Genomic DNA, 107,726 nt, shown 5'->3' on the forward strand with positions numbered 1-107,726 from the left:
GTGTTTCAATTCGTAATGACGATTTGCTAAAATCTGGCGTTAACAAATGGGTAACCCAAAACCCAAACCCGATTTTACGGGTACCTAGAATTTCGGGTCTTAGAATTTTTTCACTAAGTTCGGGTATTGATTTTGAAAACCCAACACGAAATTTTCGTGTAACCCAAACGCCTAGTGCTATCTAAGGATATGTTTGGTTCTAGGGATGAGATGAGTTGAGATAGATCTAACCAATCCCTAATCCTGTTTGGTTGGTGAATGGGTGGGATGTGTTGAACCCAAGAGAGAAATACTACTCTTAGATTCGGGTCTAACCAATCCCTAATCTCAAGACGGTTCGGTGGCGCAAAGGGAGGGGTGATGGTATCGGTGACACACAGAGGGAGGTGAGGGGAGAGGTCGGTGGCAATGCTCTCTAATTTTTTTTGACATTTAGTTACTTTAGGTTATTCATATATTAATTTTAGTATTCAATATTTTATTATGAATATGAGAAGTAACCTTACCAACTTGTTGCGGAGAGGCAATCATATTCAGCCATCTCACATGATAGGCTAGCTTCATCCATCTCATTCTTAAAAAAAAAACATGTTCAGCTTATTCTCTAACCAAACAGAAAAATAAAACCAACGTATCATACCAACTATACCAACTATGATGGATGTTCAAAGAGAAACGGAACACATCCTGAGTTGGCGTGGATTGACCTGGAAAATTCGTGAAGGCTTCACCGTATCTCCGGACGTGAAAACTGCCCCGCTGATTCGACCGTAATGTGAACCGCTGATGGCTGGATCAACGGCTGGGGATGGAGATACTGACGAGGCGACCGGCTCCCCATTCCCAGGACCGATGTGTTGACCTGCACTGCAGCTGCGCAGGTGCAGATTTCCCCTCCCTCCCTCCGGCCGGATCGGAGAGCGCTCCGCCCGTCGCCTAGGGTTTCTCCCAAAAACCTCGGCCGCGGCCATGGCCAAGACCAAGCAGGGCAAGCGGGACGTCGATTCCTACACCATCTCCGGCACCAACAAGGTCGTCCGAGGTACGTGCCCCCCTGATCCCCTCCTGCTCACGGCCGCCCCCGTCCCCGTCCCGCGGCGGCGAGAAATCTGACGCAATGTGCTGGTGGGATGGGCAGTGGGGGACTGCGTGCTGATGCGGCCGGTCGACTCGGACAACCAGCCGTACGTGGCGCGGGTGGAGAAGATGGAGCTGGATGGGCGGGGCAGCGTCCGGGTGCGGGTGCGGTGGTACTACCGCCCCGAGGAGTCCAAGGGCGGGAGGAGGCAATTCCACGGCGCCAAGGAGCTCTTCCTCTCCGACCACTTCGACATGCAGAGCGCCAACACCATCGAGGGCAAGTGCGTCGTCCACTCCTTCAAGAACTACACCAAGCTCGACAACGTCGGCCCCGAGGACTTCTTCTGCCGCTTCGAGTACAAGGCCGCCACGGGGGCATTCACCCCTGACCGCGTCGCCGTGTATGGAGCCTTCTTGATCTTTTGCCCGTTGAATGTTGATTGTTCATTTTTCCATGGAATGTTGATTGTTGATTGTCTCTTATGTGTTTCTTGTTTTTTCTCAAGGTATTGCAAGTGTGAGATGCCGTACAACCCGGACGATCTCATGGTGCAGTGCGATGACTGCAAGGATTGGTAAATCTCTTAATAATTCCGCCATTTTATTATGATGCATTTCAGTATAAATATAGTGAGTTGTGCTGGAAATCATGGTGATGATAATTAAATTGGCACCCATTCCAGTGCATCTGAATAGCTCCAATAGTGATTACCCCTTGTTAGTTGTTACAGGGTCTACTACTTCTCTCCCCTTTTTTCCTTTTTGTGTGTGACATGTTAACTGTTACTATAGAGGGTACTCAGGTACTGAATGATATGTAGGAAAGGTTTATTATCCATGGATCTGCAACAATGTTTTCAAGTCGTCCGATTAGTCGCGATTAATCATGATTAGTCGTCCTTATCGGTGATCTGACCTCGACCAGGGACTCCGGCTCGATTAGCTTGACTAGAATCCTGGTCGTCCGACTAGTCGTCGACTAATCGCGATTAGTTGTCCGACTAGGGGGTGGACGACCAGGTCTGGGTTGCTTCCTGGACAGGCCTACTTTTGGCCATAGCCCATTAGGGTTAGCAATATATTGCCCATTGCCCAGGACTTAGCCCATCACATGCCTGTCACCTGTTCTGTTCTTATTTTCTCATGGCAGCTGCACTTGATCATGATATAGTGTGTATATATATAACTATAGGTCATGATAGTGTGTATATATATAACTACATATAGGAATATATATTATATATTATGTATATGTCCTGAAATATACTGGAAAACTATATGGACAACCAGGATCGACCAGACTCGACTAGTCGATCTGGTCGACGACTAGTCGTGACTAATCGCCTGGTCGGTTCCATGGAGACTAGAGTCGACTAGACGACTTGAAAACATTGATCTGCAAGAAATGCATATTAAGGCCACTTTGTGTTTCCAGTTAGCAAGGGTGTTATTATGTAAATTATCTTATAAGAGTTGTTGAGGTATGTCAAAGGGTTCAGACTAGTTTATATATTTGTATCTCATTAGAGAAGAAAGTTTGAAACTGGAGGTCTATATAAACCTATGGGTCTGTCCTTATGCTAACAGAAACCAAGCAAGAAAAATAAATCTAATCCAAATTAAGATATACCGTAGAAGGTACTGTGACTCAGAGCCTACATTATTCCTGTTCACTGAAATTTCGCATATGACAAGGATTCAACCATCTAAAGTATTCTAGAAGGTTGCAAAACAGCATCAAGCTCTTGTACTCTGATCAGATTATACCTATAAATTTGAGGCTCACTTCACCAATCCATTCTTTGTTTTCGACAGCTGATGTGGTTGGTTTTGGTTCTCTAGAATTCGAATTTTATTTAAGGCTGTAAAAGAGGATGAAAAATGTATAGAAATGCATCATTTTTATATTAAACATCAACAAACTGGTGCTACACAGTTCACGGTGGCATGTTATTGCTGGAAACCTGGAATTAGTTATATTAGTAAGTATTCTCTCCATTTCACATTATAAGACTTTTTGACCTTGTCACACATATCCGAAAGTATATACATTGATATGTGGACGAATCTAGGCAAACCCAAAAAGTCTTATAACATGGAACAGAGGGAATAACTGTTTAGTCACGAACTAAGATTTTTTTATCAAGCTTCATAAACTAAGAAAAATGTCTTGATAGATCTATTTGAGCTCTTGTGGAATCATGGTTTCTATGTCCTTAGTAGTGCAAAATATACATGCACACTTCTGAGGCATTACACACTTGTCATGTCACTTGGAACTTCTCAAAATAAAAATTAAATTGGCACTCATTCCAGTGCATCTGAATAGTTCAAATATTGATTATCCCTTGTTTGTTACAGGGTCTACTACTTCTCTCCCCCCTTTGTTTTCCTTTTTGTGTGACATATTAAATGTTACGATAGAGGCTACTCAGTTACTGAATGATTTACCCTAAAAAAAAAGTTACTGAATGGTCTGAAGGAAATGCATATTGTCCGTGGATCTATATTCTGTAAGAGATGCATATTAAGGCCACTTTGTGTTTCCAGTTAGCAAGGTTGTTATTATTTATCTTATAAGTGTTGTTGAGGTGTGCTAAAGAGTTCAGACTAGTTTATATATTTGTATCACATTAGAGAAGAAAATCTGAAACTGGAAGTCTATATAAACCTATGGGCTCTTTCCTTAGCTAACAAAAACCAAGCATGAAAAGAAATCTAATCCAAATCAAGATATACTGTAGTCTGCAGAAGGTCCTGTCACTAAATTTTTGCATATGACAAGGATTCACGATCTAAAGGATTCTAGAAGGTTGTAAAACAGCATCAAGCTCTTGTACTTTGTTCAGATTATGCCTATAAAATTTTTTGATGACACCAAACCTTTGTTCATTTCTGACAGTTGCTGTGGCTGTTTTTGGTTCTCTTGAATTCGAATTTCTGTTAAGGATGTAATAGAGAATGAAAAATATAAGAAAAATGCATCATTTTTATATTTAACATCTAAAAACTGGTTCTGCACAGTTCATGGTGGCATGTTATTTCTGGAAACCTGGAAATAGTTATAGTAGTAACTGTTATAATCGCTAGCTAAGTTCTTTTCATCAAGCTTCATAAACTAAGCAAACCATCATGATAAATCTATTTGAGCTCTTGTAGAGTCGTTGGTCATCTACTCCTATGTGTACTTAAGAATGCAAAATATACACGCACACTTCTGAGGCATCAGGCACTTGCTTGTCATGCCACTTGGAACTTATCAAAATGTGATTTGTAACATATTTAACTTTCTTCCACTTAGTGTTTTTGGTACCAGGACTTAAGGAGTCAGATTGTTTTACATGTATAGAATTAAAGAAATAAATCATAAATGTCCTTTGCATTTTAAATTTGTATTTGTATACTGCGAGTGTTACTTTGGATCCTGCCTTATTTAGATCTAACTGTATGCAGGTTTCACCCTTCATGCATGAGCATGACGATTGAGCAGGCCAAAAAACTAGATCACTTTGTCTGCTCAGACTGTGTCAAGGAAAATGGTACAAAGAGACCTTCTCATGCATATGCAGGTTCTGCAAAGTATGAACCCAAGGTGAGCTAATTTTCTTTTCTAACGGTTGAGAGGGGATAATTATTTATATTTTTCAGCAGAATGATAAATAGGTTTTTCGTAATTAATATTATTTTGTTGAAGTTGTTTTCAGTTCTTAGAATTGGTTGCTAATTGTGTGATGCTCATTTATAGGAATGTCCGAGAAAATGATAACAATTTCTGTTTCTTCTTTTCTCTACAAATTACTGTTAAGTTTGTAGTGGATTCAAGGTTTTATCTTGTCAAGTGCTATCTTAAACCTATTAGTATTTCTTTTTTGAAACCATGATTTTTCTTTCTGGTTCTGTATCAGATATAAGTGTTACTATATTCTGCTCATGTTAAAGCTTTGATAGTAAATTTTGTACATTCAAGCATCTTATTTCATTGATGAGAGGTTTATGCACTTGCCAAATTTTCCAAATGATGTTTGGGATGGAATTGTGCCTGTTCCTAACAAATATGGATTTTGTTGACATTTTATTTAACTTATATGGATACTATCTTCCTTCATTGCTTATAACTTTTTTTTTTTTTGCATATTTTGAAATAGATATGGTTGTTTTTACTCGCAGAAGTATTATTTGAACTTCACATATCGGTTGATGGCTCTGTTTAAATGCACTTTCATATGTTAAACTGGTGTAAGATTTTTATGTAAAGAAGGCAGTGAATGCGTTCCCCACAATATCATGTGCTGTTGAGCTAACACCTAGATCCCACATTTCGAAACAATTTAACTACCTTAGCACAAACACTTATTATCTGTTGTCTAATGTGCATCTGTTCTTTTTTTTTTTGGCCTGTCAATGGCAGGCTGAGTCAAAAAGGCAGAGGAGGTGAAAACTCATGACTGGGTAACATATGCTGCTGAGGAGGATACCTTCTGCTTCCGTGACAAACCATCCCTTCCTTTCCATGGCGAAGGTTGTGGTGTACAGTTTGCAAGAGAACCCAAGGCGTTTGCAGAACTTGGCCTTCGCCGCCTCTTAGCCTATCAAAAACATTATGTTGTGCCTGTTAGGGAAAACGGTTTCAGCGCAGCCTTGTCGTCTCTTCGGGCAGCTCTGCTGAACTGGTCGTTTGGTTAGGGGGAGAGAAAGAACACCAACGCCTTTGGTGGTGATTGACTTGTAGCCTTAGCTCGCTCCTTGTGCCCGTGTGTGCGTGTTAATTCCTGTCAGCAACATTTCCCCAGTGAGATGTGTGAGCCCTTGTGAGGCTGTGACTGATGATTGATAATTTCCCATGTAGCTCTCTGGCTTCCTGATAGTCTTTACTGCAGCGCCATACATGCCGCTGCTGATGGCTGGGATTGTTGCGCTCCTTTTCTTTATGGTTTCTGCTGGGGAGTCACTAGTTTTTAGTTGCCTGGAGATGTGGGAAATTCGTGTCGATTTTGCACAGCTAGGATGACTTAAGATTTGTGCTGCCACATTACCGGCTGGCTTATCTCAGTTCCTCCCTCTACGCGTCGGCTGCACGCTAGATTGAGCTCAAGTACGTGTTAGTGTAATAGTATTGCCACCTCGCCACTGGCTCAGTGTACCGCGGTGACGCCTCCCCCTCGCAATTCCATCCTTAGATCGCCGGGACGAGTTGCCCCTGCACCGCTCGATCCACTGCCTTCTAACCCTGGTTTCCATCGGGTCTCTGTCTCTGTGGCTTCGATGGCGCCCTCACCAGCTCGCACCTAGGTTTTCACAACCCAACGCCGGTCTGATCGCTACCCACGGTAGAGAAAATCTGTTTGCTGGCGCCGGGAAGGGCCACGTGGGTGAGCTCCATCCCCAGCCACGCGCCCACGCGGGGGAGCCGCCAAGCCAAGCCAAACCGGAGTGAGGCGGCGCGACACGCGAGAGCGAGAAGCCTCCTCCTCCTCCTCCTCGGCTCACCCGCGTTCGCACGAGCACCTCGCCGGCGGGGGTGAAGCGAGCCGTTTTCCCGAAACGCTCATACATGCCGCCCCCAGTCGTCCTTCTTCCGTTTGCTCCGGCCGCGGCGCCGCGGCCACACGCTCTCCGAGGCCGGTGCGTAAAGGCGCGGGGTGATGCCCGGGGACGCGGACGCGGGCGCGGGCGCGGCCTAGCGATGCGCGCCAGGGCGCTGGGGGAGGCCGGGCCGGCGCCATCCAGGACCCAGGTGAGCCAGCACGAGCACGGGTGGGACGACGATATGCTAGATGATGAGGAGAGGAAGAGGATGATCCCTCTCTTACCCGTCTTTCCTGGGTCAGTGCCATATGAAAGCATTTCAAGGATGCATTTCCTAATGTCTCGGATGATTCCTGATTATTCAGTCTAATACAGCAACACCCTCTGTTTTCTCACCTACAAGGCATTTTTAAAGTAACCACCATCTTCAAATGCTGCATGCCTGCGTCTGCAAAGGGATAACCTTGGGTCGATCCACGGGTATTTTAGAATTGACCCTAGTTTAACTAAATAAATAAAATTTTATTTTATGGTAAAACTTAGTTTATTTTGTTGAACTCGAGCGGATCCTAAATTACCTGGGGTCGACCCATGCCCACCCTCACGTTCTACTTTTAAAGTTTTTGTTTCCGAGAGGGGGATTTTTGAGTTATGTTTACCCCCCTAATGTTCTATAATTGTTTGTTTAGATGATAATGGATAAGATTTCTACGGTGAAGAGGTTGGCTGCGCTGGGGGTGCTTACTCATACAGCGCCTTGAAAAGATTGGATCAAATATGGTCTAGTATATGTGAAGCTCAAGCAGGTATGGTTCGTCATTCAAAAGAACGTGATAATCTAATAGCATGTGAAAAGTGAGTAGTTCGGGGCAAATTTGGTATTGTTTGGTTGTATACTTGGTTTGGTAGTTTTCTAAAGTTGACTTTCAGTAGCTGATTCCGTGTTTGAAACAAGAACATGTCTTTGGAAGAAGAAAACACCGCAAATGAGTACCCCACAATAATTTAGTTAAGGTGTGGGGAGTATCCCTCGCTCTATCAATTTTTTCTAACAGAAACAATGGACAGTACTTCACTTTTAGCTGCCCTGTGGTAAGCTTTCTCAGAGCATTGCTGCATTAAGCACACTATTGCAGGCTTTGCTGAACATACCTCTAGTACGGCAAGATAAAAATCTATTTTCTATGCAAGCCAGATATCTAAATGTGCTTTGTTTGTTGCGCTACTATATTTAACATAGTTTTTAACAATGCTGGCCTTCAATGATTTGCTTTCGATGGTACACCTTTCTGGTTTAATAAAAACTTACCTACCGTGTTTGGTGGATGAATTGAACAATAGCAATCTGGTTACTTGAGGACTGTGGACTTATTGTTTTTATTCCATTCTCCAAGTATTATAGCATTGTGATGGAAATGTGTGCATGCAGACTCCAAAGTCCCTGAAGTTGTTACTCGAGTCCAAGGGCCCTTGGTTGATTATGATTTTGGTGATGGCTCAGAGATCTTTGATGTATTAGTGTGTGGTGGCACATTAGGTATATTTGTAGCTACTGCCCTGAGTTATAAAGGCCTTCGGGTTGGAATTATTGAAAGAAACATAATCAAAGGGGTAATTCAGCCTTATATTGCTATTTCTGACTTTTCCCAATAACACCGCTGAATAATATGAAATGTGTATATATATCTGCTAAACAGAGAGAACAAGAGTGGAACATCTCAAGAGAAGAGCTTATGGGAATTGTAGAAGTTGGCATCCTTTCAGAAGAGGAGATTGAACAGATAATTTCAAGTGAATTCAATCCTGTAAGGCCTTTCAGCTAAGATTTCTCTACTGTTGTTTTAAAAATATGTCTTGCCAGCTAAGTAATTGCACATTTTTTTTCTTACTCTGCAGAATAGATGCGGATTTGAGAGTAAAGGTGAAATTTGGCTGGAGAACATTCTTAATCTTGGAATTTCGTAAGTTGTCACTTGATACCACTAGCAGAGCAGCTTTGGCTGCAAAATTTGAAAGCATACATTATGCATGATAACCAAATTAAATCATGTGCACGATAACAAGGCATTATATGATGAAAATCTACATTATTTTGTTGTTGTTGTGTCCACTCTTTAATCCTCATCTTTCCATAAAACCTATCAAACGTTCGAGATGTGAAGAGCATCATTTCTATAACTGTTTGTGATTCTATTCTTCTGTGTGATTATGTTATAAATTTGGACCTGTGTAGGCCTGCTAAAGTTGTTGAGATCATGAAAGAGCGCTTCGTTTCTTCAGGAGGAGCAATATTTGAGGGGAAAAGTTTGTCTAGCATCTATGTTCATGATGACCTTGCTGTATGTAAATTATTCTGTCTCCTGGCTACACTAAAATTGTTTAGAAGTACATTGCTAATCTTTTTAGTATACAAAAGAAACGTTCTATTCCACCCACATGAAGTTGCCTATGATCGTCTAGACTGCATTATCTACGTCTGCTTTTGAAACTATGATTTCTTTGTTTGACCAATAAAATAAGAACTGTTCTGTCAAAAAAAAAGACTCATCAAGGTTATTAATCAAGTTCCTTTAGTTTGTACTGTTACAAGTAATAATGTGCCAATTGTTACTTCCTAGTGAACTTTGCGAAGCAAATATGTATTAATTGTCACTTGTGTTCCCCAGGTACTAAACTTGAGTGATGGGGGTTCTTTGCCTTGTCGACTTGTTATTGATGCTATGGGTAATTTTTCCCCAATTGTGCAACAGGTACTCCTGATTTTTAATTAAAATGACTGCATCAAGATGAAATTCCTAAACTCTGCTTTTTCTTTGGGGACAATGGAAGTATTAATTTCTGGCTTATGCATCCAACTAATAATGTCGACGGCCTCATTTGTGGACAAGATTTGAATTTTGGTAGCTAGAGTTATACACCCACGACTCTACTGTTAAGTGTAGATGTATTCCTATTCGTACTCGTAGTCCTATTCCTACTCGTATTCCTATTCCTACTCTTATTCCTATTTCTATAGTTTCCTTGTGTACTCATCTTGTACCTCTATATATTCGGGCCTAGTGCCCTCGTATGAATACAAGTGTGCTATTCATAACATGGTATTAGAACCAACCTGAAAATTTGCGTGTTGCACTTGCACGCTACGCCATGCCGCCGCCATCGCCGGAGCTCTGCCGTCTTCTTCGCGTGGCCGTCTCCTTTGCGTGGTCGTAGTCGCCATCGGAGCTGAGCGCCGCCGTTTCTTTTGCGTGTCTATCGCCGTCGGCTCTGCCTTTGCCTGGACACCATCGACGTCGCCGCCGCTTCTGCATGCAAGCTGCCGCGCCGCCGTGAGGGCTGTTGTGCCGCCGCCGAGCGCCAGCTCGCCGGAGCACCGAGGGCCGCCGCCACTGCCGACGAGCGCCAGAGCTGCCGCCGGTCGCCCGCCGTCCACCTCTCTGGACGCCTGCCCAGATCTGGATCTGGGTCGCCCGCTGCCCACCTCTCTGGACACCCGCCCAGATCTGGATCTAGATCTGGTTGGTTAGCGCTTTTAAAACCGGTTTGTTTTCAAAAAAAAAAAATCTACGCTCTCGTCAGCGCCATGGCTCCTCCTTCGCAAGCTTATAGTGGCGTTGCTCTTCTTCATTGTCCAGTGCTTTTCAATGGCACCAACTTTCGCGATTGGGTTCCTCGTGTTCGGATTCATATGCGTGGTCTGCGTATTTGGGAGTTTTGGACTGGTGATCTTCCTTGTCCATCTCATCCTACTGCTCCTTCGCAGCCTTTGCTTCCACAGGAGCCTGTTCTTCCGGCGAATGCTGCTGATGGCTAGAAGACAGAGTTTACCCGTTTGCTCAAGGAATATGATGAGCGTGTTGAGCGTTTACATGCTGAATATGATGATCGCTTGGCCACTTATGACTCGGCCTATGCGACCTATAGGACATGGATTGATGAGGATGCTCATGCTGCTACCATTCTTGTTGCTAGTATGGAGGATTGGATTTCTGCTGATATTGTTGAGCTCGAGTGTACACATCAAATGTGGACTTTTCTTCGTGGACGTTATGAGCCCTCTGGACAGTCCACTTATCTTACTGCTATTCGTCAGGAGCAGTTGGTTTGTCAAGGAGATAGTACAGTGGATGATTTCTATGCTTAGATTTCTGCTATTTGGCGTCAACTTGACACTCTTGGTCCCCAGTTATCGCCTGCTACTTGTGAGTCCTGTCAGAGCCAAAAGGACGCTCTTGAGCTACGTCGTACCTACGACTTCTTGACTCGTCTTCGTGCCGAGTTTGAGCCTCTTCGTGCTCAGTTACTCGCTCGTCACCCGTGTGTCTCTTTGTTGGATGCACTTGCCGAGGTTCGTAATGAGGAGACTCATCTTTGTGATGCGGGTCTCTTACAACACTCTTCTGTGTTGGCTACTCGTTCTTCGTCTTCTCGTTCTACTCTACTAGTGGTCCCTACATCTGGGAAACCTTCCTCTGACACTGGAGAGGGAAGTGGTCTTCATTGCACTTATTGCGACAAAGCCGACCATGTGGAATCCTATTGTTTTAAAAAGAGGAAGGACCAGGAAAATTGTGGTCACCGTTCTTCCCAGGCTTCTGGTGGTTCTAGTACTAAATATTCTTAGAGGAGTTCTATTGGATCTGATGCACAGGAGATTCTCAGGCTGCTCGGTCGCCTCATCACCTCTTCTTCACCAGGAGTTGTTGGTTCGGTGACTCAACCTTCTGCACTACCAGGTTCTGCTGCTGCTTCCCAGTCTTCTATTGCGGGTTCCTCTCCTGAACCAGGTAGTTGTCCTTGGATTCTTGATTCTGGTGCTTCTTTCCATATGACTCCCCATCATGCCTGTCTCTCTTCCTTGGTTCCCCCATCTCGATCTTCTTTTGTTCATACAGCTGATGGGTCTCCTCTTCCCGTTATCGGGCATGGTGTTCTTTCATCTGCCTCTTTTTGTTCCCGATGTTTCTTGTGTTCTTGATCTAACCATGCAACTTATGTATGCTGGTCAACTCACTGATCATGACTGTTGTGTGATTCTTGATCCTGACTTTTGTTTTGTTTAGGATCGTCGCACAGGTCAAGTGGTTGGCTCTGGCCCGCGGCGCCATGATTCTCAGCGTCTCTAGGAGCTTCTTCCTTCCGCTGTGTCCACCAGTCGTGATGGCTCCGTTTTTGTTGCCTCGTCGACCTCGATTTTTGCTTAGTGGCATCATCGCTTGGGTCATATTTGTGGCTCTCGCTTATCCACTATGATTCATCGTGGTCTTTTAGGGTCTGTTTCTGGTCATAAGTCTTTAGATCGGTGTCATGGGTGTTGGCTAGGCAAGCGGACATAGCTACCTTATCATTCTAGTGAGTCTGTGTCTCAACAACCTTTTGATCTTGTCCATTCAAATGCATGGGGTCCTGCTCCCTTTGTTTCTACAGGGGGGCATCGATACTATATCATTTTTATTGATGACTTCTCTCATCATACCTGGATCTACTTTATGAAACATCGTAGTGAGGCTCTCTCCATCTATAAAACTTTCGCTGCTATGGTCCGCACTCATTTTAACACATCCATTCGTGTATTTTGTGCTGACTCTGCTGGCGAGTTTCTTTCTGGAGCTCTTCATCAAGTTCTTTCTGAGCATGGCACTCTTGCTCAATTTTCCTGTCCTGGTGCTCATGCTCAGAATGGTGTTGCTGAGTGCAAGCAACATCTTCTTGAGACTGCTCGTGCTCTTATGCTCGCTTCTGTTCCCACTCATTTTTGGGCCGAGGCTGTTTCTACTGCCAACTATTTGGTTAATCTTTAGCCTTCATTAGCCCTTCATGGTGGGATTCCTCATGAGCGTCTTTACAACATGCTGCCTGATTTCTCTCATGTTTGCCTTTTTGGCTGTGTGTGCTGTGTGCTTCTTGCACCACGGCGCACAAAATTGACTGCTCAATCTATTGAGTGTGTCTTTCTTGGGTACAGTGCTGAACATAAAGGATATCGTTGTTGGGATCCAGTTGGTCGTCGGATGTGGGTTTCTTGGGATGTTTTCGATGAATCCCGTCCTTACTACCCTCGTCCTTCTTTGAATACCAATCCTGCATCTTTGGTTGACCCACTTTCCTTTCTGACTCTACTTGACGCCTCTCTTGTTAGTACCCATCTGGTTCCTCCTTCGGCATCTTCTTCACCTAGAGAGTCTTCTTTGGTTCCTTCTTCTATAACGCCTGACTATTCTATGAAGCCACCAGTGATGCAAGTCTATACTCGACGTGGTGTGCCTTCCTGCCCTGATGTGTCATCCTCTGACAATGATTCATCTCCTATTGCGTCATCTTATCCGCTTGATGTATCTTCCTCTGAGGATTCTTTGCCTGAACAACTTGTCTGATGTGGTGGTCGTATTCGTCGGCCTCCTAATTTTTATTCTCCTCCAGCCTATTCTACTATGGTTCTTTCTGAACCTACCTCATATCGTGATGCCATGCTTCATCAAGAATGGCAACATGCTATGGCTGAGGAGATTGCTGCTCTCGAGCGTACTGGCACATGGGAACTTGTTCCTCTTCCCTCATGTGTTCGTCCTATTACCTGCAAGTGGGTTTATAAGGTTAAGACCCGCTCTGATGGTTCTCTTGAGCGATATAAGGCTCGTCTTGTGGCTCGCGGTTCTCAGCAAGAGTATGGCCGCGACTATGATGAAACATTTGCACCTGTTGCCCATATGACCACTGTTCGCACTCTTCTTGTTGTTGCCTCTGTTCGTGAGTGCTCTATCTCTCAGCTGGATGTCAAGAATGCCTTTCTTAATGGTGAGTTGCGTGAGGTGTACATGCATCCGCCACCAGGGTATTCTATTCCTGAGGGTATGGTTTGTCGTCTTCGTCGCTCACTTTATGGTCTTAAGCAAGCTCCTCGTGCTTGGTTTCAACGCTTTGCCTCTGTGGCACCGCTGCTGGTTTTTCTGCCAGTAATCATGATCCAACACTTTTTGTTCATACTTCTCCTTGTGGTCGGACTCTTCTTCTTTTGTATGTTGATGATATGATCATTATGGGAGCTGATTCTGAGTATATCGCCTTTGTGAAGGCGCGTCTTAGTGAGCAGTTTCTGATGACTGATCTTGGTCCTCTTTGTTACTTTCTTGGGATTGGAATTTCCTCTACAGCCGAAGGGTTCTATCTCTCTCAAGAGAGATACATTCGAGCCCTTCTTGATCGTGCATCTCTTACTGATCTTCGTCATGTTGACACTCCTATGGAATTCAATGTTCATCTTCGCCTCACTAATGGTGCTCCTCTTTATGATCCTACCCGCTATTGTCATATTGTGGGTAGTCTTGTTTATCTTGGTGTCACTCGTCCTGATATCTCGCACGCCGTACATATCTTGAGTCAATTTGTTTTTGCTCCTACACAGCTACACTATACTCATCTGCTTTGCGTCTGCGCTATCTTAGTGGAACTATATCTCGTCGTTTGTTCTTTCCACGATCTAGCTCTTTATAGCTCCAGGCCTATTGTGATGCTACCTGGGCTAGTGATTCCTTTGATCGTCAATCTCTTTCTGCTTTTCGTGTGTTTCTTGGTGGTTCTCTCATTTCTTGGAAAACTAAGAAGCAGACAGCAGTTTCTCGTTCGAGTGCAGAGGCTGAGTTACGTGCTATGGCTCTTGTGACGACAGAGGTTACTTGGTTATGGTGGTTGCTTGAGGATTTTGGTGTCTCTATTTCTACACCAACTCCTTTTTTTGTCTGATAGTACAAGTGCTGTCAGCATGGCACTTGATCCGGTGAAGCATGAGCTCAGTAAGCATGTTGGTTCGCTAGACATAGATTCTATCTCTCCAAACTCAGTGTTCTTGAGTCACCCTATATTTGTACTTGTGGTCCTATTCCTACTCTTATTCCTATTTCTATAGTTTCCTTATGTACTCATCTTGTACCTCTATATATTCAGGCCTAGTGCCCTCATATGAATACAAGTGTGCTATTCATAACATCTACCACCATACCATTAGTGCTGCTAAACTCTGTCTGTGTGTCCATCTATGATCTAGCCAAGATTTATATTCATTTCCATCTGTCGTCCTAATGTGTGTTTAATTCTAATCTGTAAGAGCATGTGTGTAATTGTAAACAGTAACAGCTTTATGTGTGAACTACTTGTATGAACTGAAAACATCCAACTTATTTTGAACAGTTAGCTTGGCCAAACTGCTTCATGCTTTAAGGGTAATGTGATACTGAATTGTGGCTTCAATATTATAATACATTACATATTACTTATTATATTGTTGAACACAATGCTTATCTTTCACTTCCACCCTACATGCACATAGTCATCTTACTGTTGCTGTCACTTCCATATTCTACACTTTAAATGACAACTCTTCTGTCCTTGTCTAAGATCCGGTCAGGTAGAAAACCAGATGGAGTCTGCCTTCTTGTTGGGGCTTGTGCTCGTGGATTTGATAGAAATACAACAGGCGATATTATTTTCAGTAGCTCATCCATAAAGAAATCTGGAAAGTCAGGAGTACAACTCTTTTGGGAGGTAATTGCTTTTTTCCCATCATTTTGACACAAAGCTGATGCTTGGGGAGGAACTGAAATATCTAAAAATACTTCCAAAACAGCCAACCTCTTTTTAAAAATCTCTCAATTGCCATCCTCATTTGCAAAAATCAACTTTCCATCCATTGCATGGAACTGCAATAATAAATTTAAATAGTATACAATGTCATTTTTGTGTTCTTATTTATTTGATAGTCCATTTTCACTAATTATATTAGGCCTTTCCTGCTGGTTCTGGTCCAACTGATCGCACTACATACATGTTCACTGTTGTTGATCCACAATTTGGGGGCCCAAAGCTTGAAGAACTTTTGGAGACTTTCTGGAATCTGATGCCTGTTTACCAGGTAAACAATGCGACCCTGTGTGACAAACGTAAAGAATGCAGTACATTGGGTTCTTGTGCATATTTACACCATCATCTATTAAGAGCAAGAAAAATAGATATTGGCTTGTTCTGAACTTTTTATGTATGGAGATACTTACACAATTACGCTTTATTTTTAATTTACTCTTGTTCTTGTTGTGCTCATTGTAGGATGTTGTTCTTGAAAACTTGGATATAAGGAGAGTCATATTTGGAATTTTCCCAACTTATCGGGATAGGTAACAGAAATTAATATAGCCTACCCCCTCTGTCTCAAAATAAGTTCTTCTAGAAAGATGAACTTATTTTGAGACGGAGGAAGAATATCCTTCCCCTCATGTTAATTAGATGATAATAAAATACAAATGTATCCAATTATAGATGAACAATCTGCTGCAACTACCATGTGGTGGCATATTGTTGCCACAGAATGTGTTCGTGTTCCTTAACTATTTGTTACAAGAGTTATTTATATGCTGAAAATAATGACCCTTCGTGCCATATCTTAGTCATGCAAACTGAATACTGTAGATGCTCTTTTCAAATGCCCATTTGAGACTTAATAGCAAGTTTATTTTGAGTCTTATTTTCACATATAAACCCTCATATTTAGTGATGTTGCCTGAATTGTATGTATGTAGTGCTTGTGAGCTGTAATGCACACTTATGTATTCATTTCTTGGTTATATTCTCTTAGCAGTTTTTTGGTTGTCTGCATGCTAACTCTGGCACAATTAATCCATTTTTCAGCCCCTTGCCAGCTGCATTTGACCGTGTCTTGCAGGCATGCCATTTCACTGCTTTGAATTCCTATTGGCCATATGAATTTTTTCCTTAATTTCCAACGTCCTTCGCTTCTTTACGCTTCAGGTTGGTGACGCTAGTGGAATCCACTCACCTGTTTCTTTTGGGGGTTTTGGAAGCCTGACAAGGCATCTTGGTCGTTTGTCAACTGGTATGGTCAGTAATTTTTACTTAACGGCAAGATGCTCCATGATCATAAAATGGTAACATGCATGCTCAGATATGAACAAAACTGAATCCAGATTCTCGGAGCAATAACTAATTGCCATATGTGCATGGATATAAATTTGTAAATAAAATGATTCTCAGTTAATCCTTCTTTTTTGTTGTTTAATATGACAACATGACGAAAAACTCAGACAATACCAGCCATAAAATACTCAGAATATAACTCCTATAATTGACATTAGCTTCAGACAGAGTTGTTCCACCCTAATTCTCGAAGTTCAAAAACAATGTCAAGGTAACGGGTCACCGGGGCTGGCACAAGAGGTAACTCTATAGCCATGCTTTAGCACATGTGGTCTATAGTTTCAAACTTATTGGGCCCTCTTGGTTTGAAGTGCATATTTGTACTGTACTTACAAAGGAAAAAAATGGTTCAATATCGATGTAAGCTTAGCTTATCAGTGATGAGATTTCTGCACATTACAACTTTTCGTTTCCTTTGAGATACTTATTTTCTTTTTCTGTATGCTTTTGGAGCTTAAGGTATATATGAAGCAGTTTCAGGAGATTTCTTGGATGCACGTAGTTTGCAGCTATTGAACCCTTATATGGTTAGTGTACTTGTAGTTTATAGCCCTTCGTGTGTAATTTGAAGTAGAATCTTATTTCATTTTCATTTTGCAGCCAAATTTAAGTGCATCATGGTTGTTCCACAGAGCAATGTCAGCAAGGCCACAGATCAATGTTGCACCAACTTTTATTAACGACCTTCTCTTTGCTAATTTTCAGTCGATGGAGGTAACCTCAGTTACTTTTGAGATATACGGTCATTTCAGTTCTTTTTTATGATGAGTTGTTTCGCACATTGACCAGAAACTTGGGGATTCAGTACTTAGGCCATTTCTCCAGGTTGGTACTTGAATATTGTTCCAAACAAACACTGATTCTCAGCGAAGGGAAAATGTCAGCTTTCACATATTAATTTACTTGAGCTGTGCATCTGTAGGATGTAATACAGTTTGGTCCTCTGGTCAAAACTCTAGGTCTAGTAATGATCACTCGACCGCAAATTTTGCCGTCCATTTTTAATCAGGTAAACTCTTTAAAACATCCGGTTTATTTCTTTAAGCTTAATTTTCAGTGAAGACTTCAGATAAGCTGTGCTGTCCATTGGAGCTTATCTCTCTTCTTTGCTTTAGGCTGGACTTGGGGTCATCCTTGACTGGTCAGGCCATTTTGTGATGCTTGGTTACTATACATTCCTTTCTACCTTTATAGATCCAGTCCTCAGGTACAGTTGTTGTCATCCATCTCTAACATCAGTATCATATACTCAACCTATCCATTTGTTGATATTTTTACTGTTTACATAACTTCTGAAGGTCTTGGGTTGAATCATTGCCACTGAAGAACAAATATCAATGGAAACGATATCTCGAAGCATGGAAATATGGAGCTGGCCTAGATTATCGCCAAGAAGAATAAACAGCTTCTTCTGGAATAAATTTGTATTTGTTTTGAAAAAAGAATTTGCCTATATATAAAGGATTAAAGGAACATACATAGCTTTCCTTTCTGTTAGGTCAAGAATAACTGTATACTGTAGATAGAATGGATTTTTCTTTCTTTTTTTCGGACCAAGACAGGTGTTTTACTTCCAAGTACAAAAACTGAAGTAAACATCTTCTATCTACATTTCGAACAGTTCAAAACTGAGCATTATGGAATTCCTGGTGCTGAGTGAGAAAACAAATGTCTCATAGTGACTCAAGTACTATCAACGCTCCCACAAGAACCAAGAACACTGCATTGACATACCCAGACAACACCTCGAACCTGCCCCTTCCGTAGTTGTACAATCCATTTGCAGGCAACCTTGCAATGTAGGATGCATAGAGTCCAATTGCCAATGCTGCACAATCAAACAACATATGGCAACACGACATGCCAACTTGGATGGTAAGGCGAAATGTCCCTTTTTGCCCTCTATATATACGTTCCTAGTAACAACTCTTTAATCCATGAATCACTAATTTTCCTAGTTTAAAAGTTGTTCATACAAGAATATATGCATAATAACTAGGTCTCTAACCCATATATAGAAATGCTTCATTACAGCATATAATTAATCATCAAAAGATCATCATGCTATACAACAGAGTATTCCTATAAAGGTGACCAAGACATACCTATTAGGCCATATTTTACGGGCAAAAGTTCATAGCTTCTACCTAGATCACATGTAGTACTGGCTAGCAAGTTCATAAGCCTTCCCAGAGTTTGCCAGAGGGAGCGGAAGCTAGCGGAGTAGCATGGCTAGGATTGGATTGGATTTGGTTCTACAACCCCTACCGTCCAAGCTGACATATTCTGTTGAGGTGTCATATCTGCGAATTGGTAAAATATTAGCAAACCCTCTTAGCTAAAAAAAAAAGATGCAGTGCATCTCAAGGGTGGCTATTTTTAACGGTGACAAATAGGGACAAAAGTGGTACGGATAGTTTCCGAGTTCCGTGTCTGTTTTCGAATTCGAATAGCTTCGGTTTGGAATTTTTTTGGATTTAAATTCAAATTCGAATATTTTTTATCGGATATGGATTCGGACACAGTAACGTTGTTATCCGGAGGATAGGGGGAAACGGTCGGAAACTATCCTAAACTTTTTACCGGAAATCCGCACCCACGAAACCAAAATTCGTTAAAGCCCACAGCCCATAACCAGTTAACCCTAGAAGCTGTGTTGTGCTCTACGTGCGTGCGGAGAGAACGAGAGACCGTTTGAATTATACTGCTATTATTTTAGATAAATAATGAGCTATATTTCTTCGCTCAATTTGAGGGGATTTTTTTATACTTTGGTAATTATTCGTTACCATATTCGTTCCGTTTCGTATTCGCTCCATATCTATATTCAACTATTCGATTCCGTTTTCGTATCTGGAGTTTTCGATTTCAATTTTGATTCCGGAAAAAAATATAAAAACGAATATGATAGAGCTACTTTCCGTTCGTATCGGATCCGTTTTCATCCCAATGACAAACGGTTAAATTTGCCGTTTTTTTTTTGTTTGAAGAGATAATCTGTTTGCTGGCTCCGGGAAGGGCCACGTGGGCGAGCTCCATCCCCAGCCACGCGCCCACGCGGGGGAGCCGCCAAGCCAAGCCAAACCGGAGTGAGGCGCGCGACACGCGAGAGCGAGAAGCCTCCTCCTCTCCTCGGCTCACCCGCATTCGCACGAGCACCTCGCCCGCGTTCGCGCCGCGCCGGCGAGAGCGAGAAGCCTCCTCCTCTCCTCGGCTCATACATGCCGCGCCCGGTCCTTCTTCCGTTTGCTCCGGCCGCGGCGGCCCCGGCGCCGCGGCCACGCGCTCTCCGACGCCGGTGCGTCGAGGCGCGGGGTGATGCCCGGGGACGCGGTCGCGGGCGCGGGCTCGGGCGCGGCCTAGCGATGCGCGCCAGCGCGGCGGGGGAGGCCGGGCCGGCGCCATCCAGGACCCAGGTGAACTAGCACGAGCACGGGTGGGAAGATATGCTAGATGATGAGGAGAGGGAGAGGATGATCCCTCTCTTACCCGTCTTTCCTGGTTCAATGCCATATGCAAGCATTTCAAGATGCATTCCTAATGTCTCGGATGATTCCTGATTATTCTGTCTAATACAGCAACACCCTCTGTTTTCTCACCTACGAGGCATTTTTAAAGTAATCACCATCTTCAAATGCTGCATGCCTGCATCTGCACAGGGATAACCTTAGGTCGACCCACACGGGTATTTTAGGATTGACCCTAGTTTAATTAAATAAATAAAATCTTATTTTATGGTAAAATTTAGTTTATTTTGTTGAATTCGAGCGGATCCTAAATTACTTGTGGTCGACCCATGCCCACCCTCTGCATGTTCTACTTTTAAAGTTTTTGTTTCAGAGAGGGGGATTTTTGAGTTATGTTTACCCCCCTAATGTTGCTATAATTGTTTGTTTAGATGATAATGGATAAGATTTCTAGCGGTGAAGAGGTTGGTGGCGCTGGGGGTGCTCACTCATACAGCGCCTTGAAAAGATTGGATCAAATATGGTCTAGTATATGTGAAGCTCAAGCAGGTATGGTTCGTCATTCAAAAGAATGTGATAATCTAATAGCATGTGAAAAGTTAGTAGTTCATGGCAAATTTGGTATTGTTTGGTTGGATACTTGGTTTGGTAGTTTTCTAAAGTTGACTTTCAGTAGCTGATTCCTTATTTGAAACAAGAACATGTCTTTGGAAGAAGAAAACACCGCAAATAAGTACCCCACAATAATTTAGTTAAGACTAGTAATGTGCCCGTGCTAACGCTACGGTGTTAGAATATGTTTCATAATACTATATTATAAAATAACAATATTCAAAGTATCATTTTTAAATATGAAGTGTTCAATCACAAAATGTAATTTGGCATGAGTAATTATAGAGTAATACATGATCGATTAGCAAGAGTAACACAAAGAGCGATCTAGACATGATAATAAAAAAGCATGAGACCTATTGTCTTTTTGCAATAAAACAATATATGTCAAGAGATGCCACAAGTAATTCCCTTGCGACATATTCGATATATCAACGATCATCACATAGTACCCACCATCGGCTCAGACTTGTTTAAAAAAACAAATGATAGCGGTTAGTTCCAAATTGATAAACATTTTTTTTGCATTTATAAATTTAAAAATGTTGGCTTGAATGGCTTCCAAATTGACTCTAGTTAGCGTGCACGTGGAATCCACGTAGGTAAATAAGATGAAAGTAAAGATACTATACCATCAATGTAGTATTTATTTTAGTTAAAATTTGGTATACAAGACATAATAGTATATCAAGGAATAAACAAAAATTGCAAATACATCTAAGAGATTACATGAGCAAAATAATTTCTCAAAATGCTATATTACTATACAGTAGAAGAATAGCATAGCTCTTCAATTGAATGTCATATCCTTCAGCATTATCTTATTTAATTATTTCATACCATCGACATAACATGAGAAAACAATTATGTTTGCCCGAGTCCATTCTTCTAGATCACTTTTCTCTTGAATCACCTCTAGGGACCTTAATTCCTTTTGGGATCATTCTAGCAGTTGGTTCTGAACAATGCATATGAAGGTTAAGAATGTAGAGCAATTAATGGAACATTATGAATTCTTTAGGTGAAAACAAAGTTTCATGCACCATGCTAAGATGACAAGTTGTATACTCTGAAACTCATCTATATACTACTCCTACAATAAAGAAACTCCTTTGTGGTGAACCATTACTTCCTGAATAACAAAAAAAAGCCAAGCACATTTTATTTATTGCCCTGTTTTCTCTAAGTAAACAATGAACAAACATTATTTTTCCTATTTTACATAATACGGTGAAATTCTTCAAGGGACCCAATTTCAGTTAATTGTTGCTACTACTAAAACCATTATATCTGATATATGCACATCACATCGAAAATAAGGACCTGTTCGATGACCTTGATTTTCCATATGCTTCAGTAACTATTATACTTCTTTAATTTCCAAAACAATGTTACTATTCATGATCAAAGTGGATGGAAAGAATCAGATAGAATCTGTCATGCATGTTTCTTGCTCTCAGTTTGTCAAGCTATAGAGTATTAAACTAAGGATTCTCTGAACCAATTAGGAGAACAGTGGATATGCATCAAAATATTTGTTCAAGAAAAAGAATTTGCATCTGAACTTATGCAAATGGAAAGTGTTACAAACCACTGTGAAGTTTCCCTTGCAGGTAACAACGAGAATTAATATACCCTTGCTGCAATAAGTAATATTTTCAATAAATACTTTTGATTGTCCACAACTGTCTCATCAACAACCAAAAGATTGAATTCCACACTCCATTTCACTTGAACATTGCCATTGCTGTCCTTTAACTTCATGATCAGACTTTTTAGCAGCCAATCTATTTTGTCGGACCATGTAAAAGCATGTGGTCCTAGATAGCATGAGAAAGAACACCTGTAACAATACTTATCTAGCAACAAAAGGCAGATTACATTACTAAAACGAAAGATGAGTACATGGCTGCAACAGCAACCAGAACTACTGAATAAGTGGATACATATAGAAAACAAAATACTTGTAATAGCCAAGAGGTTATGCTTACCTATAAAATTTTTGGTGGCTAGAAAATTTCAGTATTATTTTTTTTACCATACAACAAGCTTCCAATTTCTAATGAAACAGCAAGGCAATCAAGCAAATATGTAGTAATGTAGTATATAAGAAACACATATGCACTATTGTAATGCATCAGAACACCTTCTAAATTCCATACCTTCTACACTACTTGTACCGTAAAGTTTAGTCGTGGCCTGTTGCTGCTTCCATCTTTTACCTATATAATTTTTTGTCGCTAAAAACACACTATCCAGTTTTTTACTATACAACAAGCTGCCAGTTTCTACTGAAACAACAAGGCAATCAAGCAAACATGATATAGTAGAATTAAGAAACACATGCACCATTCTAGTGAATTAGCATAGCTTTTAACTTCCATACCTTATCTACCTTCTCTCCTGTAAAGTTTAGCCACGATCTGTACGCGCTGCTTCCATCTTCTTGCATTAGTTGGCACAACAGTACAACATTAGTTTGCAGGAATTAAAATGTTAGTTTTAGAAGCCAACAATTTGCCCAATATATGTACATGATATCATGTTGTTCCTTGAGGACAACTCTAAGCTCCCGTTGAATGCTCAGTACCACAGTTGAGCTCCCATCAGCACTGCTGCTTGGGCTTTAAAAAAAACACTGATGCTTGAGCTTGCAAACACAAAAAAAAAACAATATTTGTGTTCTAAAAAGAAGAAATCTGTGTATCAACATGTATCTCTTGATGAAGATCTATCTCTGGCTCACAGTCTTCTTGTACGACAGCTCATTCGCCTGTGCCAGCAACCTGTGAGCATAGCTGTTGATCATTCACTCTTTTCACTGCTCCTCTACTGCAAATTCCAAAAGAAAATATCAATCAATCCATATCACCCAACAATGATTACTAACGATGAACCTCGTCCCTGCACTCCTACAATAGGCCTAGATCTAGATGACAGCGAAGACTGACAACGTCACAGAGAAGGTTGATTAGTACATTGATTGGCGATCGAGACCAAACACACTCCGCATGCTCCTCCATGGTTCTCCCAAGCCGTGAGTTGCCATTACCGATGGAAGAGAGAATGACGACGGTGGAGGGTGTGGCCGTGTGGGCAAACGACGCAGCATAGTGATCCCCTCCGTTCCATGTTTAGATTGAGCAGAGAAGGCGAGGGGGAGACTGAAAATGGTGACGCATGGCGAGGTGATGGCGGCGGGGACGGCGAGGGGACGACGGCGGTGGGGATGGCGTGGCTGGCGACGGCGAGGGTGATGGCGAGGCGACGGCGCCAGGGACGTCAAGGCAACGGCGGCGGCGGGATTGATGGCGAGGTGACGGCGGGGCGAGGTGACAGCGGTGGGGGTGATGGCACGGCGCCAGGGATGGCTGAGGCGCCGGCGGCGGCGATGGCGAGGCGACGGCCGTGGCGTGGTGTTTCGTGTGTGCGTCAATCGCGTGACTGAGTACGATTACGATAGATGTGTGATTTAGGCTGAGGGGTAAAAAAAAAAGGAAAGAGACCCGATGAAACGTGGACCGTCCGATCTGATGCAAATGATTTCAGCCGTTGGATTTGTCCAATGAGTAATGAGTAAATCCTGTTGGTGCCCTATAGGGTAGATGTGGGGAGTATCCCTCGCTCTATCTATTTTTTCTAACAGAAACAATGTACAGTACTTCACTTTTAGCTCCCATGTGGTAAGCTTTCTCAGAGCATGAAAGTACTTTGCTGCATTAAGCACACTATTGCAGGCTTTGCTGAACATACCTCTAGTATGCCAAGATAAAAATCTATTTTCTATGCAAGCTAGAGATCTAAATGTGCTTTGTTTGCTGAGCTACTATATTTAACAGAGTAATTAAAAATGCTGGCCTTCAACGATTTGCTTTCAATGGTACACCTTTCTGGTTTAATAAAATATTACCAACTGTGTTTGTTGGATGAATTGAACAATTGCAATCTGCCTACTTGAGGACTGTGGGCTTATTATTTTTTTATTCCATTCTCCAAGTATTATAGCATTGTGATGGAAATGTGTGCATGCAGATTCCAAAGTCCCTGAAGTCGTTACTCGAGTCCAAGGTCCCTTGGTTGATTATGATTTTGGTGATGGCTCAGAGATCTTTGATGTATTAGTGTGTGGTGGCACATTAGGTATATTTGTAGCTACTGCCCTCAGTTATAAAGGCCTTCGGGTTGGAATTATTGAAAGAAACATAATCAAAGGGGTAATTCAGCCTTATATGGCTATTTCTGAGTTATCCCAATAACACCGCTGAATAATATGAAATGTGTATATATATCTGCTAAACAGAGAGAACAAGAGTGGAACATCTCAAGAAAAGAGCTTATGGAAATTGTAGAAGTTGGCATCCTTTCAGAAGAGGAGATTGAACAGATAATTTTAAGTGAATTCAATCCTGTAAGGCCTTTCAGCTAAAATTTCTCTACTGTTGTTTTAAAAATAGGTCTTGCCAGCTAAGTAATTGCACATTTTTTTCTTACTCTGCAGAATAGATGCGGATTTGAGAGTAAAGGTGAAATTTGGCTGGAGAACATTCTTAATCTTGGAATTTCGTAAGTTGTCACTTGATACCACTAGCAGAGCAGCTTTGGCTGCAAAATTTGAAAGCATACATTATGCATGATAACCAAATTAAATCATGTGCACGATAACAAGGCATTATATGATGAAAATCTACATTATTTTGTTGTTGTAGTGTCCACTCCTTAATCCTCATCTTTCCATAAAACCTATCAAACGTACGAGATGTGAAGAGCATCATTTTTATAACTGTTTGTGATTCTATTCTTCTGTGTGATTCTGTTATAAATTTGGACCTGTCTAGGCCTGCTAAAGTTGTTGAGATCATGAAAGATCGCTTCGTTTCTTCAGGAGGAGCAATATTTGAGGGGAAAAGTTTGTCTAGCATCTATGTTCATGATGACCTTGCTGTATGTAAATTATTCTGTCTCCTGGCTACACTAAAATTGCTTAGAAGTACATTGCTAACTTTTGAGTACACAAAAGAAGCTATAATGTTTGTTCTATTCCATCCACATGAAGTTGCCTATGATCGATTGGACTGCATTATCTACGTCTGCTTTTGAAAGTATTATTTCTTTGTTTGACCAATAAAATAAGAACTGTTCTGTCAAATAAAAAGACTCATCAAGGTTTATTAATCAAGTTCCTTTAGTTTGTACTGTTAGAAGTAATAATGTGCCAATTTGTTACTTCCTAGTGAACTTTGCGAAGCAAATATGTATTAATTTCCACTTGTGTTCCCCAGGTACTAAACTTGAGTGATGGGGGTTGTTTGCCTTGTCGACTTGTCATTGATGCTATGGGTAATTTTTCCCCAATTGTGCGACAGGTACTCCTGATTTTTAATTAAAATGACTGCATCAAGATGAAATTCCTAAACTCTGTCTGTGTGTCCATCTATGATCTAGCCAAGATTTATACCACAAAGCTTCATTTCCATCTGCTGTCCTAATGTGTGTTTAATTCTAATCTGCAAGAGCATGTGTGTAATTGTAAACAGTAACAGCTTTATGTGTGAACAACTTGTATGAACTGAAAACATCCAACTTATTTTGTACAGTCAGCTTGCCCAAACTTTCATGCTTTAAGGGTAATGGGATACTGAATTGTGGCTTCATATTATAACTATTACTTACTAAATTGTTGAACACCATGCTTATCTTTCACTTCCACCCTACATGCACACCGTCATCTTACTGTTGCTGTCACTTCCATATTCCACACTTTAAATGACAACTCTTCTGTCCTTGTCTAAGATCCGGTCAGGTAGAAAACCAGATGGAGTCTGCCTTGTTGTTGGGGCTTGTGCTCGTGGATTTGACAGAAATACAACAGGCGATATTATTTTCAGTAGCTCATCCATAAAGAAATCTGGAAAGTCAGGAGTACAACTCTTTTGGGAGGTAATTGCTTTTATCCCATCATTTTGACACAAAGCTGATGCTTGGGGAGGAACTGAAATATCTAAAAATACTTCCAAAACAGCCAACCTCTTTTTAAAAATCTCTCTCATTTGCCATCTTCATTTGCAAAAATCAACTTTCCATCCATTGCATGAACTGCAATAATAAATTTAAATAGTATATAATGTCATTTTCATGTTCTTATTTCTTTAATAGTCTATTTTCACTAATTATATTAGGCCTTTCCTGCCGGTTCTGGTCCAACTGATCGCACTACATACATGTTCACTTATGTTGATCCACAATTTGGGGGCCCAAAGCTAGAAGAACTTTTGGAGACTTTCTGGAATCTGATGCCTGTTTACCAGGTAAACAATGCGACCCTGTGTGACAAACGTAAAGAATGCAGTACATTGGGTTCTTGTGCATATTTACACCATGATCTATTACTTTGTATGCACTAGAACTTGATCCATGTGTTCGTGGAATTTCATTTGTTTCAAGTATTGGTCAACTACTTGTGCTGAAAAAAAGCTGTAAAAATAACATTGGGTAAGCTACGCTGATACACCATGGAATTAAGAGCAAGAAAATAGATATTGGCTTGTTCTGAACTTCTTATGTATGGAGATACTTACACAATTACGCTTTATTTTTAATTTACTCTTGTTCTTGTTGTGCTCATTGTAGGATGTTGTTCTTGAAAACTTGGATATAAGGAGAGTCATATTTGGAATTTTCCCAACTTATCGGGATAGGTAACAGAAATTAATATAGCCTACTCCCTCTTGTCTCAAAATAAGTTCTTCTAGAAAGATAACTTATTTTGAGACGGAGGAAGAATATCCTTCCCCTCATGTTTATTAGATGATAATAAAATACAAACGTATACAATTATAGATGAACAATCTGCTGCAACTACCATGTGGTGGCATATTGTTGCCACAGAATGTTTTTGTGTTCCTTAACTATTTGTTACAAGAGTTATTTATATGCTGAAAATAATGACCTTTCATGCCATATCTTAGTCATGCAAACTGAATACTGTAGATGCTCTTTTCAAATGCCCATTTGAGACTTAAGAGCAAGTTTATTTTGAGTCTAATTTTCACATATGAACATAAGAAAAGCTGCTAAACCCTCATATTTAGTGATGTTGCCTGAATTGTATGTATGTAGTGCTTGTGAGTTGTAATGCACACTTATGTACTCATTTCGTGGTTATATTCTCTTAGCAGTTTTTTGGTTGTCTTCATGCTAACTCTCGCACAATTGATCCATTTCAGCCCCTTGCCAGCTGCATTTGATCGTGTCTTGCAGGCATGCCATTTCACTGCTTTAAATTCCTATTGGCCATACCAATTTTTTTACTTAATTACTGTCCTTCGCTTCTTTACGCGTCAGGTTGGTGACGCTAGTGGAATCCAGTCACCTGTTTCTTTTGGGGGTTTTGGAAGCCTGACAAGGCATCTTGGTCGTTTGTCAACTGGTATGGTCAATAATTTTTACTTAACGGCAAGATGCTGCATGATCATAAAATGTTAACTCAAATATGAACAAAACTGAATTCAGATTGACATAGAAGTTGGAGCAATAACTAATTGTCATGTACAGAGCATGGATATAAATTTGTAAATAAAATGATTCTCAGTTAATCCTTCTTTTTTGTTGTACAACATAAAATTAGTAAGACAATATCAGCCATAAAATACTCAGAATATAACTCCTATAGTTGACATTAGCTTCAGACAGAGTTTTTCCTCCCTAATTCTCAAAACTCAAAAACATATCAAGGTAACGGGTCACAGGTGCTGGCACCAGAGGTAACTTTATAGCCATTCTGTAGCGCACGTGATTTATAGTTTTGAACTTGTTGGGTCCTCTTGGTTTGAAGTCCATATTTGTACAGTACTTACAATGGAAAAAATGGTTCAATGTCGATGTAAGCTTATCAGTGATGAGATTTCTGCACATTACATCTTTTCATTTCCTTTGAGATACTTATTTTCTTTTTCTGTATGCTTTTGGAGCTTAAGGTATATATGAAGCAGTTTCAGGAGATCTCCTGGATGCACGTAGTTTGCAGCAGTTGAACCCTTATATGGTTGGTGTACTTGTAGATTATAGCACTTCATGCGTAATTTGATGTAGAAGCTTATTTCGTTTTCATTTTGCAGCCAAATTTAAGTGCATCATGGTTGTTCCAAAGAGCAATGTCAGCAAGGCCACAGATCAATGTTGCACCAACTTTTATTAACGATCTTCTCTTTGCTAATTTTCAGTCGATGCAGGTAACCTCAGTTATTTTTGAGATATACCGTCATTTCAGTTCTTTTTTATGATGAGTTGTTTCGCACATTGACCAGAAACTTGGGGATTCAGTACTTAGGCCATTTCTCCAGGTTGGTACTTGAACATTGTCCAAACAAACACTGATTCTCAGCGAAGGGAAAATCTCAGCTTTTCCATATTAATTTACTTGAGCTGTGCATCTGTAGGATGTAATACAGTTTGATCCTCTGGTCAAAACTCTAGGTCTAGTAATGATCACTCGACCGCAAATTTTGCCTTCCATTTTTAATCAGGTATACTCTTTAAAACATCCGGTTTATTTCTCTAAGCTTAATTTTCAGTTAAGACTTCAGATAAGCTGTGCTGTCCATTGGAGCTTATCTCTCTTCTTTGCTTTAGGCTGGACTTGGGGCCATCCTTGACTGGTCAGGCCATTTTTTGATGCTTGGTTACTATACATTCCTTTCTACCTTTATAGATCCAGTCCTCAGGTACAGTTGTTGTCATCCATCTCTAACATCAGTATCATATACTCAACCTATCCATTTGTTGATATTTTTACTGTTTACATAACTTCTGAAGGCCTTGGGTTGAATCATTGCCACTGAAGAACAAATATCAATGGAAACGATATCTCGAAGCATGGAAATATGGAGCTGGCCTAGATTATCGCCAAGAAGAATAAACAGCTTCTTCTGGAATAATTTTGGATTTGTTTTGAAAAAGAATTGCATACATATAAAGGATTAAAGGAACATACATAGCTTTCTGTTATGTCAAGAATAACTGTATAGTGTAGATAAAAAAAAAATTTCTTTCTTTTTTCAGACCAAGACAGGCGTTTCACTTCCAAGCACAAAAACTGAAGTGAACATGTACTGTCTACATTTTCAACAGTTCAAAAGTGAGCATTATTAGGGATGGCAATTTGGGTACGTGTACTTGGTACCTGTCGGGTACCTGACCCGATGGGGACGGGTGCAGGTACGATTTTTTGCCCCTGGGTAGTACCCGTACCTGAGCCGGGTATGGGTATGGGTATTTTCCCCACCCACGGGTAAACCGTCGGGTATCCGAACATAGCCTACATATTGAATTTTTATCTAAAAACATATTATATTATTCATGTACATATTTGTAATGTATCCCTTTTTAGCTAAAATCTTTGATAAGGCTTATGTGTTGAACTTTTAAGATGTGATACAACATTGAATGGTTGAATCAGAACATCAGATAATGTGTTGTGTGCTATTATTATTGCTATGATTAGTTTATTGTATTTGTTGGAATATTTTATTATGAGCAATATGTTGTATTTGTTGAACTTTTCATATGTGATGCAATATTGTATTATAACCCGGATATTTAGTTTGTTGTATATGTTGAAATGGTTATTTTGATGTGCTTTTGACATATGAGATGGTAGACCCGACGGGTACCCGATATCCGTCCAGTACCTGACGGGTAAGGGTATCAGATTTTACCTAGGGGCACGGGTATGGGAAGGGAATTCTACCCGTAGCCTTCAAGTTGGTGGGGCGGGTAATTGCTCTATCTGCATCCAACCCGACCTGTTGCCATCCCTAAGCATTACGAGCATTATGGAATTCGTGGTGCTGAGTGAGAGAACAAATGCCTTCTCGCTGTATGGTTGCAAGAAAAAAGACCCTCTCATTCTCAAAGCAATTACACATGCCAATACAAGATGCTGGTTCATCATCAGATGACACACCCTCATAAATAGCAGAAAACATGCAGCTCCAAGAGTTCTGAAATTCCGCTTGCCTAACAAAGTCAAGGAGCAAGATCAATAGTTGCAACAAGGGTTAGGGCATTTATAATACAATGACGAAATGATATTCATAAAATTAAACGAGTTTCATCTAGAATAAAAGATGATGTGCAAAGTAATTAAATGAAGAAAGAGAAAAAAAAAACCATGTCTTGCATGAGACATAGTTTTCTCGAGGGTTGAAGAGAAATCCAATGGCCAAAGAGCAACTATTTATCACTATTAGGTTTGACAACCATTGAAATGTTCCTCTTAGAATTTTATTTATAAAATTACCAATTGGATAACAATAATTTCTTAGCTATTTGTCATTTTTATCTAGGTGGAATATCGTCTCTGTCTAGCTGTGAGCCACGTGGCTCGCTAACATGGAAAACAACGTGGGCCCTAAGAGTCATACCCTTCTTCCCATCCACTTTTCTCCACTTGTGTCAGGATTGCGGCAAGCATGTTAGACCACGGTCAGCCGGGGTCAGCCGGGGAGGCGTGGGAGTGGCGGATCTTGGACCAGAGGTACTCAACGGTGAAGGCATGTTCGAGCAACTCGACATCGAGGAAGGGTCCCACCAAGCGGAGCGCCTCATGTGGAGGTTCTAGCCGTCGGTTGCGCCGAATTCAGCGCTTACGCCAACACGACGCCTTTTCCGTGCACAGGAGATCAAGACATCAATGCTCATGTCCACAAGCGTGTAAACGAGCATCGATCTTCTAGAGGAGGAAGGCAAAATGGGTAGCCAAAAGAAAATCAGTGGATTCGAGGAAACAACTTCCTTGATATCTCGACGGGTTATTGGGGCAATGTTTGCAATTCCGGAACGAAATTCCTGAAATTTTAGGATTTTTTGGTTATGCCGGTGAGTTCAAATAATAGTTTAATCAAAGATTATTCTATTAATATATTATCTACATGACACAAAAAGTACAATAACTATAGAAAAGTACTTACGATTTTACGAATATGAATATAACAATATTAGTTTGGTATCACACAATCTATATTCTATAAATGTTTGCTCAAACTCTCAATGTAATAAAAAAAATACATCGTATCTCTACTGCTCAAAAACCGAGCTGTCAATCCTCTTCCTCACCCACACCCCATGTTATGGAAAACTATGAGTTCCAAAAAACGAGAAACAAAATTAAATGGTGTGTATATTTTTTCTTTAGGAAGACGTGCAGTCTTTAGGATACGTGCACATATTCATTACTATTATTTTAAAATATTTAGAGAATTTCAGTCACGCGAGATCTAGCAAATCAAGTTTCTGCAGTACTAGGTTTTGGGGGAAATTTAACTATTTGCCACCCGTTTGAAACAACAACTCTTGAGATGCCACTATCGGATTGCATTCTAATTTTTTTGCCATATGTTAGAGAAACTTTGCTAATATTTTGTCAATTGTGCAATGTCCCTTTTTGCCCCCTACCTATGTCTTGTGTTTCATAAGACACAAAACTAATTGTTTATGTATTTTTACATCAATATATAGCTGGAAGAATGAACGTATATATACGTGCATAGTAACAACTCTTTAATCCATAAATAAATTACGATAACTAATTTTCCTAGTTTAGTTGTCCATACATGTATATATGCATAATAACTATATCTCCAACCCATATATAAATAATAGCCACCAGTTGAAATGCTTCGTTACAGCATATAATTCATCATCAAAAGATCATCATGCTATACAAGAGGGCATTCCTAAAAGGACCATATTTTGCGAGTAAAAGTTCATAACTTCTACCTACATCGTATGCAGTACTGGCTAGCAAGTTTATAAGCCTCCCCGGAGCTTGCCGGTGGGAGCGGAAGCTAGCGGCGTGAGCACGGCTGGGATTGAATTGGATTTGGTTCTACACTTAGGCCTCCCTTGGATTTAAAGAAAATTCAGAGGAATTTTAGAGGATTTTATTCCTATAAAAGTTTTTCCAATAAAACCCTTTGTATCAAAGGAATAAATCCTATGAAATTTCTATGGAATGACTTTTTTCCCATACAAATTTTGGAAGAAAGTTAACAAGAGATATAACCTCATTAAAAAATCCTATGAGTCTTTATCTCTCCTCAAATTCCTGTGTTTTTCCTGTGGTCCAATCAAACGGTTATTCCTATGTTTTTATTGTGTTCTGCAATTCTCTGTTTTACACATATATTCCTGTCAGAATCCTATATTTTTTTCTATTTCTTCATTTTTTTCATTTCTATGATTCAAATGAACCTTAGGTTTTTTCCAGGCTGGACAAAAAAGACATTTCACCCCTACTATCAAAGCTAGCATATTCTGTTGGGGTGTCACACTCGTGTAATTGGTAAAATATTAGCAAACCCTCTCTTACTAGTGGCACAAAAAAAATATAAGATGCAGTGGCATCTCAAGGGTGGCTGTTTTTAACTGTGACAAAACAGTTAAATTTCCCGGGTTTCATTCTGAGGTCCCGTTTAGATTCCAAAATTTTTTGGAGAATAGTCACATCGACGCGTACGGTCATATATTTAAAGTACTAAATATAGTCTAATTATAAAATAAATTTCAGATTCCGGCTAGAAATCACGAGACGAATTTTTGAGTCAAATTAATCCGTCATTAGCACATGTTAGTTACTGTAGCACTTATAGTTAATCATATCCTAATTAGGCTCAAAAGATCCGTCTCACAATTTTCTAACTGTGTAATTAGTTTTGATATTCATCTATATTTAATACTCTATTTATATGTTCAAAGATTCGATGTGATGTTTTTGAAAAAAAAATTATTAGTAACTAAACAGGGCCTAAAGTGATAATCTGATTGCTGGCGCCGGGAAGGGCCACGTGGGCGAGCTCCATCGACAGCCACGCACGCCACGCCGAGGAGACGAGCCGAGCCAAGCCAAACCGGAGCGAGGCGGCGCGACACGCGAGAGAAGCCTCCTCTTCCTCGGCTCACCCGCGTTCGCACGAGCACCGCGCCGGCGGGGGTGAACCAGTGAAGCGAGCTCATACATGCCGCCCCCGGTCGTCCTTCTTCCGTTTGCTCCGGCCGCGGCGCCGCGGCCACGCGCTCTCCGACGCCGGTGCGTCGAGGCGCGGGGTGATGCCCGGGGACGGGGTCGCGGGCGCGGCCTAGCGATGCGCGCCAGGGCGGCGGGGGAGGCCGGGCCGGCGCCATCCAGGACCCAGGTGAGCCAGCACGAGCACGGGTGGGGCGATATGCTAGATGATGAGGAGAGGATGATCCCTCTCTTACCCGTCTTTCCTGGGTCAATGCCATATGCAAGCATTTCAAGGATGCATTTCCTAATGTCTCGGATGATTCCTGATTATTCAGCCTGATACAGCAGCACCCTCTGTTTTCTCATCTACAAGGCACTTTTGACTGGGTACTCTAGGGTCGACTAGTTTAACTAAATAAACTAAATTTTATTTTATAGGGAAACTTAATTTATTTTAGAGTGAACTGTAACAGCGGTCTCTAAACTTGTGTGTATGTGTTATCTAGGTCCATGAACTCTCAAAATGCATTTTTAGGTCCCCGAACTTATCCGGGAGTGTCATATAGGTCCAAACGGGCTCCGACCCACTCCATCCGCTGACATGGCATGTCACGGTGGCGCCTACGTGTTGTGGTGCCATGTGGGTCCCACATGTCAGTATCTGTCTCCTTATTCTTTTCTCTCCCTTCTCGTAGGTGCCACCGTGGCATGCCACGTCAGCGGATGGAGTGGGTCGGAGCTCGCTTGGACCTATATGACATCCCCGGACAAGTTCGGGGACTCAAAAATGCATTTTAAGAGTTCAGTGACCTAGATGACACATGCATACAAGTTTAGTGACCGCTGGTGCACTTCACTCTTTATTTTATTGAACTAAAGCGGATCTTAAATTATCCACCGGTCGACTCATACCCATGCACATCCTACTTTTAAAGTTTTTGTTTCCGAGAGGGGGATTTTTGAGTTATGTTTACCCCCCTAATGTTGTTATAATTGTTTGTTTAGATGATAATGGATAAGATTTCCAGCGGTGAAGAGGTTGGCGGCGCTGGGGGTGCTTACTCATACAGCGCCTTGAAAAGATTGGATCAAATATGGTCTAATATATGTGAAGCTCAAGCAGGTACGGTTCGTCATTCAAAAAGAACATGATAATCTAATAGCATGTCAAAAGTGAGTAGTTCGGGCCAAATTTGGTATTGTTTGGTTGGATACTTGGTTTGGTAGTTTTTTAAAGTTGACTTTCAGTAGCCGATTCCTTATTTGAAACAAGAACATGTCTTTTGAAAGAAGAACACACTGCAAATGAGTACCCCACAATAATTTAGTTAAGATGTGGGGAGTATCCCTCGTTCTATCAATTTTTTCTAACAGAAACAATGGACAATACTTCACTTTTAGCTCCCATGTGGTAAGCTTTCTCAGAGCATGGAAGTACTTTGCTGCATTAAGCACACTATTGCAGGCTTTGCTGAACATACCTCTAGTATGCCAAGATAAAAATCTATTTTCTATGCAAGCCAGATCTAAAAGTGCTTTGTTATTTGCGCTACTATATTTAACATAGTTTTTAACAACGATGGCCTTCAACGATTTGCTTTCGATGGTACACCTTTCTGGTTTAATAAAAACTTACCAACTTTGTTTGTTGGATGAATTGAACAATAGCAATCTGCCTACTTGAGGACTGTGGACTTACTGTTTTTATTCCATTCTCCAAGTATTATAGCATTGTGATGGAAATGTGTGCATGCAGATTCCAAAGTCCCTGAAGTCGTTACTCGAGTCCAAGGTCCCTTGGTTGATTATGATTTTGGTGATGGCTCAGACATCTTTGATGTATTAGTGTGTGGTGGCACATTAGGTATATTTGTAGCTACTGCCCTCAGTTATAAAGGCCTTCGGGTTGGAATTATTGAAAGAAACATAATCAAAGGGGTAATTCAGCCTGGCTATTTCTGACTTATCCTAATAACACCACTGAATAATATGAAATGTGTATATATATCTGCTAAACAGAGAGAACAAGAGTGGAACATCTCAAGAAAAGAGCTTATGGAAATTGCAGAAGTTGGCATCCTTTCGGAAGAGGAGATTGAACAGATAATTTCAAGTGAATTCAATCCTGTAAGGCCTACTGTCATTTTAGAAATAGGTCTTGCCGGCTAAGTAATTGCACATTTTTTCTTACTCTGCAGAAAAGATGTGGATTTGAGAGTAAAGGTGAAATTTGGCTGGAGAACGTTCTTAATCTTGGAATTTCGTAAGTTGTCACTTGATACCACTATCAGAGCAGCTTTGGCTGCAAAATTTGAAAGCATACATCATGCATGATAACCAAATTACATCATGTGCATGATAACAAGGCATTATATGATGAAAATCTACATTATTCTGTTGTTGTAGTGTCCACTCCTTAGTCCTCATCTTTCCATAAAACCTATCAAACGTATGAGATGTGAAGATCATCATTTCTATAACTGTTTGTGATTCTATTCTTTTGTGTGATTCTGTTATAAATTTGGACCTTTCTAGGCCTGCTAAAGTTGTTGAGATCATGAAAGAGCGCTTCGTTTCTTCAGGAGGAGCAGTATTTGAGGGGAAAAGTTTGTCTAGCATCTATGTTCATGATGACCTTGCTGTATGTAAATTATTCTGTCTCCTGGCTACACTAAAATTGTTTAGAAGTACATTGCTAACGTTTTAGTACACAAAAGAAGCTACAATGTTTGTTCTATTCCACATGAAGTTGCCTATGTAATAATGTGCCAATTTGTTACTTCCTAGTGAACTTTGCGAAGCAAATATGTATTTAATTGTCACTTGTGTTCCCCAGGTACTAAACTTGAGTGATGGGGGTTCTTTGCCTTGTCGACTTGTTATTGATGCTATGGGTAATTTTTCCCCAATTGTGCGACAGGTACTCCTGATTTTAATTAAAATGACTGCATCAAGATGAAATTCCTAAACTCTGTTTTTTTCTTTTGGGACAATGGAAGTATTAATTTCTGGCTTATGCATCAACTTATAATGCCGATGGCCTCATTTGTGGACACCAAGATTTGAATTTTGGTAGCTGGAGTTTTACACGCACGACTCTACCACCATACCATTAGTGCTTCTAAACTCTGTCTGTGTGTCCATCTATGATCTAGCCAAGATTTATACCACAAAGCTTCATTTCCTTGTGCCGTCCTAATGTGTGTTTAAATCTAATCTGTAAGAGCATGTGTGTAATTGTAAACAGTAACAGCTTTATGTGTGAACTACTTGTATGAACTGAAAACATCCAACTTATTTTGAACAGTCAGCTTGGCCAAACTGTTTCATGCTTTAAGGGTAATGTGATACTGAATTGTGGCTTCAATATTATAATACATTACATATTACTTATTATATTGTTGAACACAATGCTTATCTTTCACTTCCACCCTACGTGCACATAGTCATCTTACTGTTGCTGTCACTTCCATATTCCACACTTTAAATGACAACTCATCTGTCCTTGTCTAAGATCCGGTCAGGTAGAAAACCAGATGGAGTCTGCCTTGTTGTTGGGGCTTGTGCTCGTGGATTTGACAGAAATACAACAGGCGATATTATTTTCAGTAGCTCATCCATAAAGAAAGTTGGAAAGTCAGGAGTACAACTCTTTTGGGAGGTAATTGCTTTTTTCCCATCATTTTGACACAAAACTAATGCTTGGGGAGGAACTGAAATATCTAAAAATACTTCCAAAACGGCCAACCTCTTCTTAAAATTCTCTCTCAATTTCCTTCCTCATTTGCAAAATGAACTTTCCATCCATTGCATGAACTGCAATAATAAATTTAAATAGTATATAACGTTATTTTCATGTTCTATTTCTTTAATAGTCTATTTTCACTAATTATATTAGGCCTTTCCTGCCGGTTCTGGTCCAACTGATCGCACTACATACATGTTCACCTATGTTGATCCACGATTTGGGGGCCCAAAGCTAGAAGAACTTTTGGAGACTTACTGGAATCTGATGCCTGTTTACCAGGTAAACAATCCAACCCTGTGTGACAAATGTAAAGAATGAAGTACATTGTGTTCTTGTGCATATTTATACCACGATCTATTAATTGTGTATACACTAGAACTTGATCCATGTGTTTGTGGAATTTCATTTGTTTCAAGTTTTGGTCAACTACTTGTGTGCTGAGAAAAGCTGTAAAAATAATATTGGTAAACTACCTGATACACCATGGAATTAAGAGCAAGAAAAATATATATTGGCTTGTTCTGAACTTTTTATGTATGAGATACTTACACAATTACGCTTTATTCTTAATTTACTATTGTTCTTGTTGTGCTCATTGTAGGATGTTGTTCTTGAAAACTTGGATATAAGAAGAGTCATATTTGGAATTTTCACAGCTTATCGGGATAGGTAACTGAAATTAATATAGCCTACTCCCTCTGTCTCAAAGATGAACTTATTTTGAGACGGAGAAAGAATATCCTTCCCCTCATGTTAATTAGATGATAATAAAATACAAACGAATCCAATTATAGATGAACAATCTGCTGCAACTACCACGTGGTGGCATATTGTTGCCACAGAATATGTTCGTGTTCCTTAACTATTTGTTACAAGAGTTATTTTTATGCTGAAAATAATGACCCTTTGTGCCATATCTTAGTCATGCAAACTGAATACTGCAGATGGCAGATGCTCTTTTCAAATGCCCATTTGAGACTTAAGAGCATGTTTATTTTGAGTATAATTTTCACATATGAGCATAAGAAAAGGTGCTAAGCCCTCATATTTAGTGGTGTTGCCTGAATCGTATGTATGTAGTGCTTGTGATTTGTATTTCTTGGTTATATTCTCTTAGCAGTTTTTTGGTTGTCTGCATGCTAACTCTGGCACAATTGATCCATTTTTCAGCCCCTTGCCAGCTGCATTTGACCGTGTCTTGCAGGCATGCCATTTCACTGCTTTGAATTCCTATTGGCCATATGAATTTTTTCCTTAATTACCAACGTCCTTCGCTTCTTTACACTTCAGGTTGGTGACGCTAGTGGAATCCACTCACCTGTTTCTTTTGGTGGTTTCGGAAGCCTGACAAGGCATCTTGGTCGTGTGTCAACTGGTATGGTCAATATTTTTTACTTAACGGCAAGATGCTGCATGATCATAAAATGGTAACATGCATGCTCAAATATGAACAAAACTGAATCCAGATCACGGAGCAATAACTAATTGCCATATACAGGGCATGGATATAAATTTGTAAATAAAATGATTCTCAGTTAATCCTTTTTTGTTGTTTAATATATTTTATACAACATGACGAAAAACTCAGACAATACCAGCCATAAAATACTCAGAATATAACTCCTATAGTTGACGTTAGCTTCAGACAGAGTTGTTCCACCCTAATTCTCGAAGTTCAAAAACAATGTCAAGGTAACGGGTCACTGGGGCTGGCACAAGAGGTAACTCTATAGCCATGCTTTAGAGCATGTGGTCTATAGTTTCAAACTTATTGGGCCCTCTTGGTTTGAAGTGCATATTTGTACTGTACTTACAAAGGAAAAAAATGGTTCAATATCGATGTAAGCTTAGCTTATCAGTGATGAGATTTCTGCACATTACAACTTTTCGTTTCCTTTGAGATACTTATTTCCTTTTTCTGTATGCTTTTGGAGCTTAAGGTATATATGAAGCAGTTTCAGGAGATTTCTTGGATGCACGTAGTTTGCAGCTATTGAACCCTTATATGGTTAGTGTACTTGTAGTTTATAGCCCTTCGTGTGTAATTTGAAGTAGAATCTTATTTCATTTTCATTTTGCAGCCAAATTTAAGTGCATCATGGTTGTTCCACAGAGCAATGTCAGCAAGGCCACAGATCAATGTTGCACCAACTTTTATTAACGACCTTCTCTTTGCTAATTTTCAGTCGATGCAGGTAACCTCAGTTACTTTTGAGATATATGGTCATTTCAGTTCTTTTTTATGATGAGTTGTTTCGCACATTGACCAGAAACTCGGGGATTCAGTACTTAGGCCATTTCTCCAGGTTGGTACTTGAATATTGTTCCAAACAAACACTGATTCTCAGCGAAGGGAAAATATCAGCTTTCACATATTAATTTACTTGAGCTGTGCATCTGTAGGATGTAATACAGTTTGGTCCTCTGGTCAAAACTCTAGGTCTAGTAATTATCACTCGACCGCAAATTTTGCCTTCCATTTTTAATCAGGTAGACTCTTTAAAACATCCGGTTTATTTCTTTAAGCTTAATTTTCAGTTAAGACTTCAGATAAGCTGTGCTGTCCATTGGAGCTTATCTCTCTTCTTTGCTTCAGGCTGGACTTGGGGCCATCCTTGACTGGTCAGGCCATTTTGTGATGCTTGGTTACTATACATTCCTTTCTACCTTTATAGATCCAGTCCTCAGGTACAGTTGTTGTCATCCATCTCTAACATCAGTATCATATACTCAACCTATCCATTTGTTGATATTTTTACTGTTTACATAACTTCTAAAGGCCTTGGGTTGAATCATTGCCACTGAAGAACAAATATCAATGGAAACGATATCTCGAAGCATGGAAATATGGAGCTGGCCTAGATTATCGCCAAGAAGAATAAACAGCTTCTTCTGGAATAATTTTGTATTTGTTTTGAAAAAGAATTGCATATATACGAAGGATTAATGGAACATACATAGCTTTCCTTTCTGCTAGGTCAAGAATAACTGTATAGTGTAGATAAAAAGGATTTTTCTTTCTTTTTTCAGACCAAGACAGACGTTTCACTTCCAAGTACAAAAACTGAAGTGAACATGTACTATCCACATATCGAACAGTTCAAAACTGAGCATTATGGAAGTCCTGGTGCTGAGTGAGAAAACAAATGTCTTCTCGCTATATGGTTGCAAGAAGAAAAAAAAAACCTCTCATTCTCAAAGCAATTACACATGCCAATACAAGATGTTTGTTCATCATCCGATGACACACCCCCATAAATAGCAGAAAACATGCAGCTCCAGGAGTTCTGAAATTCCGCTTGACTAACAAAGTCAAGGAGCAATATCAATAGTTGCGACAAGGGTTAGGACCTTTATAATCCAATGACCAAGACACCTATAAAATTAAACAAGTCATCGTCTAGGATAAAAATGATGTAGAAAGTAATTAAAATGAAGAAAGAGAAATAAACCATGTCTTGCATGAGACATGAGTAACATTAAATTTATATATGAATTAGTAATGTTTGTACTATGAGAGTAATATTAGTACTAGTAACTATGATATGGAGGCTATAGAAAAGAAATCATGGACAGTGTATCGTATTAGGATTACTCTTATCCTCAGTTTCTAATAGATTTAGGATTTACCAATGCAGTTCAATGCAAATGGCATTATCCGGATTGAGATTTTGTCCATGCACCGAAACTTACATTTGATTTAACGGTAAGTATGCAGCACAGAATATGTAACTCCATAATGAATACCAACAGATTATTGTTTCAACTTTGATCTCCTTTTCGTGATACATTAAAAAATGGCTCCTACATTAAGAACAGGAGCCATAAATATGTTCTCTATGCCAAACTCTAGAGTCATAAACACGCTATCTATGCCAAATCCTGTCACTCTTATCCACAAGCAATGCTATCTCTTGACACATTCAATCTGGATAGTAAGATCTTGAATCCCAGCTTCGCGAAATATATGCGAAGCTCTTTCTCTTATAAAAGATTTCTCAGCTTCCGCCGTGATATGAAGGTGAAAACTGCCTACAATATCTGTATTTGTTAAGTTCCAGACATGGAAATTGTGGACTCCAATAACACCTTTAATCTTCATAACATCATCCAAAGCTTCCTTTATGTCCTTCTCGTGACTCCTCGGAACTCTTTGCAACAAAATTTCAGCAGAATTCCTCAACAGAGGAAGGACAGAAGAAACTATCATTATTGAAATAAATACTGAGCATATGGGATCTGCTATCAGCCATCCCTTGTACTTGATTAGTAAGGTTGATATCACAACACCAACGCTTCCCATTGTGTCAGCTAGAACATGTAAGAAGATGCCTTCCATGTTATGGTCAATGTGATGTCTGTTTCTCGACTTATTATGGTTTTCTGATGACTGTAATCCTCCATTGCAAGAGTGAGATTCCGAGCAATGAGAATGTATACTGTTCAGGGGAATCTCAAGGATTGCTGGATCACTGTTAATATTGCTACAATCTTGATGAGCATGAACTCCACTTTGCTCGTGATGTTCTGAATGGTCATGATGATGATGCTCATGGCCATGGCAATGACTATGCTTCTCATTGCAGGAGTTCTCCTTTAGGCTGCTGTGATGGCTCTCCTCATTGTTACCATCATGGTTGTGGTCATGGTGATGGCTCTTATTTGCATCTCCATGATGCTCACAACATGCCCCATTGTGGTTAACACCCTGATGGACATGATCCTGATTGTGATGATCCTCATGCCCATGAAGATGTGCCTGGGTGTGCGAGTGGGAATGTGAATGTGAATGAGAGTGAGAGTGGGAATGGGAGTGAGAACAGCTACCACCGTGTGCATGATGGTGCTCCTCATGAAAGAAAATCAGCCCAATGACATTAACAATAAGTCCCCCTATTGAAACTGCTAATAGACTACTGGTTGATATCTCTCGGGGCTCAAGAATCCTCTCAAATGACTCCAGCACAATCAACGCTCCCACAAGAACCAAGAACACTGCATTGACATACCCAGACAGCACCTCGAACCTGCCCCTTCCGTAGTTGTACAATCCATTTGCAGGCAACCTTGCAATGTAGGATGCATAGAGTCCAATTGCCAGTGCTGCACAATCAAACAACATATGGCAAGCGTCCGAGATCAGCCCAAGACTGTCGCTCATGAACCCACTGGTGAACTCCACAAACATGTAAGCTGTGTTAATCAGCAGAAAAGCAGCAATCTTCCTCGACTTGCGTTCACTCAGGATATGCCGGATCGGCCCCATGACCGCGTCATACACAGATTCGGACAAATCTGCGCTCCCCAGCTCCACATATCCTGCAGTGGCCAGCTCCCGACTGGCGATCCACAGCAGCAATCCACAGATCAAGAAGCCTGGTAAGGACAGCTTCGGGTAGAACACCAGCTCTAGCACAAGAGTGCACAAGAAAGTCATTGCGAAATCCATGCTTGGCCTGCTGCTACTGCCGTCGTAATCCGGCCGCCGTCCCAAGACCATGCCGAAGACGGCGGCATTGAGGAGTAGCCACAAGAGCTGGCTGGTTGGCACAGCTCCATCCGCGACGGCGGCGTCGCTGTCGCCGACGAAGAAGAGGCACACAAGCGCAGGCACCGAGAGGAAGGAGGCGGCGAGGGCAAAGGCCGCCGCGCGGGCATGGCGGCTCCGGGTGACATGCCGCACGGAGGCTGTTTGGTCGGCGGACGAGACAAGGCCAGAGGCGAAGGGGAGAGCGAGGAGCACGGAGGGGGAAGGGGAGGCGAAGAAGAGCGCCAAGGAGGCGACGGCGACGGAGAGGACGCGGCGGCGGGAGGGGCGGCGGAGGGCGCGGGCGAGCAGGGCGCCGGCTGATTCCGCGAGGACGAGGACGCCGGGGGAGGCGAGGAGGCGGAGGGAGGCGAAGCGGAGGAGGAGGGAGAGCGCGAGGAGGGCGGCGGGGCGGAGGAGGAGGGCGACGGCGGGGAAGGGGTGGGGCTGGCTCTTGGAGGAGGAGGATGACGAGGAGGAGAAGGCGGCGGCGGGGAGGAGGAGCGCGACGGCGGCGGAGAGGAGGGCGAGGAGCGGGGGCAGCGCGAGGAGGGCGGGCAGGGACGGGAGCGCGCGGGCGGCGGGGGCGAGGAGGAAGAGGGAGTGGAGCGCGAGGAGGCGGAGCAGCGCGGCGGCGTAGGGGGACGGCGGCGGGGAGGAAGAGGCGTGGAGCCGGGTCTTGGACGGCGTGGGGAGCGGCGTGGAGGGGAAGCGGAAGGAAGGGTGCGCGGAGAGCCGCGGCGGCACGGCCAGGCGGAGGTGCGGCGCGTGGCGGCCGGCCATCGGCGACGGCGGGCGGGGCGGATCCGAGGAGGCGTCGTGGGGGGAGGGAGGGAGGGAGGGAGAAGGCGTGCGTGGACTGGTCAGTATCAATCAAATCAGTCCGACCCCGCCCTGCGTCAGCCGCCGCCGCGGTTTGGGTCGCACCCTCTCACGCTTGAGTGTACTACTGTTACCTCTATCTCTCTTTATTTCTACCTCCGTCCCATAATAACTTTATTTTTTACATCATTTATCTTATTTAAAAAATTTATATAAAATCTTAAAAAGTTACTCACGCATAAAGTACTATTCATGTTTTATTATCTAGTAACAATAAAAATATTAACCGCAAAAAGAAATTCAAATAAGACAAAGAGTTAAAACATTACATCTAAAAATTGAAAAATGACATTATTTCAGGACGTAGGTAGTATTTTTATATTTATTTATTATTATTATTTTTATATTTATTATATAAAAGCTATTAAATTTATATATCTATACTGCTAAGAGCAGGTACAATAGCAATTTACAAGCCAGCTATAATGCATATTTTAAAGAGATAAGAGTGGAGAGAAAAGGGAGCTGATCTATAGTCATCTGCACACGGACTTCAAGATAAAATATGTGTATGACATGTGAGACCATGTATTGATGTTTTATAGATAACTATTGTATAAATTGACTATTAGATTGACTATAGATAAATGAGAGCTGGTAGTTGGAACTTGCTCTAAAAAGAACATAGTGGTGACGATGAAGCGCTAGCAAATACGTGAAATCCTAACTGTATTGTCGCATAGCCGCCACCTCTTTCCCACCCTAACCAACCACTCACCGCTAATTTACCATAGGCGCCCTCACCGAATGCCACTGCTTGCCGCCCTCTTCTCGCCCTATCATCTCTGACCATAATCTTTCTATTACTTGTCCTAACACTCATTTGTCACAGCTGTTGTGAGCGTTGAGCGCTCTCAACCCCTTACCAAACGTCATATCCCTTCCCACTCCTCACCTCTATCTATGACCTTTCTAATATTTGTTTTGACATTTCTGATCTATATGGATCACGGTGTAATGACATATTTTCCTTTCTGATATTTGTCTTGCAGATTGGTAGTCGATTCATCTCCTGCTCCAGGCTCCGGCCATTTCCAGCCATGTCCACAGCAGTGTGACTGCCATTAGTTAACGGTTAAAACTCTACCATTTACTAATTGTCAACATTTATGGGCTGTAAATTCAAGTTAATTTGAGTTTCATAAACTATTTTTTTATCAGGCAACAGTTGAAGAAGCCACTAATCTGGATGCAAATACAAGTCCCAGTGCCACTCTGCCATCTGTACGCAAATACAAGTTTTCCCATTGTTGCTTCTTGTGATTTTGCTTCTGTTGTTTATGCTCCCAACAGCATTTGATGTTTTAGAATTTTTTTATATCAAGATAAGGTATCCAAATAGAGACACAATAATGCTCTTAGGTGCAGAAAACTGAAGTATCTATTTTTTTCCCTTTCCAAATTGCATTGCCTTAATTTCCAATTTACATCCACCAATAACAAATGGGATCTGTTCTTCAATTGATGGCATATCTTTTAATAAAATCAAGATATTGCGAGATTGTAGGATTTGCTATTCTAGTGAATGCTCACTTAATTTATGAGCTAGGGTGTTAATTCTATTTTTCTTTCGAGTTTAAGATTTACAAACAGAGTTGTTAAGATTCAGTTGGCTACAGGTTTTGACGAGAAATGGTATACGATCATTCTTCCTCCATTCTTCTACAACCCCCACACACATACATCCCTGGCTGCTGACCTGCCCTCTCTTTTGGTCAACATCTATTAGGATACCAAGTCTCTTTCGAAAAATTTAACTATTTGGTACGGTTAGGTTTATATACTCTCTAAATATCATTTTTGTGTTTGCTCTTATAAATATACTACCGCAGAGAAGTTAAATTCCTAAATTTTTTGCCACTTTTTTTTTGCTGAGTTGGCATACCACGTCACCGCGCCAGCGTGGAGAGGACGCATAAAATGACAAGAGTACCGCGTTAAAAGAAAATGAAAAAGTGGCAACGGGAGCTGCGGCGTGCCGTGGGCGCCTTGCGGCGGCGCGAGGACAGTACGGGAGGCACCGGTGAGCGGGTTACCGACGACGAGCTCGGCTGTGGCCGGCGCGCGGTAGAGGACGAGTCCACCCGACGAAGCCACTGGCACGCGCGGCGGGCACCTGTGCTTCCTTCCGCTGCTCGCCGTCGCCGCCGTCATGGACGCCTCCGCGCTGAGCTCCATTCAGGCCGCTGCATCCAGAAATCAAACAGTACAGATCAATCACTAATCAAGAAGCAGTGGGAAACGCCAAGAATATAGAGGACAAGAGCAAGAATTGGGCAGCAACCAGCCATACCTCGGTAGCTCGTCGGGCTCTTGCTCTTGTTGCGTGGATTGAAGAATTGAAATGAAGCTCTTTTTTTGCCGGCGTGCGTTGACACGGGAGGAGGAAGAGGTGTGAAGCGAAAGGGCGACGACGACCACGATCCCGGGCGTACGAGTAGTATAAAGATGCATGTCTACCCAGCACTCCTCTCTGCCGACGGGATGGGTGGTAGACGGCACGGTGCGGCTTCGGCGGCAGACGGCGACGCGTCGTCGCCGCCGCTCTCCTCTCATGCTGGCAGCGGGTCTAGTCCCATGCACGGCCGGACGGGCGGAAGCCGGCCTGGCGCGGCATCGGCAGCGAGCACCTGAAGCTCATGGGCGGAAGGCCGGTAGGCGTCAACGCGCCGTCGTCGCCGCTCTCCTCTCATGCTAGCGACGGGTCCGGTTCCTGTGCGCAGCCGGACAGGCGGCAGCCGGCACGGCGCGGCTTTTTTGGCATCGACGGCGAGCACCTGGCGCTCATGGGCGGCCAGACGGCTACCGGCCATCGCCGTCGCCTCTTCTCTCGCGTGGCCGGACAACGGCCGGACTGAGAGATGCGATCTTCTTTTCCCTTCCACGCTGGCGTTGACGTGGCATGCCAACTCAGCAAAAGTGGCAAAAAATTAGAAGCTAACCTCTCTTCAGTGGCATATTTGTAACAGCAAACATAAAAATAGTATTTGGAGAGTATGCAAACCTAATAGTGGCAAATAATTAAATTCCCCGTCTCTTTCAGATATGAAATAACTTGCATTACGAAGGAATTGAAACAAACTTTTTAAAACAAATGTACAACGATGAATACTTAACATCCGGTATAATTTGAAATTAATTTATACTTTTTTCTCCCACAGCAACACATGACACAAAATATATATAACACATATATATTAATCAAAGAGAGCAGTAAGAAAAGAACTTCAAAGTATTTTCAGATACATTAAATATAAATCATATGAAAGCTATTTGGCACTCCCTTGAAACGTGATTTTTTTCATTTCTAGCACTGTTTTAATATTTAGTTTTAAAAACAAAGCATCTTAAAATTTATTTTTTAAAAAATGACTAAACCAGTGGAACCAACGTGTAAGGACAACATTGTTACACCAGGGATGGATAGCATATTAGTCAGACTGACATCGTGGCATTGCTTTACCACAGGAATGGGGTTAGAGTGGCAAGTGTTTTCCTGCTGTCTAGCCACCAGGGGCAAAAACACTATCACACTAACATAATACGCCATGAAAGCACTATCTTGCCACGCCAGACATAACGACATAGCGTGTGGGTAAGTTTTAGGGTGGTTTATTTACAAAAATAAACATTAAATAGGTGCAAGGGATAAAAAAATTCTTGAAACATACGATCGGAAAAATATAGCAATAAGAAAACATAGAATTTTAACAGGAATATACTTATAAAATAGAGAATGAAAAACAACAAAAAAATATAGCAGGTGAAAGGACCTGAGTGTTGCAAAGGAGAGGTGAATGTGTGTATGTAAAAGCTTCAGTGGTGGAATTTAGTTCCTACCAAAATATCAAATGCCAAGTACTGGAGACTCCACTCAAGATTCTTTATCTAGACTGAAAAACTCGACCAAGCACTCTGGCCGATGGCATCAGATAGTCCGTTCCCCTAGTAAGACTTCCAATAGGATGTGTACCAGGTACAACCTAGCCTAGGAGGGGGTTAATAGGGATGATGAATAAATCCTAAACTGAAGGTAAAGTACATAAGATTTTTCATTGAAATTCAAATCAAATGATCCTACTCTACATTGATGGGCTCTAAAGAGTTGCATACCACTCGATCCCTTGCCCCACCAAGCTATCAACCAGAAGAGACTAACCACCGAAATTACAACCCGAACAATGTGCTCCCACCTTTGATGTGACTTGATCTACCAAGCAATATCATAAAAGAGAGCTCATTATCCACTATGCTACATCTTTCCTCACGAAGATGAGGATGACCTTCACAAACTTCCCGGGAAAATCACAAGGTTAAAACCTCATGGATGACACCTAACCATCTAGGAAGAAATCCCAAGAATAAAAAGCACGACCGAAGGCCAATCGTCAATCCCAAGTGCTCCAAGCAAAACATCCCTAACTCTCTCCTCACAAGATCCAAAAACCACACTCACATGAAGATTTTGGCTCAATAATTAAGAAGTGAGTGAATAGAAACCCTAAGAGAGCTAGAGGAATATGGGAGAAAGGTGTGACAACCAATCCCCATATTTTGTTGAAAATGTTTGAAGGAACCACACGTTTATGTAAAATATTTATTTCCATTATGATATCTGATATTGTTAATATATATTCACATATAAGTAGGACCAAAATGCACATCCTTCCCACCTAATTTGTTTTCTTCCTTAGTCTCACAATGCATTGCAAAAAATCTATGACAATCCTCACTACTAATACTATTGATATATTAACCGATTATATATAAAAAAATTATACCTTGATAACTAAGACATGTTAAAAATGTAGCTAATGTGCATATATACTTAGAAATATCACATACTATTTTTTAAAAACTATTATGCATAAATATATTAGCTAAATAGATAATATAAGCTTAAATATGGGATTCCTTGAAACATCTAGTCTCAAAACAGGGGTTTCTTTTAAAAAAATACTATACGTGGACTTTTATATTACACATGCCTCTAAATCTAGGTTTCATGAAATTTACTCTAGCTATTATCGTACAACTTTCCCGTAGCATGCACATGGTTTCTCTAGTTTTTTTTCTAAAAGCGGTTGAACCTCAACATAAAATTCCTCTAAAAGCCCTATGTTTTCAGCCAATCCAAAGGAATTTCATTGGATCTTTGAATGGCTATTCATTTTATCCAAACAATCACATAGGAAAATTTTTCCATATGATTAAATGCATGCAACAACTCTTTTTTTCCCCAAAGGAGTCTGGACTCTTTTGAAATACTCCATAATAGATTGGAGCTTCCAAATCCTATAGAATTATTTAAGAATGGCTCAATGCATGTAAATTTTAGAAAAAAGTTATTGTGAACTTCAATCTCTTAGAAATTTTCCTTCGAGTCGTATCTCTCTCATTCAATTTTTTGCAATTTTCCACATGGTTTATCCAATCATTCATTCATTTTTATGTTTTTTAATTCTCCATTTTACATATGAATTCCTATTAAAATTATATGTTTTACTACTACTACATTATTTCAAAGGTGGCCGAAAGCTATATCTTACGAACAGGAATAAATACGAACGTATGTACGAAGCATGAATGCATGATGTCTGTCTTCGTGTCTGAAGATGCATGATCCACACGACCGATTTTTCTACAAATTAAACAAGATGCTGGGGAGTACTAATTAAGTACGTACGGTACACCCATTTGGCTAAAGTACTATCATACGTGGAATTACCTAGCTCACTTCCATATAATGCATCCTCATCAACGGGGAAATGCAATTGTCAACAAAAATTTAATGTATGTACAGGCTTTTAGGGGCGCTCGATTGACACCATTAGAACATGTTCGAATTTTGAGCCTACTAGGGACTCTTATCTGATTCGCACGTAAGCAACAAGAACATATTTTATAAGCGTTTGTATAAACATAAATTTGGATATGATTTCTTCATTAATACAACAAAATACCTTTTATTACTCTTCTTTTCTTTTAATATATCTCATACAACATTTTTTTTAAATAAATGCTAAGAGTCGACTCTAAGCCGTTGTCATGCATAACATCCACTTTTCTTTCTCCTTCTCTCTTTCCTCCACGTCACCAAATTTGCTTACGTGACGATTAATAGAGTCTGCTAATAAACACTTTTGTACGTGCCCTTAGTTTCTATGGTACCTTAAGTGGTGGCATGAGGTACCTTGTCTGTCTTTTTCTGTTTTTAGAAAAAACTATATACGTTATCGATAAATCATAAACGTCTTTTTTCTGAAAAATAATAAAAGATATGTATCCTAAATAGGAATGGGTAAGACAGTTAAAAAAATATTTGCAATTTAGAGGGATTCAACGACACATACACAGTCAAATGTTATAGGACACATAGCTACATATTTATATTGAGTAAAATGCATAGTCGGTTTCTAAATGGTCTCAAATTACAACTATCTTTTAGTTCCCTTTTTATCCTCTTACATTTCTTTTTATACTCTATGTGGCTGCCACACGGGTGGTGATGTGGCTGCCACCTCAATTTCCCCCTTTTATGCTCTTACATTTCTTTTTCCCCCTTTTATTTCCCGCCCTCTACACATGTGGGAGAGCTCGGTGGTGGCAACTGCAAAGGGAAGGCAACTGCAAAATATAGTGAATACTACCTTTGATATAGAAATTATCGTTCTTGGTTTATAACGTGAGCCGATCAACTAGTGTACGCACCGCTTCCGCCCAAAAAAAAAAATTGGGTCTAGACTACTTTATCACTATCAACACTAAAATAAATACTTTCTAAGGGAAAATTATATTAATTTACCATCACACAAAGAGGATGCTTTCTAAGGGAAAATTAATGAATAGATGACTTGCTATCGGTCTATCCATAAATATTTGACCACGGCCGATGCTTATTAAATAGTACAACTTAAGATTGCAAAATTAAGTTATATTGTCGCGATTTTAGTAGAAGTAGAACATCCTATTTTCTATAGATTAACCAATATCAGGGCTTCAACTCAAAAAGGCTAAATAACTCTATCACCAAACAGAATATATACTAAGAATGTTTGCTGATGGGAGAATAGCAAACTAGCCACTGAACCAGAATAATCATGACTTCCACTTGAGAAGACTAAACTAAGTTACATAGTAATAACTCCCCATGATAAAGGTGATACATTGTATTCTAGGCTTCCTAGCTAGAACTATCATGAATATCGATGACTCTCATGTGTAGGTTTTTATTGAGTAATGATAAAATGGTTAAGGGACTAGTGATGTGTATGATATAAGTAAAAACATTGGTCCCAAATGTATAAACATGATGAATTGTGACCCTAAGGATAAATTGGAGAAAGATCACGAAAGGACCAAATATTGTTTTCAAATTTTGAAAACATAAATAAAATATTTTGATACATATCTACATATGGTCTTTGCACCTTACCTACCTAATAAGTGCCTCTAAGGATAAATTGGAGAAAGATCATGAAATGACGAAATATTGTTTTTAAATTTCGAAAACACAAATAAAATATTTTCGATGACATATCTACATATGGTCTTTGCACCTTACCGGCCTAATAAGGGGGTGTTTAGATGGCAAAAATTTTTGGCAGGTATGTCACATCGGACGTTTGACCGGATGTCGGAAGGGGTTTTTGGATACGAATGAAAAACGAATTTCACAGCTCGCCTGAAAACCGCGAGACGAATCTTTTGAGCATAATTATGTCGTCATTAGCACATATTGGTTACTGTAGCACTTATGGCTAATCATGGACTAATTAGTCTCAAAAAATTCGTCACATGATTTCTCACATAACGGTGCAATTAGTTTTTTGGTTCATCTATGTTTAATTCTTCATTTAGATGTCCAAAAGATTTGACGTGGTGTTTTTAGAAAAAAATTTTGAAAACTAAACAAGGCCTAAGTATCGAATAAATTTGGTCAAAGCACGGAGAAAAAAAGAGACAATTACATCACATATTGAAAGTACGAGCAGCGGAAATAGACACATCATACATATATAGCATTTTGCATGCATTATGCTATTCAAATGTGATTGAACGATACATATATATGCTTCTCTCTGTGAAGCCATATATATATATATAAACATGGGCTTTTTTATTATTCTTAAAAAGTACCTCAAGGTTGGTATACTAATACCTTGAGGTAATTTTTCAACTATGATAAAAAAACTCATATGATACAGTTACACAAACGAGAAACATAGTATTCTAGTACAGTATACATAATTAAGCTAGCTATAGGTTGCAGCTTCAACTTAATTTATTAATTCTACATATATATATATCTGCAGCCGACTCTCCATGTGTATTTTGCTGTTCAAGTGTTGATTAGAGGCAGAGGAACGAACAGATCAATCTCCCTATTGTTCACGTCCTGAAGAGGCCTCGCGTTGTTCTCGTAACCCTGCAGCATACGTGCGTAATGCATATCAGAGAATAATTAAGAGCAAACGAAATATATATAACTAACAAAAACTCTTAATTATAATAATTTATCAAAAGGTTAAACATTTGAACTTACGGCGAGCACAGGTTCCTTGAGAAGTGCGAGTTGGGACAGTGACACGGTGTGCACCTGAAAAAACAGAGATGGAGAGCATATATATGAACATAATTCAATGAACCTCCTTAACCATCCGAAACTAAACATGATTTGAGTTTATCTTTGTGTATATAGTATTTATACGACATTTAATACTATTCACAAATATTAAAAAAATATACATATAGTCTGAATTAACTGCTTGCTAATATATATTTTATATGCATACCTTCCTGACAACGGTCCAGATGGCACCCTCAGTGCAAGGTGGTGTGGTGAATGAGCCCATGTAGCGGTAGTACACTGTATCCCGCCCCTTGGCTACGTTTGGATCCACCCCACCGGTGACCACCTCCTCCTTGCCTTCCTGGTTTGTTACTCTAATAATGTATTGTCGCAACTGCAATGATAATATTTATAGCTAGGTTAATTCATATCGTGATGAATTTACTTTAATTAACTCTTGTAATTTGTTGGTCTGGCTATCTCTCTAGATCAGGAATAGAATATGAGATCATATGAGTAAAGGTCGAGAAACCTAGTCACACTACCATGTAGGCACATAGAGAAATGATTTCACGTATGTCAATAACCACATCAAAATCTTTAAAGTTACGTGAGATGGTCCTCATTCTTATGTTGGGAAAAGCTCTATTAAATTGTTGTTGTAGTTATAGTGTGTATATCTATCATAGTTATAGTTATAATTTTTTAAATAAGACAAACAATCAACATATAATAAAAAAATCAATAGTATTCTCCATTAAAATATATATAGAGTAATACTCCATCCGTCCCTAAATATTTGACGTCATGGACTTTTTATATATGTTTGACTATTCATCTTATTAAAAAACATAATTAATAATTATTTTTATATTTTTATTTATTGTTAAATATACATTTATGCATATATATTACTTTACATATTTTATAAAAGAATTTGAATAAAACGAACGATCTAACATGTATCAAAAAGTCAACAGCTTCAAACGTTTAGGAACGGTCAAACGTCGCCGACGCGGCCACCGTCACCGCAGCGGCAGGGATGCCACCGTCGACGTCGCGGCCACCACGGCCGCTACAACCGACGTCACCCTGGTGGAAGGGATGCCACCAACTACAGGCAAGGGCGCCGCAAGGATGGTCGACCACAAGGAACACTCGTCATTCTCGTCATCGTTGTCGATCCCACAGCAGCGCCCCAGCCTAGACTCATCAATCCAAGAAGCCATCATGGAGGCAGGGCCAACGTTGTCTAGTGCTGCCTCGACATGTATTTTCTCGCATGATTTTGGCCATATGGTTACTATGCAAGCGGTGGTGCCATCCACCCTGACAGAGTCAACATCCACGTTGGACATAGCTACTAATCAACCCAAAGGCACAAAATATTCATATTGTGGATTCATGGTTACATGTATTTGATTATCATCATCCTATTGTGCAGCAAGTGGATAATAATGTTGGAAAAACGTTAATTATTCCTAAAGTAGGATCATCTTTCGAATCAGAGGATAAAGCTTACGAGATGTACGACACCTACGCTGGTAAGGTTGGATTTAGCATTAGAAAGAGCAAGATAAAACGCCGAGCAGATGGTACTATGTATCAGAAACATATAGTCTGTAGTAACGAAGGACATCGAGAAACTAAGTCATCACAGGACACTACAAGGACAGAGTGCAATGCTCGTGTTCAATTTAGTGTCAGCAGAGAAGGGATTTGGACAGTGCAAAAGATTGTACTTGATTACAATCATTATCTGGCTAGTCCAAATAAGTTGCACAAGCTACGGTCCCAGCGTCGTGTTATAGAAACAGATAGGCAGCTAATTGGGCAGATAAGGGAGGTCGGGATGAAGCTAGCATAGGTGTATGAGTTTATGAAGGAGTTTTATGGAGGAGCTGAAAAAATGCCATTCTCACATATGGATTGCAACAATGAGATTGGTCGTGAGCGTAAAAAGTACCTAAAAATCCAATGATGTACAAACACTTTTGGAATATTTGAAGAATAAGCAGTTAGAGGATCCAACCTTTTATTATGCCATGCAAATAGATAAGGAAGATGGATGGATAGCTAATTTCTTTTGGGCTGATAGTCAGTCAATAATGGATTATGCTTGCTTTGGTGATGCATTGTCGTTTGACACGACATTTCAGACTAACAAGTTTGAAATGCCTTTTGCTCCGCTCCTTGGAACCAATCATCACAAGCAAACAATAATTTTTGGGGCTGCACTGTTGTTTAATGAGACTATTGAGTCATTTGTTTGGCTCTTTGAAACCTTTTTGAAAGCAATGTCAGGCAGGCATCCCAGCACAATTTTCATTGATCAAGATGCAGCCATGGCAGGAGCAATTGCTTATGTATTTCCAAACACAAGTCATCGTCTTTGTTTGTGGCACATTTATCTAAATGTTGCTAAACATCTGTGTCATGTGATTCATAAGCATCCCGAGAAGTTTCTTCCTGATTTTAAAAGATGTGTCTATGAAGACAGATCAGAGTTTTACTTCAATAAAAAGTGGGATGAATTGTTGCATGAGTATGGCCTTGAGGACAATGAATGGATGTTAAACCTATATGGTTTGAGGGCAAAGTGGGCTGCTGTGTACCGTGACTCATTTACGGCAAATATGAACTCCGCTCAAAGAAGTGAAGGTATGAATAACGTATTCAAGAAAAAGATTTCGTAGAAGATTGTGTTTTTTGGAACTCCTTGTAGAATGTGAAAAGGTTTCCGGTAGTCTTCGAAGAAATGAGTTGGATGAAGATTTCCAATCACGTCGGAAAAGCCCAGTTACTTACATCCCTAATCTTCCTATATTGAAGACCACATCTGAGTCATATACAGGGAGGATGTACAAAGAGTTTGAGGAAGAATTTAAAGAACAATTTTCATTCTCTTGTGAATTGTTACAAAGCGATGGATCCATTTTGTCATATATGGTTACACATATGTACTCTGATTATGGAGCAAAGGTCATATTCAACAAACTAGATATCACTATTACATGTGCTTGCAGAAAATTTGAATCTATAGGTATATTGTGCAAGCATGCCCTCAAAGTCTTCAATGCGAATAATGTTTTTAGTTTGCCACCGCAATATATATTGCATAGGTGGACAAAATATGCAAAGAGAGGGTTTTATATTGACAAACAAGGAACTAAGAAGGAGAGTTTGAAAACGTGTGATGATTTGAAGAAAGCCATAGATAAGTTGGATTTGGAAGTAGATAATACTCTAAGAAGGATGCAGGAACAATCTAATGAGGTTCCTCTAGTTTCGATTGATTGGGCTACAGACACGTTAAAAGGTACAATATCGTTTAGAATTCCTCAGGTCGTAAAAGGCGCAAAGAATAAACGAAGTACCATCTCCCTCAAAAAGAAGAACGGGAAGAAAAAGCAAAACTGTAAAAAGAAAGTAGGATCCTAGCAATTCTAGCATGGTTTTTCTATTTCTGTCTTCCATAGATAATTTTATATGTTTCACTATAGGAGGAGATTCGAAGAATGCAACAGAAAACAGCTATGAAGATGTTGCTCCTGAGCAATTTGACGTAAGACATGACTTAAACTATATTCACTTATCTGATTTTTATTTAGGTATAATGCAGTTGGAATAATTTCATATATATGTCACATGATCTGACCATGGGTGCTAGTGCCATAATGTCACACCCGGAGTTTTATCCTAAGTCTAAAATCGTAAAAAAAGAAATTCGTAAATAATAATTGGCTTAATTAACTCAGGAAAAATCCCTCTAAAGAAATTAATTTAATTAAATCAGGGTTCGCAAATCAATTAACAGGATTTAAACTCAAATTGCAGAAGTATAAAATTTGGCCAAACAAATTAATTTAAAATTCGGCAAAAGTGAGGTTTTTCTTTTTTCCTCCTTTTTCCTTTTTTTCCTACCTTCCCAAATTGAGCCGAAGTCCAATTTGCCTCCCCTTCCTTTTCTTTTTCCTTTTTCTTTTCCCTCTCCACCTTCCCGGGCCGGCCTAGCCGAGCTGGCCCATCTCCCCCTCCAGGCCCGCCCAGCCGAGCCGGCCTCTTTGCGCCGCCCGGCCCGCTTCCTCCTCCCCTCTCCCGCGCGCCTTTCCCCTCCGCCTGGGCCGCCAGCTGCCGGCCCAGCTCGCTCGTCCGCGCCCGCAAAGTCTGCCGCCACCTCCCTCCTCCCTCGCGCCACTGACAGGCGGGGCCCGCCTGTCAGCGACCGGTCCGGCCGCCAGCCGAGTCCGCCTCCGCCCCGACTTCGCTGCGCCGCCGCAACGGCCGCCGCCGAGTCCTCGCCGCGCCCGACTCGGTCTCCACCTGTCGCCCCGCCCTACCCGGCCTCCCCGCGCTATAAAACCCTCTCGCTCTCGCGCCGCGGCCGCCTTTCCTCCGCTCGACCGAACCACCGCCGCGCTGTCCTCCTCCGCCGCCGCGGTCGATCTCGCCGCTTGCGCCTCGCCACCCTCGCCGCCGGCTGTCACCCCGTGTCCCGCCGTCTCGCCGACCCGCCGCCGTCGTTCCCATCGCCGGTGAGCCTCTCCGCTCCCCTCTTCCTCTCTTTTCCTCTCCGCGGGATGCCGCCGAGGCCACCGCCGCCGGCGTGTGTGTGCGCGCCTTGGACATTGCCATCGCCACTCCGCTTGCCGTCGCCCCCGCCTCGCCGTCGCCGACGCAAGCCTGTCATCGCCAGAGCGCCGCCACCCTCCTGTCGCACTGTCGACGTGGTCCTCCCCGAGCCGCCGCTTTCCTCCCTCTTCAACGTCGCGCTCCTAGCTTCGGCGCCGACCCCCGCGTCGCCGCCCATCGGGTCGTCGCCGTTCGCCGCCGCCCGCCGGTTCGCGCCACTCGTCGCCGGACGCCGCCCTCCGCCGGTCGCCGTCCGTCGCGCCCGAGCGCTACCGCCCCTCTCTCTCTCTCCCGGCCGAACTCCCTCCCCGCTCCTCTGTGCTAGGCCGCTGACGAGCGGGCCCCACTCGTCAGCCGACCACCCCTCCCTCTCTCCTCTCTCTCCCTCTCGGGCCCACCCGTCAGCCCCTCCTCATCTCTCTCCCTCACCGACAGGTGGTCCCCTCCCATCAGCGCCTCCTCTCTCCTCACTGACGTCAGCAGCCCAATTAATTGCGCAATAATTGATTTAGGACTTTTCTGTTTAGTTTAAAAATCCAGAAAACTTCTAAAACTCATAGGTGATTCTTCTAGTCTCCGTTTAGGTCCATTCAAATTTCATTAAATTCATAAAATTGTCAAGAATCTATTAAAAATACTTTCTTTTACTATTTCAGTAGAGTTTGTGCCTGTTTTATTTATTTTTATGCTTTGTCGCTTTGATTCGGACCCCACCGAAGAGCCGGTTTACTTCGAGATTGTCGCCGAAGTACCCCAGGGGCCAGAGCAAGGCAAGTGGCACTCATCTTTGATCATATTGAACCTATCATTGCAAATTCCCCGCTTTATTTATTCAAATATGCATTGTTTTAATTAAAGTATTTACTGTATTTATTTTTCGGGTCAACCTTATTATTATGCCGTTGATTATCCAACTTTATTCTTGCTAGACCAAGGGTAACTTGATTAGAGTGAGGCCTAGGTTAAAGCTTAGCCGTGCTTAGAACAAGTAGCTCGTGGGATCACATTTAATCTTGATTAGCTCTGAATAGCTGTAATAATGATTCATCACCCGGTTCGGGTTATTGTCCACTAAAATATGATAATGGTGGGCTGTGGGTGCATGGTTTTGAGAGTCGCAGCCATGGCAATTAAGGACCAGTTCACGGGAAACCCTGGAAGTAATTAAGTGCTAACCACATGCCGAAATGGGTAAGGTGGGATTTGAAGCATGGCTTCGAACTATTTGACGTACCCACGGCAAGGGTAGGCGTGATGGAGTATGGACGGGCAATCGTGGTGTAACGAAAGCGTCTGCTGCTTCCGGATCTACCAAGGCACAAGAGGGGACTGCCCGACTTGGTGTAAAGGAGGGGGTGAAACCTGAAGTGCGGCGCGATTAAATAGGGAGGGTTATGTGACGGGTCCTATCACGGTCTCATTTCCGGTATGCCATGGTGGTATGTCGGCGCACGTTCAAGTGTAGTGGAGTCATGTCTTGTGGGTACAGTAGTACACCTCTGATTAGAGTAAAACTATTCGAATAGTCGTGCCCACGGTTAAGGGTGAACTCCCAGCTTCACTGTGATTAGTGAACCTTTAATAACTTGGGTAAACTGGTTTTCACTTGGGACTACTGCAACGTGGTGTAACGTTGAGTAGTGGTCGGGCCTGTTGCAACGTGGTGTAACGTTGGACACAGATCGCCCGTCTGCAGGATGAGATCGACCGTTTGAAGAAGGAGAACGCCAGACTTAAAGGACTCCCAGAGCCCGGTGGTGCAAGGCTTCGCACCACGGCAAGGAAGCGAACCCATGGGCCACCAAGAGTTCAGTCTCACCCCGGTGCCCCCGGATGAACCAAGACCACTGATCCAGATGATACCAACCTCCCCAACCCCTGTGCCCGAGGAAGGTGTCTCCCCTTTCAACGTTGCAAGGAACCGCAATGGCACCGTCTCAGTCTTTAGCAGCAGTGAGTCCGCCTCTGGTGAAGATGAAGACGGTCTCCCCAACAACTCTAGGAGCCGATCCGAAGACGAGTAAGAAGATCCGTCCCCTGTCGTTGATCGTCGCTCTCCTTCCGTGCCCTAGACGTCACCTTTAGCTTCGTTCTTAGTCGTTGTGTGCTAGTTTTGGTGCGTTAGGTTTGCTTCGCTTGGGGCTAGTGGTGAACCATAGCAGTAGTGGGGTTATGGTTGTACCGCCAGGAGTTGTGTGGTTTTTAAGTGTGTTTCTTAAGCAAGACAATTACTGTTCATTAATTAAATAAAGCCCACGTTTGCTTAGCCGCTTCTTTTTCTTCTTTCTCTTTCTGTTCCCTCCCACCCCTGCAGATGGTGAACACTAGCAACGACAACTGCGACACCGACCAGTCCAGCACCGGAGGACCTCCCCCACCTCCTCCACCAGAGAACCCTTCACTCGCTCAGATCCTCGCTAGCCAGACACAGATGCTCACCCTCATGATGCAGCAGATGCAACAACAGCAGCAGCAACATCAGCAAGTGCTACAACAGCTCTTAAACCAGAACCAGAACAACCAACAGCATGGACCACCCCCAGTGCAGTCCAAGTTGCCAGAGTTTCTCCGTGTCCGTCCTTCGACCTTCTCAAGCACTACCAACCCTATGGAGGCAAATGATTGGCTCCATGCTATTGAAAAGAAGCTCAACCTACTGCAGTGCACTGACCAGGAGAAAGTCTCCTTCGCCGCACATCAACTGATGGGTCCCGCCTCTGCTTGGTGGGATAATTTCCTGGTTACCCGCACTGCTACCACGGAAATAACTTGGGCGGAGTTCTGTCTTAACTTCCGCAAAGCTCATATCCCTGATGGGGTAGTCACACAGAAGAAGTGTGAGTTCCGCGCTTTGCAGCAAGGTACCAAGACGGTGACAGAGTACCTTCATAAGTTCAATCGCCTAGCGCGATATGCCCCCGAGGACGTCCGCACTGATGCCGAAAGACAAGAAAAATTCCTCAGAGGTTTGGATGATGAGTTGAAGAAGCAGTTGCTTTCGGGCGACTATGCTGATTTTGAGAGGTTGGTCGACAAGGCCATCCGTCAAGAGGACCAGCACCTCCAGATGGACAAGAAGAGGAAGGCCTCACAGTTCAGGTCTAACCAGCCGCCTCCTCAGAAGCCCCAGTTTCATACCGGCCTGCACCCATAGAGTCAGCAGCACGGGCAATCCACCTTCATTGTCCGCCAGCACCGTCGCTTCAACCCCAATAATTTCAACAACAGTGGTTCGTCCCAACGTGCTCCACCACAACGTGCGCTCTCTGCACCAGCTCCCCGACAACATAACGCTCCTCCACCAACAGATCAACCTCCTCCAACCAGGAAGGATGCAGGTGCAAAGCCTGGAGTATGTTACAACTGTGGCGACCCAGGTCACTTCGCCGACAAGTGCCCGAAGCCGAAGCGTAGCAGACAGAGGTTTGTGCAAGCTCGTGTTAACCACGTCACTGCAGAAGAAGTACAAACCGCACAAGAAGTAATACTAGGTACGTTCTCTGTCAACTCCGTACCTGCTACAGTACTTTTTGATTCTGGTGCTACGCATTCTCTTATTTCAAGCAAGTTTGTGAGAATGCTTGGGTTAAGAAGGGAAAAGTTAAGAAACCCGATGCGGGTTAGTACTCTAGGGCATAGCATGTTTTCGGACCTTTATAGCCCTAATGTGCCCATAGAAATCCAAGGGACACCGTTTCTAGCCAATCTCATCCTTCTCGAATCTAAAGACCTAGATGTCATTTTGGGAATGGACTGGCTTACCAAGCATCAAGGAGTGATTGATTGTGCCAAGCGTACAGTCACCTTGACTAGTGAAGGTGGTGAAGTGGTGTCTTATCAGTCGCTGGAGACAGTAATAATCGAGACCAGTCTGAATTAGATGGAAGCAGAAGAGCAACCCGTAGAAGCAGTTAAAGACTCAAAGAAGTTGGAAGACATACCAGTGGTTTGTGAGTATCCGGAGGTGTTTCCAGATGATCTCACAACGATGCTGCCAAAAAGAGAGATCGAGTTCCGTATCGACTTGGTACCAGGAACTGCACCGATCTATAAGAGACCCTATAGGATGGCAGCTAATGAGATGGCAGAAGTGAAGAAGCAAGTGGATGAACAGCTTCAGAAAGGTTACATCCGACCGAGTACCTCGCCTTGGGGTGCCCCGGTTATCTTTGTTGAGAAGAAGGACAAAACTAAGAGAATGTGTGTGGACTATCATGCTTTGAACGATGTGACCATCAAGAATAAGTATCCTCTGCCAAGGATTGATGATCTGTTTGATCAGTTGAAGGGAGCCAAAGTTTTCTCCAAGATCGATTTGAGATCAGGGTATCACCAGTTGAGAATTTGGGAAGAAGATATTCCCAAGACAGCATTCACTACTCGCTACGGCTTGTATGAATGTACGGTAATGTTGTTTGGGCTTACTAATGCCCCGGCATTCTTCATGAATCTCATGAATAAGGTGTTCATGGAATACCTGGATAAGTTTGTGGTTGTCTTCATTGATGACATTCTTATCTACTCCAAGTCAGAAGAACAGCACGAGCAACATTTGCGGATCGTGCTAGAGAAGCTAAGAGAACACCAGTTGTATGCCAAGTTCAGCAAGTGTGATTTCTGGCTGCGTGAAGTGAAGTTCCTTGGTCACGTAATCAATGCGCAAGGTGTAGCAGTGGACCCCAGTAATGTGGAGTCAGTGACCAAGTGGACCCCACCTAAGACGGTTTCCTAGATCAGGAGTTTCTTAGGACTTCCTAGATATTACCGCCGGTTCATTGAGAATTTCTCGAAGATAGCCAAGCCAATGACACAGCTGTTGAAAAAGGAAGAAAAGTTCAGATGGTCTATCGAGTGCGAGAAGAGTTTTGAAGAGCTTAAGCAAAGATTGGTGTCAACACCCGTATTGATTTTGCCAGATCAGACGAAAGACTTCCAGGTTTACTGTGATGCATCCAGATCAGGGCTTGGATGTGTGCTAATGCAAGAAGGAAAGGTGGTTGCTTATGCCTCTCGTCAGTTGAGACCACATGAGGGTAACTACCCGACTCATGATTTGGAACTAGCAGCTGTAGTGCATGCCCTAAAAATCTGGCGACACTACTTAATTGGTAACAAGTGTGAAGTGTATACGGACTATAAGAGTTTAAAGTATATCTTTACACAGCCGGATTTGAACCTCTGCCAGCGAAGATGGTTAGAGTTGATCGAGGATTATGATCTAAGCATCCATTATCACCCAGGTAAAGCAAATGTAGTTGCAGATGCTTTGAGCCGAAAGAATTACTGCCATGCCGTTGTATCAACGGAAGTTTGTGAGCAGATACAGCAAGAGTTTGAATGACTAAATTTGGGTTTAGTCGAAGAAGGTTTTGTGGCAGCCCTAAAAGCGCAGCCCACATTGGTGGATCAAGTTCGCCAATCCCAAGCAAATGATCCGAAGATAGCCGAGCTAAAGAAAAATATGCAAGTTGGTAAAGCTCGAGATTTTTCAAAACATGAACATGGAACAATCTGGATGGGAAACAGATTGTGCGTACCAGATAACAAGGAGTTAAAGGAGTTGATCCTTCAAGAAGCTCATCAAACCCAGTACTCTATTCACCCCGGGAGTACCAAGATGTATCAAGACCTCAAAGAAAAGTTTTGGTGGGTCAGCATGAAGAGAGAAATTGCAGAATATGTTGCCTTGTGTGATGTTTGTCAACGAGTCAAAGCAGAACACCAAAGGCCAGCAGGACTGTTACAACCTCTCCAGATTCCAGAATGGAAATGGGAAGAAATCGGGATGGATTTCATCACTGGTTTACCAAGGACCGCTGCTGGTCATGACTCGATTTGGGTAATCGTTGATCGATTGACGAAGGTCACCCATTTCATACCAGTTAACACTACCTACTTAGGGAAAAGGCTAGCTGAGATTTACTTGGCTAGGATCATGTGTCTACATGGAGTACCTAAAAAGATCGTTTCTGATCAAGGAAGTCAGTTTACTTCAAAGTTCTGGCAGAAGCTACAGGAAGAATTGGGGACCCGACTGAATTTCAGTACAGCTTATCATCCGCAAATAGATGGTCAGACGAAAAGGATAAACCAGATTCTTGAAGACTTGCTCCTAGCTTGTGCTCTTGACTTTGGCGGAGCATGGGATAAGAATTTACCGTATGCGGAATTCTCCTATAACAACAGTTACCAAGCCAGTTTGCAGATGGTACCGTTCGAAGCTTTATGTGGGCGGAAGTGTCATACACCCCTTTTCTGGGATCAAACCGGAGAACGTCAAGTTTTTGGGACTGAAGTTTTAAGTCAGGCGGAAGAAAAAGTCAGAATAATCCGTGAAAGGTTGAAGACAGCTCAAATCAGACAGAAGAGTTATGCGGATAATCGTCGAAGGGACCTAGCATTCGAAACAGGAGACTATGTGTACCTCCGCGTCACCCCTTTGCGAGGAGTACACTGGTTTCAGACCAAAGAAAAGTTGGCACTACGGTTCGTGGGACCATACCGAATAGTGGAACGTAGGGGAGAAGTTGCATATCAGTTAGAACTCCCTACTAACATGGCCGGAATCCATGACGTGTTCCATGTGTCACAGCTCAAGAAATGTCTACGTGTGCCTGAAGAACAAACCAACTCCGAGCACATCGACCTACAAGAGGATTTGGCCTACGTGGAGAAACCAGCACGGATTCCGGAAACTAGTGAAAGGAAAACTCGGAACCGTGTGATCAGATTCTGCAGAGTTCAGTCGAGTCACCACTCAGAAGAAGAAGCGACATGGGAAAGAGAAGATGAGCTCAAGGCCGCCCATCCACACCTCTTCGCTAGCACCTCCGAATCTCGGGGTCGAGATTCCGTTTAAGGGGAATAGGTTTGTCACACCCGGAGTTTTATCCTAAGCCTAAAATCGTAAAAAAGGAAATTCGTAAATAATAATTGGCTTAATTAACTCAGGAAAAATCCCTCTAAAGATATTAATTTAATTAAATCGGGGTTCGCAAATCAATTAACAGGATTTAAACTCAAATTGCAAAAGTATAAAATTTGGCCAAACAAATTAATTTAAAATTCGGCAAAACTGGGGCTTTACTTTTTCCCTCCTTTTTCCTTTTTTTTCCTTCCTTCCCAAATTGGGCCAAAGTCCAATTTGCCTCCCCTTCCTTTTCTTTTTCCTTTTTCTTTTTCCTCTCCTCCTTCCCGGGCCAGCCCAGCCGAGCCGGCCTCTTCCCGCTACCCGGCCCGCTTCCTCCTCCCCTCTCCCGCGCACCTTCCCTCTCCGCCTGGGCCGCCAGCTGCTGGCCCAGCTAGCTCGCCCGCGCCCGCGAAGTCTGCCGCCACCTCCCTCCTCCCTCGCGCCACAAACAGGCGGGGCCCGCCTGTCAGCGACCTGTCCGGCCGCCGGCCGAGTCCGCCTTCGCCCCAACTTGGCCGCACCGCCGCAATAGCCGCCGCTGATCCTCGCCGCGCCCGACTCGGTCTCCACCTGTCGCCCCGCCCTACCCGGCCTCCCCGCGCTATAAAACCCTCTCGCTCTCGCGCCGCGGCCGCCTTTCCTCCGCTCGACCGAACCACCACCGCGCTGTCCTCCTCCGTCGCCGCGGTCGATCTCGCCGCTTGCGCCTCGCCACCCTCGCCGCCGGCTGTCACCCCGTGTCCCGCCGTCTCGCCGACCCGCCACCGTCGTTCCCATCGCCGGTGAGCCTCTCCGCTCCCCTCTTCCCCTCTTTTCCTCTCCGCGGGATGCCGCCGAGGGCGCCGCCGCCGCCGTGTGCGTGCGCGCCTTGGACATTGCCATCGCCCCTCCGCTTGCCGTCGCCCCCGCCTCGCCGTCGCCGACGCACTCCGTCGTCGCCGGAGCGCCACCACCCTCCTATCACGCCGTCGACGTCGTCCTCCCCGAGCCGCCGCTTTCCTCCCTCTTCAACGTCGCGCTCCTAGAGTCCCCGCCGACCCCCGCGTCGCCGCCTGTCGGGTCGTCGCCGTTCGCCGCCGCCCGCCGGTTTGCGCCGCTCGTCGCCGGACGCCGCCCTCCGCCGGTCACCGTCCATCGCGCCCGAGCGCTGCCGCCCCTCTCTCTCTCTCCCGGCCAAACTCCCTCCCTGCTCCTCTGTGCTAGGCCGCTGACGAGCGGGCCCCACTCGTCAGCCGACCGCCCCTCCCTCTCTCCTCTCTTGTCACGCCCAGAAATTCCATACACGAATTTCTAAACTTAATTATGTATTAAATCCCTGTCCAGGACCAGCCAGGGTACACAAAAAGACAATGTTGATTACATAACCATCGTTCTTAGAAACAACTGAAAATAACACTTATTCTAGCGGAAATGCAGCGGAAAGAAAGGTAGACTAGCTCCAGCGGGTACGGCTCTGGTCCATAGGCAAAGCTTCGATGGCAGACCAGCTCACTCCTGAGAGTCACCTCCAACGGACTCAACTTCTAGCTCTAGAGAGGGAAGAAGTTGGGCAAGGCTGAGTACAGACCACCGTACTCAACAAGTAACACGGAAAAGGTGCAATAAATGATGCATAGGGAATAACAAGGGCAGGCTAGGGTTAGTTGCAATAAGGCAGCAGTTAAACAAATAACAGAGATTAAAATGAATAAAGTTAATTGAATACAGTAAAGGATAAGTATATAACAGTTGTAAAATACCACAACACTGTCCAACGTTACACCACGTTGCAACAGGCCCAACCACCACTCAACGTTACACCACGTTGCAGTAGTCCCGAGGGAAAACCAATTTACTCAAGTTATTAAAGGTTCACTAATCACAGTGAAGCTGGGAGTTCACCCGTGACCGTGGGCATGGCTATTCGAATAGATTATACTCTGATCATGGTGTACTACTGTACCCACAAGACACGACTCCACTACACTTGAACGTGCGCCGACATACCACCATGGCATACCGGAAAGGAGACCGTGATAGGACCCGAAACATAACCCTCCCTATTTAATCACACTGCACTTCAGGTTTCACCCCCTCCTTTACACCAAGTCGGGCAGTCCCCTCTTGTGCCTTGGTAGATCCGGAAGTAGCAGAGGCTTTCGTTACACCACGATTGCCCGTCCATACTCCATCACGCCTACCCTTCCCTCGATACGTCAAATAGTTCGAAGCCATGCTTCAAATCCCACCTTACCCATTTCGGCATGTGGTTAGCACTTAATTACTTCCAGGGTTTCCCGTGAACCGGTCCTTAATTGCCATGGGTGCGACTCTCAAAACCATGCACCCACAGCCCACCATTATCAATATTTTAGTTGACGTTAACCCGAACCAGGTGATGAATCAATATTACAGCTATTCAGAACTAAGCATGATTAAATGTGATCCCATGAGCTATTTGTTCTAAGCACGGCTAAGCATTAACCTAAACCTAACTCTAACCAAGTTACCCTTGGTCTAGCAATGAATAAAGTTGGATAATCAACGGCATAATAATAAGGTTTACCCGAAGAAAATAAATACAGTAAATACTTTAATTAAAACAATGCATATTTGAATAAAGAAAGCGGGGAATTTGCAATAATGGGTTCAATATGATCAAAGATAAGTGCCACTTGCCTTGCTCTGGCCCCTGGGGAACTTCGGCGACGATCTCGAAGTAAACCGGCTCTTCGGCGGGGTCCGAATCTAAGCGACAAAGCACAAAAATAAATAAAACAGGCACAAACTCTACTGAAACAGCAAAAGAAAGTATTTTTAATAGATTATTGACAATTTTATGAATTTAATGAAATTTGAATGGACCTAAACGGAGACTAGATGAATTACTTATGAATTTTAGAAGTTTTCTGAGTTTTTTAACTAAACAGAAAAGTCCTAAATCAATTATTGCGCAATTAATGGGGCTGCTGATGTCAGTGAGGAGAGAGGAGGCGCTGACGGGTGGGGGCCACCTGTCGGTGGGAGAGAGGGGAGAGGAGAGGCTGACAACTAGGCCCGGGAGGAGAGAGGGAGGAGATGTCTGGCGGGTGGGAACCGCCGGCCGCGCGAGAGGGAAACGGAGAGGGGGAGGAGAGCGTGGCCGGCGGCAGATGCGTCACACCGCGGCGGCACGACGGGGACGCCGGGCGGCTCGGGGAGGCAACGACGGCGCGAGGAGCGCGGCGGTGCGGCGAACGGCGGGAACGAGCGGCGCCGGCGGAGGGCGGCGACAGCGAGGCGGGGGCGACGGCAAGCGGATGGGCGACGGCAACGTCCAAGGCGTGCACGCGCACGGCGGCGGCGGCGGCGTCGGCGGCATCCCGCGGAGAGGAAAAGAGGGGAGGAGGGGAGCGGAGAGGCTCACCGGCGATGGGAACGACGGCGACGGGTTGGCGAGGAGGCAGGACAGGTGGCGACGTCCGACGGCGCGACGGCGACGACCGGGCGATGGGATCGGGGTGGCGGTGGTGAGGTCGGGCGCGGCGGTGCGGCGAACGGCGAGAGGATGCACGGGCGCTGGAGATGCCCGCCGTTAACGACGAAGGCGGCAGCAAGTCGGCAACGGTGAGGCGGAGGTGGTGACGCGGCTGGACGGCGACGAAGGGCGTCCGGTAGCGAGATCGAGTGGCGGCGACGACGGGGCAGCGCGGCGGCAACTCGGGCGGGTGGAGGAAAAGGGTGAGCGGCGGCGCGAGGCGACGGGGATTTATAGTGCGGGTAGGCCCACTAGGGCGGGCGGTGGTTGGAGACCGAGTCGGGCACGGCGAGGACTCGGTGGCGGCCGTTGCGGCAGCGGCGGTTGCGGCGCGGCGGTGCGGCAGCGAGGCGGACTCAGACTCGGCCGGCGCGGCGCAGGCGCGGTCGCTGACAGGTGGGCCCCGCCTGTCAGCGGCGCAAAGGCGGAGGGAGGCGGCGACGGACTTTGCGGGCGCGGCGCGGGCGAGCTGGGCCGAGCGGCGGCCTAGGGGGAAGGAGGCACGCGCGCGTGGGAGAGGAGGCTGGTCGACTGGGCTGGCCGAGCGAGGAGATGGGCCGGCTCGGCTGGGCCGGCTCGGGAAGGAGGAGAGGAAAAAGAAAAAGGAAAAAGAAAAGGAAGGGGAGGAAAATTGGACTTCGGCCCAATTTGAGAAGGAAGGGAAAAAGAAAGGAAAAGGGAGGGAAAAAGGAAAGCTCCACTTTTGCCGAGTTTTAAATTAATTTGTTTGGCCAACTTTTATACTTCTGCAATTTGAGTTTAAATCTAGTTAGTCGATTTGCGAGCCTCGATTTAATTAAATTAAGTTCTTTTAGAGAGATTTTTCCTGAGTTAATTAAGCCAATTGTTATTTACGGATTTCTTTTTACGATTTTAGGCTTAGGACAAAACTCCGGGTGTGACATCTCTCTCCCTCTCGGGCCCACCCGTCAACCCCTCCTCATCTCTCTCCCTCACCGACAGGTGGTCCCCACCCGTCAGCGCCTCCTCTCTCCCGCTGACGTTAGCAGCCCCATTAATTACGCAATAATTGATTTAGGACTTTTCTGTTTAGTTTAAAAACCCAGAAAACTTCTAAAATTCATAGGTAATTCATCTAGTCTCCGTTTACGTCCATTCAAATTTCATTAAATTCATAAAATTGTCAAGAATCCGTTAAAAATACTTTCTTTTGCTGTTTCGGTAGAGTTTGTGCCTGTTTTATTTATTTTTGTGCTTTGTCGCTTAGATTCGGACCCCGCCGAAGAGCCGGTTTACTTCGAGATCGTCGCCGAAGTTCCCCAGGGGCCAGAGCAAGGCAAGTGGCACTTATCTTTGATCATATTGAACCCATTATTGCAAATTCCCCGCTTTCTTTATTCAAATATGCATTGTTTTAATTAAAGTATTTACTGTATTTATTTTCTTCGGGTAAACCTTATTATTATGCCGTTGATTATCCAACTTTATTCATTGCTAGACCAAGGGTAACTTGGTTAGAGTTAGGTTTAGGTTAATGCTTAGCCGTGCTTAGAACAAGTAGCTCATGGGATCACATTTAATCATGCTTAGTTCTGAATAGCTGTAATATTGATTCATCACCTGGTTCGGGTTAACGTCAACTAAAATATTGATAATGGTGGGCTGTGGGTGCATGGTTTTGAGAGTCGCACCCATGGCAATTAAGGACCGGTTCACGGGAAACCCTGGAAGTAATTAAGTGCTAACCACATGCCGAAATGGGTAAGGTGGGATTTGAAGCATGGCTTCGAACTATTTGACGTACCCAGGGCAAGGGTAGGCGTGATGGAGTATGGACGGGCAATCGTGGTGTAACGAAAGCCTCTGCTGCTTCCGGATCTACCAAGGCACAAGAGGGGACTACCCGACTTGGTGTAAAGGAGGGGGTGAAACCTGAAGTGCGGTACGATTAAATAGGGAGGGTTATGTGACGGGTCCTATCACGGTCTCCTTCCGGTATGCCATGGTGGTATGTCGGCGCACGTTCAAGTGTAGTGGAGTCGTGTCTTGTGGGTACAGTAGTACACCTCTGATTAGAGTAAAACTATTCGAATAGCCATGCCCACGGTTAAGGGCGAACTCCCAGCTTCACTGTGATTAGTGAACCTTTAATAACTTGGGTAAACTGGTTTTCACTTGGGACTACTGCAACGTGGTGTAACGTTGAGTAGTGGTCGGGCCTGTTGCAACGTGGTGTAACGTTGGACAGTGTTGTGGTATTTTACAACTGTTATTTACTCATCCTTTAATTGATTCAATTACCTTTATTCACTTTAATCTCTGTTATTTGTTTAACTGCTGCTTTATTGCAATTAACCCTAGCATGTCCTTGATGATCCCTATGCATCATTTCTTCCCCTCTTTTCTGTGTTATTTGTTGAGTACGGTGGTTTGTACTCAGCCTTGCCGCTTTTCCCCCTCCAGAACTAGAAGTTGAGTCCGTTGGAGGTTACCCTCAGGAGTGAGCTGGTCTGCTGTCAAAGCTTTGCCTGTGGACTGGAGTCGTACTCGTTGGAGCTAGTTTACCTTTCTTTTCGCTGCATTTTCGTTAGAATAAGTGTTATTTTCAGTTGTTTCTAAGAACAATGGTTATGTAATCAACATTGTCTTTTTTGTACTCTGGCTGGTCCTGGACAGGGATTTTAATACACAATTAAGTTTAAAAATTCGTGTGAGGAATTTCTGGGCGTGACACATAACGCCACATTTCAGTATAGACAGGAATTCTTATGCCATGGGTGCTCCATATATCCAAGGAGGATATACAAGTCTGTTAATTGGAGTTGATCAAGGGAGCGCCAACTGTTAGGAAATTAAATTTTCAGGGAGCGCCAAATCATGAAAATATGTAACCTTAAGTTGCTTTGTAATGTCTCCATGAATTATACTACATATTTGTATCAGTTGGAGTAAAGTTTGAATCTGTTGGAAAAAACTGCACTCTGTTGGAATCTGTCATTTTTTCTTCATGTGAACTTGTCATTCATTTGAGTGAACCATATTATTTATATGGCTTGCACTGCTCTTTTATCATAAATGAATGATGCATTTTTAAACCAAATCAGAAAACAGGATTGCATACTTGAAACAAAAATATGTATATTTCAGATAAAAAGATGCACTTGTACATTGATCCCATGAAATCTTGGTACATGGACACTCTGTCATTACAAGATATCAAGCTCACAGCCACCATCTAGCATTAGCTAACTTGATCTTCACACAATATCAGGCTCACAGCCACCCTCAAGCATCAATTCACATGTGACAGCATGGTTCTGAACATCTACATTGTTAAAACATTACAATTCAGATTGACACACACTCTGTATCCTGGTGGTGGCTCTCGGCCCTTGCGCCCAATACTTGACACATTGCTCCGCTGAGACAGATCAATGTGCCCAACATCTTTGCTCTGGTGTACTTGCACTTCTAATTAAACTTCTCAAACCTGTAGAGATCAACAATCAGCACCGTACATATATATAAAATTTTCAACAGATTTTGATTCTTGTGTTCCAGTAAAATTGTGTCTCCGCTATATCAAACTTATTTGGCCCTTCACAATTAGACAGATCAATGTGCCCAATTGTTCCCTCTCTGCTATACTGTGCTGCTATTTGTGGCCTGCAAGGTTGCAATTCAGAAATTTTAGTTACATTCTAGTGTTGTACAATAAATAAATATATAGATAAAATTAACTTTTTGCTTGTCCCGGCAGTAGCAGCGGCTACTTGTCCCAGTGGCAACCTTGCTCGCTGCTCGGCAACTCGGTGCCTCAGAGGTTCGCTAGAAAAAATGGTGTCGGCACCGTCCAATTGCTCTCACGCACACGCAGCGGCGCTTGGTAGTCGGGTAGGCTCGGAGCGGCGAGGGGCCCTGTAGGGAGGTGCGGAGGGACATTGCCGCATGCGCGCTGGAGCTTCGGGCGGCGAGGGGCTCTGGACGGAGGTGCGGAGGGACATCAGGAGCAGTGGACCAGCGGCAGGGAGAGACGTGACTACGGCGACCGCGATGAGGGAGTAGATCTGGAGCTGAGCCGACGCAGCGCCGTCTGGAGCCGAGCTGAAGTCGAGCTAGCAGCAATTAGCTGCAATTTAATCAGATCGTAGGGGGCAGACACGTGGCATCCATTTGGATGGGGGTGCAGAGGGGCTGGCCTGTACCCGGGCTCCACCAAATTTTTTCCGTCTTTGATCGATGTGTGTGCATGGTTTTGGAAACAACTTGATTTAATTGGTTCCTTCAATTCGTCTATGTTGAGAGAGATATGTGCACAGTGATCACATATGATATGATATACTCCAAATTTATAGAGAGAAATTAATCTGGATACAACGTTTGTTCAGATTCATTTCTATAAGTTGGTTTTTTCAGTGGAGATATCTGTTGTTCAGAAAAATTATATGGATTAATCCGTATATATCGTGTTTGTCTATATATATATATATATATATATATATATATATATATATATATATTCATCGCTATAAATTGTTTTTTAATTAATGGTTGGCGTATTGACAGAGCTATATATACGTACGTACGTACACAGAAGTAGTGCATGCAGGGTACGGTACAACTAGAATTGTCCAGTTTTGTGTGCGCGCATATATAGATGCACAGATACGTTCCGGCCGACCCAAAAGGCCGCAACTGTTGATCTCGCTTTGAAGCCATGTTGGCTGGCAATGGCATGCAAATGCATTTAATTATTTCTCCCGTAGTAGCTTAATTAGTGGCGCATCAACGAATTTAAATTTATATACTGGTACGTATCTTAACATTACGATCCTATCACCGTGATTTAATTAAACTGCTGGTTAACATCAATAAAATTAAAATCTTTTGTTATCTTAAAAAATTTTTTTGCGTATAGCCAAAGACTATGCATGTCTTTTGGTTGATGAAACATAAAAGATTATATAACTTTTTATAGTCATTTAACAGTATAAACGATGAAATTAACTGCTATAAAAGTAAAAATATACTCCACAATAAACTTCAATATTGATAAACTTCAGAAAGTATGCATGTAAAAACAGAGCAATAATATGTAAAAAAAAAACACAGCCTACAATATTCATGACCCCTGCCATCATAGTCGTTTTGACTGTGTGCTTTGGGTAGACCATGCATTCAGCTAAATCATAAATAATTTGGCTGGTATGCCTGTTTAATAATTACTTGTATTAAGTTCCAAGTCTACGATTATGTATCGTCTTATATTTCAGATGTTACTGCTTGGATGAAAGTGCAAGGCTAGTTATTTTTCGTGGGGCGGACTAGCTAAGCATGATTATGGGCTTGCGAACACTTGTGGGATAGAGCTTTGGTTCGAGTCTCGTGTAGTATGTATTTTGTTTGATTATCACCATCATCGAGTGGTTAGTTTGAGTGACACATCTTGTAGTCGACAGGCAAGCTATCCTATTGGGTATTTCTATTATTCCCTACTTGGTATGCTGATTATTAAGTTGGAAGATGTCAACCGTGTTAGACACATTGAGAATTGAATGGCTATTTATGTGTGTATTGATCCCACTCATCCAATAGCTTGTGATAATCGCATTGAACATCATGTATATATCCCAAGTTCTTTCTAGTTGCATCGTCACAACTACCCTCTATAGCATATCTCCTGGATATGGATACAGTACATATTCGGGGTCTCAATAGTTGGCAATATTCCTCTCCATGGCGTAGAATTTTTTTTAACGAGAGGACTCTATCCACCAAGTAGGCCAACTCAAATACAAATTTTAAAACCAAAATATAAAATTTGAAATGAATTTTAGTTAAATTTGATGGAACTTAAAAGGGTTCTTTATCTCTACAGGGAAACCTCCTCAAATTTGGTTGGAGTTAATTAAAAACATTGAAAATTTGCTTTACATGAAAAGAACAAAATGGTGATGTGTGTCATTCCCTTGCCATGTCATTGAGGGCTCATTCAGATTACAGGGTTTTTGAAGGAGTACTGTTCATGGTTTTTTTCTACTGTTCGTATTGCAAAAACCAATCACAGGAAAATTTCCTATGTTGTGAGTTCTATGGGAAAATCACAGGAAAGAATCCATCGACTCCAAGATCATGTTTCATTTCTTTTGCCCTTTCCTATGTCTTTTCTATGTACACACAAAAGACATATCTTCTATATTTCTATGTTTAATTTTCTAATCCTTTGTATTTCATCTAAATTTCTTTCCAATTCCTACAAATTTCCTATTCTACATTTTCCTATCCTGCATTCTGAATAGGCCCTAAATTTGATTCCAATTCATTTAAAACTTTAAAACTTTGTTTCGTTCAATTTCCCCCTTCATATATTAAGTAATCGAGAGCTTTCATTTTCATAACTATGTTTTTTATGAAGATAACAATTATGTAGGAGCAAAGGACAATATAATCATTTTGAGAAAATCAACGGTTACCTCAAGGTCAACTAAAGAAATTTATATAGAAGAGATCAAAATAAAATGTCAATGACATGTTGTAATACTCTAGCCCACTCATGGGTGGAACTGTCCATTGGGCAGCATGGGGTGACCGCCCCAGCTACGGCCCGCGTCGCCCCAAGCCCCTACATGCTGCGACGATGCAAGTCTGCAACCCAATTAAGGAAGGCAAGCAGAAAGCAAGTAGCCCACCGGGGAACAAGCAGATGGTAAAATTATTAGGTAGGCTATAGGAGGGCGGCACTACGGAAGGATGCAACAATTAACGAGCAGCACAAATTAATCAGCAATAAGAGCCTTCTCGGCTATGAATATAATCAAGACTACTTTGCGTAATAGGATGCCGATGAATGGTTCAATGACTTGATATTATGATATATTGAGAAGGATATTTTTAGATGACTTGATTTTGAAAAGGTAAAAAAAAATGGTTCAAGCCACAGGTGATCGTTGTAGAATAGATTTGTAGAAGCCTTCTAGAGACCGTAAAAATGTAAAGTGATTTATTTGTAGTATGTCTTCTTATATATTAACCAATTTTTAAAGATATTTGACTAGTTAGCTATCAAATTAATTTTCTTTTTGTAAATTGATAGGTCTTCTGCTATTTTTTAGCACACAGTGAAATATATATAAATATATATTAGTATACGGTGAACTATATATTATTGTAGTATTATGGTATCGATTATGTTTATTTGTTCTTATCAAATCCGCCTCATCTATTTTTTGTTCCTGGTTTCGCCATTGAGCCCATTCATAGTGTTTCAGCTTGTGTGTGTTCTTGTTCCAGTTTGGTCTATTAAGCCAGTGTTTAGTTGGTGGGATTAGTTCCATATGGAAAGTTAAGATAGGTTTGGGCCGGCTTATGTACCCAATTCATCTTAAGTATAGTACCTTCAAGTTAACCCTTTTATATGAAATGAGAAAGATAGTGTAAGTGAGATGATATACGAATATATGGGCCCACTCACCATATAGAGTGGACTATGTGGATTTGAGGGTTGGGGTGTTACAAGTAGCCGATGCAGCCCTACTTGCAGTGCATGCATAGCCATGTTCCCACTTGCACAATTTGTAACATGTATGAAAACAAGCCACCCTATCCATAACTCATCTGTACAATCGTATGATCTTTCGCACATCTAAGCCTATCTTGCGTCACAGATCTTTCTAACATTTGCATTGCCAATAATCTTTCTAATGATTGACCATTAATATTTTTAGACATTTAGATTTATTTTAGAAAAAAACTCATGTTTATCACTAATTAAAATACGGTTATATTGTATTACAAGCTTGTTATTTATATGTTAGTATGAAGATACATGAAAAGTTATAGTCAAATTGACACCTCAAATCCTCCATGAAAAGTCAAAACATCAAAATTTTTTCATTGAGTATCATGATAAAATACCCTAATGTACCTATGGAGTGAGTAATAGTTAGTTGCCTTGGTTGTTATCTTATCTCTATAATCAAATGGTTTGTATACTTTTATGGTTGTCCTTATGACAACTATTACTTTCACTTAATACTAGGGTATATCAAAATAGAGAAGACACTTTATTTTCCCATTAAAGTTGACTATATCCCTTATTTACCCTCATGAAACTATCTCTCCTTTATTGTCCTCCTTTTTTCAACTTTTCTTCCTTACCAATGATACATTATAAGACCATTTTGCCCTTTGTGAAAAGATTATGTGTCACACCAAAAGGAATTCCTACCTGCGTTACGAAAACTAAAAATGGTGTTTTATGGACAAATGATGATGGATTCCACTATGGTGCAATGGCATTATTTATTCATGGAGCTATTTCAAACACATAGTTTTACATTATTAAAAAATTATGATAATTAGTTTCTATTGGTACTATGTATATATGAGAATATATATTATTATGGAAAGAGAACGATTTGAATTACACCCCTATTGAGTGAGTACGAATTACTCCCCTAACCCGAAAACCAGATATTTTTCTCCCTCAACTAACAATATCATACGAAGAACCCCTCAAGCAGCTTTGAGGCTGATTTTAGCTTCGACTTACACATGGCCGTACCTGTAGCTATCCGAATGCTTTATCTATTTACGAACGGGAATAATACGAGCATGTGTACCAGGCATGGATGCATGGTGTCTCTCTTCCTGTCTAAAGATGCATGATCCGCACGACCATTTTTTTCTACAAACAAGATGCTGGGGGTAATAATTAAGTACGTACGGTACACCCACTTGGCTAAAGTTCTATCATACGTGGAATCACCGTTAGCTCACTTCCATATAATGCATCCTCATCAACAGGAAATGCAATGGTCAACAAAATATTAATGTATGTACAGGCTTACTCCTAAATAGGTATGCTCTCATATTGCCATTAGTTTCTATAGTACCAGAAATGGTGGCATGAGGTACTTTGTCTGTCTTTTTTCTTTTTTTTTCTTTGTCTCTACCAGTACTAAAATAAATATTGTATCCGTTTTATATCGTTAGACGTTTTGATTTTTTAGTGTCAAATTTCTCCAAATTTGATTAAATTTGTAGAAAAATGTAACAACATACATATATACCACACAAAATTAGCTTCATTAAATCTAATACTGATTGTATTTCTTCAATATAATATTTTGTTTGCGTTGAAAATGTTACGTTTTTCTATAAATATAGTCAAACATAAATAAGGTTGACTTTGAAAATAAAAATAAAAATATCTTATAATATGAAACGGATGGAGTATCACGTAAGATGTAGCACCCTTTAAATTCTTATTGATCGTTTCAAAAGTACTAGACATATATACTTGGACAAAGAAATTATTCCTATGTTTTTGCTTATGCTTATGCTTATAAGCCAAAATTTAAATTTTCAACCTTAAATTTAAAGTTGATTTTAGAATTTTTCGCCAAAGTTTATTTCCCAGCATTGGCTTTTAGATCACCCTAAGACTTCAACGTTTAGTTTGTACTATTAATGTAGATAGAATTGTACCACCACACTTTCTAAGGGAAAATTAATGAATAGATGACTTGCCACTGTGGATTTGGACGCTAAATTAAGTTATATTTTCGTGTTTTTAGTAGAAGTAGAACACCCTATTTTCCAAAGATAAATCAACACTCATTCATGGCTTCAACTCAAAAATGCTAAATTACGTTACGTAGCAACAACTCGACTGCCAAACACTAGATAGTAAGCATGTTTCTCGATGGGAGATCGAATAGCAAACTAGCCATTGATCCATCAATAATCATGAGTTCATGACTTCAACTCAAGAAGACTAAACTAAGTTATACAGTGATAACTCCCCATGGTAAAGAGGATACATCGTATTCTAGGCTTCCTAGTTAGCTAGGATGGTCGGGGGTCATGACTAATTGTATGGGTTATACATAAAAGAATATATTGTTTGAGATATTATTGATCTTAACCATTTAATTAAGTGAAATCAAGGTGATACGAATAAGCTACTATAGGAGAAATGAACATTTGCATGCATTGCCAGCCAACTTGCCATGAATAATCAATCGAGATCAACAGTTGCGGCCGGAAGCCCTGGAACACACAACTGGAGAATGCTAGTTGTACCGTACCATGCACTGCTGCTGTGTACGTACGTACAGTTCTATCTATACGTACTCTCTCTGTTCAAAATAGAGAAACAACTTACCAGGACAAATCTGGACAAACGTTGTATTCAGATTCATCCCTGTACTTTTTTTTTTCTACAATGGATCGAGAGCCTGTTTAAAAAATCTAATTTATATGGATATGAATTTGGACAAATTAACACTGTACTGTCCATATTGAACCTTACATATCGATCAGGTGGCACCTAGAGATTAGTCAAAGACGCAACCAATGCTAGCCGTGTACGTGCAGCAGCTTGTGCTCCCTGGTGTACGTACGTTGCTCCCAACTTGACATGCATGCATCCCTCCACGTAGCTACCATGCTCGTCCGTCTATAAATATCGATAGCTGCCACGGCCAACCTCATCAGCTAGCTCCATCGATCTCCCATCTCCACATAGCACACACAACTCGATCGTCAGAAAAAATGAGCCTCTCCCGCCTTCTCCTCCTCCTCGCCGCCGCCGCCGTGGCGCTGCTACAGTACCCGGCGGCCGGAGCCGGGGAAGACGAGTACGGCTACGTCCCCGGCACGCCGACGGGCCCGGAGAACTGGGGCAGGCTGAAGCCGGAGTGGGCCACCTGCAGCACCGGCAGGATGCAGTCGCCGATCAACCTCGGCCTCCTCGACCTCGTCACGCTGGCGCCGCGCCTCGGCTACCTCAACTACACCTACCAGAACGCCAACGCCTCCGTCGTCAACCGCGGCCACGATATCATGGTCAGGTTCGACGGCGACGCCGGCAGCCTGCTCATCAACGGCTCGACGTACCATCTCAGGCAGCTGCACTGGCACACGCCGTCGGAGCACACCATCGACGGCCGGAGGTACGACATGGAGCTTCACATGGTGCACCTCAACGCCCAGAACCAGGCGGCCGTCATCGGCATCCTCTACGTCCTCGGCAACCCGGACTCCTTGCTGGAAGAGGTTTCTATTTGATTCACCGTTTTTTTATACTAACTCCGTCCCTAAACGTTTGACGCCATTAACTTTTTATATATGTTTGACCATTTGTTTTATTTAAATTCTTTTGTAAAATGTGTAAATTAAGTTCTATATATGCATAAAAGTATATTTAACAATAGATAAAAGATATAAAATAATTAATAATTATATTTTTTTTAATAAGATGAATAGTCAAACATTTAGGGATAGAGGGAGTATTACTCTATCTATATTTTAATGAAGAAAACTATTGACTTTTTTATATGTTTGACCGTTTGTCATATTCAAAAAATTATAACTATAACTACGATAGATATACACACTATAACTACGACAACAATTTAATAGAGCATTTTCCAACGTAAGAATGAGGACCATCTCACATAACTAAAGATTTTGACGTGGTTATTAACATACGTGAAATCATTTCTCTATGTGCCTACATGTTAGTGACTAGATTTCTCAGCCTTTACTCATATGATCTCATATTCTATCCCTGATCTAGAGAGATATAGCCAGACCAAAAAATTACTCTAGTTAATTAAAGTGAATTCATCACGACATAAATTAACCTAGCTATAAATATTGTCATTGCAGTTGCGACAATACATTATTAGAGTAACAAACCAGAAAGACAAAGAGGTGGTGGTCACCGGTGGGGTGGATCCAAACGTAGCCAAGGGGCAGGATACAGTGTACTACCGCTACATGGGCTCATTCACCACACCACCTTGCACTGAGGGTGTCATTTGGACCATTGTCAGGAAGGTATGCATGTAAAGTATATATTAGCAAGCAGTTAATTCAGACTATACGTATATTTTTAATATTGATTTATGAATAGTGTTAAATGTCATATAAATACTATATACATAAATATAAACTCAAATCATGTTTAGTTTCGGATGGTAAAGGAGGTCCATTGAATTATATATGTTCATATATATGCTCTTCATCTCTGTTTTTTTTTTCAGGTGCACACCGTGTCACTGTCCCAACTCGCACTTCTCAAGGCAGCTGTGCTCGCCGTAAGTTCGAATGTTTAATCCTTTGATAAATTATTATAATTAAGAGTTTTTCTTAGTTATATATATTTCGTTTGCTCTTAATTCTCTCTGATATGCATTACGTACGTATGCTGCAGGGTTACGAGAACAACGCGAGGCCTCTTCAGGACGTGAACAATAGGGAGATCGACCTGTTCGTTCCTCTCCCTCTAATCAACACTTGAACAGCAACATACACATGGAGAGTCGGCTGCAGATATATAAATATGTAGAATTAATAAATTAAGTTGAAGCTACAGCCTACAGCTAGCTTAATTATGTATACTGTACTGAAGAATACTATATTTCTTGTTTGTGTAACTGTGTCCTATGTCCTCATGGTCGTCGTCATCTTACTATACACAAGTCCACTGTCAGTCTCCAGCTAGCAGATGGCTTCACAAATAGAAGCATATGTATGTATCGTTCAATCACATTTGCATAGCATAACGCGTGCAAAATGCTATATATGTATCTCTTTCCGTTGCTTGTACTACCTCCGCTTTTTAATATATAATGTAATTGTCTTTTTCTCTCCTCCTTTGACCAATTGGTAAAGTGCGAAGGTATATCATATATCATAGAAGGTACTCCCTTCATGTTTTTTTTATTTGACGCGCACCCTTAATTTTTATATCTACGGCTAATTGTTTGTCTTATTAAAATTTTTGTGCAGAATGCAAAATTAATTATATGTTATTCCCAAAGTTTCTTTAATAATAAATTAAATCATAACATAATAATTAATAATGATATATTTTTTAAATGAGACGAATGGTCAAATATAGACTCAAACATCAAAGGTAAAAAAGAGAATATTTTAGTTATGTATAGCAGGTTTGGTATTGCTAATATATTATGTTACTTAATGTACTTACTTGTGGACTAGTGCTCGTTGTGCTCATGGATATTGTTGCTTTTAGATGTTTATGTCGTGGTCCTTGAAAGATCGATGGAGTAGCCTAGGGGAAATATTTTAGTTATGTTGTTGCTAGTACATTATGTTTTCAAAGATTAGTTCTTCCCTCTTCCTTTGATCCCCTCCTTTTAGTGATTCTTCTGATTGAAGAATTTGCGATGCATCGGCTCAACTTGATTCAAGGCTTGACTTGAATAGAGTTCAGACACATCCGTTAGTGACAGCTGAGGGGTTTATCAATATAGATGACCAGATGGGTCGCCTAGCCTAACACGGCCTAGGCATGACCGGGCCCATCCTTAAAACTGTCGGGCTGACACAACCCAATCTGCGCGTTGGGACTAGGCGGGCCTGCCCATGGGCCGCACCAATGGCCTAGGCACGGTCCAACAAGATTTAGGTAGTGTCGGGCTGGCCCGAAAGCATGACATCCTATCGTACTTTTGTACTAAATAAGTCTGTTCTTTGGGTCATGTCTTATATGCATGGCTAGTAAAAAAAAATTTTCTCCCTCTTTCTTCAGGCTATGTCTTATATGACTAGAATAAATCTATTTTATGTATCTCTTCTCTTTAAGTTAAGCCTTATGTGACTGAATTAAGTCTATTTTAGATGTTTTAACAATTTTGCTTTCCTACTCATTGGACCGGGCTAAGCTTTAGCCCGGCCCATCGTGCCAAGGGTGCCAAGGGAACCACCCAATTGTCGAGCCAGGCTGGCACAAGCTTGACACCAGTCGTGTCGTGTCGTGTCGTGTTTGGGCCAGGCCCATACCGTTGGTAGGGCCGTCGGGCCTTAGGCCATCTAGCCATCTATATTCATCAGTGTCGGAATTACACTGCGCTATTGGATAACCAACACTGATGTGCCTTGCCAAACCGGCACAAAAGACCTTCCACGTGGTAGTGAACGCAACCAAAGTTGTACATGCGACTGCTTGTGCATGCTTCCAACTTGACATGCATGCACCCACCCTCCACGTAGCTACGTACGTACCTTGATCGCCCGGCCCTGTATAAATACCCCTACAAACCTAGCTGCCATGGCCACCCCCAATCAGCTAACGACTAATTAGCACACACCGGCAACTGGCCGGCCGCTATATACATGAGTCCCTCTCGCCTTCTCTTCCTCCTCGCCGCCGCCAACGCCGTGGCGCTCGTGCTGCTTCCGGCGGCCGGAGCCGAGGAAGACGAGTTCGGCTACATCCCCGGCACGCCGAGGGGCCCGGAGAACTGGGGCAGCCTGAAGCCGGAGTGGGCCACCTGCGGCGGCGGCAGGATGCAGTCGCCGATCAACCTCCGCCTCCCCGACCTCACGCTGGCGCCGCGCCTCGGCTACCTCAACTACACCTACCACCAGAACTCCAACGCCTCCGTCGTCAACCGCGGCCACGACATCCAGGTCAGGTTCGACGGCGACGCCGGCGGCCTGGTGATCAACGGCACGGCGTACCGGCTGCGGCAGCTGCACTGGCACACGCCGTCGGAGCACGCCGTCGACGGCCGGAGGTACGACATGGAGCTGCACATGGTGCACGTCGACGCGCGGAGCCAGGCCGCCGTCGTCGGCGTCCTCTACACCGTCGGCAGCCGGGACGAATTCCTGCACAAGGTGTCCATGGTTTAATTAACAGAAATCGGTTTGATTAATTTCGTTGCTTAGTTGCATTCATGGCCAAGCTTTTCATCGTGTTAACTATAATATCATTGACGTTTCATACTTTCATGACGCCCATGTTAGTTGTGAGACACATGCATGCAGTGCAATTAGAGCAAATGAACACTGACACAAATGTTATATATATTAGTGGTGGCTTTCATTAAACCGTCACAGATAGATTTCCACATATGTATATTTTTATGTGTAAAGTAGACTGGTAGTGACCAAAGTCATCAGGCTATATATGAAACAATGTTGCATATGCTTATGCAGTTGGAGCCATATATTATTGAGATTGCAAACCAGAAAGGCAAGGAAAAGATGGTGAATGGTGGTGTGGATCCAAATGTGGCCAAGGGGCAGGATACTGTGTACTATCGCTACATGGGCTCCTTGACCACACCACCTTGCACTGAGGGGGTCATCTGGACCGTTGTTAGCAAGGTATGCATATATGTTATTGCAATCGACTTCGTAAAACTTAAAATGTTACTTCTTCGTTCAAAAGTATTTGATGTATAATATAAGTTTTGTTTGACCTTCTAAAAACATAAACTATCAATAGTTTTCTTCTAAATAGTTAGTTTGAAAACAAAAGGCTAAGATAGCATATAGATAGACTTTTCATACCATCATATATATATATATATATATATATATATATATATATGAAAATTAGATCTTACTACCAGGTGTAGCTACTCCCTGCACGTTCACGATGAAAAACATTTTCATAACTATTTCTGCCCCCACCCAACAGAAAGTATGGACACTATTAAATCTCATGCGAATGATATAAAAGTTTGTACTTTCTGTTGGAAGAGAGAAGAAATATGTACAGAGGTGTTTCTACACCTTAGACGTGAAGGGAATAGATACACCTGGTAGCAGGATAGATGCTTCCTCTATATATATATATATATATATATAGACCTACCAATTGTAGAAGTAGGATTTTTGGCAAGCAATAAGCACTTAAATAATACAATTTGAGTGTACCAGATTCTTTATCATTTTGAGGAAAAGGTTTGGGAGTAAAGGGAAACAACAGAGGGATTCGAATCGAACCTAAATGGGAATGACATGAAAAATCTTTTTTAAAACCTATCATTATGGGCGTGACGACGATATACGAGAGGAATAAAAAAAACTCGTGATTGGTGTGGGGGGGAAGATCTGGTTATGAAATTGTTTAAGAAAGAGTCGTCTCATTTCCTTACTTCTTTGTTCTTTCGAATTCATTCACTTCGACGGCTGGCGCTATGCTAGCTTTGCATGATTAGCTCCGGCAGAACAGGTACTGCATTTCCTTAGTTGGAAGGAAAATTAGATCCTACTACCAGGTGTAGCTACTCCCTACACGTTCATGATGAAAAATATTTTCATAATTGTTTCTGCTCCCACCCAACAGAAAGTATGGATACTATTAAATCTCATGTGAATGATATAACTACATGTATAGAGTTTGTACTTTCTGTTGGAAGAGAAAAGAAATATGTATAGAGGTGTTTCTGCACCTTAGACGTAAAGGGAGTAGCTACATCTGATAGTAGGACAGAGGCTTCCTATATATATATATATATATATATATATATATAATAACACCTGGTTTTTTACTGTGGGCTGCTATTTGTTGCGGCTATTATTTGTTATCTGTGACAGATGATCCTCTATCTATCACGGACCAAATGGTATGGGCATATCATAACGGGCGTTTACACGAGCGCATTACCCTATTACGGATCTCTCGTGCCCGATGGGATGTTTTATAGTAGTGGGATATGTATATCATGTTGTGTTAGTTTTGATAGGTGAGCAAGTGAACAAGTGTTCTCTGAAATATATGTTCCTTTTCTCTATCTTTTTTTTTTTTAGGTGCATACCGTATCGCTATCTCAGCTTGCACTTCTGAAGGAAGCTGTGGTTGATGTAAGTTGACCAAAACTGCTCAATTCTCCACGCACATTTCCTCGCTATCTCAGCTCTCGTATATTTGACTGAAAAATTGTCAAAAATAAAAAACAAAAACAATATAAATGTCAATTAATAATACAACCTCTGGAGGTGGGGGTTTTCCCCCTAGAAGGATGTTCCTAAAAAGTCATGATTAATTAATCAATTAAGTAGCTCTTAATATGAATATGGGATAATATATATATTTCATGATTAACTCTTAATTAATCACTCGATGTGCAGGGTAATGAGAACAACACGAGGCCCCTCCAGGAGGTGAACAGAAGGAGCATCGCCCTGTTCCTTCCTCTCACTCTCCTCAACACATAACTAAACACGCCATGACGTCATACATACTACTAATGTCATATATCCTTTTTCGTATTAGCATGTTTTGTCATCGTCGTCATCATCATCTTATACTATCTATTTATACAATACATATGATATATAGTCCACTGTCAGTGTCAGTTTGATCACATTAATTTGCATATATGGCAATTGGCATAATTAATTCATGATTATGCTCAATCAATCATACAAATATATATGTATGTATCTCTTTCGGATGCTTGGCTACGTGTGTATGTTAGTACTCGGACTAAATAAAATACTACTATTATTGATTACGTATGTCTCTCCATGTTGATGTTTTTTTCATGAGATCAAGGATGTCACGTACGTCTAGCAAAAGAAATCAAACTCAAATAGGACCCTGCAGCTGGAATTAATTATTGTAATGATTCTAGATAAACCCATGTACCTGATGATGTACGTACGTTGACCAAAAATCAACTTAATTGCCATATATAAGGTCTCATTTGAAACAATGAATGTGTGCGGAAGATTTATAGGATTTTAACTAAACTATGGAATTAACAAAGGATTGGAGGTTCTAAAATCATTTTAGGTTTCTTAGGAATGGCTCAGTGTAGGTTTTAGAGAAAAGTTAGTAAGATTGCTTCGAAAAAAAATCTATTTTGTGTATGCATTCATACGATAATCTTGTTTTCTATTCCCATGGTTTACAACTTTTACGTTCGCAACATCAAAATGCAACATTTGGTTTTTTTTTTTAGGTGTAATTTCAAAATCAATTAAGTGCTTTAAAAAAATCTTAGTCAAACTTCAAAAGTGTGATAAAAGGAAAAAAATATATAATAGGTGAAAAACATGGATCACAACACTAAGATATATACACTCTCATCTTTTCTCTTATGTTTATGCTTATAAATTAAAATTAAATTTTCAATCTTAAATTGTAGTTGGCTTTTGAGTTTTTTCTATTATAGTTTATTTTTAGCTTTTATGTTTAAACCATTAAGAACATGTGTATTAAATTGTTATTTATAAATTATTTCCCGTTTGTAAATATGCCGTTTGGCATATTGCTTTAATAAACCAAAAAAAATGGGCACCATAACGCAAAATGTAAAATAGGACGTTTTCTACAAAGGACCATGGCTAAAGCCAGCTAGCAAGCCAATGAAGCATGCATATCAACTCCTAACATATGATCAAAAAGATGGGCAAACACTAGCGACAAAAGCACAGCTGTATATGGGTATTATTTATAGTCACCAAAATTGAAATTATGGCGAATAAAATCATGTGCTCACTACTCCTACAATATACTACCGGTATTGGAAAGGTTTAGAAAATAAATTTCTCCACAAGAAATCACACCCATTTTGTTAGTACTACAGTTTTCTTAAGAAAAAAATGCACATTGACGGATTGTGGAATACTGGCAGGGTATGAAATTTTTTATCAATTTATTTTATCTTTAAGAAAAAAAACTCTTGATAAACACTTTATGCACCATTAGAACACACAGATCATCACTTGCTTTTTCAAATAAAAAGCGAAACAATATATTTATAAACTGAAAATAATTTATAAATAAAACTTTTATATATGTATTTTTAACGATCTAAAAAGTAAGACTGGAAAATAAATTACGATAAAAAAATTTCAAAATGAACTCTAAATTTAAGGATAAAAACCTAAATTCTGGCTTATAATCATATACGGATGAAAAAAGATGAGGCCATCCTATTTCAATGGGCTAAAATTTTGGTAAACAGGAGAAAGTTAAAGAGACATCAGGCCGCAACTCTAGTTGCAAAATAAGCAATGGAAAGCCATTTTATTTCAATGCGCATGAACGCAGAATTTACTATACAGTATACAGGGATTTGTACAGTTATAATACACGATTCACATTCGAAATACTCCATATTTTGTATCTTCTGGAACTGGCTTAGCTGCAGCAGATAAGCAGAGGCTTAAAACCCGTCTGGTATCTGCAGGGTCGATGATCCCGTCGTCCCAAAGTCTAGCGGTAGAGTAGTATGGGCTTCCTTCTTTGTCATAAGCCTCCACAACTTTAGCTTTGAAGGCTTCTTCCTCATCTTTGGTCCACTGCATACGAGCAAAAGTGACCGTTTTGCTGAGAATCTAACTTTCGAGTTACATTTGCCGTATATTCTAAAACAAAGAGAATGCAGCATAGTTTATCTAAGAAAAAACAAAGAACGAATGCGCTATACCTCCACTCCTTGTCTTTTTTTGTTGTTCTTCTCTATTTGAGCAAGGACACCGGCTGCCTGAAAAGTTTAAAAGAGCAAACAATGAGAATTCCAAGAACTGAATCCCAATAGCTTAGAACATTTGAAGACGATGTTATGATGTAGGATAGGATATATATTGAAGCAGTGAAGCTCCAGGACAAAATCCATAGCTTTCATCTTTCAATGCACAAGCAGGGGAAAGGACTAAAATATTATACTTTCTGTGATTCAACAAAATAATGGAAAGAAGTGCACTACCAATATTGTACTTTTCTTTATTATACCTTTGCACTTGTTTCTCCTGATTTTGTGTGTTTTAGTTGAATACAGTGCATAGTCTAGTTTCTAAAACAGAAGTTTACTGAATTATTAGTTATCTAATTTGGACTATGTCTTCATCCAAATATTCCCCGAAAAATATGGGATAATTACCACAATTGGCAAGTAAGATCACCATACCTCAATTTATTTTCAGAATTATTTACAGAATGTATATATTTTTGAATGTTTTATCTAATGTATACCTCACACCTGCACTAATTGAATAATAGGGAAGGCTGATGTGGTGTCAATAGAAGAAAGTTTTAGTGTCCTATCATTTGTGCTCTGGTTTTGCAAACTATACCTCAAGAAAAGTTCACTGAATTATGATGTCTAACATTTGTGCAGAAAGTGTTATTTGACAACATATTAACATTTTTTATCACCAATTAGCAACGTCAAGATGTTTTCACATCTCAAAGAACAAGCACAAATGCACGATGCTGCTAGACAGTAGTACAGCATCCTTAAGGTGTAAAAATATTAGCAATTAATGAGTGCCAAGAATTACAATCATGAACTCTTGAGTAGGGAATTATAAAAGTAAAACTGTCTGACAAGTTGGGCCAATTAAAGACGAGTTTTTACCTGGAGACCACCCATGACAGATATTCTAGCAGTTGGCCACATAAACAAAAAGTTTGGGCTGTATGCACGTCCACACATTCCATAGTTTCCAGCACCAAAACTTCCACCAACGATAATGGTAATTTTAGGTACCTGTGTGTAGAGATACAAAATATGTATTACTGCTAAGATCCATTGGTGCAAGTTCTGGTTAACTTTTAAATCCCAAAACAATAAAGCAGGACATTTGTGCTAGTAAGGTCATAATTTTTTTTTTGTTAAGGAAACGATAACCACTGGTTTGGTAGTAACCACTTATTTTTAACTTCCCATTATTAAAAAATCTTCATCAAAGAAACAAGGACCAAAGTATTGCTCTTCTTTATTGTTCTTAAGGAAAGATGAATGCTCGTAATGCAACAGGATAATATAACAATACACAGGCAACTTGGTCCCATGGTAGTAAAAACATGTCTCTAGCACATCAGAGTGTATCATTGTTTTAAATATGTTTTTGGAGGAAGGAATAGTTTTTATAGATAATAGAGAACTAATGAAATTATATTGGAAACTTGTTTTTTACTGAATATCACATTTAGCATAAATAGAAGGATTATGTGTATATATTGCACTTCCAACACAATTTATGTAGAAGACAACACAATTGATAGATGGGAGAAATAGCTCAAATGTAATGGAAGCAAGGAACTGAAACTCTGGAAATACTAAAATTTGAATTTTAAAGTGAATCCTTTTCTCTATTAAATATATATCTATGATGATATGTACAAGAGGTTGCCTGATGCTGGATAGTGTGTCACTACACTAAAATGAGAGCGACAAAGGAAAAGGGAATAGGTGGCTTTGACCTTGGAACAGGAAACTGCCATAACCATTTTTGCTCCAGCTTTTGCTATTCCACTTGCTTCAGATTTTGATCCAACCTAAGAAGATGGACAATCAAATAACAATCCAAATTATCATCCAAAATGGCTAAAAAAATTATTACAAAATCAAATCAATTAACATTAAGTTTTAGAGCCCCAACAACACTGTCAAAATCATGCAGGCTACCACAAGTCATTCTTGTACAGTTCACATACTAACTTAAAGGTGAATATTGCTCAGAACCATGAAAAAGATTGCTGAGCTGGGAAACATTATCCAATTTGTATGGCATATGGGTATGCAGTGACAATAATGAGTTGATCTGGTATGTATGAAATGGGTATTGAAAGGAAGGAAGGATTTCAAAAGTAAATAAGATAACATACCATGAATCCAGTAATATTTTGAAGGAATATGAGAGGTATATTGCGCTGGGCACACAACTCTATGAAGTGGGAACCCTTTAGGGCTGACTCTGTAAATAAAATACCATTGTTGCCAATAATTCCAATAGGCTGTCCACAAATCCTTGCAAAACCAGTCACCAGTGTCTGCATAAATATAAATTGAGCAAAAACAACTTACACAATGCATGAGATACAGAATACAAAGCTTGTCCAAGAATAAGAAAATCCTTACTGTTCCATACAATTTTTTGAATTCATCGAATTCACTTCCATCAACTATACGAGCTATTACTGAGCGAATGTCAAAAGACTGCTTCATATCAGCTGGGGCAATCGAGCGAAGTTCCTGTGCATCATACAATGGCTCTTGGTAATCACAAGAAGAATTCTGTACATTTGGTACTTTAGCCGCCAAGTGAAGGTTCTTCACAATGTTTCTCCCCAGTGTTAGCCCATGAAGCTCATCTACATCAATTTACAGTGCAGAATTTGTCTAAAACATTTAGTAATATTCAGCTTACATGTACAAAAAAAAAAGATATAAAGAGGACATATGGCTTAAAATAGTGAGATCCAAAATGCCAGTGATGATACACGACAGAAAAGAAGTAAGATTTAACGATATGTATAGGAAGTAATCAAGTCACATTATGCTATTAAATGACGTAACAATTTACCTTGTGCAAAGTGATCTGAGACTCCTGATATCTTGCAATGCACTGATGCTCCACCAAGGTCCTCAGCAGATATCTCTTCTCCTGTAGCAGCCTACAAAATTGGCCCTTTAGACTTCAATAACCATATTCAGATATTTGCACACAACATAAACATAAAACGAATAATTGAAATGGTAAGCAGATAACACTCACCTTTACAAGTGGTGGACCAGCCAGAAAAATTGTTCCATTTCCCTTTACTATTACACTCTCATCAGCCATTGCAGGAATGTAAGCTCCACCAGCAGTACAAGAGCCTAAAACTAATGCAATCTGCGGAATGCCATCTGATGACATCTTAGCTTGATTGTAGAATATTCGACCAAAATTATCACGGTCAGGGAAAACTTCAGCCTGCCTGGGAAGATTAGCACCTCCACTGTCAACAAGATATATGCAAGGCAGTTTACATTCAGAAGCTATTTCCTGCGCCCGCAGATGCTTTTTGACAGTGATAGGATAGTATGTTCCCCCTTTTGTAGTTGGATCATTGGCTACAAACATACATAATCGTCCATGGACAGGTCCTATTCCAGTTATTATACCCCCTGATGGTAATGGTTCCTCATAAACTCCAGATCCTGCAAGCTTTATTGAAAAAAGTACCATCAACAGCTGATACTCTAGATTAAAAAAAAAGACGGCTGATTTCTATCATGGATTCATATTCGGGACATCCCTGATATTGAAACAAGTCAACAACTGAATGCTTGGAAAAATTGGCAGGGATTTTAGAGCCCATAAAGGATCTGATTTTAGACTACCCACTACTCCATTATTACGGTTTCTTAAGGACTCGTAGATATATTAGTTTCCAGGAAAGCATAGAAGCGGTGCTTGTCAAGAGTAGCATGTGCATTCCAGCCTCAATTGTTTCCCATTTCATTAGCTACTGAACACTTGAGAACTCATCACATGCTTCTTGATGTATGAAATAGTTAAGAGTATTCAAATGAGCATACTTTGGGTACTCTTTTCACTGAATTGACACATGGACAGAGTATGCAGTGCAGATGGCAATTGTATCAGAGTGCATGGAAATCTATTCCAATAGTAGTGGTGCATTTTTGTAGTTAATGGTCATAAGGTCGTTAGTTCATCAATGGAGCGTGACACCACTAACTAAACGAAGCATGCAGTATACAGTTCAGTTCAGACAGCTGATGAGATTACACGGCGAGGGAGAGCACCGACAACGAGACCGACCTGGGAGAGCTCGAGGAAGGAGGCGCCGGGGTCGAGCAGGCGATCGATGCGCTCCCGCGGCAGCAGCTTCCCCCGCGACCTGTTCCGCCTCACCGCCTCCGCGCCTCCCCCGGCCAGCACCTACACGAAGGGGCCTCCAACGTCACGGCCACGGGGTCACCTCAATTCAGGAGAGGAGGGACGAGAGGGGGGGAGGGCAGAGGAGAGGACGGGGCCCGCCCCCCGCGCACCTGGGAGACGCGGTCGCGCAGGTCGGAGAGGAGGCCCCCGACGGCGGCGGCGTTGCGGGCGTACGCTTCGGAGCCCCGGTCGAGGCCGTCGGGGAGCACGGAGGCGCCGCCTCCTCCTCCGTGGGCGTAGGCCGTCGCAGCGGCCGACGAGTGGTACCCTCCGGCGGCCGGCCGTAGACGCCGCGCGGCGAGACGGCGGAGCATCTCGCCTGCTCCTACGGCAGTGTCGTGCGTGCGCTTGTCAGAGTAGTACGGGTGGGGGTTGTGACTCACTCTGTTTATTTATATGATTTATTTTTTATTTTATTTTTTCCTGTGGGTCCCACTGTCAGAGAGAGGGGAGGGGGTTGGGAGATTGGAGGTGTTCACTTGTAGACAATCCTGAAAATTATCTTTTTTTTAGAATTCTAATAGTATTAATGATAAAATTAGCTACTATTCTAATTTTTTTATCCAACTTTTTAAATCTATTTAATAAGCACAAATGATAAAATTAACTACTATAAAATTAAAAATCTATTTAAAAATAAGATAATTAACTTTTTTATATATTTTTTCCTAAAAGTATATTGCTTACTAGTCTAAAAATAAGGATAATCTGGATTAAAAGAACATATCCCAGCTGCTCTGCTCGTTCACGGAAGTTTGGAAAGAGCGGAGGGTGATCCGGTCGAAGAGGATGGTGCGCTGGGTTCGACGTGGACGTACGTGGTGGATAAGACGGGCCCGATCGGAGGAGGAACAGCTTTGGCACGGCACAGTCGTGAGAGACTGACGGCGAACTCACCCCCATATTTAAGCAAGAAAATATATTTTTAACAGGTTTTTAAAAATATTTTTAATATTTACACATGCCTAAAATTAACTCACTTGTGTCCTAAATTTGCCTAGTTAAGAATACTTGTTCCTAATTTAAATTATTTATTTTTAGATTTAATATTTTTTTAATGAACCCAATACAAACTTTTAGATGCTCAGTTACTACTTGAACAAAAACCACGAAATCAATTAACGGGCTTGATTGCATGCTTGTTTAACTTGTTGTCCAATCCGATCTTAACCAAAACTTTAGTTGGCACATTTTGGTATTTATTGAATTTTCTCCTGTCTGAAATATTTTGTCAAATTTTGGTGGAGTTTTAAGGGTGGAAGCTTCTGGTTTTGGTACGAGAGCGATGGTTGAAATATATTTGATTTGTCCAATAACATGGACGGTTATTTGTACTATTGTAAAAGTTAAATTGTGTGAGGCCACATCATCAAGTAATATGGATCAAGTACCACATATCTCTTTTCCTCCCCACCTTGCTTCTCATCCTAGCCCATCTAATAGATTCTAAATCCGTTACAAATCCATCTAATCCAGAAAGACTAGCATGCCCACATCCCATTAATCAATCAAACATGTGCACTAATGCCAATTAACCGAAACCATAAGCATACATGGTGCACAGGGAAATCCTTGAGCGAACAAACAATATCGAGCGAGGTAAAGCCAACTCGGCTAATTGGCTCATCCAGGGTTCGCAAAACCACGTTTACCGCCAGTAACCGCGGTTTTCGCAAGGTCCGCGGGGAGACGGGATCGGTAAGCTGCGGTAACCAAGTTTAAATTTGAAGAGAATTTAAAAAATTTGAGAAAATTTAATAAAAAATATATGTTGTATATGTTGATATATAATGTAGTTTTGTCAAAGAAATTCATGGAAAAAAAGTATTTCTGGCGTAATTAAAAATCATAAACGAGAATTTCGAGAAACAAAATTAAAAAATAGTCTATTGCAAATAATATTTCATAGGAAGATTCTTAAGAATATTTTGTTATTAAATCATTATTAATTTACACTAGACACTAGGGTACGTAATGTTAAAAGACAAATATACAACGATGGATATATGGAAAATATGTATGGGAAAAATTATACGTGCACTTTAGTAATAATTGGTAGTAGGTATAGTTGTGATGTATCAATCAAAATGAAGTTGTTACTTGTTATTGGTGTGAGTTATTTGGTGAAGGACGATATGAGTCATACGACGGTGTATGTTTGTACGTTGCAATATAAAGAATTTAGAAAAGGTCATATAAAATTTTCTTATTTTCCCTAAAATATGTTCTATTTTCCAATTTTTTCTGTCACAACTCACAAATATAGTCACAAAACATTTTCCTATTTTTCATTTATTTTTTAATATTTTTTAATATTTTTTCGTATTTGACATCAACACCCGCGGTAACCGCGGTTTACTCGCGGTAACCGCGATTTCGGCTAAAAAACCGCGCGAGAAATCACAGTTTCCGTCGTTCTCATACGCTGTTTCAGCACGTACTCACCGCGGTTACCACGCGAAACCGCACGGTAACCGTGCAAAACCGTGCGGTAACCGCATTTACCGCGCGGTTTTGAATTCAAATTTTTTGTTTTCAAATTCGTTGCGGTTTTTACGGTTTTTGCGGTTACCTTGCGGGATCCGCGGGAGCGCGGTACCGCGGTTTTTGTGATAAAAACGGTAAGGGGAACCCTGGGCTCATCACGGCATGTTTGGCTCACAAATCACTACTACTTTTGCCCATGGGAAGGGGAGCTGCAAGCCTGTAGCATGCTCGTAGATAGGGGTGGACTGTAGCATGCTCGTAGATAGGGTGGACAGAAAGCTCGTGACTCGTTAGCTCACTCGACTCGTGACAAACTCGGCTTGGCTCATTTTATTTTTGTAACGAGCCGAGCTAGTATTTTAGCTCGTTAGAGATAACGAGCCAGCTCGAGCTGGCTCGTGAGCTGCTCGCAAGCCTAACGAGCTAGACCAAAGACACAAGATTCACCGGTGTTCATTGATTTCACCCTGGAATGCATGTGTTTAGTACTTCATAGGTTCACCGTGTGATTTGTTGGTTCAAACTTTAATATTTAAATACAATTTCATATGATTTGCATGTTTGAAATAAAAATTTGCTTATATAACCTATTGAAAAATTATTTAGGTTAACTTTTTATGCATGGCTCACGAGTCTAACGAGCCAGCTTAAGCTTTATTAACGAGCTGAGCCGGGCTGGGTTTTTAGCTCGCTACGATAACGAGCCGAGCCGAGCCAGCTCGTTATCTTAACGAGCTTGACCGAGCCGAGCCGAGCTGGCTCGTTGTCCAGCCCTACTCGTAGATGGAGGGCAATGGTCGGTGAAACTCGAGGGTGGAGGCTAGCCATTGGTGATACTTGAGGGAGGAGGATGACAACTTGCCTGTAGCCAGAGGACAGAACAGTGACTCAAGAGCATATTGGTGGGTAGAATACCGCAAGCGGCGTTGCTTGAGAGTAGGGGAGACCGAAACGCCCCAGCCATCAAATCCATATAGCCTATTTTACTTGGTGGGTGGGTCCATGTTTATATAGCACCCTACTTACATGTTTGTCATCGTTGCGTGTAAAATGGTTAACTCAGAGGCACTATGCTTTAGGGTGAAGTGGGAATATAAGTCAGCTCAAACCTATCTAAACTTTCGATGTAGGATTAATCCTACCAACTAGACACTTAGGCCTATATTATTATAAAAAAAACAGTGGCTCATAGGTATTATTAATCATATCTATGGGACAGAATAGTGACTACGCTATTATAAAAAGGAATAATGATTTTGTCTATTTTTCATCATTTGTTTTGGGTATGCGGCCTCGAGTCGTTGCTATCTAGCCGGGCGGTCGGTCTCGGCTCTCCACTGCTCAACCGACCGGTCGATCAGGATGATCTAGCTAGCCCGAATATTCGGTTCGGAGCTATTTGAATCTGACCGGTCCTGGTTACATTTTTAAGCCTACACGGCTACACCCACACACGGAGAATAATTAATCAGTTTTTATAAGAAAAATGGCCTAAAGTTTGCCCAGGGTTCCGTCGTCAAAAAACGAAAATCCTTATTTTCTGCTACCTCTTTGCTCTAAATGTTTGACGTCGTTAATTTTTTTATACATGTTTGACCATTTCTCTTATTTAAAAAATTTACATAATTATTAATTATTTTTATATCATTTCATTTATTGTTAAGTATACTTTTATGCATATGTGTAGCTTTACATATTTAAAAAAAAATAAAACGAATGATCAAACGTGTATAAAAAATCAATGACGTTAAATATCTAGGGACGAAGGTAGCATGTGTTTCTACCATTTGTTATTGTGGTGCCTCAGTGCCTCACCATTCGTCACGGTACGATTTCCCTTACGGGAGCACACATCTAAAGGTATCATATGAAGGAGAGAGAGAGGGCTCATTCGCAGCTGAAGGTGTCGGCCCGTCTAATCAGCACATATGATTAATTGAGTATTATCTTTTACCAACTTAAAATAGATTAATCTAATTTTTAAACAACTTTCATATATTATTTTTTAGAAAAAGTATATCATTTTATAGTTTCAAAACATGTGTACAGAAAAAGAGAGACAAATTTCCCTTACGCGTCACTTGCGAACGCGCCAGAGTGTGTTTTTATGTGTTGCTTTGTCGGTAGATAAGACGGTGACATGGTTGCATGTAGCACTGGGTGTTCAGATTACCCGAAAATTTCGGGTTGAGTTTTTTGGTTTTTTAAATTTTGGGTTTTCAAAATTAATACCCGAAATTAGTGAAAAAATTTTAAGACCCAATATTTTAGGTACCCGCAAAATCGGGTTTGGGTTTCGAGTTACCTGTTATAACCCAAATAGTGCTCAACATACTGAAAACAAATATTTTGTAGGTCTTTTTGCACAAAAAATAGTAGTAATTCATGGTCATTTTCCTACCAAAAAAATTCCAATATTGTTTCAGCAACCTTTTAGTTGTAAAGCCACACATATTATCTCAAGTCATACATTAAACCATTAAATTAAAGTTCATAGCTATGATACATATTTTATCTTAATTCTCAAATCAGAACATAAAACCGCCACAAAAAACATATTTAATCTCAAGTCACCAGCTCATACGTTGCCACATGGGTAGGAGAGTGGAACTTGCTCCCTGTTTGCGTCATATGTGTCTTTGATGTGGAGGTTGAAGTACCGAGCAAGGAATTGTTGCTCTTATCTCGCGTATTCGAGTATTTCGGGTACCGGAGACATAAACCCGATTTATCGAAATAAATTTGGGTTTTCAAACTTAGAATACGCAGATATAGTTCGGGCATTGGGTTTCGGTTGTTTCAGGTTCGAGGTTGGTCGTTCTTCGGACTTCGAGTTTTGTGCCCACGGCTAGTAGCATGGAGTCATCGTGACTTGCGACATACATTAGCAAGATTTTTCATTATAGGTCACGAAATTCGTAAGCACTTTAAAAATTACAGCCCAATTCGCATGACTTTTAGAGCGTTTCAACTGGATGTAAATTTTCTTCCTTTTGTGTAATTAGCAGAATATGGTGGTGGCTATCAACGGACGACGCGGTCGAATGGATATAGCGGCATAGAACGAACATAATCGATATCCTGGTGGCACATTTTGAAAGTCGCGTGAACTAGACATTAATTTCTAAAGTGCTTGTGAATTTACTAACATGTAATGAAAAATCTCTGTGTTCTCGGGTGGATCACGCCTATCTTTTCGTATCTACTTATGATTATTTTTAAGATTAAATTTAAAGTTAATTTTAGGGTTTTTAACCAAATTTTATTTTACAGTCTTGGTTTATACAACACCTAGAACATGTATATAAATTTTTATTTATAAATTATTTTTTTATAAATATACCCTTATCCCGTGGTTTCTTCCTCTCCTCCATGATCGATGCCGGCTCGCCGGCGAAGCCGCTCTCCATGGTTGTGGCCACATGCTCTATGACATGCCGGGGATGACGAGATCAGGGGGTGGACCACTGTCATAATAAAAGATTTAACAGGGTCAGGAGAATATATGGTGTGCGTACGGTAGCATAATCCTTACTTTCTATATAGTTGACGTGATTTTCTCTACTCTTCTAAAGGCATATCACCTCAGTTTTTAGTCTAAAATGATACACAAGGGTGTAAATTAAGCCACATCATCTCAATTGTTTTTAGCTTTAATTAGGATGATACATCAATGGTGTAAATTAAACCACATTATCTTAATTGTTTTTAGCTTTAGAATGATATATCAAGCGTGTAAGTTACATCTCTTCACATTATCTCAATTGTTTTTAGTCTCTGGATGATTCATTAAGAGTGTAGATTGTATCTCTTTTCAAAAGGTACATCATACAACCCAATTATTTATAACACATGGATAATTGGTAAAGTCACAAAAATTTATAAGCACATGAAAAAAATCGTATAGTAGGTAAGAATTTTTTTTAGAATTTATATCTGTTATATTCTCATATAGTTCTCCCGCAGCAACGCATGAGGTATCCATCTAGTACTATTACTACCTCTGTTTCATAATGTAAGATGTTTGACTTTTTAATTACAGCATTTGACCATTCATCTTATTCAAAAATTTAGTACAAATATAAAAATAACAAGTCATGTTTAAACTTGATAATAAAGTAAGTCACAAGCAAAATAAATAATATTTCTATAATTTTTTAAATAAGATAAATAATCAAATATTACATGAAAAAAATGAAACATCTTACGTTATAAAATGGAGGGAAGAAAGCAATAAACAAGTACGTCATGCACAACACGGGGATATTCTTTTTTTTTTTTCTCTTCTTTTGGCTGGAAGCAAACTCATCTCACCAACCATGTGCAACCTTGAGGACTTTATCGATTTCCTCCTCTCTCTCTCTCTCTCTATATATCTTTCTTTTTATTTGTCCTTATGATCGGACACGTGGTGCCTTCGCTTTCTGGTGGCGAGCACCGTATCGTCGCGACTTCCGAGTGCCTGCGGAACAGTCAGCATTGTCGAGAGAGATGTATGGATCCGAAAATAGCTAGCCACGTGCAGGAAAGCTAAGCTCGTATGATTGGTACATACATGCTGGTGAGTGCGTTGCGTCCGTCGTTCGGCTTGATTTTCCCCGATAATTTCTACACTTTCCATTTCCCAAAGTATTCCTTTTCTCTAATATTTAAATCTTGTTTCGTAATATATATGTTTTTAAATAGTATTGTAGGCATATTCCATCAATTATTCTTATTCAATTTTTCATCTTACTCTTCTCTGCCTTCGCATATCTGTTTGTTTTATATTTACTAATGGACACTAAAGTCTTTTGTTCTAATTTTAATCTTTATTAAACGATTTAGAATATTTTAAAATAAATGGGAACTCGAATACCCAAAGAATCATGGATGCATGCATCTATATACCATGGTTGACAAAATCTCTGGGAATTATAAGTTCATGTGTTGTCAGATTAAGTCAAATCCTATAATCAAAAAATGTGATAAGTGTCCATTTTAGATTAAAACACAAACAAACCAACTCAACATTTTCTTTGCAAAAATACACTACAAACATGCATATTTAAGGATTTGCCACTCGTATAAGTGACGTTTAAATTATGTATATATGATAGATGGGTGTAAGACCGTATGTTATAGTCGTAGAGGGTGGCAAATCCTTAAATATGATATTATAGCAGATGGCAAATAATTAAATGCCCTTGCTAGTTCACATGTGTGTGTGCGCCCTAGGCACGCGGACGCATGGATCGTCCATTTTTCTAGCTTCATGCTCAATGCATTTTACTTTATATTTTTAGAGTAAACGAGTCAGATTCGTTAGTTTTAGTGATTTCGCTTTCTCTGCATTAAGAAAGGGGAGAGGGGATGGAAGGATCAAGGACCACTGACTTTGCTAATGGTGGAACAGTGTGAGGCTATGTGAGAAGAGAAAGGACCGATGTAACCAAACAATCTAGTACTGGTGGTGGAGCAGATAATAAGTACATAAGGTGTTCCCTAGTTTCATACATGTGTGAGCATTTGCGAAAGAGTTGTATGAACAATCTCTACGAAAACTTCCAAAGAGAAAAATAAGAAATAGTAGTACTAGTAGACTAGGAGAAAATAAATAAAATATATCGCTATTCAATATTGGATAACGAGTTATGTAATATTCGATAATAAATTAAAGCTAATCTACAGTTCATATTAACATTTACTCCCTTTATTTTATATTAGAGATCATTTTTAGTTTTTTGAAGTCAAATATTTATAGGTTTGATCAAGTTTATCTAAAATGCATTAACATCTATAACATTAAATTAGTTGAATTTAAACTTAATCCACTCAATATATATATTTTAGTATATTTATTTCATGTTAAAAGTGATGCTATATTTTTCTATAAACTTGATTAGACCTGAAGATATTTAACTTGCAAGAAACATAAATTGAATTGTAATATTAAACATAGAAAGTAATTCATAAGTAAATCCTCATCATTTGACTTGTACTCATATTGCAATTTTTTTTGGATATGCATACGTTCCACCGCTGATTAATATATTGTTTATACATATGTATATGTCTATATTCATTAGCATCTATATAAATCTATACAATACTAGAAAGTCTATGCACTTATAACTTATTATAACTGATCGAAACAATTTATTAGCAATTAAAAAAATACTCGTAGGTAAAATTTTTATAGACATTCCATTAGCGATTTAAAAATAAATACTTCAAAATAAACTTTTAAATGCTATCAAGGAAGAGGTTGTGGGTCCGATCCCGTTTTCCGCATTGCTAGCCATCCTATTCTCTTCCTCCACTGTTGTCAGTAACAAAAGTAACACAATCTAACTTTATTTTAAAATTCTATTTCAACAATATAAATTAGTTGAACTTAATCCACTCAATATATATTTTTTAGTATATTTATTTTATGTTAAATGTGATGCTATATTTTTCTATAAACTTGATTGGACGTGAAGATATTTAACTTAAAACAAACATAAGTTGAATTATAAATTAAGCATAAAGAGTAATTCATAAGTAAACCCTCGTCATTTGACTTATACTCATATTGCAAAACTTTTTGTCTATCTATACATTCAACTACCGATTAATATATATATATATATATATATATATATATATGAAGTCTCTATCCTACTATCAGGTGTAGCTATTCCCTTCACGTCTAAGGTGCATAAACACTTTCATTCAAATTTCTTCTCTTTTTTTAAACAGAAAATACAAACTTTATACATATAGTTGTATCATTCAAATGAGATTTAACAGTGTCTATACTTTCTATTGGGTATAAGCAGAAACAGTTATAAAAGTGTTTATGCTTCTTAATTAGACATAAATGGAGTAGCTATACCTGATAGTAGGATCTAATTTTCCTATATATATATATATATATATATGTATATGCAATGCTAGAAAGTTTCAGTGCTTATTATAATTAACCGAAATGACTTATTAGCAATTAAAATAAATTATTTATAGGTAATTTTTTATATGTTAGCGATTTAAAAGAAATACTTTGAAATCAAAACAATAGAAGAACGCAGAAATGAACTTCAAACCTTCTGCTTATAAGTTATAACTACCCCAAGTGCGCGTCCCGCTGCAACTGCAACGTGCTCCGTGAGGAAGAGGAAGATCGCTATCTCGCTTTCCACCTCACTCCCACGCCGCGGCCGCAAAGAGGCGCTCCATCGATCTCGGTGTCGCTCGCTCCCACCAACCTCCCCAGCATGGCGACGATCCCGCAGCGGCAGCTCTTCATCGGCGGCGAGTGGCGCGCCCCGGCGCTCGGCCGCCGCCTCCCCGTCCTCAACCCCGCCACCGAGGCCCCCATCGGTGCCGCCTCTCTCCTTGTTTCCCCCTTTTTTTTTATTTTGGTTTGGTTTGGTTTTGTGTGGGTGATGCTTATTACGAGCTTGGTCGCGCGCGCGCGGAACCGCAGGCGAGATCCCGGCGGGCACGGCGGAGGACGTGGACGCCGCGGTGGCGGCGGCGCGGGCGGCGCTGAGGAGGAACCGAGGCCGCGACTGGGCCCGCGCGCCGGGCGCCGTCAGGGCCAAGTACCTCCGCGCAATCGCCGCCAAGGTACGTGGCGCGGCTCGCCCTCGACCAGCTAGCTAGCAACCCGCGTGCTCCTTGTGGCTCCATAGTTGATTTTGGACACCCAAATCGGTCGACACGCTGTACTAGCATCATCCGCGGCGATACACCCATGGCTGCTTAAGTTCCTGAGGGTTTTGGTTTTGTTTGGGACGAAATCCTGATTCTAGCTTCAGTAAGCCTCATACTGTGCGCGTCGGCATCGCGATGTGCTTATCTTTTGTTCTGGATTGGACTAGAAATTGGCCGCGGGTTGGTCGAGTGGTCTGTTTCTGCTTCGAGGCATGGCTACCTGCATATCTCAATGCTGTTCATTTTTGTGCTGATTTGTGGGAAGCCCGAGTTAATTCATGCATTGAAGTGGAGAGGTTGCGCTACAACAAGTGAATATGGCTCATGGCCATGGGTTTGCAAATTTTGTTTCTCCTTGTTTAGTTGAAAATCCTAGTCACTGATTGATTGGTGGTAGCCTTTTCAACACCCTTGTGGTACCCCATTGTTATGGGCCTGTTGATGGATCGCCATGAACTTCTCACTGCCAAGTGCATGCTAGATTTGTCGCCGGTCCTTCTCTTCAGATAATCTTTGTTGTATTTTCTTCTTCTAAACAATCATTTTTCATGTATTTTTGGCAGCATAGATAAATATTTTTGTTAGCACTCTCCAGGACTAGATTCCCCATATTATGGACTACCAATGTACACTATTCTGGATGAAAGTTGAAAGGAGAACAGTAGCCAATGTATTTCACTTGAACTGTCAGACCTTTTATTTTCTTGTAAAAGGGCATGCTAGCCATCTAGTCTAAATGAAAGTAAATTAATCTACTTTTGGCCCTAGGTTTGAAAACGTGCTAATTTGTATCATAAAAAAAGTTCATGGGATATACCTTTTTATGACCATTTTCCCTCTTTTTCTTCAGATAATCGAGAGGAAATCTGAGCTCGCTAGACTAGAGACACTTGATTGTGGGAAGCCTCTTGATGAATCAGCATGGGACATGGTATGTGGGCAATTATCCACTGTATAAATATGAAGTTGACTATGTAGCCGTCTTTTCTGGTCATGACATCCTGATGTATGATGTTCCATTTATCAGGATGATGTTGCTGGATGCTTTGAATACTTTGCGGATCTTGCAGAGTCCTTGGACAAAAGGCAAAATGCACCTGTTTCACTTCCAATGGAAACATTTAAATGTTATCTTCGGAAAGAGCCTATTGGTGTAGTTGGGTTGATCACACCTTGGTATTTCTCATTTTTCTATCTTCCTGTTCTTATCTCTATTCATGAGCCAAGCATGTTACTAAATACTTATATAGTAATATACTAATATGTATATACTGATGACTTTTTAAACTATAAAATTTGAAGACATTTGGGATTTTATTCGTCTTTTCTTGTGCAGACGTATTATTGTCACACAGATTGTACCTAGCCACTAGTTTAGAATTCACTGCTGAGACAGCCATGTTTTGTGTGTGTATATTATGATTTTGGCTAACATTAGTAAACCTTGTTGTGTTTATCAATGCAACTCTTTTGTTCTGTTCCAGTTCAAATGTCCATTTTTCTCAATAACCCCAGTAATCTGTTGTCAGCATAATTCACTTAAATTTATAATATAGAAGATGCCATTTTTTATGTCTGGAATCTTATGTTGAAGAGAAAACGGGTGATAATGGATTTGTTTGCTTTCTAATTTGTTGTTTCTTTGTTAAGTTCTTATCGACAATTGCAAATTTGATTCTGAAGAGTAATGTTCAGGGTTTGAATTTCTACTGCAGGAATTATCCTCTCCTGATGGCGACATGGAAGGTAGCTCCTGCCCTGGCTGCTGGCTGTACAGCTGTACTAAAACCATCTGAATTGGCTTCCGTGTAAGTTTAACATGTTACATTGTTAACATTATACCCATACTAGTTGCAATGACATTTGATTTTAATATGTTGTGGCTTGTGATGTCCATGCTGCAATATAATTTGAAATTTCTCTCTGTCATTAATTACCAGGACTTGTTTGGAGCTTGCTGATGTGTGTAAAGAGGTCGGTCTTCCTTCAGGTGTCCTGAACGTAGTGACTGGATTAGGTCCTGAAGCCGGTGCTCCTTTGTCATCACATCCTGGTGTAGACAAGGTATAGCTCTCATGTAAACATGTATACCCCATCAATGGAAATGACATTTCTCTGAATATATGGTTATTTATTCTGTTAGGTTGCATTTACTGGGAGTTACGAAACTGGTAAAAAGATTATGGCTGCAGCTGCTCCTACGGTTAAGGTTTGTTTCCAAATTTCTGTGCATGTTTATTCTCTTTCTAGTAGCTCTATTATGAATTATCTATGTTGTGTTTTTTTTCCGCCTGAACATTCTAGAATTGCTATCGACACTTTGAGCATTATTCTAATAGCCACTTCTATCCCATTTCTTTCCTTTTATGGTTCATCTTTTTTTGACAGCCTGTTTCACTGGAACTTGGTGGGAAAAGTCCTATTGTGGTGTTTGATGATGTCGACATTGAAAAAGGTGGAACTTTGTAAAGCACTTAACTTAGTTGGATGCTAGACTCCCACAAGCCCATTTTGGTGTCTTGGGCTTGTTGCAGAAATAACCAGATGAACAGGATGCAAAAAGATTAACTACTTTTGGCATTGAATAGTGTTTCTTAGAAGTTAGACCTCAAGGATTGGTAAATACTTTATTAACCTGTGGAATTGATTAAAAGGATGTTTGCTTTGAGCAGATCTGCTGGTTGATCATAATGGCATGGCAACTAAGAAAGAGTTGGAAGATATGTTATGCAATTATGCAACATGTACATATTATGTGATTGTCTGAGATCAGCAAAGCTTCCTTTATTTAAAGAAAATATATTATGTGATTCCATTTATCTTTATCTTATGGCAAGAAAGGCAGTTAGGAAGAACTGATGTGAAAACCCCAAGTACCATTCATTTTGGAAGAGCATGTTCTTTATTTTCCTGACTGTATACTTTGATTAGTTGGCAACTTGGTATTGACAATTCTAGCTGATTATGGATTCTGTTATTTCCCAAATCTTTAATTATATGTCACTGTTGATGTTTACATTTTGTCTGATTACAGACTCTTGTATTTCACTCTATGGATCTTCCATTAGATTTCATTGTTGATCCTTTTATTGTGCAGCTGTTGAATGGACTCTGTTTGGTTGCTTTTGGACCAATGGCCAGATTTGCAGTGCAACATCCCGTCTTATTCTCCATGTAAGCATTGAATATATCCAGTAATGCTACTGAATAATCTATATTGTGGTACTTGATGTTTTTTTCTGATCAACTCCTGAGTTCAGATTATTATATGATGCCATTACTATTGCATAGAGCAATTACAAATTTATTTATGCACAGCAATCTTTTGAGTAATATATGTATTGCCTATTATTTTACGTATATATTGTAGTAGTTCTTTCTGAGTCCAGATCTTGATGTGTATTACTTTTTGTCTGGCTTGAATTGACTTTGAACATATATGATTTAAATTAGTTGGCTTATTGGTATTAATCATATGACTTTCAGCTTCTTGCTCCTGACAATGAAAGTTTTGCAGAAAAAAATTGCTAAAGAATTTCAAGAGAGGATGGTTGCATGGGCCAAAAATATTAAGGTGTCAGATCCGCTTGAAGAGGGTTGCAGGCTTGGGCCAGTTGTTAGTGAAGGACAGGTATTACATGTTAACGTTTTCTAAATTTAAAGAATATGTGAATAAATCAATAGTTAGTCCTTCCAAGGTTCATTGCTGGATTGTCTCACTGTTTTGTCAAAAAAAAATTGCAATATAGTTCTGAATGAATTAGTTTTGTATGATGTTGCTAGTTATGTGGTACTACTTCCTACTTTGTAAGAATCTGTGTTAAAATGCGTTGATTAAAATGCCACCTTTCTGTAGGTTTACTTTGTCATAATTTTCAACCCAAGAAATTTATGTATTTTTTATTATGACCCATGACACTCTACCAGGTGAAATGAACACAGAAATCACTTAGCTGTTTGGTATTGTATATATTTGCAAAGCACCAAAATGTTTACATGGCTTCTGACTTTAGGAATCTAATGCATCCTATTGCCTTGTGTCAGTATGAGAAGATTAAGAAGTTTGTATCTACCGCTAAAAGTCAAGGTGCTGCCATTCTGACTGGGGGTGTTAGACCCAAGGTAACAGCCTACTACACAGTTTGATATACGTATCTAGATATCATTGTGAACTAAAAATAATCTTGTGTGTTTTATCAGCATCTGGAGAAAGGTTTCTATATTGAGCCCACAATCATTACTGATGTTGATACATCAATGCAAATTTGGAGGGAGGAAGTCTTTGGTCCAGTGCTTTGTGTGAAAGAATTTAGCACCGAAGATGAAGCCATTGAATTGGCCAATGATACTCGGTGAGTTTTTTTTTTTTAAAATAAAGAAATACAGTACATTTTCCTGTTCAGTTCTTAGGCATGAGGTATGTACTCTGTGGCTTGTGAACTCATTCTGCTACTGCTACTTCTGATAGTTATGGTCTGGCTGGTGCTGTGCTTTCCGGTGACCGCGAGCGGTGCCAGAGATTAACTGAGGTATATCCAAGTGAAGGGTTTGGCATTATTTGGTTTGCGTGATATGATGGTTGCATCAAACTGATGCTCCGGGTTCTCATTTATTACTTATATTCTATTCATCTCTTCTGGACAGTGTAATATAGTCTTTACTTGCACACAATATAATCCATGCAGTGTGCTCTTTGAAATGTTTTGACCAGTTTCTGCAAAAGAAAGGGGAATGCATAACGAAATTTCCTATTGCAGGAGATCGATGCGGGAATTATTTGGGTGAACTGCTCGCAGCCTTGCTTCTGCCAAGCTCCTTGGGGTGGGAACAAGCGCAGTGGTTTTGGGCGTGAGCTCGGAGAAGGGTGAGTAAAACACAACGATCGCACGATACCACACAGTTCATCTGATGATCTCGAATTGATGCCATGCTATGTGGGTTTTTCGCTTTTCAGGGGAATTGACAACTACCTGACCGTCAAGCAAGTCACGGAGTACGCCTCTGATGAGCCGTGGGGATGGTACACATCCCCCTCCAAGCTGTAACTAACCTGGCACATGCATGACCATCTGCTTCTGTTTATTTAGAATAAGTGAACGAGAGATCATATAGTACGGAACGGACTTTTGCTGTTGTGCATACCGCTATTGAAGGTGAGAGTTGAAATAAAAGGGCTAAAGCTGAAACCTGTGAGAGTTGTACGCTTGTACTGGACATGCTGGGTCTCTGCTTTTATTGGGTTTTGCGTGTTGGCGTGTGGTGTTCAAGCTTCAGATTTCAGGCTCAGAGAAGTAGAGCTTGGGGGTGTTGTCAACACAGGTTGCAGGTTCACCTGTTCTGCAGCGAAGTTATTTTGCTGCGCAGAAGTTGGCTGAGTGAGATGACCCCAGCGGCCCGGCCGGGTTACTCGGGAGTACCAAATTGCATTCTTAGGGCTTTCGAAATTGAGGATTGAGAAAACGAAGGAACAGGAAAAAAACAAGAAAATACAAAAATACAGGAATAGTACGAATGAATAGACTTTTATAGTGCACCAACTATCTTTATTCATGGGACAAATCCGATAACCATATCTGCCCATATCTGCCCTGCCCTATAGTGCAATAGTTTTTTTTACTCATTAGACAAGGCTGGCGATCCATATGAGCTGCCGAACATCAGGGCTTAGATCAAATAGATGATGACAACAAAAGCAAACAAAGGAAAGAAATAAATTGATCAATTTGCCATAAAAACATTGTTTCCTATAAAGCATGTAATTAGTGTAACTCAAATTTGAATAACTGTACACAAGTATTTGCAGGTAATTTTTCAAATTTAAATTAATATTCGGAATAGCATTTTTAAAGTATGTAGCATTATGTATGTATGTATAGCCCAAACGGGGTTTTAAAGGTGTATGCTTTGAAAACAGAAGGTTTTAGATGAAATGGATAATCCCTGCTTGAAAGAATCAAATGACACGAACATTTTCTTGGCCTTTAGTTTGGAGTGAGACTAGGAATAAAGGTCAATTTTTCTACTGAACCCTGTGGCGTAAAGATTTTTTTGCTGATTCTACATCACCACATTAGAATAAAACATAATTTGACTTGGAAGAGTTTTTTCCTCTACTTGTCGTACGCTCTGTAGACCCGTTGTGATTTGTGAATAGGTTCACCGTTGATAGAATCCAGTAAGTTTACGTCGATTCATGGACCACTTTTTTTTTATGTGCACTTGTGATTTGTCTAGGTCAGATTTTTCAGTTTGAATGAGCAATGTTCAAACATTTAATTGTACCTGTTGCCCCGTGCCTCATCCTAGCTAGAATGCTTCAGTGATCATAAAAGAAACACAAATGAGAGCTATCGAATTGGTTAAATGGCTGATATAAATCAAGTTACCAACTTCGTGTGAGAAATAACTTGTTAAACAAAAATTATAGCATCATAGCGTTCGCACAGGTATATAACTAATTGTATAACATATGATGCACATTCCTATGAACATAGTAAAAACACATCGTAAAAGATTATACAAATTTACAAAACAATCACATTTGCATGGAGATATTATACAACCAACATACAAAATTTCAAGATCAAACAATTTCCTTGGTGAGAGATAAAAATTGACAAGCAAAGACGAAAGAACCTTTGCGTCATGGTATTTTTGCCCTTTCCTTTGCAACTTATCAGTTTTATCTCATAGACGAAATTGAAT

The 107,726-nt window shown here is 41.0% G+C and overlaps 8 protein-coding genes and 1 pseudogene across 9 annotated transcripts; 7 read left to right on the plus strand and 2 right to left on the minus strand.

Moving 5' to 3' along the window:
- Positions 1 to 784: 784 nt before the first annotated feature.
- Positions 785 to 6,031, plus strand: LOC102707793 (chromatin remodeling protein EBS-like). 2 transcript variants are annotated; one of them, XM_006659343.3, is made up of 5 exons: positions 811 to 1,042; positions 1,139 to 1,481; positions 1,587 to 1,655; positions 4,534 to 4,672; positions 5,489 to 6,028. In XM_006659343.3, exons 1-5 carry the CDS (start codon positions 970 to 972, stop codon positions 5,513 to 5,515), a joined length of 651 nt encoding a protein of 216 aa, XP_006659406.1. In that variant the 5' UTR covers positions 811 to 969; the 3' UTR covers positions 5,516 to 6,028. The 2 variants fall into 2 exon arrangements, with proteins under 2 accessions (XP_015695715.1, XP_006659406.1); XM_015840229.2 differs by having other exon boundaries at positions 785 to 1,042; positions 1,139 to 1,655; positions 5,489 to 6,031.
- A 387-nt stretch (positions 6,032 to 6,418) lies between these two features.
- On the plus strand, positions 6,419 to 18,280 carry LOC102721013 (annotated as a pseudogene).
- Positions 18,281 to 19,708: 1,428 nt separating this feature from the next.
- On the plus strand, positions 19,709 to 30,139 carry LOC102721300. Its single transcript, XM_006660071.3, has 18 exons — positions 19,709 to 20,003; positions 20,486 to 20,603; positions 24,699 to 24,880; positions 24,967 to 25,074; positions 25,165 to 25,229; positions 25,502 to 25,607; positions 25,946 to 26,029; positions 26,457 to 26,603; positions 26,843 to 26,971; positions 27,294 to 27,361; positions 27,890 to 27,923; positions 28,008 to 28,092; positions 28,640 to 28,707; positions 28,781 to 28,894; positions 28,970 to 29,005; positions 29,102 to 29,188; positions 29,295 to 29,386; positions 29,478 to 30,139. The coding sequence occupies exons 1-18, from the start codon at positions 19,809 to 19,811 to the stop codon at positions 29,578 to 29,580; spliced, it is 1,821 nt and encodes a 606-aa protein (XP_006660134.3). The 5' UTR covers positions 19,709 to 19,808; the 3' UTR covers positions 29,581 to 30,139.
- Positions 30,140 to 33,576: 3,437 nt separating this feature from the next.
- Positions 33,577 to 40,586, plus strand: LOC102721576. The gene is made up of 18 exons (XM_040526604.1): positions 33,577 to 33,856; positions 34,675 to 34,792; positions 35,426 to 35,607; positions 35,689 to 35,796; positions 35,868 to 35,932; positions 36,205 to 36,310; positions 36,506 to 36,589; positions 37,184 to 37,330; positions 37,568 to 37,696; positions 38,019 to 38,086; positions 38,588 to 38,621; positions 38,708 to 38,792; positions 39,358 to 39,425; positions 39,499 to 39,612; positions 39,688 to 39,723; positions 39,821 to 39,907; positions 40,014 to 40,105; positions 40,197 to 40,586. Exons 1-18 carry the CDS (start codon positions 33,680 to 33,682, stop codon positions 40,297 to 40,299), a joined length of 1,803 nt encoding a protein of 600 aa, XP_040382538.1. The 5' UTR covers positions 33,577 to 33,679; the 3' UTR covers positions 40,300 to 40,586.
- Positions 40,587 to 40,673: 87 nt separating this feature from the next.
- On the minus strand, positions 40,674 to 43,727 carry LOC102721859. The gene is made up of 2 exons (XM_006660073.3): positions 41,111 to 43,727; positions 40,674 to 40,793 (listed from the first exon to the last, which is right to left on the minus strand). Exon 1 carries the CDS (start codon positions 43,725 to 43,727, stop codon positions 41,325 to 41,327), a length of 2,403 nt encoding a protein of 800 aa, XP_006660136.2. The 3' UTR covers positions 40,674 to 40,793; positions 41,111 to 41,324.
- Positions 43,728 to 77,954: 34,227 nt separating this feature from the next.
- On the plus strand, positions 77,955 to 79,783 carry LOC102708079 (dioscorin DB3S-like). The gene is made up of 4 exons (XM_006659344.2): positions 77,955 to 78,458; positions 79,074 to 79,244; positions 79,451 to 79,504; positions 79,621 to 79,783. Exons 1-4 carry the CDS (start codon positions 77,955 to 77,957, stop codon positions 79,705 to 79,707), a joined length of 816 nt encoding a protein of 271 aa, XP_006659407.1. The 3' UTR covers positions 79,708 to 79,783.
- Positions 79,784 to 81,548: 1,765 nt separating this feature from the next.
- Positions 81,549 to 84,386, plus strand: LOC102722418 (dioscorin DB3S-like). The gene is made up of 4 exons (XM_006660074.1): positions 81,549 to 82,055; positions 82,377 to 82,547; positions 83,979 to 84,032; positions 84,300 to 84,386. The coding sequence occupies exons 1-4, from the start codon at positions 81,549 to 81,551 to the stop codon at positions 84,384 to 84,386; spliced, it is 819 nt and encodes a 272-aa protein (XP_006660137.1).
- A 1,752-nt stretch (positions 84,387 to 86,138) lies between these two features.
- On the minus strand, positions 86,139 to 91,208 carry LOC102722698 (methylcrotonoyl-CoA carboxylase beta chain, mitochondrial). The gene is made up of 10 exons (XM_006660075.2): positions 90,965 to 91,208; positions 90,735 to 90,854; positions 89,682 to 90,116; positions 89,490 to 89,580; positions 89,045 to 89,277; positions 88,792 to 88,956; positions 88,387 to 88,461; positions 87,539 to 87,670; positions 86,609 to 86,665; positions 86,139 to 86,480 (listed from the first exon to the last, which is right to left on the minus strand). Exons 1-10 carry the CDS (start codon positions 91,166 to 91,168, stop codon positions 86,277 to 86,279), a joined length of 1,716 nt encoding a protein of 571 aa, XP_006660138.2. The 5' UTR covers positions 91,169 to 91,208; the 3' UTR covers positions 86,139 to 86,276.
- Positions 91,209 to 100,465: 9,257 nt separating this feature from the next.
- On the plus strand, positions 100,466 to 106,230 carry LOC102722979 (betaine aldehyde dehydrogenase 2). Its single transcript, XM_040526859.1, has 15 exons — positions 100,466 to 100,685; positions 100,792 to 100,934; positions 101,872 to 101,952; positions 102,049 to 102,197; positions 102,737 to 102,829; positions 102,962 to 103,085; positions 103,165 to 103,230; positions 103,410 to 103,476; positions 104,119 to 104,195; positions 104,539 to 104,652; positions 105,066 to 105,143; positions 105,222 to 105,373; positions 105,490 to 105,550; positions 105,779 to 105,885; positions 105,976 to 106,230. The coding sequence occupies exons 1-15, from the start codon at positions 100,580 to 100,582 to the stop codon at positions 106,064 to 106,066; spliced, it is 1,509 nt and encodes a 502-aa protein (XP_040382793.1). The 5' UTR covers positions 100,466 to 100,579; the 3' UTR covers positions 106,067 to 106,230.
- The last annotated feature ends 1,496 nt before the right edge of the window (positions 106,231 to 107,726 follow it).

The sequence above is a fragment of the Oryza brachyantha genome, chromosome 8 (assembly GCF_000231095.2).
Source record: "Oryza brachyantha chromosome 8, ObraRS2, whole genome shotgun sequence".
NCBI lineage: Eukaryota > Viridiplantae > Streptophyta > Magnoliopsida > Poales > Poaceae > Oryza > Oryza brachyantha.

Excerpts from the sequence above, each read along its gene's own strand:
- LOC102722418 (XM_006660074.1), top strand. The coding sequence starts at position 81,549 with ATGAGTCCCTCTCGCCTTCTCTTCCTCCTCGCCGCCGCCAACGCCGTG. Across the intron at positions 82,056-82,376 it reads GGGACGAATTCCTGCACAAG|TTGGAGCCATATATTATTGA; the intron begins GTGTCCATGGTT and ends ATGCTTATGCAG. Across the intron at positions 84,033-84,299 it reads TGAAGGAAGCTGTGGTTGAT|GGTAATGAGAACAACACGAG; the intron begins GTAAGTTGACCA and ends CTCGATGTGCAG.
- LOC102708079 (XM_006659344.2), top strand. The coding sequence starts at position 77,955 with ATGAGCCTCTCCCGCCTTCTCCTCCTCCTCGCCGCCGCCGCCGTGGCG. Across the intron at positions 78,459-79,073 it reads CGGACTCCTTGCTGGAAGAG|TTGCGACAATACATTATTAG; the intron begins GTTTCTATTTGA and ends TTGTCATTGCAG. Across the intron at positions 79,245-79,450 it reads TTTGGACCATTGTCAGGAAG|GTGCACACCGTGTCACTGTC; the intron begins GTATGCATGTAA and ends TTTTTTTTTCAG.
- LOC102721859 (XM_006660073.3), bottom strand. The coding sequence starts at position 43,727 with ATGGCCGGCCGCCACGCGCCGCACCTCCGCCTGGCCGTGCCGCCGCGG.
- LOC102721576 (XM_040526604.1), top strand. The coding sequence starts at position 33,680 with ATGCCGCCCCCGGTCGTCCTTCTTCCGTTTGCTCCGGCCGCGGCGCCG. Across the intron at positions 35,797-35,867 it reads TTTCAAGTGAATTCAATCCT|AAAAGATGTGGATTTGAGAG; the intron begins GTAAGGCCTACT and ends CTTACTCTGCAG. Across the intron at positions 38,622-38,707 it reads CATTTGACCGTGTCTTGCAG|GTTGGTGACGCTAGTGGAAT; the intron begins GCATGCCATTTC and ends TTTACACTTCAG.
- LOC102721300 (XM_006660071.3), top strand. The coding sequence starts at position 19,809 with ATGCCGCGCCCGGTCCTTCTTCCGTTTGCTCCGGCCGCGGCGGCCCCG. Across the intron at positions 25,075-25,164 it reads TTTTAAGTGAATTCAATCCT|AATAGATGCGGATTTGAGAG; the intron begins GTAAGGCCTTTC and ends CTTACTCTGCAG. Across the intron at positions 25,608-25,945 it reads ATGTTCATGATGACCTTGCT|GTACTAAACTTGAGTGATGG; the intron begins GTATGTAAATTA and ends TGTGTTCCCCAG.
- LOC102707793 (XM_015840229.2), top strand. The coding sequence starts at position 970 with ATGGCCAAGACCAAGCAGGGCAAGCGGGACGTCGATTCCTACACCATC. Across the intron at positions 1,043-1,138 it reads CACCAACAAGGTCGTCCGAG|TGGGGGACTGCGTGCTGATG; the intron begins GTACGTGCCCCC and ends TGGGATGGGCAG. Across the intron at positions 1,656-4,533 it reads TGCGATGACTGCAAGGATTG|GTTTCACCCTTCATGCATGA; the intron begins GTAAATCTCTTA and ends AACTGTATGCAG.
- LOC102722979 (XM_040526859.1), top strand. The coding sequence starts at position 100,580 with ATGGCGACGATCCCGCAGCGGCAGCTCTTCATCGGCGGCGAGTGGCGC. Across the intron at positions 102,830-102,961 it reads CCATCTGAATTGGCTTCCGT|GACTTGTTTGGAGCTTGCTG; the intron begins GTAAGTTTAACA and ends ATTAATTACCAG. Across the intron at positions 105,551-105,778 it reads GGTGCCAGAGATTAACTGAG|GAGATCGATGCGGGAATTAT; the intron begins GTATATCCAAGT and ends TTCCTATTGCAG.
- LOC102722698 (XM_006660075.2), bottom strand. The coding sequence starts at position 91,168 with ATGCTCCGCCGTCTCGCCGCGCGGCGTCTACGGCCGGCCGCCGGAGGG. Across the intron at positions 89,278-89,489 it reads CTCAGATCACTTTGCACAAG|ATGAGCTTCATGGGCTAACA; the intron begins GTAAATTGTTAC and ends AAATTGATGTAG. Across the intron at positions 86,481-86,608 it reads AAAAAAGACAAGGAGTGGAG|TGGACCAAAGATGAGGAAGA; the intron begins GTATAGCGCATT and ends GCTCGTATGCAG.